General features: G+C 41.6%; 3 protein-coding genes and 2 long non-coding RNA genes across 8 annotated transcripts; 3 read left to right on the top strand and 2 right to left on the bottom strand.

Annotated features, from left to right (window-relative positions):
• Positions 1–2,252: 2,252 nt before the first annotated feature.
• CCDC57 (coiled-coil domain containing 57) lies at positions 2,253–29,479 on the bottom strand. Its single transcript, XM_066565887.1, has 11 exons — positions 29,474–29,479; positions 29,075–29,427; positions 21,900–22,062; positions 20,823–20,957; positions 18,621–18,807; positions 17,582–17,682; positions 14,050–14,278; positions 13,267–13,403; positions 9,459–9,581; positions 8,860–9,079; positions 2,253–3,037 (listed from the first exon to the last, which is right to left on the bottom strand). The coding sequence occupies exons 1-11, from the start codon at positions 29,477–29,479 to the stop codon at positions 2,814–2,816; spliced, it is 1,878 nt and encodes a 625-aa protein (XP_066421984.1). The 3' UTR covers positions 2,253–2,813.
• Positions 29,411–40,955, top strand: SLC16A3 (solute carrier family 16 member 3). Its single transcript, XM_066566050.1, has 5 exons — positions 29,411–29,509; positions 35,789–36,033; positions 36,542–36,685; positions 37,031–37,798; positions 39,073–40,955. The coding sequence occupies exons 2-5, from the start codon at positions 35,811–35,813 to the stop codon at positions 39,357–39,359; spliced, it is 1,422 nt and encodes a 473-aa protein (XP_066422147.1). The 5' UTR covers positions 29,411–29,509; positions 35,789–35,810; the 3' UTR covers positions 39,360–40,955.
• Positions 40,956–46,301: 5,346 nt separating this feature from the next.
• Positions 46,302–66,941, bottom strand: CSNK1D (casein kinase 1 delta). 3 transcript variants are annotated; one of them, XM_066566053.1, is made up of 10 exons: positions 66,643–66,941; positions 63,702–63,812; positions 61,906–62,054; positions 61,191–61,419; positions 60,628–60,798; positions 59,015–59,163; positions 58,270–58,441; positions 57,823–57,962; positions 51,589–51,655; positions 47,567–49,771 (listed from the first exon to the last, which is right to left on the bottom strand). In XM_066566053.1, exons 1-9 carry the CDS (start codon positions 66,716–66,718, stop codon positions 51,623–51,625), a joined length of 1,230 nt encoding a protein of 409 aa, XP_066422150.1. In that variant the 5' UTR covers positions 66,719–66,941; the 3' UTR covers positions 47,567–49,771; positions 51,589–51,622. The 3 variants fall into 3 exon arrangements, with proteins under 3 accessions (XP_066422149.1, XP_066422150.1, XP_066422148.1); XM_066566052.1 differs by lacking the exons at positions 47,567–49,771; positions 51,589–51,655 and adding an exon at positions 46,302–47,489; XM_066566051.1 differs by lacking the exon at positions 51,589–51,655.
• Positions 66,942–77,998: 11,057 nt separating this feature from the next.
• Positions 77,999–81,623, top strand: LOC136566771 (uncharacterized). Its single transcript, XR_010785071.1, has 4 exons — positions 77,999–78,035; positions 78,117–78,157; positions 79,489–79,582; positions 81,106–81,623. It is a non-coding gene; the product is annotated as an uncharacterized lncRNA (long non-coding RNA).
• A 1,821-nt stretch (positions 81,624–83,444) lies between these two features.
• Positions 83,445–88,911, top strand: LOC136566729 (uncharacterized). 2 transcript variants are annotated; one of them, XR_010785065.1, is made up of 3 exons: positions 83,445–83,746; positions 84,196–84,322; positions 86,210–88,911. It is a non-coding gene; the product is annotated as an uncharacterized lncRNA (long non-coding RNA). The 2 variants fall into 2 exon arrangements; XR_010785064.1 differs by lacking the exon at positions 83,445–83,746 and having other exon boundaries at positions 83,758–84,322.
• The last annotated feature ends 15,176 nt before the right edge of the window (positions 88,912–104,087 follow it).

Below are 104,087 nucleotides of genomic sequence, written 5' to 3'. Positions count from 1 at the left end.
TGCCTCTCCGAAACAAAAAAGCCTTTCGGTCGGCAAATGTGGGCTTGAACACGGGGATGCAGGAAAGTCTCCCCGCCTTGTCTCTCCCTCATGGCTTTGAACAGGCTCTGGGCAGAGGCCCCGCTCCCGGGTCGCGCTTGCACTGCCGCTTCGCAATACAGCTCCATTTAGACCTTCTCGGGCAGACTTTTTGCCTTTATCTATATATTCCTCAACATAACAGGTTTTTAACCCTTTGATAAGGACAGCAATAAATAATGTCCTCTTTTACCTTTTCAGTACTCCGTGATCTGCTTGAATTCTCTTCTTTGTAGGCATTCCTTTCTTTGTACAATTCAATAGTGTCCACAGTAGTACCTTGCTGCCACTCTTCTAATCTGCTTCTTAGAAATCAGTGCCCAGTTTCTTAAATATTATGGTCATAAGAGAAATATATGAGAATTTTCCTGCTGTATTTAGTACTCCCTTAGCACAACTGCCCCACACAGTATGTCCATATTATTTATTATTATGCATATTTTGTTAATTTTCATACTTACATGCTATGTTCTCAGATGTACTCTGTTCAATAACTCAACTACTTTTTTTTCTACCACAAGTAAAATAAAATGAAACAACCCAGCTATCATCTTTCCTTACCTACAGTTGACTTAAGGAAACCTGTTTCTCAGGGAAACTGAATAAATTAAAGCTGTGTTACTGGCAAGAGGTCTGCATGAACAGGCATGCCAGTTGACATGGGAGGGGGAGTAAGTGGGACACCACACCAAATAACCACAAATAAAAACCAAAAAACCCCCCAAAAACCCAAACCAAACAAAAAAACCCCATACCAACCCCCTCCCCAAAAACAACCCAACAGAAAACCCTCAAACAAGCAAACAAAAAAACCCCAAAAAACCACAGAAACCTGCATACAAACCTACACAACGGCATTTCTGAAGTCTGCAGCCCATCAGCTTACACCCACGGTGTAAGGAATAAAGAGAAATGTTTTCCAGGTTCAGATGTAGTATTACAAATATCACGGAACAAACTGCTTTTATGCTGCTTTTAACATATGCACAGAATCTCATACCACCGAACTACTGTGCATCTCTGTAGGTCAATATTACACATGTAAATAACAAAAAAATTTTCAGGATGATCTACAGCTATTATAAAATCTGGAATTTACACATTGAGTTCTAGAAATAACAAGTGAGTGCTTTAACTGGTGTGATCTGGGCCAAAATTCCTGTAGTTGTTAGAAACCACTATGCTTTGTGCTACAGAAAGAACTCATTCAGGGCCTGGTTCAAGGGAGTGCATCATGTTGTCCTGGCTTATGAACAATGTTGAATCGAATGACAGGATTTTCGAGTAATGAAAATGTTTAGAAAGAAGCTCACAAGGTCTCTCAGGCCTTATATTAACTTAGCAACATCTCACGAAATTTCTTGCAGATTTCTAGCATCTGATTATAATATAACTGCACCTTTGCACTAAAGCAAAATATTTTCAGCAGGTAGTACAAAATAATTATTCAAATTCTCAAATGCTCTTCAGCATATTATCAGGTGCTGAAGAGAACACCTCTTTGTAAAGTGTATCAGGCAAGCATTTCTATAAAAAAACACTCCACAAAAAAAAAAACCAACTCATGCATAAGTAGCTCTCTTCTTCATTTATCCTTTTTAGATTTTATATATTTAGCAGCAACTGATAAGTATTATTCACTTTGGTGATACCACTTGCAGAATCACAGAATCTCTTAGATTGGAAGGAGGTACCTCTTGACATCACTTAGTCCAAGCCCTCAACTCAAGGGTCACCTGGAACAGTCAGGCCAGGCCCATGTCCAGTTGAGTTTTGAGTATCTCCATAGACAGAGACTCCATAGCCCATCCGGGCAATCTGTTCCAGTGCTTGACCATCCCCACAATTAAAAGGTTTTTATTGAATTTTTCATGTGCATTTCCTTTACTTATAGGAAAGTTCATCTCTGTAATGTTCCAGGACAGCTCATCATTACTGGAAATGCTACAAAAATAAACTGATTACTTGTATTAGTGTCCTGGTATGATCATTACTACATAGCTATCCTTTCTTACATCACAACTCATTCAAGTTTTCTTCTAGTTTCATCTATTTTAAGACTTACTTCTTACAACATGTCTGTATTATTATGAATATATGATTCTAACATTGTAGCAGTGTTTCTCACTGCTTTGAAGTCCATACAATCTCTTGTCAAGGGAAAATACAATCACTGGTGTGACAATAGAAATTTAATTTTATATTCTTTCATGCTCTCTGAACAAGTGGAAAGAGCTACAGAAGATGAAAAATAATACAGACTCAGATGCAATCTTTTGAAACCCCTTTCTATCAAGTGGAAAGATAGCTGCACAGGATTAACGGTTGCATTGTTATTTAGAAGACAAGTAGGTTGAGGCATCCCACTTCTAAGCTTAAATCACATCTACGGTTTCTCAACAAAACATCTGCTGAAGTCCTGCAAGTCCTGCCTGAAGGCACAAGGCTTTACCTATGTGTTAACTGAGCATTTCTAAATCCATGATGCAAGAAAATCTTAACATATATAATTAAAGTAAATCAGTATCAACAATGAAGACTGTAACCTCATAATGCACACAGATTAACCCTTTATTTTAGGCTTCACTGTATGAAACAGGGTATTTATTCTCTCTTCTGGCTGCAAATATCTCAATCTGACATACAAAACCGAGGCTGATAATTAGACCTGATATAGAGATGTCAAAGTAAGTTCAAAGCAAGTGTGAACCTACAACATGCTGACAACATAGAAATCAGTCTTTAATATTGTAATTGCGGATTTTTGTCATGCTGGAAGAGATTTTTGGTTTTAATAGATGAGCACAAAACAAACTCCTGGATTTTAACTTCTGCTGAACTTCCAGCCTTGTTCCTCTGACTGTCAAATCTTCGGCTGATGTTTCAAGTTTATCCTTGGCTTTGACATTTTGCCAAAATTCTTCAGATTGCTTGATTGAATGTACAACTTCAAACTCCCCTGCTCAAAAAACAGACAGAAAAATACTTTGTAGTTATGTTTGTATTCAATTATGAGATTTAATAGTTGAAGAGAGCTGGTTTACTCTTTTCCTCTAAATATACTGCTGCCATAGTGTCACATTGTCAAAATCTTACATTACCAGGACCATTTCTGTAGGAGCCCAGAACAGTCCATTAAGGCTTGCCATACTGATGGTATAACACAGTATCTTCTGTTCAATCCCCCCTTCATCTGTACATGTTCATTCTCCATGAGCATCAGACTGCTTAAGAGAGGAAGACAGCTGGAAGGTCAGTGTAACAGCTCAAGTCAAGCAATACCTATCTGTTCAGCTGTTTTAAAACATCATATTTTACAAGTTTACCTTTCTCTCCATTTTGAGAAAATGTGTTTGGATATGCACAATATAAAAGACTCAGAGGTAACTCTGTTGGCTTGACAAAGCTACCATTATCTTTTGGGTCTTTTTTCAATCTTCTTTCATTTAGGAAAGCATTTAGTATGTAAATATTTGGTTTTGTTATCTAAAATATCTGTCTTTACAAAAAGGACTAACTCAAAAAGAAACATCTTTGTTTAGGAAGCAGTGGGACTGGTCCTAATACCAGTCAGAGCACATCTTGCAGTTCTCACATAATTCTCCAAAAATTATTATCTCCAACTAACTGAACTTCAGTCTTATCATGGGTTTCTTTAGGTAAGATAAGTGGAACTGTTCATTCGCATTATTCACTGTAAACTATAGGTAATATTTACAGGTGTTTGGCTCCAGGCACTTAACCCTTATTTTTCAAGGCATTGAGACTTTAACTTCAGATTTTCTATGGAGAGACAAAGCAGACAGCAGAAGTAGTCATAATAAACCTGTGATGACACACTCTAGAGTATTCTGTACTGGTTTAATTTTATAAGCATCAGTCTGCAGTCCCAGATACTACTCAATCACAGCAATAAAAGGTGCACAAATGCACAAAGATCAGTTACTAGTAGGAGAAAGTAAATTTTTAAAGTCCATTGAACATGGTAGGAAGTCTAAACAAAATTCTACATAAAAGGAAATACAACATGTTCCTGAATTACGGAATGGATTGATCGATTGAAGGTTTATAGCTCTGTGCCAAGCATGACACTGTGGCTAATGTCAAAACACGACACTTTTCAAACTAATTTTTATACACTGGCTTAGCTTGAACCAGCTGTTCACTCCTGTGTGTGATCTCTGCACTGAATCAGCTTGGTGACCAAAGCTCAGTGGACTCCTGAGCTGTGGATGTGACATCCTGTGGTTCAGCTTGCCACCTAGTGGTTTCCTACAGATGTAGAAGGTATGGAAGAGGATGCTTGAGCCCATGAAGATCGTTGGGTGTATTTTCCTGCATGGGAAATGGACTTTAATCATTAGAATACCTCTCCCACATCTGGCAGATAAGAAAGCAGAATTTCACAACATCAACCATTCTAAAAAGTGCAGGCAGCAGTGTCTGAAAGGTATTGCTTCGAACATTACTGTCTTGAACAGGAACAGCAGTAGAATAATACTACTTCTTGTGGGTGGTCTAAATAACAGGAATGAGCAGATCCAGTGCTCCATAGCACACAGTTAACACTGCTTACAGACAGTCTGTTTTTTAAAATACTCAGTTTTCAAGGGCCTTTTGTATTCACCCAAGGGGATGACTTTCATAAATTAATGTGGGAGGCCCTAATTGTGTAATTCTAAAGGCAAAGTAACCAAGCACCAATGCATGACATGCATCCCTTCCTGTGAAGACTTCTGTATGCTTGTCTCCTGTCATTAGTAGAGAAACTACAGTTGTAACTAGTAAAGGCTTCTTAGTTAGGTATTTGGAACAACAGCACAGAATACAAGCATTCTACATGGCTATTTTTAAGTTTTGGACTGTCAAAAATGTGTACTAACACAGAAATTTAAAATCAACCACCACAAACTTGTAAGGTTAGTTCCAAAAATTAGGAAAAGATAAAGAATCAGTACCCAGAATTAGAAATACTCTTTAAATGCTGTAGCTTGGTTTGCGCACCTATGAAAAAACACACCTAATTTACAAGCCTGCAATTTACTTCAGAAGTGACCGTGGTGACCAGAGCTAGCAAGATCATAGCTAAGCATCTAAACTGCTTTTGAAAATGGAACTGTTCAGTGTATTGAAATGCTTAACATATCTTCCATTTGATGTGTGCTAACTTCAGTCAGAAATGAACATTCATAGATTTTTTTTCCCTCAGGATAAAAGAGATATATGCAGGCATGTTGTATAGGCAAACTGAAATTTCGTCATATGGAAGTTTCATTTAAGAAATTTGTCACTAGATCTTTGCTTATGGCTAACAGTGCTTCTGAAGGAACACCAACTCAAACAAGTTCCTATTCAGGAGAAGAACATAGAAACGAAGAAAATGTAGCTAGGGCATTAGTTAATATTTGTGAAACACTTCAAAGATGAAGTTTCACGTAATGCAGAAAAGAGATCATGAGTTTTTCTCTGATTGGAGCTGGAATGAAGCCCGAGCCAGAGCACTGTTTCTGTTTGTTAATATTTTACCAGATTCATTCTCTGGCCAGCTTTTTACCCACATGGATTGCTCTTAGAACTGTCAGTGATGTCAAAGCTGTTGAAATTCTGTCTAGTGTGGAAACACTTAAGATAACTTTTGATCCATGAAGTGTGGAATTTCAGATGACAGAGCTCACAAGTTACAGTGAGAATTAAGTACAAGAAACTCCCCTATCTAAACTCAAGTAGTAAATAAAAAAAGTTACTTTACCTCAAAGCAGCTCGCTCCTGTTCTTTGTTAGGCTACAATGTAAACCCAAATTATTAAACTGAGGACAGGGTTCTGAATACTTGTGGTGGTGGGGTTTCTCAAAAATGTATTGTGGGATGTGAAAATACAAAGTTTCATCTATACTAAATATGTATAAGTCAAATGACTAGTGGGGACACAGCTTGCCTTAGACCCTTAATCCCCCTGCACTGACCCCAGCCTCTGCTAACCCAAGGGTAGCTGATTGGAGCTGATAAGGAGCATTTCACACAGTACCACACAGAACCCTTCACAGTACTGGCTTCATGCTAAATGCAGTATTACAGCTGAACTTCAATAGGTGATGTTTGCTTTTTTCCCCTCTGAAAAACTGGTCTCTTCAATAGCAAATAGAATAGTAAACTTATCAAGATAAATAGAAGAAAATGCATTTCCATTTTCTAAATATTTTACAAATCTTCCCCTCCTCCTGCCTAACATTTACTCTAAAATCAAAAAAGGCTCTACTTTCCTTTGAGGGTGGCTTGTTGTCAGCATTCAAGGTGCATATGATGTGGATCACCAATCAAAATCTCCACTTGCTCTCAAACTCTGGGATAGAGCATTTAAAAAGTAAAGAAATACAGAGGTGTATTTTTATTTGTACAGCCTATGCATCCTATGTAGCCTTTTAATATCATCATGGCTTGTATCTGTCTATCACTAGGAGGTTCTTTTTCTTTCAATAATACAGAACAATAAAAATACCTGAAGAAGGGACTTATGATCCTTCTAAACATCTTCCTTCTACTTATCTGCAGAATTAACATACAAGCTATGAAATCCATCTAATTTTTACAGTAAACTGAAAATTAGCAGGTAGAGTAAGGAGAGAGAAAATTAAAATATCTCATAGACTTTTGACTTGCTTGGAAGCTTACACAAGGTCTGAATTTGATGGTGAAATGAATAAAGTATATAACAGTCCACTTCAGTAATTCAGATGTAGTCATTAACTCTTCAAAACACATTTAGTCATTGCATTGTGTAATAGGTTGGAAATACAGCAAATTGCAGGGCTTACCTGACATGCCAACCATTTTGAGTGCCAGTAGGCTGTTTGGTACATGTAACATGAAAAAAATGAAACTGTTTAACAGGTTCAGAAAAATAATTTTCAAGCTACAATTCGTTTCACCAGAAATTCCCACAAAACACATCTACTGGTGTTACCAATTTGGACAGAGTTGAACTTGGGAAAAAAAAAAAGGTTTGAATAAGCAAACTAACTTGCATGCTTTGCTGCAAATCATTTTTTGCCACTGAGCTTCCAAGTGTCTGTATGCGTCACTAGTACCTGAAAGCCCAGTTCCAAGTCACTCCGTCTCAATGACAGTTCTATCCACTGTAACAATGTATTTAATGAATATATTAAATTCAAGTGAGTGGTTTTAAACAGGAAAGATCGAATTAATTTCCATAGCTCAGGCCTGAAAAATAATACAAGCCTCTGCTAAAAATCAGAAGCAGAAGCAGAATTTGAAAATTTTGTATATAATGCTTCTAAGATGATGTTGTTCCAAAAAAAGAGAAAGATTTTGCTTTCATAATTTTTTTTCTGAAATACAGAATTCAGTCCAGTGGAATTAAGGACACCTTTTCCTGGAGGAGAAAGCTAAGCAGCAAAATAGATTGTTTAAAAATCGTATTCTTGCAATGCAGTATTTCAGGGCCTGCATGTTGAGTAAGAAGTTCCACTGTGGTATGCCTCATATAAATCTGGATGCAGAGATCAAATTAAACTTGGTCTTAGGAAAATATTATCCCTTATTGATTCACATTTCACTTGTTCCACGTTGGCAGTATCCTCTGTCCCTTTTGCTATTTCTGGATCCCCGAAAATCTACATGAGGTTTTGCAACAGTGGCTGGAAATTTCTAGACATTAAGAAACTGATGTCCTTGTAAGGCTGCCAGAGCTGTTGCATCACACATCCAACAGCACGAAACTGCATGGCACTATCAGTAATGTTTCAAAGACATCCTATCCTTTTGCTTATCCTGTCAATATAGGCCTGGCCTGAAATGCTCTTCCTATTTCAGTCCTAGACTCACAAAAACAGCACGAGAATCATGAATGTCAGCACTATGTCCATTCCAGTCCTACAGGTCTGTCAATGCACATTACTTTGTCCCTGCAATGCACTGCTGTTGTGAATAAATACACTTATAATCCACTCTTCATTTTGAAAGCCCTTTTAAGTATTATTTTTTCTTGTGAGCTATTAAAGATGGTTCATTGCCTTCATACACTGGTTTAAAAATAGATGTAACATAGGCTGGATAGGACCTGTGGGTGAAATGTCACAGTGCTTATCACTCCCTGCTCAGAATGTATTTTGACACAGCTTGTGTCCATTTGCCACTTTTCACTGTGCATCTCTAGGAGTCTGGTTCTGTCTTCTCCAAAATCCCTCACCGGAGAGTCAAAAAGCACCAATCAGACCACTCACCTACTCTCCTCTACACTGAACAACCCAGTTCTCTAAACCTCTTCTCATGTAATGTGTTCCCATGCCCCAGCCATTCAGTGACTCTCCACTGGACTCCAGTTTGTCACACTTTTGTACAACAGGGTCCAAAGGTGGACACAGTGGCCTCACAAGTGTCAAATTTAGGGGAACAAATCACTTCCCTTAATCCAGTTCCTGCAGCCTGTATGTGATTAATCGCATATGAATATGAGTGTACAGTTCTCAAACAGACATATTTATATCTGCCCCAGCTAAGTTTTAGACTATGTCAAAACAAAATTTGCATTCTACAGGAGTACTTTAAAACAGTGAAGAAGTATTTGCAATGAAGGCATTTAAACCAGACAGCTATATAGACATTCCTCTTAATTCTTACTTCTGCTGGCAACCGTGAAATTCCCTTCAAGTAACTCATTCAGGAGCAGTATGTAAAAGAATTAGTGAACGACAACAGAATCCACCGTAATTCCACATTTCTAGAAGAAGCAAATATTGTGACTACTTTACAAAGCAGGCTTACCCCGGCCGGTGTTCTTTCGAGGACTGAGTAGAGAATGGCTTGATCCCGTATCTAAAATTTGACAGAAATTTTGCATTCTAGATGAAGAAAGCTGAACCTGTTGGACATGACTAGGACTCTGACTGAGCAGCTGAGTTTGAACAATCTCTGTGGTTGTATCTTCCTTTGTTGCTGAGAAGGTATCTGGCCCATGATTTTCAATAGAGAAATCTATCCAAACCTGTTCAAATTCAAACACAATCTTACAGACATACATACTTTTCACATCAAAGAGATCAGAAAATTGGTTACATTTCATAGTGGCATCTTGGACTTGGAAAGAAAGAGGGTTTCGGCAAGAGGCAAGACAAAAGAAAATTATTATTTTTAATTTTGAAAGGTTGTACAAGAAGATTAATTACAACATCATAGCAGTGATTGAGAAACCCTAGTTTATTTAGTGTTAACAAATACTATTTTGTACAGGAACAATGCATAAAAAAGACAATGCATTTAGAAAGACATAGGTTTTTAAGTCTTTGAGGAGATGACTGTTCAGCAATTCAAATTGAAAAAGCCAAATGAGGGTGAATTACATTGATCATAAAACTGCACTGTACCTCACTGGATGGTAATTCTGTTTCTTCTCCACAGCTGCTTGGAGCTTCTTCTTCCTTTAAGCTAGAGCAGGCAGTAAGAGAAGAGAACCTTGAAGGATGCTGTTGCCTTGTGCACTGCAGCTCCTAATGTGAAATATTACATTAACACAAGTAACTCATGCTCCCTAAAACTAACATCCTTATAGCTCAGTTTGCTGTTACACTGCTAGATTTAAAATAATCAGTTATAAATAATATTAAATGAAATTCTGTTCTCTTCAGATCAACAGGGTCAAACTATCTTTATAATAAACCTAGTATCAAATCTGTTCAATATCTACATTTCCTGGTGCTTTTACTATCACCTTGCTTGTTGCTCAAGCTTACATCATCAGGGTCCTTCTTCACTTTCATATTTTCCTGTGATTAAATTACAGAAGAAAAATTACAGAAGAAAAACTCCAAAACAATACCTAAAACCCCAACTGAAATAAAGCAGCTATGGAAAAGTAAATCGTCAGCAGCCAAAATGAACAAATTTGCCTTTCAAAGTTTCACCAACTTTCAAGTTGTAGCAACTAAAGTGAGATTTGATGAAAAGAAAACTGCTTCAGCCCTGTCAAAGGAGATGCAAATAAACACCGAAGTCTTCTGCTATGTAATTAAGACCAAAGAAACAAAACGTGAGCCCATCACATAAAGTAATTGACAGTAAAATTCCTGTAGCTTTGACAGTAATAAATTTTCTTGGTTTTTTATAAGGATAAAGATCTTGGAATGCAGGAGCAAATGTAGCCTGGCCAGTAAGAGGATCACCTAGAATCAAAACACCCAAACTAGAATAATAGTATTCTTTGGAAAGTCAACCTGGAGCTCAGCTTTTGTGTAGGAGCTGAAGCCTCAGCAGATATATTCTGAGTAAAGAGCAGCCTGGAATGAGAGTATGAGCTTGGATGTAAGAAGGGCTATCCTTTCTAGTATAGACAAATGATGAACTCAAAGGTTCCAGAGGTGGAAAGATCCTCAATGACAGCCATTTCAGCCATGACCTCCAAGCAACCCATCAGCTGAAGAGGTTGAACTACTACTCCCAGCGTTTAGCTCACCATCTGGCAACTCACAGTCAAATTCTACCTCTCCAAGTGCCATAGTCATACTGTATTTTAAAAATCTATTTATTCTTACAAAAGTAAGAATCATCTTTAATGATTTTTAACAGAACATGGGAGACACGATTTATGTAGAAAAATACAAACACAGTATCTTGCTCATTAAAAATAAGGCAAGAGAAGATTGGGATGGACGGATATGACTATTCATTGGTCTTAATTTGAGAGTCAGCAAAGTTCTAAGGCGAGCTATGAAAGAAAGAATAATTAAAGAGGTGGAAAAGGAAAAAAAAAGTGGTTTTGAATTTTGGTAATTTTGCCCAGATCTGGAAGTCACTTTTATGTATGTTTAGTATAACCATTTAGCCAATTTTTTTTTCAGACCTTAATCCCAGCAGTGCACAGATGAAACAAGCAGGTCACAAGAGGTCTCCTCAAGTGGTTTGCTGAACCTGAATTTCTTTGTAAAAATTATTTCCAGTGTTAGCATTTAATAAACAGGTCACTATTTCTGAAACAGAGAACTGAAAGTTCAAGTGAACAAAGGATGCCAAACTTGCGACTTTAGGTTTATGAGATGATCACAAGCATACAGAAAAAATTATAAATACACAAGCACGCTGAGGCATTCCACAAAATAGCAAACAGCCAAAAAGATGATCAGTGAATTGGAACATTGGATGTAGAAGAAGAGGTTGGGGCAGCTGGCCTTGCTGGTCTCCAGAAGAGACAGATTAATCTTTTCAACATGTATAAGCATCTGATGAGGATGTTATAAGGAGATAAAGATGACTGAGTTGGAGACATCTCAGTGGTATACGGTGGAAGACCAAGGAATAATGAGCAAAAAGGTAAGTACAGGACACCTTGCTTAAATATAAGGGGGAAGAAAACCCAAACCAAATGACAGCCTTCTTTATTGTGAGGGTGACCAAACCCTGGAACAACTTGCCCAGAGTGGTTCCCAGAGGAAGTGTTTCCCCAGCTAAACTTGGTTAATAATTCTGCTGGAGTTTTATACCTCAGAGCAACAACCTCACCCTTTCTAAAAGAACACTGTTTACTGCCTTCAAAACTACAACAACAATCAACTGCTCTGACTCAATTCTCACAGGAACAAATCTGCTGATCAATTAAGTCAAGTACAAGTGAAATCCTGACTATCGAAGTTACTGGGAGGTCTGCCACTAACTACTAGGGAGGCCAGGATTTCTTTCATTAGTCTCTCTGATAAAAGCTGCAATTTAACTATTAAAGGTTGCATTTTAATTACAAAATATATGAGACAGGTTAACTATATATCTTGCTTTTATAAATGGAAAAGGTGCTATTACAGTTATTTGGACATGGGTGCTTTAAAATCCCACCACTGTGAGTATTTGGAAATACCCTGACTGATTAATCATTTTAAAGTTTATGTTAGAACATAGTGCAAATCCTTCAAACAGCCTTTCCTGCTCAGTTAAAAGTAAAAAACCTTACGAAATTTGTAATTTAGGATTGCATTTACACTGCATAAATACATTTGTTTCTGAAATACCTTGGTTGAAGATCAGGTTTAAAAATATTACTTTTGAAGTCCCAAACCCTTTAAACTTATGGGGAACCATCTGGCTTGTGGCCAGTCACTAATGGTGTTTGCCAGGGCTCGATTTTAGGGTCAATTCTCTCCAGTCTTTGATCAATGACCTGGATGAATGAGTTGAGTGTGCACTAAGTTGGCTGATGATACTAAATGAGAAGGACTCATTGATTCCCTTCTGGGTAGAGAGACCTTACAAAGAGACCTCAATAGACTGTAATGCTTGGTAATCACCAACTGCATGAAATTTAATGAGAGCAAAAAAGCTGGATTCGGTACCTGGGACTACAGGCATGGACTGTATACATTTGAGGGACAAGAGGCTGAAGGGCAGCCCTGAAGAAAGGGATCTGGGGGTTTGATTGTTGGCAAGCTCAACATGAGCCAACAGTGCATCCTGGTGGCCAGGAGTGCCAGCTGTGTCTTCAGTGTGTTAAGCACAGCACAGCTAACTGGCCAAAAGAAGCTAATGTCCCACTATGCTCAGCATTGATATGGCTTTACCTCAAGTACTGTGTGCACTTTTGGGCTCCACAATATGAGAAGAATATAAAAATATTAGAAACAAAGTCCAAAGGAGGGCAACAAAGATGGTGAAAAGGTTAGATGGCTAGATTTATGAGGAGTGGCTGGGGATACTTGGCTTGTTCAGCTTAAAACAGAAGTGGCTGGCAGATGACCTCATTGCTCTCTATAACTTCCTTCCATGATGGGAGAGTAGGAAGTGCTGATTTTTTTGTGTCTGGTGATAGGATGTGGAGGAATGGCTTAAATCTGCATCAGGGAAAATTCAGACAATTCTTCCCTGAGAGGGTAGTCAAGCAGTGGAACAATCTCCCCAGGGGGTGGTCATGGCCCCAAGCCTTTCTGTGTTCAAAAAACAGTTGGGACAATGCCCCTAACTTAAATGGCTTAACTTCTAGGTTGTCCTGTGTGACATCAGGGTGCAAAGATCCTCATGGGTTCCCTCCAGCTCCAGATATGCAATGATTCTACAGAATCTTCCAAAGATAGATTTGAGCTAAACGCAGTCAGGGTAATTTGAATGCAGAATTTTAGGTTTAATGGTTTAATATTAATGGAATCAGAACTGGCTTAATGGCTTATTATCGCTAAATTTTAAACAGCATATAATTACCTGTGTTGTGAGTCTGTGCTGTAGATGCTTTAGAACTGATAGCTGACACTGTGTTCTTTTGACAAGTTCTCTTGGAAGAAGACTACCAGAGGCAACACAATCTGTGCAGTGTTTAGAGCTAACAGGATGCCAGACTCCTACAAAAAGAGAGAATATACTGAGGAAGGCATTCTTTGTTGATATTTTGTCAACCACATTGCATTTCCAGCAAGTGTTTACAGTAGATAATAAATGAACCACAGAACACAGGCCTTCTCATTGCAAATGCAGAAATGGGCCTCATGCTTTTTTCCCTTTATTTCATTGCCAGAAAAACTCTGCATGGAACTTAGATATCCACACTGAAATCTTTTTACATTATATATACTTTTAATTCAAGTTTACTTTACAGTAAACTTATTCTGCTTTCTCTTCCACTTTCCTAAAGCATTAGTTTTTATTCCAAGAGATGCAATACCTCTTTTCTGCTCATAAACAAAGTCTTAAAGTTCCAGTTCCCACACTGACATCGAGGCACCAGAGAGTTCTTCATCTAAGATGTTTATCAGCAAAAGTCACTACACAGACTTTTGTTCTATCTTAGCATCTCCTATCACAGGATAATCTTACTTGCAAGGATTAGTACCACAGTCTCACATGAGCTATGTAGATCAAGGATCAGTAAGGTCCAGCACCGTTTTTTCATAATGAAGCCTAGCTTTCTCCAGCTCAGAGGATGAACTGATTCTCTGTCCATTTTATTCTAAATATATAAGCTAGCACTTTTCTTTAGAATAAATTTACCTTCCTTTAACACCATTCCAAGTTCTGCCCTGAGTCTGTTTCCCATTTCAATCAGCTGCCGCTTTTCTTGGCTCAGAATTGAAATTTTTCTTGCTGCTTCCTTGAGTTTATTTTGCATTCCTTGTAGAGTGTGTTTGACACTATATTGACAACCATTACCAGTACCTACATCAGGTAGCTGTTGTCCAAAATTGACCATATTTTCTTCAAGAACTTTGGGTTCTGGACCCTAAATAAAACAGATAATGCTTATAATAAATATTTTGAAAATGCGGTCTGCAGGTTCAGAGATTTGTACAAATATGCCTGAGAGGTCAGCTGAAGAAAAAGTGTAAAATTGAAGGCTACAGTTCATTTTTTCGGGCCCATTTTCCAGATTTTTTAGCTGTATAGGGCAAATTAAACTGTGGAGCAAAACACTGTAACAGCCTGAGACATTCCCACAGATATTGTCAACTGTAAGCGTAAAATAATACACATAGGATAAACACTGTATAACTGTTAACTAAAAAGCACTTAATTTTAAGACAAAATGTGGAAAAAAGTTCTTCATACCAAATAGCAATCTGCTACAAATCCTTCTTTGTTTAATCATTGTGTACATTGTTTTATCATTTGTACATAAAAACAAAAGGGGGTAGATATAACTTAAAACATTTACTGAAAAGTAAAGATTCTACAGTGTTTTGTTTTTGTCAACCTGAGTCCACCTGCACATACACGTAGTGGTAAGGTATATACCCAAAAGATCGCATCCTTGTTTTTCAAGGTCTGTCTGTCTTCTTTCAGCCCCCTCAGAGAAGACTTCTTGATAGCCATTTAAATAGTCATCATTCACTGAACAGTCAACTCCCTATAATGATTTTATATTTCACACATTGCCATAAGTATCTAAATGTATCACATGCACTAAAATTGTTTTACAATTACTCATTGGAATGTTTACTCTTTTACATATAAACTAGCTAACTGTGCAATCCAAATCAGTTTTCAACTAAACCACCCTAAACACTATGATTCAAGAAGTACACATTGAAAGCTATTATCCATACTGAGAAAAAAACCAAACCATTGTTGCCTTATTGTGCCATGCAACTCCCATGCTCTTATTTCTTTGGATAGTTTTACCATTAAAAGGAAGGCTCTTGAGAACTTACTGAGAAAGCATGCAGGCCTACAAAGAGTATGGGGGAGAAAGGTAGAGAAATTAGTGCAGGACTAGAGTCTAAAAATTCTAAGACACCAAAGTGAAAGGAAAAATAAACTGCACTTTGACACATATCTAGCGGTTTGTATAAAAGCAAGTAACACAAGTAGCTGGGAGCATGTGTTGATCTGCTGGAAGGTAAGAGGGTTCTGCAAGAGACCTGGAATGATTGGAAGGATGAGCAGAATCCAATAAAGTCATGTTTAATAAATCCAAGCGCTGAGTCCTGCATTTGGCCACAATAACCCCCTGCAGCGTTCTAGGCTGGGGACAGTGTGGCTGGACAGTGCCCAGGCAGAAAGAGACCTGGGGGTGCTGCTGACAGCAAACTGAACATGAGCCAGCAGTGTGCCCTGGTGGCCAAGAAGGCCAATGGCATCCTGGCCTGCATCAGGAATGGCGTGGCCAGCAGGAGCAGGGAGGTCATCCTTCCCCTGTACTCAGCACTGGTGGGGCTTCACCTCGAGTGCTGTGTCCAGGTCTGGCCCCTCAGTTTGGGAAGGACATTGGGATGCTCGAGCACATCCAGAGGAGGCAATGAGGCTGGAGAGGAGCTGGGAGCACAAACCCTGCAGGAACCACTGAGGGAGCTGGGGGTGCTCAGCCTGGAGAAAAGGAGACTCAGAGGTGACCTTATCACTCTCTAGAGCTCCCTGAAAGGAGGTTGTAGTCAGGTGGGGTTGGTCTCTTTCACCAGGCAGCAACTGGCAGAGAGCACACAGCCTTAAGCTGCACCAAGGAAAATATAGGATAGATATTAGGAAAAAGTTCTTTACAGAAAGGGTGATAAAGTTCTGGAATGGCCTGGCTGGGGAGGTGGTAGAGTCACCATCCCTGGATGTGTTTAAAAAAAAGCCTGGATGTGGCACTGGGTGCCAGGGTTTAGTTGAGGTGTTGGGGCTCAGTTGGACTCGATGATCTTGAAGGGCTCTTCCAACCCAGTGATTCTGTGTGATTGTGTGTGTGTGAGTGTGAAATTATTACAGTCTACCTTCGTTGGTCAAATTGACATACTAAAGCTTAACATAAAGCAAGGTGAAGGCAATGACCAGTCATGGGACCACTGGCTGTCACACTGTGGATCACCTTCACCGGATCAAAAGACAAAAGCACATCACCTGGCTGGGGCAAGGCATGCCATTTGCTTTAACTTATTTTCCCTGAACTTTTCAGAAAAATATTCCACAGCATTGCACAGAACATTTTTTTTTTCAGACTGTAAGCTGTGGAATTAGGAGTGGAACTCAGAAATCTTTTAACCTTTAGGTCTATGTCCAGAGCAAAATTCTGCAGTACAAAACAGAAAACACTGAAAAGATGGATACTAAAGAAGAGTGGGAAGAAGAACTCTCCTCAGAGCTGATACAAAAGACAAATAGAAAAATATATGTACAAGCAAAAGTTTACATGCTATTTTTACCAGTTTCCACAATAAACTTTCCTCTTCTTCTTTAGCGCTGGAGCCTATAATTTCCAGATTATAATCACAGAAACTCTGTTATTTTAAATGGAAAAAAGAAAACTATCACTATATGGCTTGCTTACTGACTTCACCTGCACCCCTATGTTTAGTTACCATTATTGCTCAACAGATTCTGAGCTCCCTGAGGTAGAAATATTTTTGGCTGCAATTCTTCATGGCCCTAAGTACATCCTTAGTATGCAATTATTAAATAAATGTAAGAAGCACAGACAAAGAGTAGAAAAGTGCTAATGATAAGCACTTGTAAAATCCCATAAGAAAGTAAAATGAAGTATTGCCCATTGTTTTTAAGATATTTTCAGGACTGCTTTCAGCTCAGTCTATGTCTAAGAAGGCTTGCTATGTACTGAGAAACTAAAAATAAAGCAGACCAAAAAAATAGGCAAGAAACAATAGTCCAACTTCAGTGAAGACAGCATCAACTACAATTCCAGCATTTTATTCACTTGAAGTTTTGGCCTGCATATCCCCTATTTGCTACGCGTCTGTACATATAAAGCATAAGTAATTCAGCATTAAAATATGGATTTGCAATGGAAAACCTGAAGCAGTGACACACAGTAGTTTAAGCATTTGCAAGTAGGAAAAAAAACCCATCAAGACTAGCTTGCAAGATCAGAAGTGACTTGTGCCAAGGGTTGGCTAGTCACAATTTATTGACTAGAAAGAATAAGAGTAAGTTTGGCTAAAAAAATCTTTGCTGGCTCTCATCTGACCAATCACATAAGCACTTATTACTTCCATTTATAATACGTACTCAAACAATAATAATACACTAGGTATTTAATTACACACACACACATACATACAGATATTTTTAGGTAGTTTAAACCTCAACATACCTCTTCTGTGTCTGGGTTTACTAAACAATCCAACTTAGTTGAACTGACTTTGATGTTGCTCAGTGTGGTTCCAGCTGAAATTTTGTTTGTGTTTAATGAACCTAAAAGAGGAGTATAATAGGAATGCATATGTATTTATAGAGAGTTTAGGCTTTCATAGCAAGAGCTGCTTCAGAACACTGTCTTATGCATATAAATGTCTAGTTTGTCTAGTTACAGAATCATAAAACCATAGATTTAGGTCGGAAAAGACCTTTAAAATCATCAAGTGAAACCAGTGACCTAACACTGCCAAGTCCTCCACTAAACCACGTCTTCAAATGTCCACACACACATACATGCCTTTTAAACACCTCCAGGGATGGCAACTCAACCATTTCCCTGGGCAGGTTGTGCTAATGTTTGAATAAGCCTTTTCAAAAAGAAAATTTTAATACTTAAGTATTTAATATTTAATAATTATTAATATTTAATTAAAAATATCCAATCTAAATTTCCTCTGGCATAACTTGAGGTTATTTCTGTTGTCCTATTGCTTATTACTAGGAAACAGAGACTGATCCCCACCTCACAACAACTCCCTTTCAGGTAGTTGTAGATAGTATTAAGTTCCCCCTGAACCTCCTTTTGTACACCACTTCAGTAGATATACTGTAAATGGACTGTAAACCACCATGGCAAGGGGGTTTGGACTAGGAGATCTTAAAAGATCCCTTCCAATCCAAGCCATTCTGTCATTCTACCTACTGGCTTCGCTATCAGGAATTCTGTAATATACATATAAATGCTTTACTCTTGCAAAATACAGACATGATTGCTTTTCTAGTGGTAATTTTGTAGTGACTTATAGTGTGTGTGTGTGTGTTTCTTTTCACTAATAATTGTTTTGTAAACAGAATCTCAGACCACTGTGTTCTTGTGTATGGTGCAATCAAATAACAATTTTTACACACTCATGGATTGGGGAGCCTTCATAGATTATGACTGTGACTCCTAAACTTCCTTAACTGAATTTAAAGTTCTTTGTCAAGAGTTTCACCTTGCTCTGCAAGCTGTCCGCCTTCTGTTTGAGGAAGAGAAGACAACATCTGCTCATCAAGACTCTCCATTTCTTTCCTCATTTGTGCAATAGCAGCCCGAAGGCTGGCATTCTGTTCCTGCAGCTTTTTTATTTCCAAAGCAGGGATATATTTATACAGAGAACTTTCATCATCATACTGAAATATCTGGAAAATAAAAGTACAAGACAAAAAGAACTCTTCATTAATAAGTGACACATATTCTCTCCACACCAGCACCACACACACAGATCCTAATACTTTCAACCCATGAACATATGTGGGAGACAAGTACCATAGAAGGAGAATAAATGTGGTTTTTTATTGAGGATTTGCCTGGGAAAGAAGTGCTGTACTGAGAACATCATAGGAGGAGGTACACATGGAGAGGACCATGGCACCAGAGCTCTGTGTTATAACTGTTGTTCTGCAGGTGTGGTTTATCTCTCTTCCATGTGCAGGTAAACCTTCCCCTTAAGGAACTTATGGGCTCAACAGTAGTCCCCTTTCTGACTTGCCAAATTCTTGAAAGTGTAATTGGAGATAATCTGTTGACAATAACATTGTTCTGGTTTAAAAGACAGATATTTCCCAAGGAAGAGGGGAATGTCCCTGGAACGGAAAGATCACCTCCTCCCACCGAATTATTATGAATTCGAAATTACGGGGCTTCCAGGCAAAGATATAGAAAAAAGAATAACAGTTCTTTACTAGGCTATATATATATAAAACAACACAAAACGAACAACAGGAGCAAGGACAAGAAAATCCACTAACAGCCTTTTCCCGCCCATCAAGCATTTCCCCATTGGTGTAGTTACGGCGACAACCGACAAGGGGCGCTGTAGGCTGCGGTGACTCTGCCGCAGAGCTCGGGACCTCCCCGCTGGTGATGGCAGGCTCGGGTGAGAGCGAGGGAAGAAGGAGTGACTCCCCCAGGCACCCACGCCAGCAGCGATCGGTCTTCGGCATCGCTAACGGCAGCCGGTACACGCTGGGAAGGCTGGGCCTTATGATGTCCCGCTACGGAACAGAGAAGAGGTCCGGCGGACGTGCTGCTCCAGCTTCAGGGGCCCTCCAAGCGGCGGTTCCAGGAGGAGGGCGGAGGGAATGGCTTCCCCAGGCAGGCAGGCACCCGTGGGGACTGTGCTGGTCTCTGTCGTCGCTGGCAGCCCGCGAAGTCTCAGTCAATGAAGCGGCCCTTTCTCTCTCGCAAGCAACAGACTCAGAAGCCGGCGGCAGGCGGAGCTCCACGGCAGCGTTGAAAAACCGCTGCGCAGGAGAGGTCCCAGACGAAGAAAAACCACACGACCGTCTCTGCTCCCAACAGGGCAAGGACTACCCACCCCCAGCTAAGAGACTGACAGAATATGTCTGTACCCTCCCACCGCTTCTCCCACTCCCCCAGAACCATTACAATGGTATGCCAAGGCCACGTGTTTTGTCTCTGGATCGCTGTCCATTCACCATCTCCCTGACAACAAATGGGAAGAAAATTCCCGGGGAAAAAACAAAAACCAACCACCCAACCAACCAAAACCAAAACTGCTTTTTCTTAGCAAGCTCTGGTAACATGTTCTGAACTGGTCACTGTTGAGCACCTGTAGACCCAGTAGAGTGCACTGCAGCATACACTTTGCTTTCGCTCTTTTACCAAAGGCAGTTTTCTACTCTTAATGCATTATCCTTCAGCATGACAACTTTGAATGGCTTTTTAAGGTATAAGCAATTTAAGAGGTAGCAATGAAAGGACAACTAGCTAGTGATACTCAAATACAAGACATAAAAATATTTTAAACGGCCGGCATATTAGTATTTTGAAACATTGCCTTAAAATTTTAACTTTTCAACTTTAAAATCTACCCTGAACTGCACAGAACCCCAGGAATGAGGTTCCAGAAATTCATTTTTCCCATTTGACTGCCACGGTCGTACAGTATGTTGTCACATTTTGGAGCAACTGTCTATATTCAGCTTGCTCCTTTCGCTAGTGAGTAATGAATGAGAGCCATAATTAGGCCCATGGCACCTAATCTATGTGTATTCCAGGACAGATATGCCTATATTTTGAATGAAGCATATGAAACAGATGAACTGCCTACAGTAAGTTCAGTGGAAACAAGGCCCATAATATTGTTATCTTAGAATGAATTCATCCATGTCTACATTAAGTGTTGTCTAACCTGTTTCTCCCCTTCAGGTGAAATACTGTGATTAAACGATGCTTGTATTGTCTGCTCTCTCTCAACAGTAAAAGCAGAAAGAACACTCTTCACTTCATGCAACCTGTAGTCTGTTTTCTGTAGATCAGCTTGAACCTGGGACGGAAGGAATGGAGGGGAGGCAGAGGATGTCAGTAGCTCAAGGACAAAGGGATAAAAGAAAAGGAAAGGTAAGGAATGGAAAAGGAAAGGGAAAGAAAAAAGGAAGTTAAAAGAAAAAGAAGGAAATCAAGGATACTTTAAAACACAGCACAGGGACTTAAGCACATTCCTTTTGTCTCTGTTAAAAACTGCCCTAACAGACAAATAATTTAGCATAATTGTCCTATCTTCTTCCTGTAAACTGGAAAATGATGATTTATCTCTCTCATGTGTTCACTTGTTACAGCTATTGATGCCTATGAATAATTCTGGAAAGACAATAATAAAATAAAACACTAGAGTAAATGCCAGCATTCTGAACTTCAGAAACAAGTGTTTCCTCTGTACCTGTGAGTTCAGCGCAACTGGGCATTGAGAATTGTTAGACCATTGTCTAATAGTCTCTAAACAATAAACATGTATTTAATTTTTCAGAAGCTGAAGTTTTTAGACTGCACAAAATAGGTGTTTTTTTCCACACAAAAATACCCAAGAGCTTTTCAGGACTAATATTGATCCCTTGATAGAATTCAAGCGGTACTGTGATCTGAAATTCTTTCTGCCCTTGGGCTGCTCTAAGAGACATCTTTCTTCTTTTGCTACAATGGCAAAGGAAAAACATCTCTCAAGCCAACTTGCTTACATGGAAAGGGAGAAAAGGCCACTATTAGAGATTGTTCATGAAAATTAATCTGATTTCTGTTCATGAAAATTAATCTGATTTCTGATACATTTGATGAATTGCTGTACACAATACAGAAATACTGTATTGTAAATTTTACAGGTTTTTTGAAAGAAAGGTAAACTCATATTTCCCTGAGAAACACCATGGTGACAAACTCCATAGCTCTCTATGCAAAAGATGATTCTTAAACAGTGTTAATTTGAAATTCTCACCTCCTCTCTTGATGAAGATAGGCTGTGTGTTGGATCCTCTGATTTCTGATACCAATTACATTCAGCATTCTCACAGAGCTGCTGCCAGTTAAGTTCTGCTTGCATTTTACTCTGTTTCAGAATCCATTCTCGCTCAGCTGCCAGAGGCAGTTGTTGTTTAGACCTATGATACACAGAGCAAAGCTGTTGATTTCAGCAGAGTAAATACAAAGGGTGTTTTGTGGATATTTTTTGTTTGTTTGTCATTCTTGGCGGGGAATCACCTGTTGTTAGAAGACTTTACATTTCAAACTCAAGTACAGTACTACAGAATGTGCATTTACTGTGAAATTCTCCCGAAATAACACTGCAAGTTACTCCAAAACATGAAAATTAAAGACAACAGTAAAGATACCACAGTAAAGATATGAACAAATGTGAAATTCTTGCCTCAAAACACCTGTTTTATAAGTGTATGAAAAACTGTTCATAAAGAAGCCATGGATTTTCCAGAAAACTAAATGGTTGCAGTGAGCTGCTATCCAGTGGCTAAACTGATAAAGTCTTTTAAAAAGTGTTTGAGAGAAACTACTTAGATGAATTAAATTGATAAAATACAACTGAAAACAAGAGAATGAGATAACAAGGGATTTGGGCAGCGAGACTTGGATTGGCAGGTGTTGGGTGGAAGACACAATTGCTTAACAAAACCACTTCCATTTATATTATATATTGGTTTGGTTGACAGGACAAAAATTAAGTGTTCTAGTTCTAATGACTAAACACATTCATATGTAAATTAGTAAAAGGAATTCCAATATCAAATACATTTTTATACAAAGACAAAGAAGGAAAGTTTTGTTTTTCTTTAAAGTTTGCTATATAGAAAGAGATGGTATAATGCCTCCCTAGGGTATCACAGTTGAAGATAAAATTTCACCGTTAGTAAGATGATCCTTTTGCGGGGAAATATAGGAATATAAGAAGGAAAAGCGAGGGGGAAGCACCTTGTAATTAGGAGTATGATAAACAGTGTACATTTATTCATCTTGCCTAAGACTACCTCTGCTTTCTAGATGCTGACCTTTCCTGTAGTTTCAAGGTTAACGAATTTAGCAGTGTGCTTACTACATAAAATAATCTTACGCACTCTCACATTACTAAACATATTCTAAGCAATTCCTTACAAGGGGTAGCTGTCAAACAAGCAAAGCAACAGCTACTACACAAGCAAGACATAATTTTCTAAACTGTAATTACAAGTGTAATCAATTTTTAGAGAGATAAAACAATAGACCAAAAAAAAAAAAGCTTATACAACTATAGCAATGTTAAACCAGAACATGCTAATAATAAAAAAAAAAACCTGAAAAAATTATTTCTAGATGGCACTGCAGCAACTCAAAATTGCTTTTCCAACATTCTTACACCAATTTCTGTCATCAGTGTCTTCCAGTTCTTGAATCTTTTGCTTCATGTGAAGTTTCAGGTTCACATAATCCTCATGCAGATGACCTATATGACTATTCTTAGAGCTAACAAAAATAAATTTACATTAAAAAGCATGAGGGATCCACATATAAAAATTTTTTGAACAATAACATGTAACTAGTAATAGAGGATGCTGTAATTTCCTAAAGAAACAGGCATCATAACATCTTTCCCCATGAGTTAGTGGAAACCAATTATAACGGTATATGTTATTTCCCAAAACAATCCTTCCAAAGGTTAGTTGCATACAGAATATAGAGGATCTGCTGAAAAGTAGTGCAAGATCTCCAGTTAAGTGTAACTGAGTTCCTCCTCCACTCAAAATTTTCTGTTACATAAGAAAAAATTTGCAGAACAAGGGCTGACCAGCAGAAATCTGATCTTTTAGATACATTTGAAAATAGAAGCAGCTCTGTATCTTTTCCCCTCCTCTCCCAATATTTTTAATTGCTATCAACAAAAAAGTTTCTCTGCGATTCAGTGGAAGAATACCAGTAACGTCAGGATCAAATCTGAGGAGCTGATACTGCTATCAAGACCAGTAAGTTCTCTAATGATACACTGAACCTTTAAAGCTCTGCATTAATCCCTTAAAGACTTAACAGGTTTGCTGCAGCCTGTCACACCGCCAAACAAACCTATATTACTATCGTGCTGTTCTGCAAACTTCTATTTACTTTCAACTCTGTTACAGGGTTTTTGTGTAGCTGAATGACCGTTGCAATTGATTAGATAAGACTGATCATATAATACCTACAGAGTCAAAACTCTGAACTAAAACTGGAGAGTAACAAACAGCTAAATGCATATTCACTTTCACATTCTGCTAGATTTTGCTAAATTAAATTTACACTTCACCTGAAGTACTCTGAATCCCATAGCCAGCACTCATGCATACAAACCAAGTCTATCAGAAGTGCTGTCTCAGTGTAGTCTAGACATACATTTTTGCACCTCCCTTGTTCATCCCCAAACCCTTAAGGGCAAGGCAGATCAGAAGAATGACTGCTGTACTGTGATCAGTATCCAGCTCAGCCTGGCAAAGAGGCTGGATTTAAGAGACTCAAATTCTTCCTTCCAATCCCAAAAGGATATGCTCCATGTAAAACTCCTAAACTGGCTTTAAATTAATTTGCATATGCACCACATTAACATCAATCATTTAGTAATCTTTGATGAATTCCAGAGTCTTGACCAGATCACCCACAGTAACTAAAAAAAATTATTTAAAACTTAGCCAGCCATCTCTACATTATAAATGTAGTTGGATCCAGCACAGTTTACAGCATTTTATAACAATTACCATTTTAAGCAGAGAATAACCCCAAAGAGACTGTTATTTCTGAAGACAGTAATTACATTAAACAAGAATTACGTGCAGACAGAACAGAAATAAGTGTTTATTCCCTTCACCCTGCAAGCTGCACACATATTTGCCTTTTCTTTGAGATATGTATGATGAATCAAGGAACAGTTCAGCCTTCTCTTTTATTAACAATATTAGCTGCTGTGTCCCATTTGTCTGCTTTTAGTTAAAAAGAAAATAACCAACAGAGAGAGCCTGTGCTTTTACATGCAAAACCCTTTACTTGCTTCACATCCACCTCTTCCTGTTGTTTATTCTCCATATTTGCCTCTTATCTGATTATAAATTCTGTAGATTAAAAAACCCATCATTTTTAAGCAGCATGGATGCTTAAAAAAATTAATTGTCTTTTCTGTTCAGCTCTCTCCAGAGATTTGGGAAAATATAGCTTCTCTCACTGTACAGTATTATTCTGTGTCACTGGTTGCAGATAATCCCTTCTGAATAAGCACAGGGATGCAGAAAACAAATCGGACAAGCATGCCTTTCAAATACTGTCTCTTTAATGTCTTTAAATGAGAGATTTTTCAGATCAGAAAATGCTATGCAATATCTCTATGCTAAAGGATGTCATAATTTAAATAACATTTTTCTTCACAAACAATCTAGACAACTCCAGTTCTCTAGGATTGAAAAGTGAATCACTGATCGTTGGATGTGAGAAGTATAAAAAAATTCGAGTTTGGTCTTCCCAGGTATACTGAGGAACAAACGGTGCTAAAGGACACAATGATCTGATGGTCTTTCAACTCTGCTGGCCAAGATTTCACATTTATCCCTAAGTTAATTAAAATAGTGTTTTCTGTTCATATTCTGATTCTTGTTGGCAATGTTCAAATCCCACAACCGTGCTAGTGTTAGTGTAAGTAACATCTTCTTCATTTGGGTAAGGAGAAGTAGATGACTTTTTAAAAAGTCACTATTATGGATATTCATGAACAGTACTGCCTCCTTGCCTATAACATGCAACACTGAAAGATCTGCTGTTTTAGTATCACATTTTCAGCTACAGTTGTTTCAAATGGATCAGGTAGCTACCACAGTTAAAAAGATTAACTAAATTTGAAGTGCGCAGAGGGAGGAAAAGACAATCGAGTGTGGGCAAAAGACAACACTGCCAAGGGAACTGGCTGGCAGGAAGCAGAGCCCACAAGGAAGGATTCCATGGAGGGCTCTGAGACAGAAGAGCAGATGGCAGGCAGACTGTCGAGGATAAACCCTTTAGATGTAGGCAGTAGAGAGGAGCTTTGGACTCAGGGACAGCACAAGAGAGGGCATTTAGTAGGAAGGGTACAGAAAAGAAAGAGGGTCCCCAGAGAGAGAAGAGGGCGCGAGATGCGCAGGCGACGCATCGGGAGCTCCGAAGGACAACCTGCGGCACAACGGGATGCCGTGCGACCGCACTGCCTTCCGGTGGCGACCGGCCCGGTGGCGACCGGCCTCCTGACGGCACGAACCTCCGCACGGCTCCGCTCCGGGCTGCAGGCCGCTCGGGCCGCGGCGGGCGGGGCCCTGCGGGGGCGGGCCCGTCGCCATGGCGCCGCCGCTGAGGGGCCGCTGCCGCCGCCGCTCCGGCCCTCGCTCACGGAGGCAGTGCCAGCCCCCGTCTGCCTCCCCTCCTGTTCCTCAGTTCCTCGCATTGCATTCACTTCCAGGAACCGGCAGCGTGTTCTCTCCTCCTCGCATTCTCCCCGTTCCGTCCTCACTACTCTCACATAGCAGCCTCTTCTCGGCTTCGTATGAACGCGGGCACGCTCCTTTGGAGCCCCCGTCTCGTTTAGTAAGACCCCCTTCTCCCAAAAGACAGCTAGTACTTGTGCCATACTCTCAGATCACACTCTCTCGTTCACTTGTCTTCCTATACATTTTGTTTATCCAACCGTTTATTATTAATCAATTTCTCCTTAGCGCAGATCAGGAAGGAGACTCTGTGCCCCTTTCGAGTACAGCCGTTAACAGATATGAGCAAACTTCCCATCCTTTCTGAACTCCTGCTGCATCATGTGAAAAACTTTAAAAAGCTTGGCACTTAATTATTAAAAACTGCATCCATCAACTAAACTGCTTTACACTGTCTAGGTGAGACAGAAGAAGATGTAACATGCAGCAGGCCTAAAGCATGATTTTCCCTTAGTCACACTAGATGACTTGCTTGTCTGGAAGTCATGAGGCAAACTTCCTGTAATGTTGTGTCAGCCTTCTGTTTTTCTAGATCATCTAAACTGCTTTTCCCTTCCAGAAACTCGAATGCTGCACCCAAATGATATCTGAAGTACACTAATTTAGAGAAGATAGAGCATTATAAGTAGTTCTTATATAATTTTCCTTATGTCATCAGAAGACAATTGTGTGTCCTTCCCCATGCCAGTTAAAGAAAGAAGGGGTTTATTTTCACCAGTAACTATTAATGAAAATTAGAATCAGAACTAACAATTTGACTTTTGAAATAAAGCAAGTTCCATTTAGCAAATTATAGTTACAGAATAGTGCAATTATTAAAGAAATTTAGTTCATTTACTTATATGAATCACCTCTGGTTTAAAATACAATGGTGAAATCTGGCTTAAAATTATTTTCTATATCTGAACGCAAAAATTATAGTGCAAGTCCCGGCATAATTTATGTTGTGCAGTGGGTCCCTCTGAGCCCTCATCAGAATCAGCACATAATAGGCAAATGTCTAAATCCGTACACCATTCTGACTGCTGGCATTCTTTACACCCTTATATTAGCCATTGCCTAACCTATCAACCGCATTATCTTTTCAACCCTTTCTCACCCCCGCTCCCCCTTTCAAATTAGCTGTCATCTTCTCCAATGTACCTTCAATCAGCCCCTAGTCACATAGTTAAATGCATATTAGTTCCCTAAATTAGTAATTGATAACTTACAGTGATTCAGTAGTGTCCCAACCAGACAAACTTTAATGGTGAGAAAAAAAGATTACAGTCTACACAATGTCATTTCGGGGATTGATGTTGAAATCTGAATACACCTAGTCTGCAAGTGAATGGCCTGAATTCAGATAACAGTGGACAGTCAAAAACTGGTTTTACTAGTCTTTAAGATTAGCAGTGTCAGTCTTATTGTCTGTATGTTATCTACTCAAAATAAACCACATGGCCTTGCTCATCTTCACACATTAATGCAATGAATCCTTAAGCATGTACAAATGGGTACTATACTTCAGCAAAATTGAACCAATAGCCAATGCAAACATAATGCGCAAGAAGAAAAAACTTCTAAGTCATTAAAAGAGCTTCAGTTCCTGCCTTGGTATTACATGATTTCAGCTAGTAGGTTTTACATAGGAAGCTACTAATCTGTGCAATATCATAGTTCTCAAAAGACAATATTGTATCCTACCTGTCCTCTTCTACTTAGAATCCTACCCCTGTGTAACTCCACACAGGTTATAGGAATCATAGAATCATTTAGAATTTTTTTTTTTTTTCCCAAGATCGTTGAGTTCAGCTGTTAACCTCCAGGGATGGTGACTCCATCACTTCCCTGGACATGCCATTCCAATGCTTGGCAGCCTGTTTGGAGAAGAGATTTTTTCCAATATCTAATCTAAAGCTCCCCTGGCACAACTTGAGGCCATTTCCTCTTGTTCTATCACTTGTTACCTGGGAGAAGAGACAGATGCCTACCTTGGTACAATCTCCTTTCAGGTAGCTGTAGAGAGTGATAAGGTCCCCTGAGCTTCCTTTTCTCCAGGCTGAGTCTCTCCAGCTCCCTCAGCTACTGTCCATGAGACTTGTGCTCTAGACCCTTCCCTAGCTCCGGTGCCCTTCTCTGGCCATGTTCCAGCTCCTCAATGTTTGTCTTGTTGTGAGAGAGCAAAAACCAAACACAGGATTTAAGGTGTGGCGTCACTCCCCTATATATTGGATTGTGTGCTAGAAGCACACAGAAGAATGCAGCCACCTACTCCTGAATTTCCTAAGCCCCAGGTAGCCATAGGAGTGCTGCTTTCGGTGCCTTTAAGAATCCCACCACAACTTTCATAGATCAGCACATCAGTTTTATAATCAAACGTTTGTAGGAATCCCAGTTGAGTCACAAGAGAATAATGCAGAAAGCTCATTCCATCCGGATGTAAAAGGAGGAGTATATTATGAAATCATATTTGCAGGGAGTAGAATAATATTTACTCCCTTGATAAAGGATGAGGAGGGAAGCCTAACGGTTGTCTACAGAATGCACACTATCACACTCAAATTTCTAAGAAAACAACTAAGCAAGGAATTACTCGTAAGAGTAATTCTCATGGGAGGAGACAATGAGGAAACTGTGATCGCTCCCGGGAAAACAGAAACGGCAGCACAGAACAAACCTCAACAGCAGAAATCCATTCATAAGTTGAAGTCCGTGGCTCAGGTCCTCTTCCTCCGGACAGCCAGTGCAGCATTCGTGCCGGCAGGGTCCAGCCCCGCGTTGCACTGTACGCAAGCAGCGCAAAGCTCGTGCGGATGCCTTGTGAGGCGCCGGGGCCCCGCTCGGAGCCGGCGCCGGTGGAGCCGCGCTGCACAGCCGGGGCCCGTGCGCCGAAGAACCTGTAGCGGAGGGGGGAGTCGCCGCGGCGGCGATAGGACCCAGGGCGCGCCCCGTGTGGAGGGCGGGGCGAGCAGCCCCAGAGCCGCCGCGCGGGAGCGCTCCCCAGCCCGGGAGCAGACGGGCCGTGCGGCTCTGCGTGGGCACACGGGCACAGCGGGCTGCGGTCCGGAGCCAGCACGGGCATCCCCGCGCCGAGACGCGGGACGTGACTCAGGTACTGAGGCGGAGCCGTCGTGCGTGATGCCGCGGAGTCCTTGCCTGGGGCACGCGGACGAACGCCGCGGGGAGCGCGGAGTGGGGGGTCCGGAGCCGGGTGAGCCGAACCCAGAGCGCCGACCTGACCGAGGGCGCTTCTCTGCGTGGGGGTCTCGGGCCGGCGGATGAGCCCGTGCGCCGCCCAAGCTTTGGGCAAAGCGCGGCGTAGGAGTAACGGGTTCATCCCTTGCCCAGAGGCTACGCTGGGCGCCGGTGGGGACGTGGGCACGACGCCGACTGTTCTCGCACCCCTTGGCACCACCCCACGAGGGTCGGCGCGGCGTCCTCCCCCTGGCTGTGTTTCTCCTCGCTCGTGGGGCCACGCGGGCTCAGCTCTTCGTCGGGAAACCCGCGCTGCCGTATTGGTCGCCCAACGTCCTCAGCGCCACCAGCCTGAAAGCGCTGTCCGGGCGCTGAGCGGTGCTGGCCACCGAGCACCACTCCGCCTGCTACGGGAGAGCGTGGCCCCCGGCTTCCCCTCTGGCAGCCGGGTCACGCCTAGGCGCGTAGTGCCGCCCGCCCGAGGGCACGTACAGTGCCACACTGGTGGCTCGTGGGACGCCCGCGAGCTCGGGCTTTGTTTCCGCCATTCGTAGCCTCACATCGTTACTGGGGGACGAGGGTCTCTCGCCTCCGCTGTCCCTTCGCTACTGCTCAGCTCCTGTTTCAGTGTAGAGCCCCCGGAGGTGAATTTCGGAATTTTTTGTCGTAGCGGTGACCGTTCAGGTCCGGCAGAGCGAGTGACGAGCAGTCTGAGGGACTGTTCCCTCATAAGGACATCGTCTCAGCCCCAGGCAGGAGCCCCGTTACTCGGTTCAGCGAGCACACTAAGAACGGTGGGGCACCCGGGCGCGGAATCGCGCGGCGTCTCCCCGGTCTGCGTGAGCATTGGCTGCGGCGGCGACCCAAGCGCTCCTCGGGAGCCGTCTCGGCTGAGGGCTGCGCGGGCTACGTGCTCGCCCCGGAGCGCCGCGCGAGCGGCCGTGGCCGAGGCGATGCCGCGACCGCCACCATTGTATTCCCAAGCCCTCTCCCCCCACGCCCCCTCCCTCGCGGCGGCCGCCGCAGCCCCTCTCCATCTCTTGGGAAAGAGCCTTGTTTTGATGCTGCTCGCAATCCACCTGGAGGGGTCTGCGGTTTGCCTTCTAAGCAATTCTGTGGAGAGAAGAAAAAGCACAAAAAGGTGGAGTTGAATTTCAGTAATTCAGCTTCCTCACAGGCTCAGACCGTTAGCACTAGTGGAAATGCACTCCTCTTAGGCAAACCGTTCAATTTAGGATGTCACAGAGTAAAGCCATGTATGGTTTTGCAGTGTTTATTTCAGAGGAAGCAGTGTGGCAGCCGTTTTAAAATGTAAATCAGAATCTATTAGTACAGTACACCTTCTGTGGTACAGTCAGAAGTATAACTCAAGGTATATTATAGAAATCAAAAGGTGGCATTTTAAATTGTGACTGAAGGTGGCAATTCACATATCTCAAGGTGTGACACCCTATTATGAAACTGCACTGTCCAAAGTGTAAAATTACCTCTGAGCCAGATTATCTTTTCTCACTGTATTCAACTACATGTGCTCACCTAGCTTGAGATACAGTGCATGTGCATGCGAGCACTTTATATATAAAGGTAGTTCCATTATATTCTGCAAAAATAAGCAGAGATGCCCAGCTGGTGACAGGACTTGACCCTTAATTAGTTTTTATCTATCTCTGTCACTTTTTGTATTTATACTAAACAATATAAGGACACTTCTTCACTATAAGCAATTGTCAAGCATCTATGTTTTTCTAAAGCTTCAATATTTTGCAAAGCCATCACAGCCGCAGGGCTGAAATTAATTTTCATGATGCATGAAAATTAATTGTAAGTTGTTCCTAAGTGAAGTTGGGATTCTGCAACTTTTCATGATATAAAATAGGACAAGCAAATAAATAGTCACAACTTTCCCCATAGAGCACTTTACCCAGGTAATAGAATTTAAACTGGTTATCATTATCTGCTACACATAAAATTGCAGTGTGAAGTTACTGTCAGTGAGGTCTGCTAATAACTTGTGATGAATGTTATTCACTGTGCAGCAGCGGTGAACAGCTGTGTTGAGGCTAAATGGGGGCTGGAGAATGATTAATAGTCTAGATCTGATATGGAACATCACTTGCAGCTACAGACAGCACAGAATTATCCTAGGAGTTCTAAGAGGGAGATGAGAGAATGGGGAAAACTGGCAAACCCTTAAGAAAGGCAGCAGATCTGGAAAAATTGTCTCATTTGAAATGGAGGAGGCCAAAATGGGACAGTGGCAGTCACTGTGGGGCCTTGAAGGGAGGACAGAAGGTCAGAATAAATATGGTTGATAAATATGGTAATGATTTTGTAGGGAACAGAAGTTAGCAGCAGCCTTTGGAATGAACATATAATTCTACTGGCTAATATTTAAGCAGGTAAGCCACAGGAAATGCACTAGTGGGTTATACCAGTGGCCCATCTAAATGGCTACTACGAGTTACTTGAGTTGTAATAAAATCTGATTTAAAGATTTATGCATTTGTACTTTGGAGAAGCAGGAAGGAGTTAATGTCATGCTGAATAGGCAGATGTCAGTGATGTCAATACAAAGGGTAGTTGTTCTATATGTAGAGGGCTATCATAAGGGTCTGGAGAATTTTAAATAAAAACATTTTTCAGGAATCATTTCCTGAAAAATTTAAGTAGAGTTGGTTAGTCTTAAGAATCCTCACTTAAAATCAAGAATAACATGCATATTTTGTTTAGTCTGCTTAGATTTTAATACCTTTGGGCAAATACAGGAGGTTCATAATTCCTATTAACACAACATTAAGCAGCCTATGCTTTTCAAGATATTCGTACCCCCAACACCCTATGAAGAGAGAAATTATTTTCTTTGTTCACAGATAAGAAAAACTGAAGGAGAATGTCTACATTACTCAGCTTATACCATCTTCCTTATTTTGTAGTTAAACAAATCTCACCTGGGTGTGGCTCCAGACTGAAGTCTAGGCTGAACTGGGTTCCCTACTTGGAAGCTTATGTTCTATTTTTGATAACCATCTCTTATTTGTATCATAGAAAGTCAAGGTTGTGTAGATTTCAGCTGTAGTTAGAATAAATTAATTATTCTTAAAATTCCTGAAATTAATTCTTCTTGAGAACATGAAGTTCTCAAGCTATATAAGTCAGTGTACATGCTCATAAATGTCCTTCCTACCCATACTGCTGACCATGAAGTACAGCTATGTTGCCAATAAGAGTAGTGGCTAAACACAAATAATAGATTCTTGCCTTTTCTAGCTGCTCCTTTTTATAATACATCATCCCAGAAACCAAACCGTCACACCACCCACAATGCTACCTAACATTTCCTCCTAACTGAGTCTATATTAGTTTCCATGACAACAAGAAGATAATATCAGGAAGATTAAACCCCAGATGCTACCTTTGTTTTGCACATTACCAAAGCAAGAATCCATTCATGATAGAAGGAATCTGGAATAAATACTGACAATACTGTTATGTCTGTTGTGGAGATATGAAACTGAGCTGCAGCCAGTTAAATGTAATCCTTTGCCTCTAAATAGGGCTGAGCTGGCAAAAGCAGAAAGCAAAACAAGCTGTTGCAATAGTTAGGCAGTAGCCTTCTATCTTAGCAGGCTTTGATGGCACACCAGCACTGTAGCGAAATCCTAAGTAAAAATTTTGCCAGTGCAGATCAACCACAAGCCTGCCTTTTCTAAAGGTGGCACCCCTCATTTATACATTTTGTAAAGGAACATCTACACTACTTCCTTATTATTTATTATTCACCTCTTAAGGAGGTGAATGCAGTCCCAGCCTAGTAAGGTACACCACAACAGGATCAAGTACATTCTTGCTGTGTTTAGAGGGTTCAGGGTTCATTTAGTTCTGGTTGATGGTCCTTTTATTTTGATGTGTTAGCATGAACAACCAATGGACAAAACCAGATGAATGACATTGATTTTAGAATCATAGAGTAGCTTGGGTTGGAAGAAACCTTAATCTCATTCCAACCCGCTGCTGTGGGCACAAACACCTTCCATCAGGCCACATTGCTCCAAACCCTGTCTAACCAGGCTTGGAACTCTTCCAGGGGTGAGACAGCCACAGCTTCTCTGGGCAACCAGGGCCCCATCATCCTCAGACTAAAGTATTTCTTCCTAACACCTAATCTAAACCTACTGTCAGTTTGAAACCATTCCCCCTTGTTCAATCACAGCATGACTTTGTAACAAGTCCCTCTCAGCCTTCTTGTAGCCACTTCAGTCCCTGGAAAGGTGCAATAAGGCTTACCCAGAGCATCCTCTTCTGCATTATGAACCATCCAAGTTTTCTCAGCCTTTCCCTTTAAGAGAGCTGTTTTTGAGGCATGCTTGTGCAAATGTGAACCACTCTTGAAAGGATGGTGCCTGAAGACCTGGTGTGCCGGCTTATGGTGATTTTTAGCCAAATGTGGTAGTAGACGTGATGTAAAGAGTAAATGGATATTACTGTGTGTTCTCCTGTAGACCTTTTTTATGAAATGCTGGAAAGTAGGCCAGGTTCCCTGACATCAGCAAGTCTACCTCTTTCATCACTTATGGCAAAGATGGTAAGCTCCGTGAGGCAGGTGCATCAGAATGTGTCTCTTACAGGCTGACTTGCTCTGCTGGGCATGGAAGAGCTCAAGAACGGCCAGGAAGGAGGATATTTCCCTCTCCTGTGGGAGCACCGGGCTCCGGCAACGGCGCTTGCGAGCGCTGGGCGGGGGTGCGGCCCCGGCTCCGCCCGGGCCGCGCGCGCAACTGGCGGGCAGCGCCCGCCCCCGGCCCGGGAGTCACGTCCCGCACGTCTCAGTGCGGCGGCCGCGCGCGCCCCGCTGGGGCATCACCGCGCGGGTCAGGCGGGGCCGCGGGCGGGGCGGCTCCGGCAGCCTCTGCCCGAGGGTCGGAGTGCGGCTGGGGGAGTCGGCTCTTCCTCCGAACCGCGGCCGCACCAGGCGCCCTGCGCGCGTGCCGAGCTGACTTCTCTCCCCGTGAAAATCTTGGACAGTTCTCTTCTGGAAGGAACAAGCGTGCTGCCAAATAGTTCTTAACGGTGTTTCTTCTCAAAGCCACTCGCCGCTTCATATGGCATGGGTGTAGTTTGCTATCGGGGTTCAGCCCTGTTAGGTCTGCAGAGGATGCCCTTATAACAACTTTGCTGTAGACGCAGTAAAGGAGACAGTCCCAGCCTGTGCACAGAGGCGAATGCTGTAAGGCACTGAATGTCTCCACCCAGCACTGTATAAGCAGTCTGGAGAGATTGCCAGCTGCTATTTTTCAACAAAGCATGCTCATGTATTATTACTAACTTTGTGTTGCTATTAGACGGGTAATGGACATGGAGGAAAACTGCCCAACCCTTCCCCCAATATTTTAAACCTTCACTTCAAATGAAATATTTGGACTACTTGGAAGTAGCGTGAGTGACAATACTCCCTGAAGTGCTTCAATTTTACATCTTATTCCTGTTCTTTATACATTTGAGCCGAGATTCATCAAATATTACTTTTTCTTACTGATCATGTAGTAACAACAATGGGAAATATTTGCTCCAGACAGGCAGTTGTAACTGAGCATTGCTTCAGTTACTAACTCCTAGCATCCACAAAAAAGGCTCTTGGGGATTTCATTGCAGTTTTGCATTTGAACTTGATGTGTGAAAAATGATAGCTCATCATCATCTCAAGGGGACCTTTCTATCTTTTCAAGATAGCAGTGTATCAGGGCTGTACAGCTGTCCTCAGTGGGGAATAAAAAATCTGGGTGATTAGTCCACCATTTCACAGAGCACTTGTGATGCAACAGGTCTCCTAAGTGAATAGTTCAGGAGCTTCACGTAAAAAGGTCTTATATAAAAAATCCTGCAGACTTTAATGCAGTAATTATTACATATTTGTGAAAGTCAGATACACCCCTGAAATGCTGTTATGGCTTCAGTTTTTTGATGAAGCAGTGCTTTGGATGAAATCCAGTTCCGACTTTGAGAGCTGTGCAGGGCCATTCATTTAAAACTCAGTTGTGTGCATCTCATTTTCATGTGCTTTTGCAAGCTTTGTAAAAACTTAAACAAGAAGTAGTTAAAATTGCACTGCATTTACAAGACTGTTTTTTAAAAGTAATTCCATGCCTTAGTTTAAATGGTAGTGCAGTTTTAGAGATACTAATTGCTTTTTGTTTCTTAGGGAACACACAAGCTTCTTCATCATGGGAGCTGTAGTAGCTGATGATGGTCCCTCAGGTGTTAAAGCCCCTGATGGAGGCTGGGGCTGGGCTGTCCTTTTTGGCTGTTTTATCATCACAGGATTCTCCTATGCCTTTCCTAAGGCAGTTAGTGTCTTCTTTAAAGAACTTATCCGGGAATTTGGCATTGGATATAGCGACACTGCATGGATTTCCTCTATTCTGTTGGCCATGCTTTATGGAACAGGTGAGTAGTTATCTGGTTTTGAAACAGTATTGTGTCATACAATTAAGTTTGTAAATCTTACAGCCATTTACAGTCTGTATCATGACTGCATATCATTACTTGCTTTCAAATAAGGCATTCCAAGGAAGAATTACTAATAATCACATAAATCAGAAGATTTTTTAAGCCCATCCAGTTTATTTAAAATTATGTCTTTGTAAGTCAGTAGTTGCTAAAGATGATGAAAAAGAAAGATCAAAAGGCACTATGAAGACAAAAAATATTGAAGTATTTGACTACAGAGGAAAGGACATTTTTCCTGATTGGCCTGACTTTATGGACAAAGTACAAAACAATCACTGAATTGGAAAGTGAATCACTGAAGTTGGAAAGACCTTAGACCTTTAAGATCATTGATTCCTACTATGAACGTTGCACTTTGAAGTCTACCAAAGAAATACAAGGTATCAGAAAATCAGTTGTAAAAGTTGGTTTATTGTAGCAACTGTAATTTGCTTTTCTTGCCTAGGTCCACTTTGTAGCGTATGTGTCAATCGCTTTGGTTGTCGCCCTGTCATGCTGGTGGGTGGCCTTTTTGCTTCAATGGGGATGGTGATAGCTTCCTTCTGCACAAGCATCGTTCAGATCTATCTAACTGCAGGTGTGATTACTGGTAAGTACCATGCTGAAAATGAGTTCACTTATGTCTTAGCTTTAGGCTGAAGTTTTGTTTAAGTGAAAAATACCCGAAGCATAAGGATCACCCAACTGGGCTTTTATAAAGATGGCAGATAAATGTGGAATTAAAAGGTTATTTATTTTTGTTATTAGCATAAAGTGTAATCATAAAGTATATTAATATTATGGGGGTAAAATACTTTGTGTTATCTTAGGATTCTTTTGTCCATTTGGAATAAAACTATTTTCTCTTAAGTCATGAGTCAGAAAAACTGTAATTAGAATATTTTAACAATGATATTGTAGGCCAGTATTAATTTTTATGTACCCTCTGCTACAGGTTTGGGTTTGGCACTAAACTTTCAGCCTTCACTCATCATGTTAAACCGTTACTTTGACAAACGCCGGCCCTTAGCCAATGGGCTGTCTGCTGCTGGGAGTCCAGTGTTTCTTTGTGCTCTCTCACCGTTGGGGCAGATATTACAGCATGAGTACGGTTGGAGAGGAGGATTCCTTATCCTGGGTGGGATGCTGCTCAACTGCTGTGTATGCGGAGCACTAATGAGACCTTTGGAGCCACCCAAAAAGGCTGAAGCTACCAAAGAGCCAGCTGAGAAGAAAGTGAAGAAAAAACTTCTGGATTTCAGTGTGTTTAAAGACAGTGGTTTTGTAATCTATACACTAGCAGCGTCTATCATGGTGCTTGGCCTCTTTGTTCCTCCAGTGTTTGTTGTGAGTTATGCCAAGGATTTAGGGTATCAAGACACCAAAGCAGCTTTTCTTCTGACTATTCTGGGATTCATTGATATCTTTGCTCGCCCAATCTGTGGAATGGTAGCTGGTCTTAAATGGGTTAGACCACGCTGTGTCTACCTCTTCAGTTTTGCTATGATTTTTAATGGTTTTACAGATCTCATGGGCTCTATGTCTGTTGATTATGGTGGACTGGTGGTCTTTTGCATTTTCTTTGGCATTTCTTATGGAATGGTAGGTGCTCTTCAGTTTGAAGTTCTCATGGCTATCGTTGGTACGCAGAAGTTTTCCAGTGCTATTGGCTTAGTGCTCCTGGCAGAAGCTATGGCTGTTCTGATTGGTCCACCATCAGCAGGCAAGTATGCTATTTAGCTCAGAATTTAAAATTGTGTGCATTGCATTCATTTACACAAAATATAAGGGAGCTGAGAAAAAGATGCGAGTCACTCGAGAAATGCAGATTTTGCTAGTGTTGCACATATTTCAAAGGCTTTCTGCAGTTACACTCTGAAATACTCCAAGAAGGGATGGAATAAACCATTTCCTTCTTGGGTCTATTTCAAGATTGGTTAAATTGCCATCTCGAGATGCTGCTATTTCTTTCTGAAACCCCGCACTGAACTTCTTATTGGTAGATAGCTGACTGGGATTCAGAATATGAAACCTGTCAATTTTCTTTGGGAAATATTAGGATACATTCTCTATATCCACGGTAGATTTGGAGGAGGAAAGAAAACATCTGAAGGAAGAAAAAAAAAATCTTACAAGGAGGCCTATAAAACTGGACTGATTTAAGGAAGGTGGAGTGCTTCTATTGCACGTCTTACAACCCAAGAATAAGGGGACGTGACAAAATAGTAAAATTCATTAATTTGAAGTCAAAACACAAATTAATTGCTAATCAAAGAACATACATTTTACAGACCCTGAACTGAAACACACTTTCCCTCCCAAAACCCACCAGGTCACTGCCATAGAATGTTTACTGTTTATACCAGACAAGTATTTTTATTTTAACAGAACCCCCTTCATGGGAAAACCAGTATTATGCACCACTTCCTCCGATCTTCAGGTTTCGAGAGGCACTTCCTTCATATCCTCCCACCTGTTCTTTCACATCCACTGAATCCTGTAAAAATTTACCTTTACCAGTGTGAGTCAGTTACTCCAGACTGACTATTGAATAACATTTTCATTTTAAGCAGGCAGTCCACTACCCATGTAGAAAGGTAAATGAAATTGGGAGCAAGAGGATAATGATGATCAGATCATGATACAGATGACACAGATACCATCCATGGATGCACACATTTTTATCTGAAATACAAAGCATGTGTTTGATCTTTCGCATCTGAAGGCGAGGCCGGTTTTATTTCAAGATGAACCGCATGCCTCTGTGTGCAGCAGACTATGTGTTTTGATATCTCATGTAGTGTCAGTGACTGTTAAACTGAACTGAAATAACTGAGAAATATTTTGTTACAAACTTGTTTTAATCCTATTTCAAAAAATTTGGTTAGGTAGTCATGGTGATTCTAGACCAGAGAGTCAGAGTGCTTTAAAAATCAGAAAAATATTCACTGCAAGATAATCACTTTTGTTAATTACCTGGAATGTTGCCTTTTTCAGGAAAACTCCTGGATGCAACGGGGAGGTACATGTTTGTTTTCATTATTGCTGGAATTGAAGTTACCACCTCAGCCCTTGTATTGGCCTTGGGAAATTTCTTCTGCATTAAGAAAAAATCAGAAGAACCACATACAAAAGAAGAAGCAGCAGAAAGAGAGGAATTAAACAAATGTGAAAACAAAACTCCTGAAGATGCCAAAGTGGACTCTATTGAAGTGGAGCAATTTCTGAAAGATGAGCCTGAAAAAAATGGCGAAGTTGTAACTAACCCAGAAACATGCGTATGAGCATAACAAGGAACTGAAAAGTATTTAGAAAAGAAAGATATTCAACGCTATTTATTTTAGAAACAGAAATAGTTTAGGGCTGGGCCATCTGCTTTAGTAACTTGGGGCTAGTCAGCTCATCAGGTCTCTTTGGAAGCTGATTAGCTAGACAACATCTTATCGGAAACATAGCTTTATTGGTAAAAGGTGGAACATTGTGGTTATATATTTTTATGTAAACTAAAAAAGCTTTTATGAACACAAGTAGGCTCTTGCTATGCATCACCAGAAACTGCTCACTTGGAAGATACGGGAAAAGCATACTTTCAGAAAAGTAGAATTATATGTATGTTTTCAGACAATATTGATGAAATTGCTGTGTTGTGTGGCTAAATATAATTTCCCTATGTTCTCTGTGAAGGGAAAAGAGTTTGAGATGGATAAAAATCTCAGGAACTTAAAGGTCTCCATTAGGTTTTAGAATTTCTTACCTTTTTAGATTTTTTTTTTTTAGATTAATTGGCTCAGCCCTAATTTAATTTTGATAATATCTGTAACTTTGATTTATGTAAATGCATTTCTGCCTAAACCTGTAACTTTTGCAATTATAATCTGGAAATCCTGTTTTTGGAAAGGCACATTACAGACTCAGCAGATCACACAAGTGGTATTCTGAGACAGTACTAAAAAACAAAAAAAAAGCATAATGGATCCTGACAGACCTTGAGGAAACAAAATCAGTCCACAATTCCATACACTGTTTTCAGTAAAATTTCCTTAGAGCACTGAAAAATATTACAGGTAACACGGACAAGATGATCAGTAGAATATTCTGAAAAAGTGTCCATTTTGCATACAAAAGAAATGATGGTGCAAGTTTCCAGATGACTTACAGAGTGGGTTAACTTAGGGAAGAGACTGAACTACTTTGAAACATGTTAGCCATCCATAAAATGCAACGTTAGCATCACGGGAAGGTTTTAACATGTTTAGTTTTGAGGGTTTTTTTCTACCCCATTTATCCCACTTCCCTACCCCCCAGCTTAATCTATGGAAGTTCAAAGTGCCATTCTTGCTGTTTGAGGAAACATGATAGAACCGTTCATCATTTTTATGATGGCATGGTACTGAATAGAAAAGGAAGGCAAAAGAAAGGCATTGTATTTTTTTTTTCCACCCAAAACCACTCAAGAAATGTAATTTTTTAAAATATAAAATCATGCTACTGCATCTCATCTCTCAAATCTGCTTATAAAAAACTGAATAGGCTTTGTAACTGCAGTAACAATCTTCAAAACAGACTAAATGTAACAGATTCAATTTTCTCAGTAGTAGCAAAGGAATATTGGCTTTCAGGTGCCAAAATTGTTCTGCTTAATAACTGAAAATTGAAAGACCCTAATCCCTTAAAACTCAGTATCCACTTAAAATTTTTACCGGAAACAAAGTGCCAAAACCATGAACCATTCTCTAATGAATGATACCAGCAGCTTCCATTGAAGTTTCTTCAAAATGGTTTTGCATTGTTAGGACAACCTTGCACAGAAATTGGAACGTTAGAAATATAACTTTTAAAAGAAATGGATGCTACATAGAATAAACTGGTTTTACATCTTATGTAGTGCATTATTTTAAAGTCTTATTAATTTAGTGGCAGCAATTGTAGTGAATGGTATTTCCCAGTTGTAACAGCTTACTTACTGAACTCAGCTCCAGTTTGCTAAAGACTAAATTGGTACTTGAAACACAACACTGATAGCTCCAGAAGGCAAGAGAAAAACAGAATCCACAGAGTAATTTATTATATCCTTGGAGGCTGCTTCAGATGATACATGAAAGCTTGATACAGCTTTCAGATTGGAGTTCCCTGTTGTTTCAAAAAGCAGAAACTAAAAACCTTTCCAAAGGTGAATTCAGATTCTCAGATAGTCATTTTTGTCTTACTGTGTGCTTTGATCACTGATTTCATTGCTAGATAATGCTATGCAGTTATCACAGAACGAAATGGTTATTCTGCAAATTGTCTAGACTGCTTTATATGCAACAGAATGTCATTTGTGCTTATCATACTGACTTTCCAGCCTATGTTCCATTTTCCATAAATAATACTTTTACAGTTAAGCTGGAAAAAGTTTTATGTTGTAATTTTATGTGATTTGAGACAGAAAAAGAAGTTAGGAAGACAAGGAGACACGGTTCAAAATAATCTTGTAAGTAAAACTGGTGTTCACAGAAAGGCCTCATTTGCCAATACAAGTTATTTTCTTCCACTCAAAGACCAATCACTCTGACTGGGACCGCCAATGCTCTTGTGCTGTTTTCAGCACAGGCCTACCAATGGCTTGCAGTATTTATGACAGCAGGAAATGCTTACTGAATGACAGTGGTCAAATCAAAGGACTCCTTTATTGACTGTGAGGAAAAAAAGGGTTAGAATTTAACTCACTAAGCAGTTTAAAAAAACATATTAGCAGTGTAAAATCTTTTATCATTTTAATTAATTGCAAGAAGCATCAATACAAAGGTGAGGAACTCCTAATGTAGCTCTCTTAGCAACATCCAAAGTGGCAGGCTTGAGAGTAGTTCAGAGTTCTAGAGCCAGTTAAGCTCCTTGCTCCCATTCTGTTCCACTCAAGGTAACACTGAAGCGTGTGCTAGCCCTCCAGTCCTCTTTCTGTTCAGCTGCCTTTATCTTCCTGGAAAGAGATTCGTTAAACTGATGGGAAGGAAACCTCCATGCCAGATCCCCAGGCTGAACACCTGCTGGCCACTATACCAGACTGTGCTGAAGCATGTACCCAACTGCTCCAATAACCCTTTGCGGCCCTGTCAATACATCTCCTGTTTTATAGATGGCTCTCCTTCCACCCCAGTATGTTAAAAAATCAAAACCAACGAAAACTAAACCCCACAAGCATCTAGTCCTTAGGTTCCCAGCACTGTCCAGCCAGGCTCCTTTTTAATTTAACTCTGCTTATTGTAAATATTTAAATAGATTGATAAATATTTTTTAAAAAGTATTTTGTATATTTAAAAGCAAGGAATTGATTTAAAATTCTTCCAGATACTTTGCTACTGTATTTCTTTAATCTCAATACCACCGAGATGCCCTTAAGAGCAGTCTGCGAGATGTGCTCATCCATGTATTTGAGGATGTATACATCGAAGCCATAAAGCATTGCTAAGGAGACATTGATTGCTCAGGGTCACAGGCAGAACAGTTCCATGCAACATCTACCCAGATGAACCTTTGTTCAACCTTCACCTGATTAAAATTTTGTGATTTGAAAAAAGGGAAAAGGAAAAGGAAGGGAATGTAGGTAATTAATTTGCTTTGCAACCAAATTGCAAAGCATCCGAAGATTATAGTTTACTCCTACATCATACACTATTGAAACATATATAATTTCTTTTGACACACAGATCATGAATATATCTAAGAAGTCTGGAAAGTAAACAATCAAAAAACCAAAACAGTTTTCCAAGATTCTTTCTCTGAAAGTAGTGAATAGTCTTTTACCCTGCAGGCTAGCAAAATTTTTAAAGCATTTTGGATCTTCACACATTCTATAAATTGTGTACAATAGGATTTATTGTTAAAGTATTGTATGATTGATTATGTAATGGGTCTTAGGAAAGTAAGGGCCTGATGCAAGGAGATGAAATGTGTAATGCCAGTAATACACAGACTATATAAAAAAGAATAGATGTGTTTGCACATACATATATACATATGTATGTATATATGTACATACATATATATATATGAATAAAACTATATATGTAAACATGCAAAATACCTGCAGGAGTGGATTACAGACAGTTTGCCCATTTATTAGACAATGAGCAGAGTTAAAATTATTTTCTTCCTCCTATTCAAAGATCAGTTTGCTTTTTTGAAAATTCTAAATTAAATATTTTGTACCCATTTGGAGCCTAGAAGACCTCAGCAGAACTAGAAGTCTTAAAGTGATGCAGCTATCTGTTTCAAGATAAGCCAGTTTGAGATGGATGGTATGAAGGTATGGTGTAAAGGACTGGAGAGATTTTGTGCTAATATTAAACTCCATCTACACAAACGGGTATTAGGCAATGTAGAATCATTCTTTAAAAATAAATTAGAACATTCCCCTAATCAAGCAACCAATCTTCAAAATGAAAAAGCAAAATTCATATATGCACCATTGGTACATCCCAAAGAAAATGTTTAGTTTGGCAGACAATTATAAAAGGAAGAATTTCAGAATGCAAACTCTTACATGTTACAGCATGTAAGTATTGACTTGTGTAGTGTGTCTGTGTCTCTTTGCCACAATCGTCTATGGGATTATGGGAATTAGGATTATGGGAAGCAATTAATTTTGTGCGAGATGACATTTTGTTTGTTGTTAATGCACTTTAATGTAATGTGTATATTTATACTTAGTAATTTTTTTTATGCTTTTCTAGTAAACTGTTGCAAACGTAGTGAATAAATAAATATCTGATTGTCAAAAACTGTGGGTTTGAGAAAATAAGCTCAGAAAAAATTAACAGCCCAATATGGACGTTGGGTTTCATTTGCACATGCCTATTAAACAGCTACACAGGGACAAGAGAGTTTATAGAGAAGAGCTGACACTTAGCTGACAGGCAGCCAGAATTTAATGTGGGCAAGGGGACTGCTTTTGCCATGACTCATAGTTTGGCCAATTCCAAAATGGGTATGTGCTTCTGCTGTAAATGATCCTGAAGACTATTTTAAAGCATTATCTAATTAAAAATAACAGCAATTAATTTTGTGCTGTGCTGTGTAAAAAATATGAATGTTCTCCTCTGAATAGTGCTCCAGGTTTTGTTTACAGGTAAAGTTTTATGAACTGTCATGACTTACAAAGCTCAAAATATTTTGAACACTGACATGTTGGCAAGCTGTCTGTACTGTCAAGTGATGCTCTTTAGAACTTGAAAGCTCCTAAGAAAACACAGTGCAGGCATACATTTATGTTGTGGGTTTTTGGCTCCTATGGTGCCTCAGCTAGGACTGGCTCCTCAGGGTATAATCTCAAGGCTACATCCAGGTGAGTCAAAATTACAAGGAGTGTAATTCAGTGTAGCAAGACCTATCTTTTGGGATCTGAAGATACATACTTGTGCTTAATTCTAAGTACGTCTGTCAAGAGATCTTTGAGAAAACTTTCAAAGCTCACTTTAAAAAGTTTCTCTGTATATTTACACTGAAAAGGTCACAGGTCTAGTTTACATAAACACATCCCCCCCTTAGTATTTGAATACATACATGATTACTTTTTTTATGCTACATTAATTAAATTGGCAAGACTTAAGGTGTAATCAAATGCTTTGCAACCCAAGCCATATACTGTATTACTCAGTGGACTAAAATGACAGAACTTACTAGCATGCAGTCAGCCCACTCTTGTGACAGAAAACCAGAATTTATCTTTGCCTCTGGCTCTCTTTGAGTCTGAAAGAAAGAAGTAGGGCCATTCACTGTAGGGGAAAATGGGCTTGATCTGATTTGCACAGCTGCTGTTCCCTGCTGCTGGACCTGTTGAAGAAAGTACTCGTCTACTTCTGGAAGAGTAAACAACCTTGACAACAGCAGAGGCACCGCGAATGAGAAGCAACAGCTTTGGAATGGATTGTTTTAGCAGCTTTCTCAATGCTTCTGAAATAGAGCTCATTTTTGTGCCAGTTAAAATGCTTATGCTCTTAAAAGCATTTTGCTAGTGACACAGTCAGTGAGATCAGCAGTCCTGTATTTGTCTGAGAATGTATGGCAAATTAAGATATCGAGTAAAAAGCTACTTACCTCTAGATATACACTGTTAGTTCCTTGACTGATCTCCGTATTTGCTTCATCATGTCAGCAATATTTCAGCTGGCAGCCTTCCTCACTACTCCCAGATGAATACTTCAGAGCATTAAGAAAGGATAGCTTTTGCTCTTCTGACTTTTCATTTACTACTCTTTCAACGGTTTAAAACCTTTCACAATAAAACTATGAACCCAATGAAAAAGTATATCCAGATTTTAGTATTTAAAACTCTTAAACAGCAAAGATCTTCTGAGTCTTGTTGAAAAACATGCCTTAAGATCCATTGATGACGTGTCAGACAAACAAAATACACTTTTTTTGGCCGTGAGAGCAGAGAAACATCTGCTGTTTGGGGTCATCTAAGAAAAAAGACCTGTGCATGACCTCAAATTGCCCTGGTTTATCCTTTCCTTAAGGATTAAGGGAAATACTAGAAGCTGTGTCCTGCCTTTGTGCCTGTAAGGCTTGCAGGTCCCAACCAAGCTGAGGACTGTAACTGAACAACTTTTTTTTTTTCTTGTAGGGCTCAAGACTAAGTATTTTCTTCTTAGTGTATAATGTACCAAATGAATTCTCGTTCCACATCCCACCCCAAACATCCTGGAATGGTCACGGTAAAGACACTGTAGACTAGGGCTTAATAATTTAAGATGATCTGCAACATTTTTCCCTTTTTCCACTTTTTCACATTCTTCTTTGTCCATCAGGCATACATATATATCTCAGACCTATGCCTTGAGTTTTTTGAATCAAGAATTGCCCAAAATGTGATTAACAAAAAACATTTTTAGGCATATTTTTGTAGATTCTGTATGTAGTTCTCTCATTTTCTACTATCCCTCTGCCTGCAGCATGTAATGGTTTTGACAGAAGAACCAAACCATACTAAGTCTTAATAATATTAAGCAAGGAAAAAACCCACCAACATCTAAGAAGTTGTAAAGTGCTAATACTGTGCAAATATCTGCTGAAAAAGTCGGTATGATTTGGCTGTGAAACACATTCTTACTGAAGACCAGGCCTCTGAGTACTCTTCTCGCACAAAAGTATTGAACAATACACATAGTCGATACCAATTCAGGTTCAGACAGTCACTTAAATCTATACATATGCATGTAAAAATCAATAACTGTCACTTGAATGAATCAGAGGGAAACTTACTGTTTTTAATAACAAAATACTGCATTCTTTCACAGTAAAACCTTTTTATTATTAACCTAACTCATCCAGTGAATTTTAGAAGCTGCTTAGGATTAAGTTCATGATGGATTACACTTGCTCACAATCTCAAAGCTTAAATTTTGATTTCTGATCAGATGGCCCAGCACTATTAAAAAAACAGTAGCATTGTTTGTTTTAATTTGGTATTTTGTACACAAAGTGCAGCTCTTGTAAAGCAAAAGTCAAAGAACAAAATAAACACCTTTTTATTTAATTATTTTAAAAGAGAAACTAAATATTCTTGAAATCAACATGTATGCTGCTCTAGCCAATGCTATACTCAAGGGTCTGGGACATGAGGAAACAAAGACAAGTAGTTATGCTTATGACATTGTTTCCTACTGGAAACGATGACTTGATCAACATGCCTTTCTCCAAGGAGTAGTTTGAATATTTTCATGAAGTTAACATGGAATATATGGACTCAAATGTTTTCTCTTAATATCTCTCTTAAAGCAGAGGCTTTATTTTTGCAGAGGATATTCTTTTTTTTTTCTTTAAGTACTTGTACCACAAAAAACTCAAGGACTCTGTAACCACTCAAGATTATGTAGAACAGCAGCACAGGTGGTATTTTCCATATAAGAGCATATACACAATTTTAAGCGAAAACCATGAGAAGAAATTGAAATATCCTTCCAACTTTTAAAGGTCTGATAATAAGAAAACATGGGGGGGTTCCTGAAGGTGCATCTACCCTCAGGTTATAATAGACTTTTGAGAATCACATAGCAAAATCTGGAATTTTAATATACAGGGCACCACTGTGAGTACAGCTCACTATTTTTCTTGCCTTTATCTTAGCTCCCATAACTGATCCAATCTCAATTCCCCTACTGTACTCTCTTATCAATACCCTGCATTACTTGATACGCAAAAGCATTTGTACAAAATTAAAAACTTCTGGAAAAAAAGAAGTATCCAAACAAAAACATTTACCTTTAAACTGGCAAAAAGGCATGCTTTCTGTGAGCAAAGTAATTAATGCTTTCTCTTTCTTCCTGTATACCCCAGGATCATAACTACCAAACTCTTTCACTGAACGTTTTGCTACCAAGACAGTATCTTCAAATGTTTGCAACTGACAATATTCTTTGTAGGTACAGAAATCCCTTGAAAAAAAGAAAAAAGAAGAGAGAAATGAGAAAAGAGAAGAAAAAAAAAAAAAAGAAGAGAAAAAAGAGTTGCATCAGGTAAATGGTAAGGATTCATTCATTCATTCAAGTCAGTAAGTTACACCAAGAAGAACAGAAGTTATTATGAATGTATTTACACAACTGTTAAAGTACACAAATACAGTGGTAGTACAAATGAAGTGCTTTGAGATACTGGTTTATACATAGGTTTATATTGACAGTGTAACTATTTTCTGCATGATGGAATTTAACTATTATGAGGACAAAAACTGCCCACAAGTGAGTACAATTCTAGAAATCTGCAGTCAACTTTTAAGTATAGTACAGCAATCTAATGGTCCAGATACATAGGATATAAAAAGGCTGCTTTTTTCAGTCCCTCAAACATTACACTATTAACCACAGATATTTACAAGGAAAGCACAGTGAAGTGTAAAACTGCTCAAATGGTAGTGCACATGCCTAAAATACCAAAGTTTATAGTAACTGAGGAAATAATTCTCTTATGCAAACTTACCAATCAATCAAATTCTTGACCTTTTCCACTATACTCTCCCCAAACACACATTTCCCCAGTGTGACCCAGAGTACACACAAGCAAATAGCTAATGTTATGAAAGCATCCAAAGAAGAATGATAATTCGTGGTACAGGGACTTTTGAGAGGGGCAAAAAAGAATTTGTAAACACCCAAAAAATAAAAACTACTCTTCATAAAAATCTGAAGACCAATATACCTTTAAAAATTGTCTCCACTTCTCAAAATACCTAACTGTTCGAACAAAATCTCTGTACATACCCTCCAGCACAGAACTTCCCCTAATTTCAGTCATAAAGCGTTCTGGTACTGTTCCAAGTACCATAAGGACAGAACACGTACTTTTACGAGACCATTTACAGTAACAGACAGTATGAAGAATTTCCCATATTTCATAACCAACAGGAGCCAACAATACCTGCAACAACCTGAGCACGTTGAGTCATTCATGCCTAGATAATTACTCTGGGCATTCTCAGGTTAAATATACTTAAGAATTAAATATGATATGCACCTGAATTGCAAAAATTATCAGGATTTTATGGCAAGAATAGGTTACTATGTTTGTGGGGGTGTTATTTAGGTTTTTTTTTTGGTATAAGAATGCCTTTTTTGAGTCTTGGCATGTAACAGAAGGCCTAAATCAATGTATTTATTTTTAAACATGTGGATACTGAATGAAACATGCAAATTCACTGAAGATTCAGCAGCAATGTCTATTTTGCACTTGTAATAGTCTCCAAGCTAACCAGCCTCAGTGAAGAGGAAACAAAATTTTCTGAGTAAAAACAATGTTTGAAAGTATCCATTCACCCAAACTAAGCAGAGATACAGAACAAGCTTTCTAATTCTAAATCCCTCAAATGTCAGTCTTTTACTTGTTCTTAACATTCTTTACAAAAAAAGAAATTCATCATTACAATCTCTACTATACTTAAGACTCTCCTGCAGGGTATTTAGTTATCCTCCTCTATGAAACACAATGAGTATTAAAAAATTCATTTGTGCTACACAGAAAGTTAAATGTCCAGTGTGAATGAAGACAGCAAACAGTAAAATAAACTTCTAACAGTTTTAAAAACTTCATGAAAAAACTGACTCAGAATGGGACAATACGTGAAAGTAAACAATTTAAATAACAGCAGATGGTTTTGATTCATTTACATGTTCCCTGGCAGACTAATCTTTTAAACAAGAAATTTCAAGTCATTATCTTTAGTTCAGGTTTGTTTATACTCTACATTTTTAAATCAGACAAAAGCAAGAGTTTTTTACAGAGAAGTAAGCCAATAATTTTAGCAAAATGATACAAAAAACTTTCTTAAACCAAGTAAAAGATTTATAGTTACAGTAGAATAATAAAAAGGGAGTAAAGTCTGCCGCCTGTGGAGGGAAAACTGAAATGGCCATCCAGTAACAGGCGGTGAACTCTGTAAACCATCTTTCTTTTCCAGCCCTGTTACCACAGGGGTCTCTTAAGGTCATTGGGTTTCTGGCAAAAGCGTCCTGTAATGGCAGCTGCTGGAGTCTCTGCATGTTCCTCCAAGAGCTTTTTAGGTCACATGGAGAACTCCAATTTCCGCTCTAGTTTAGGGTATATTTGCTAGTAAAGCCATTGGCAACATGGGAGATCAGCCATGCATTATCTGCCCTCCATGGCAAAATAATTTTCACCGGTGCACAGCAGACTGGAGAACACTGGTAGTAACCCGAGCAGGAATCTACCAAAGCCAAAAAACAAGACAACATCAGCACATATCCTTCCAGTTAACATACAAGTGTCTCGCAATGTACTTCTAAACTATCAATTGCCAAAATTTAAGTGTGTGAATTTAAAATTCAATGAGCAATATAATGTTTCACATCCACCTGTAGCTACACAAAGTTCCCTATAATTTTTCTCTTTTATTAGAAGTTAACATGGAAAAGTCACCTTTCCAGTCAGAGGGGATGTTTTGAAGAAAATTAGAGCATAAACATGTGCAGAAGAAAGAACCAACCAGATCAAAACACTATGAATGCACAGTAATAGACTCAATGGATAATTAATTAAAAAAATATTAAGAAGGTAAAAAAGAAATTCATTATTTTCAATAGCTTTTCTCTGTCCATGGGACACTGTGTTAAAAGATACTTCTTGTATTTCCATAGCTTGACCTACTGAAGTAAGTGTAGCATTATCTCTTACCACTTTCACCATGAAAGTGAAAAACAACCATACGTCTCCGCAATTTAAGAAGCGAGAAACATCTAAGTAGCTGGATCTGTATTCAGTATGTGTTTCAGTTGTGAACAACTACAAATACTAAGGCATAAAGTATAGGCCAATCAATGCAGCCACAAACCAGACCAGAATGTGCATGTTTCCTTCAAACAGGCTTTTCAATGCAAAGCTTTAGGTTTATTTTTTTGCATTTTTTGTAATATCTGTTTTTTTACTAAGATCTGATAACTGGTCTTTAAAGTGTTAAGCAGTTGGATCTTTTTAATGCTATACACTGTTCACGAAGCAGGTTGTGCAGAGTCAGCCAAGCACACAAAGCAGAAGGAGAAAACAGAAGAGAAATAGCAGGATTCTTCACCAACTAGAGATACAGGATTAATGCAAGCTTAGGCTTTATAGAGAAAGTGAGACAGCAGACAAGAGTTATACAACAATTTATTAAGGAACAGAAAAATCTCACAGCTTTTTTTTAATATGTAGCAAATCAAAGAAGCTCTTGAAATACTTAAGAAAAGTATCCCTCAACCACTAAGGTTCAGATTCCAACGGAAAGCTGTTATTTCTCATATGAAACCTGTTATTGCCAAAAGCAGAACAGACTAAAAAGCCAAAAGCTGCACACAGAAAGGCAGAGACTTCTACTGCACTGAACAGTGGAAAAGACTTTGTAATATCTAAATTCAAGTCTGCCTACCTCTGAGATGCTCATGGTCAACTACTCCTGTTAGTATGTGAATGTTTCTTTTAAATACAGATCCGAACAGATCTGAGTATTTTTAAAATGAGAGTTCATAAGGCATGGAGAAGAATATAAAACAGTGAAAAATGGACATGGCTGTAGTAGAACATTCCATTAATGAAAAGACAAGACAGAGCCTCATTTGAGCAATACTGTCAATTGAGTCTTCATACAGGTATTTTGCTTTTATGATTCTGAAGCAGATCTGGTTTTTAATGGATGACATACTGCTGCATCAATATCCTTGGAAAGACATGTAATTCTCATACAGCTAAAATTTTGACTTGGTTATTTTACTTTATTGTTGATACTTTGTTGAACAATTTTAGGGACCTTTAAAGTCACTATTATTGTCAACTCTGCTTAAGAGTCCAAGTAGAACAGCAGTAATAACTCAGCTTTTGGAAAGACGTTTGCTTTTAAGTTAGAGAAAAATCAGTGCTTCATCAAGCATCTGACCAGAAGGCACAGATACAATATGAGATCACATGAGTAGAAGAAGCAAAGTCCGATGTTTCCAAAGAGTTTTTTCCCCATCCCATACAAAGTTTTGGTGTCTAATGAGAAGCACTCACCCAGTGCTGCCTTCCAACGAAAGGAGACGAGCAGCTACTTGCCATGGTGTTCGAAAGGAATGCTATTCTGAGGTAGGGGAAAAGACAGCAATTTTTAACAGTTCCACTGCCCCAATATATAAAGATGTCTTAATAAAAATCCCAACCTGAACTTGCAGTAGCAACTCTATCTTTTGAGAAGCTCTGATTTCAGACTTCTGTAAGACATTTCCATCATATTAAGAGGCACGTAAAAGAAACAAATCATTAATCCTCAAAGGAAGCTGACAGGGTCAGAAGAACAACGCAGAATATGATGCCTATTAAGATGGATAGGTGGAGAAAGATTCGTGGATGCAGAAATGGAAAATGAAGAAGCACTGGAAGTATGGCACAACACTTAAGTTATTCAATGCCAGAGTTGGCTATAGTCTTCTAAAACCTTCTTCCATCAAAGAGAAATAATCAAATATTTCTTTGTGCAGCACTTCAATCTTTCCTTTCAGCTACAGAGAATATCTCTATTACCAATGGAATTTGCCACAGCTTTGACTGTTGGGTGCTGAACATGTTACATTCGAGAAAAAAATATTAAACAACTTACTGTGTAACCATGAGCAGTCAGACTGAACCTTTCGTTAAAGGAAATGAAGACTACTCACCCATAACTAGACTCTTGAGATGATCATGCTTTCAGGATGCAGTCTGTACATGTGGACCAGCAGAACTGATTCAAAGCAGTTTTTACTAGAATACTCATTACCTCATTTACTACCTCCTTTATTACACCTCTTCATGTTTAAAAACTTTGTGTAAAGGAGACTTAGGGAACAATTCACTCACAGAGTTCAGGAGCAGATGGATATTTTAACAGTTGGTATGATTTTCTGTCTAACACACTGCACACAGAGCTGTAATTTAGGTTTGCTTTAAACTTGAACACACCACTTAGAAATGAATCGAGTATCGATGCAAAGGCAGAGAGGAGAGATGATCTACTTATTTTAGAAGTTGTTTCAGTAGGTAACTACTTTCACTTAGACCTCTATTTTGCCTTTCTTGTGAGTGGTTTTAATTTTACGCAATAGGTTCTTCACATATTTTCTCCTTAAACATTAATTCCTGTTAAAATCATTTTGTCTCAAACACCACACCAACTCACCCAAGACATTTTCTTAGCTTTTAGTACAAACAAAGAAGTAGATTTGAAACTCTTACACTGTACAATCTGTTCTCCCAATCCATCTCACTAATGACACAAAATAACATCTCCACTTCCGTTCACTACCGTATCATACATAGGAGGAAATTGTGCCTTTTCATTACGGAAACCACGCTAACTTCTCCAACATTACATCTGCCTCCTCAGTCATTACTTACCACAGATATAGCTCCCCCATACAGGAAAACAGCCTCCACTTCTTCATCCTAACCAGAATTTGCAGTACTCCAGGAATACACGTTTGAATAGACTGCGCTCGACCGCTCAGCTCCCACTGATGTTTATCACTGTGAACTCACAACTTGCAGGTTTTTTGCTGTTGCATTCACTTCATATAATCCAGAAAAGTACTGAATAACATGTGCCATATAATTTACATAATTTCATTAGAAACACTTAAGTTTCATGAACCACTTTGTAAGACACAGCAGTTGTTACTCCAATAAATGCTTGTTACTTAGTATTAGAAACTGCATGTCTTTTTTAAGGAGAATGACTTAGGTGCTATGCAGACACTATCTCGGATGCCGGGAATGACATCTATTTTGCTATGCTTACCAATTACCATTTTTCCACGAGCATTAAATTTCTCTGAGAATGCCTAGTTTTCCTAAGAGAACTCCAGTTCCTATAATTTGCATTCACAGCCTTAGTTTTTCAGTTTCAGTCTGATTTGATCAGAATTCAGTTTGGAAAAAAGAAAGATAAACACGTGGAGTAGTCATCTTTAAGAACTCTACTTTGAGGCTAGTAGCTTTCCTTGTCTGAGTAACATCTGTACATTTCATTGTCCAGAATTTAACAAGCAGCAGCCTTTCCTTTAGATAAACAGAGGTGGAGATTACAGATGCGCTATTGCCTTACCAAACCAAGGCACAAAGTAAATGATGTCTCAAATACTTTAGGTTTTCCTAAGAACAAGGTATATAGATAATGGAAAACTCATGGCTATAACTGTTGACCTGGCTAACATCTAAGGATAAATTCTGATTACAGAAGAGCTACTATTATGAAAACTGTAAAGAGCATAAGCTATCAACACCTACAACTTGCACCATCCTGCCTGCAAGAGAGTGACAACTGGGAAAATGAAAAGCAAATTTTCTCTAGCAAGCTCAAGCAGTAGTGTTATAAGCTAAAGTCTAAGTAAAGTGTTTCAGCCACGCCACCCAAGTTGCAGAAGATGAAGGCAGGGATTGGGAAAATGAAAACCATGCACTGTGGAAGATGACTGCGTTTGGGACTGTTTAAAGAACCTGAAAGTGCACGAGTCTGTGGGACCTGATAACACACGTCCATCCATGGGTTCTGAAGGATCGGGCTGAGTAAATGGCTACACCACTATCCATCATATTTGAAATGTCATGGCAGTCCAGTGTAGTTCCCTCTGACTGGAAAGGGGAAATCATAACCCCCAGTTTTATAAAGGGAAATATGACACAGGGAACTACAGGCCAGTCTCACCTCAGTGCCTGGCAAAGTCACACAACAGATCTTCCTGGAAACTATGTTAAAGCACACTGGAGAGACGCAGATTTGACACACGGACCACTTGGTGGATAAGGAATTGGCTGGATGGTTGCACTCAAAGAATTGTGGTCAGTGAGTTCGATGTCCAAGTGGAAAACAGTGATGAGTGGCGTTTGTCCCTCAATATTGGGACCGGTGCTGTTCAAAATCTTTGTCAGCAACACGGACAGCGGAAACAAGTGTACCCCCAGCAAATCTGCTGACAACAACAAGCTGTGTGGTGCAGTCAACCTGCTGTACAGAAAAGGATGCCATCCAAAGAGACCTTAACAAGCTTGAGAAGTGGGTCTCTGGGAGCTGCGTGCAGTTCAACAAGGTCAACTGCAAGGTCCAGCATGTGGGTCAGGTCAGCCTCAAGCGTAAGTACAGGCTGGGTGAAGAATGGATGGATCGAAATTAGCTCTGGGGAGAAAGACTTGGGCGTCTTCATGGATTAGAAGCTCAACATGACTCAGCCATGTGCACCTGCAGCCCAGAAAGCCAACCGTGTCCTGGGCTGCATCAAAAGAAAAGTGACCAGCAACTTGAAAGAGGGGATTTTTGCCCTCTATTCTGCTCTTGTGAGACCCATGCGGAGTACTGTGTCCAGTTCTGGGGCTCCCAACACAAGAACAATGCTGACAATGTTAGAATGAGTCCAGAGGAGAGCCACTAAGTTGACGACAGTGCTGGAGCACCTCTCCTATGAAGACAGGCTGAGAGAGTTGGGGGCTGTTTAGTCTGGAGAAGAGAAGACTTTGGGGAGAACTGAGAGTAGCCTTGCAGTACCCAAAGGGGGCTTACAAGAAGGCTGAAGAAGGGCTACTCTCATGGCATGTAAAAGTGCACATAGTGACAGGACAAGGGTGAACGGCCTTAACCTGAAGGAGGGTAGATTTATTTATTAGGAAGAAATTCTTTACTGTAAGGGCAGTGAGGCATTAGACCAGGTTGCCTAGATAGCTTGTGGACTCCCCATCTCAGGAAATGTTCAAGGCCCGGCTGAATGGGATTCGGAGTAACCTGGCCTACTGGAAGGTTCTCTGCCCGTGGCAGGGGGATTGGAATGAGGTGATGTTTAAGGTCCCTTCTAATCCAACTCATTTCCCTTGCAAATCTCTTTCCCTCCAATTGCAACAGGCCCATGGGAATCTGTTCAAATTATACTACAGTTACACACTGTTATTTGGTCACCATGAGTAGATACCAGCACTGTCTTAAGAACTAAATTAATACAGCAGTCAATGAATTATTAGTTCTAACAAACTCAAGAGAAGATCCTGACTAGGCTGCTTTTGAGACTGTAAAGAAGTCAACCAAGCGGTCCTGTACTCGGAGCAGAGTGTTAAAAAGAGCATGTACGGAATGTGCCATTAAGCCAGACGGTACTATTGGCCCATATCACAAATTACACATCTGGATGTTTAAAGACAACTCAGAAAACTGCCCAAAGACCACTCAGAAAACTGCCCACTGCCCTCACAATGTTCACATTCTACAGGCCAGGCAGAACCAAAATGGATCTACAAGCCCAACTGTATTATTCGTATCTTGAAATGTTTACAATAGCGTCACCTGCACAATGAGCGACACGTCACAAACGTAGCAAAAACATTAAAGATGTAGTTGCACCTAAAACAATCAAGGGGCATTGCTGCATTTCCGTCTGTTACTGCTATAACTCATTTATCTGACTGTTAACAGAGACAAAGCATCTGAGATTTGCTCAGAATGCCAAAGACCTGGCATATACATTTTGCCACGAAACCATCTTTATATTAAAGTAAATGTTCAGGGAGAAGTCTGCATCACAGCCTCACATAATATCCAAGGTCAAAAAGGACCCCTGGAAATCACGTAGCCCAATCCCACTGCCCAGAGTACAGGCAACTAGAGCAAGCCACTCAGGACAATGTCCAGTTGGGCTCCAAGTAATTTGGAAAAGGGAGACTCCACCTCTTTGGGCAACCTGTTACATTCCTTGCCCACCTTCACAGTAAAAAAAGTTTCTCCGTATGTCTAAACAGAATTTCCTGTATTTCAATTTGTGCCCACTCTCCAGTGTCCATTCACTGGATATTGCTGCAAACAGTCTGGCTGCACCTTCTTTACATTCTTCTAACAGGTATTTATGAAATTTACAAGATCCATAACTATGCACAATTCTCCCCTTTGTTTTCAAACTACTTAAAAATACTTAAACATGAGAATTTCTGGTGGCAAGAATAGCAGTTCAGTGAACAGTATAAGATGGTGAAACTTGTACCAAAGCCAGTACAGAAAACCTCACCTACACCCTATTCTTGCCCAGTCATTTCTGTTCCTGTTCATCCCTTGTGCAAGCACAAGTATCTGTGCAGCTACATGGTGAAACAACTCATTCAGCTTAAACTCCCCGCCACCCCAAATGCCACTTTGCTTTTATCACAATGGAATTGTTTCTCCAACCCACTTCACTCTCAGTCTTCATTAGATTGGGATGTCCAGTCTGAATATCCATATCCACCTGGCCCCCATCTAAAAAACTCTTCTTTCAAGCAGTAAGATTTCATACGTAAGAACATGTACTATCCAAAAGTAATTAACTCTGCCAATTAAATGATGAAGCTAAAAGGAACCAAGTTAATTTTTTGTCAATGTGCTCTGTCAACAAGGAACAAGTCCCTGGCAAAAATTATCCACTTGGAGCTCCCTCACAGTAGTGAGGCATGATGGAAAAACCCCTAGGTCACTGCAATAGTCCCCCTAACATACTGCTTTCCCAGAAATGTTGCAGAATGTCTACAGATTGGCTGATCTCCATTTTATAACTAAGACTGAAAGTAAATTGTACAAAGCCAAGCCACACACTGTTTAGGACAAGACTGTCAATATGCTGAGGAAGGAATGTTTTAGCTACAGCACAGAGTTAGAAACACATTTCACACTGTTAGCCCTAAAAAGAAACAGAATTTCTTTGCTAAGTCACTGTGAGCAGCAAGGATGATTTCAGTGCTGACTATGAATCATTATTATTTATCCTCCTGCCATTCTCTTCAAATGAGCCTTCTGCAACATATCCAGCATCCATGTATGTGGCCTCTTATGGGCTCTGAATTAAGAGCACTGCACTACAACTTTCTTCACTACCGCACCTTCTATTCTTCACCAAATGCTTCTTGCCTTTTCTGCACCAATATTGTCTGCTCTGCTGATTTGGAAACAAGATTCACTACTGTCTCTTACTCCGCTTCTTCACTGATAACAGGTATAAGAAACTCAATGAGTCAAGAAGCTAAATCCCATAATAGTAGGTTAAAATGCTGCACCTCTAGAATTTTGCATCCTCTCATTGCTGTCAAGGTAAAAATAAAAATTTCTTTACACCCACATCATTCAGGCTAAATGTCAGGCATTTACATGAATGAACATCACCTGCAAAAACAGTATGAAATTACATAAATTACCTGGTAAGTTATTTTGGCAAATTAACTTTATCAAATCGCCCTCATTTTTTCCAATACACAGATTTATTTTTTTTTTACCTGCGAAGTTGACATGCGAGAGGTATCTTGTCGGCCTGTTAAATCAGATGAGGAGATATTGACTGGGGCACCACGATGCAATCTCATACTCACTTTCCTTTCTCGTTCCATACCGGATACTGGCCGAGGAGAGGTGTTGGCTGTGAGAAAAACAGTATTAGATTCTCATAATGAGAAATGCCATGTTAACACAGTCACTGGAAAAATTACACTCTTGCTGTTTGCACATAAAAATTCCACATAACCAAATGAGGAATCAAGGCTGTTGTTTGACATTTCATAGAAATACAAGTATCAATTGCCAGGCAATGAGCGTATGTAAATACTTCCAATCTACTAAAAATCAAGGGAGAAAAAACCAAACCAAAAGGCCTAACTCTGCCCAGACACAAACTGCCAATTAGAGTAGTCTACAAGAAGCACTTACCCAGCTACTTGCTGACTCACCAGCATGTGAAGTTGGGGTAAGGGGAGTAGGAGGAGCTACATCTTGCGTTCCTCTTATCCTGCCAGAAGCAGTGGAGGGTAATCCACGAACAGCTGGATTTCGTGTATGTCTTAATCTTTCCTCTCGTTCCCGCCTTTCACGTTCAGCATCTTCAGCTGCTCTGCTCGCACCCTACGGATCAAGAGTAGTGAACAACTTTGGGGATTGTTGAGCTTACAACTATTTGTTTATAAAAGTACTGAAAAAGAAGAACTGGACAATGTGTGAACCGAAGTTTGAGAAGGCACCAGCTGCTTTGGTAAAATTTCTTGAGAACTGCCGTAAGTTTTGTTCATACAGCTGCTCGGATAGTCTTCAAAATGTTAATGTACACATGTACTGTTATGGCAGCTGGACACCTCCTCAAATGTAGCAAATGACCTATGTTAAAGATCAAGGTGGGAGAAAGTAGTAATTCCACAACCTAGCCTGGTGAGTGCCCTAAAGGATCTAAGAAGCCTTCCACATTAAAAGCCTTGTAACTGTAATTTAGCTGTCATCCAAGCCTTATAGCATGGATCCCATATCTCCGGCCTTTCTCCTCATTTCCTGATCTTTCTGTCTATACAGTAGAGTTGCTAAGAGGAAATATGGAAGACAACCTTACAGTATCAGTTAAGGTACTCAAAACTAACAATGCAGTAACAGAACCCAACCAGAACAATTAAAAATTCAAAGTTTTAGAAAGCTATGTGAGCTACTCACAAATTTCAGCATGTTCCAGTCAAATACATAGTCATAGGAGAATCCTTGCCGATGAAAAAGGTTTCTGAATAATTGCCTTAAATAGGAATAGTCCGGCTTGTCATCAAAACGCAAAGAACGGCAGAAATTCAAGTATGTGGCAAATTCAGCTGTAATTAAAGGAAACCTGTTTTTTATCTACAGCTTCACATTGGCTTTTTGTAATTCTGAGTCAAAAATACCCAAACCACCCCAAACCTGAAAAGCAGGGAATCTTCTTAACATAAGAAAAAGAATAATGATCTAATACTAGAAATCCACTAAAGGAAACACTATCATGTCAATCCTGAAAAAGAAATTATTTTTCTATCACAGAGCAGGCAGAGATCTCATTTTTTCGACAGCACAGAGGACCCAATAACACAGTTCTTTAACCAACAGCTGGTGGGGGAGAAAAGGTTTAAAACTTTGCTTGGAACATACAGAACACAATTTATTGTGGGACATGGAACAGCATTTCTTTGTTAAGACACATAGAGATTAATGTCTGCTGTGTCACAAAACACACAAAAACTTTATCTCCCAGGTAAGTCACGCCACATTTTTAATTTACAATAGTCTGAACGCTTGTTTTTAAATGGCAAGCAAAATATTACAAAGGAAAAAAAAAAAGAATACTGTAGCGAATTCAGTGCACCAGAGAAAATCAGCAGTATCAAAATACTAGCTTTTGACTTTAGGTCTTCCCAAATGAAATAACAGAGTAATTTATATTAAGAAAGAAATTCTAACTAACGGCACAAGAGAATCTGATTAGCCTTCCCTGCCTGCAAACCCCAGAGAAAAACATGTAATTCATGAATGTAAAGGAACATGTATGAAGCAACATTTGAAACACATAAAAAATGATGCATTTTCACACAACCCAAACAAAAACTATAGTTCTTGTCACTGTAACAAGAAGGTGAAGAGACAGAACTCTTTGTGAAATGAAAATAGTCTCTGATCACAGCTAGTGTTACTACATTTGAAAACAAATTGAAGTATCATTTTACAATACTCAAAAATGGCTTATTATTGTTTAGGTGTAAATAACAAACTGAGAAACAGAACTGCTCTGAGGCATGATGCTAGGATACAGCAGTGATTCATACGCTTCTCACAAATTCTAATCCATCAGCAGGCAAAACCAGATGAACCTGGGACGATAATTCCCAAGCAAAACAACTGCAGTAGAGCGGAGATGCATCTGACTACACAATCCAAGAAACAGTACCCACACAGATAGAGAAAAAGGCAGTTTGTTAAAATGCTATTTGTCTGCTGCCAATTATCCAGCCAACAGGCGCACAAAAAATACAGCGCAAATTAGGGTACCATGCTACCCTTCCTCTTGAGGGCACTTGAACAGTTGAGACAAGGAACCCCTAGAAATGCTCTATGAACACAAAAGATCTGTCTTCAGCATAGTATTTTTACCACACACGTGGTAAAATCATGGGGAGATAAGGAAGGGGAAGAGGAGAAGGAGAGAAACAGATGGTGAAAAAGAGCAGTAGAATTTAACATAAGGAAAGGAGATGTACCACTAAAACACGAACACATAGTCCTAGTGTCACAGAAGAGTAACTTACAAGGATATCCTTTACACAAAACCTCAATGGGTGTAGACATTTTCTTTTCACTGATACGTTCATATTTCTGTCTCTTTGTTGCTGCTTTCAGTCCCTGCCAGGGGAGGGAGCCCAGGTTAAAATACATCAGTACATAGCCCAAGGACTCCAAGTCATCTCTGCGAGATTGCTCTACAACAGCATAAAAAAGTGAACTCATTAGGTTTCATTTTCTACTGGCAAAACAAAAGTCTGTGCAACAAGATTGTTATAGAAACCCTTACAAAAACAAGAGACAGCTGAGTGTTACTATGCCCATGACAAACTCATTCTGTAAAAGAAAAGCCTTTTATCCTTGCAGTTATTAAAAAAAGTGCTAATTCCCAAGCATTACAAACTCAGACCGAACAGACTAATATAGACTGAATCCCACTTAATAAAGATATACAAGGCCATGCGTGCTGTACTCTTAGTATCAAAAATAGGGACTGTCTCCTATGCCTCCACAAAGCAACATCCACTTGCACTAAAATTACATTCATCGACACTCTTGAAGTTTCTATTTATTGCTTTCCCCAGCTCACCAATTCCAAGATGAGTGTTGATGGATGCATAACGGGCAGTTCCCGTTAAGTTTTTATTTTCACGATATGGAATATGTTGATGAGTTCGAGCATCTCGATACTTCTTTGCTAGACCAAAGTCTATTATGTAGACAAGATTGCCTTTCTTCCCCAGGCCCATTAAGAAGTTATCAGGCTTCACATCTCGGTGGATGAAGTTCTTAGAGTGAATATATTCAATTCGACTAATCTAAATATAGAACCACAAAAAAAAAATCATTGTTGAGAGACTAAGCACACATCTTTTTCTGACAAAAACACTAGAAATGGCATCTCAATAATGAAAGAGGCAACTCCCCTTTCTATTGTAAAATATAAGGGAATTAAAGAGAACATAATCTAGAAGACAACAGACAAACCTTCTTTCCAGCTGTTTGCCTGTGTGTATTTTACAAAACCAGGACAATCTGCTTCCAAAAACTTTCTTGGGGAAATTTCTTAGTCTTTGAGCAGCGCAACACCCGGTTTCCAAACAGTGCAGTTCCAGTTTTTAAAGAAGAATTGGTAATCACTTTTCATGGGATAGTTTGGATTTACAAAAACAGAGCTACTTTTGATTTTTTTCTCTATTAATACAGCCAATTCCGCTCTAAATTTTAGAAATAAAATGTATATGATAAAAAAAATTCAATATCCCAACATATTTCACTATAAAGGTAACAAAGTCATTTCCTACCATTTGGTCAGCAAGTAATAGGACTGTCTTGAGACTAAATTTCCTTGAACAAAAATTGAAGAGATCTTCAAGACTCGGTCCCAACAACTCCATCACCATAACATTGTAGTCCCCTTCAGCTCCACACCACTTAATTGTGGGAATACCCACTAGGAAAAAATAAATCATTTATTCAGTATAACAATTTGATTTATATAATTCATGCACACAAATCTTCAAGGCTCTTAATATTAATTCTGAGTGTCATTACCATGAATGTTTCCATTTACAGCAAAGTTTAATATTTTATGTTCAGACATTCCAAATTAAATGTGGGACAACTTCCAGCATAATCAACACAAAATTATAGCAACAGAGGTCTAAAAATAGCCTTTTTTCTTTCCCCCAGAAACCTTCTAGTCTTCATACTTATCTTGTAACTTTAAAGTATTGAGCATCTTCGTTGGATTTGAACCCTAAGCATTTTACCAAGAGTAATAGTCATGTAGTCTCTAAGAGGCAATAAGGCAGAAATCAGGAGTCTGAAAATAAAACCCTGACAAACCACTAGATACTATAGTCTAGGAAAGCCTTAGAAATTAACTTAGTTTTAAAGCCTACAAAAGCACCATGAAATATCTGTCTCCTTCATCAAAATTTGCAATGAATTTCTGCCCTTCCTTCATATTCTCGTCTTTCCTTCAGTTTCATGGTATTTGCTGTTTGGTGAATCTCCACCAAAGTAGCATTGTTCATGAGATGCATTATTCATTCAGTTTTACAGCATGACAATTAGCCCAAATTTATGGAGGAAATCAGGAACCTTATTTCACAAAAAAAATGTAGAAATGCTCAAATATTTTGAAATAAACCTGCATGTAGGTAGTCTTATTCAGATTTTCAAATGCCTTACTCAGAGTTAAGTCTATGCATTTTGGTGTGAAATGCCGTAATTCGCTGAATTTACAGGAAGCATGATATTCTATGAAGGCTATTTCGGTTACACACAGGTGGCTACCGAATGAGGCGGGAATTAAAAAGTAACTAAATGCAAATACACATTATTATCAATTTCTAGAGGTCTTATTACCCTACTTGGCATGTACTTGAGATACAGCATGGAATGCACTCTTTATGCAAAGCACATCCTCATTTAGGAAGAATTCAAGAGACTGTGAAACAAACACAAAACTAAACTACACAGAGTTTATGTCCCAGAACTGCACAGGAATGTTTCCAGAATTCCAAAATATATGCGTAAGTTACTGTAGCAAAGCAACACACAGTAGCTATGAAGTTGCTGCACTCCAATTCTCCACTACTAGTGCCATTTTGTCTTTGAGCTCTCCCAGCAAGGAAATATTTTTAACACAGAAAAAATACTACTAACATGTACAATAAAAATTAACCTCATTTTTAAAAGTTTAGAATTGTGCTACAATAATAAGCAAGTCAGCTGAAATGGTCCAAAGTAGTGGTTACCATCTTTCACTGATCCATGACAATCAGAAATAAATCACTGTTCTGGGATGAAACTTTGTTTCACATTGCACAAGGTCCTCCCACTTTAATATTTTGGGAACCATGAGAAACTCTGGAGGATCTTACTGGTTATCATGCAGCGTGATAGCCATGGATTTAGAACTGCTCCTCTACAACCCTTGCAGAACTAAAATGCTGCTCTTTATCTACCCTGCTGCCTTTCCCACCTTCTCCTTATTTCTCAAAAGAGATCCGAAACATTAACTGTCAGGTGGCAGACAGATCAAAGGTGTAAAAGCAGTAAAATCTTTGAAGAAGGAAAATAGTTTGCTTGCCTCCACCCTGCATCATTTTGTAGATTTTACTCTCGATGTGGAGCTGAGGATGTTTGGTTTTCACACATTCCAACTTTATTGCAACCTCCTCTCCGGCAGCAATATCAGTTCCTAAAACCAGAAGAATTAAAACATTGGTGAAAATATTTTTAAGATGCATTTCCTTTGCCAAGACTGAAACAAAATGAGCATCAACAAACTACTCCTCAATGGTAAACATCCAAAGATGAAGATGAAGTACTTTCAGCCAAGATTACCTAAAAATTCTTCTTAAACTTTACAGACGCTCTCCAACAGACTAGGATTACAAGAGAAAACTATTGTATAATGAGAATCCAAAATTGCTGCTATCCCATTGGAAAAAAAAAAAAACAAACAAAAAAACACCCAAACAAAAAACCCCCAGAAAAAGAACAAAACTAAACCAGGTGCATCCTCTCAGGGATGTCTTTCCACTTCCAGTTTGTGGCAAAAATGGTCAGAATTAATCTTTATGAACGTGGCACATTGACCCACCAATGGAAGAAGTACTAAGAATTCAAATCACCTCCTCTTATGTCTTGGAAACAGAGGCTACAATTTCCTTAGATCTCAACTTAGTCCGGTTAAGTACCCTGACACCTCATTTTACTTGGCTGGAAGGCAGCTTATCTAGACTAAAGAATGTGCAGTCTGCAAAAGCTTTCTTTAAATCTCATTAAATTCTTGTTTTAAGAATCAAAAAAGGCTTACCTGTTCACTTTCAAAGTATGGAGGGAGAAACTGACATTCTTAAATAGAAACAGTCAAGAAAATACACACTCTCACAGCCAAGCAACTTACAAACTATAAGAAAAAAAGGAAAGAGCAAAAGGAAATGTGTGACACTTCACGGACATTATCTCCAAGTCTCTCTACTTTAGGAATTTGGCCCTTTTCTGCTTTACCTCATGGTTCAGGATTATGTGAAGTACATCACCTATAGTTCCATCTGATCCCCACTTTCAAAAGCCTAACTAGAGGTTCCCCTCTACTCTGACATGTCTTCAACACCCTCGTAGCTGCATTTAAGACAAAACCTGGGGACTGGAAACAGGCAAAAATAGTCAAATCTTAATCTTCAAAACATAAAATGGAGCTGGGAATGTACACTGAAATAATCTAAAAATTCACTGAGGCCTATCAGAAAGCATGTCTACTTAAAAATAAATCTTGACTTCTGAAATAACTTTAGAAATTATTTTAAGACACTTGTGTCTACTGTACAGTCTGAACAACAGAGCACTAAATGGATTTTTTAAAAAACTGACCACAAGGCTTCACTTCTTGAGAGACAGTAATTCTCCCTGGAAAAATAAATGCCACCAGGATCTTCCATTAAGGTACTTCCAGGCTAGTTCCATGCCTGAGCCATGCTTCATGTAAATGGCATGACATTTGCAGTAAGCCCTGAGACTAAATCCATAACAATTATTTAGGGAAAAAAAAAAAAAAAGTAAAACCCAGAGGATTTATTGCATAGAATTCAGTATGGCATTAATATATACACTAGCATACAGGGAACTATTACTTTCTGTGCAACTTCACTGGTGTAAGCTGCATCCATAGAGATAAAAGTCACACATAAACGTTTATTTCACTTGATATTAATACTGTAATACAATCTGATTTATCTGAGCAGTAGTCAAATTTAAATTTTTAAAATAATTTAAGACTTTTCAGATTTTAACTGCTGTCTTAATTGTCCCCCAAAATCCCAGTGGAAGCTAATAAGGATTTTTGCACTAGTTTTACCACAGTCTTCTATGGTCACATCTTCAATCTTCTATATATGCACTGCAGAGAGGAAGAATCACATTCTCTGACTCTAGACCATCACATGCCTTCAGTTAAAAATGCATATTTTTCATCAGGCATATGATCTGTCTTATGGATAACCAGTATTTCATTTGCTGTAAACAAGCAGCTTTAGGTAATGAATTATGTTGGAATACCAGCTGTGCACTGCAAGATGTACAGAAAAACAACCCCCACCTCTCATACTGCATGCACTGCAAGCGTACCACATAAGCTAGCAAGTGACATTATTTTTATCTTCCACAAATATGCAGTCAATGAAATTTAACCCTTGCAAGTTCCCCCTTCCCTGATTTGCTTTTCTAGGTTAACACAAATTTCAAAAGCAGAATACTTGTGTCTATCAGACAGGACATAATGCTCATATTTCTTTGGATTTAATCCACTTCATATGGCTTGAGAGTTTGCGGAATATGCAGAGTATTTCAAAAATACCTGCTTTCAAAATGTTTTGCACCCACTACCTGTGCTTGTCATAAACAGTAGCAGCAGGCTATGTTAGAGGGCTATAATAATGGACTGGCAAAGACAATTCCAGTCCTTTATATTTTACAATTGCACAGCGGTCACGATTAGTGATGGTCAGCAACAGATTAGCCAAACTACGAGGATTATCTGAAGGATTTAAAGTTTTTTTTTACTGCAACCTAATCACTTGTATGTGTGTAATTTTTTTAGGCCTCATAGGAGAAGGAAACATCTTTCTGACAACAATTTTTCCTAGTCCACTGCAGCGTTATTTAACCGCGGAATGTTTCCTTTCCAAAACGTTTTTCCGAATGCGATGGGTTGTGGGGTTTTTAGGGTTTATGTGATTTTGGTTTTTTTCTTCCTTGCTTTGAGATGAGGCGATTTTTACCCTTATGCCCATTTTACAGACTCGAACGGTGCCCAAGGTCACTAGACAACAACGAGAAGAGGCAGCCGAGTAAACCAGAATTCCCGATTTCCGCACTATCCAAATTAGGACATGATGTCAACGAAATATTAAATTACTGCTGCTGTGTCCCTAGCCCAAGTACTCGCCCGACCTGGCTAGGCCCTCGATGGTCTCCACACAGCCAGAAAACGGCCAGCGAAATCCCCAGCGAGCCATCCTCCTTACCCAGGTAGATATCCCCGAAGGAGCCACTCCCGATCTTCCGGCCCAGCCGGTACCGGTTCCCAACCCTCAGCTCCATGGCGGCAGCTCGGCTCGTCAGCGACCCGGTTCCGTTGCTCTGCCCGGCCGGCTGGCTCTCGTTCTGATGCCTCACAGTCCTACGGTTTCGGATGCCATCGCGGCTTTGGTCTCGCCGCTCGACACTAGCGAGACAGTCAAGCCCGTCGCCGCAGCTCCCGAGCAAGATGGACACGGATTCCCGACACGACCGGCGCCTCAGCCCCTCCGGCCCCCAGCCACCATACTGCGTGACCTCACTTCCCTAGCGACGGGGGCGGGGCGCGCTGCCGCAGCGACGGGCGCGCGGCGGGCGGGGCGCGCGCGGCGGGCGGGGCGCGGATGCCGTCCCAGCTCCCCCGCCCGCCGGTCTCTTGGTGATCGGCTCGGCAGGAGTGCCTGCCCCGTCTTATCACGCCGTCCCAGCCACGTGCCGGGCGGCAAACGAGGTCCGCAGTCTTCCCGGTGCGTGTGGCGTCGTCGTCCACGAGGCCGTCAGTCACCGCAGGGGAGATGAGCTCCGGCAGCACTGCGTTCCGAGGAGTGCCCGTTTGACCGGGAAGGCGGAAGGAGGTGGGGGGGTGGGTGCAGGGACAAAGTCTGAGAAGTGACAAATTTTAGGGGAAAACCATGTCATTCTTGCCGGGGAGGAGTGTTGGAATCTCCTCTCTCTCTCTCCGGGTGAGGAAGAATTTCTCTAAGCATAATCCTAAGCAGACCACCGCCAAGCACTGCAGGGCCTGTATGTGTAACCATGTAGTGTCTGCACATGTGAAGCTGTGTATTTGTGAAGCCTCATACTGTAAAAGTTGTAAGACGTTAATGTCTTAGGTGGCTGACAGCTGAGCCACTAGAAATACAGAGTAAGAGAGGGAGAGAGAGACAAAGACACATCTGAACTGTCAAATTCCCCCAGCAGCTGTTAGTGGGAGCTGCGATGAATCCTGGACCCATTAGTCCACGTAGCCCCTCTACATTGCGAAATATGCCTCCCAGACCCAAGCTGGTTCCGGTGCCAATTCGAGCTGCTTTGACAGTGCCAAGCACCTCCTAAAATCTGCCATCAGGAACCTAGCCTGCTGAGTTTTGCTTACCTGGAGAAAGAGCCGGCACTGGTGTTCAGGGGCCTGTGGCCCAGAGTGGCTTGCTGCACGCTGGAAATTCTGCATTGCGCAGGATGCCTCCCAGACCCAAGCTGCCACCACCACAACATTAGGATGCTTTGTAAGTCCCAAGCACATCCTGCAAACCCTCTCCAGCTGTCACTCCTTGTTAAGGGTTTGATTGGAGGAAAAATTTATCTTTTTTCATCACTGGAGTGATTTAAATTGAGGAGAACCCTTCTTTTCATAATACTTTTGGAGATTAAATTAAAGGGCAGAAGCAGTTAATTTGCCATTTTTTCAGTTTCAGTGGGGGTAATTGCCCTGTTTGCTCATTTTTAGTGCTTCACTTGAAGGAAGCTCTGTCTTTTTTAGCATTTTTAGGATTTAAATATTTATTTCTGGGCAATTCTTTCTGTGTCTTTGGACCAGATATCTCAGAGGAGAGTGAGGTTGGCATGTACTTAGCCATTACACTGCCCAGGTGATTTTTTTTTTCTTATTTTTGTTTATAATGTAGATAGCCCTAATTAGAGGTCCCGAGGAGACTTAGACTATTCGTATCATTAGTATTTTTCTCCACTCTACTTAGTCGCATGCAAAGTACTACATAGCAACCACCAAGGAAAAATTATGTAAGTTAACAGCAAATTACCCAATTTATCTAGCTATGCTACCTAGACTCAAAGTTTTATTTCTCACCTATTTTCTGTTCTTCTGCTCCAAGTAGTTGTAACAAAAAAGAAAGCGCTATTATTTTTCTGATAAGCTTTCTTCTATAACAAGCCCTTTCCCCCCCTTGAATTTGAGTCAGAGGAGCCAAACGGCTGCAGCTGCTCTGAGGGCTTTTATACCCGGTGGGATTAGCCCCCTCCCTTTTCCCGGGCGTCATGGGAACGAGAGGCGGGCACCATCAGGGTTATATTAACCCCAGCCTTTGTTAAGGGGCTTCACTTTCTCTCTGGGATGTGCTGGGGTAGAAGCTCTCCTCTTGTTTCAGTGAAGTGGCTCTTGTAACTTATCTCAGCTTGTTTTCAGCAGGTGCTTTTGGGCATCTAAGGTTTTAGAGGCTTTAAAGATACTGTGCTGAAAACACCATTAAATACAGGGTGTGTTTAAGTTCATGATTTTGGGTTTTGTGCTTAGGGGTGATAAAGCGCATTTGCAATTTCTGGTTTTGTTCTTGTTTAGTTTTTCGTTCCTTTTTAGGAGGAGTGCAGCTTCCAGAGATTCCAGGTCATGTTGAGTACAATGCTTTTTTCAGCAGATTCATCGTGTCACAAGAGGGATCTGCCTAGTGTCAAAGATGATGTTTGAGATTGGGGCTTCAGGTGAGTTGAGGATTGTAACTAGGAGAGGGAGGGTGAGCCGGTATCTGGTTAGGAGTTATTGTAGAGGGGGTTTATTTGAGGGCCCCCCAAGGCTTTTCACAAGTGTAGCAGAGGTATTCACAGGTCTTACACCGCACAAGCTCATCTGCTGCACTTACAGCAAGGCTATGTAACTTTGCCTTTCTCTAACCCAGGTGCCACTCATAATAACAGCCACAGCTTTGGACTCCAGATGAAGCTGGAGCCTCAAGGACCCAGGCACACTCAGGAGAGGGCAAGTAGCTGATAACACTAAACTCATACGTTGTTTTTGGTGTTCTTTATTGTAGCTGACCGAGAGGCTAACAGGCGATCACCGGGCCCTCTGAGGCAGGCTCATTTCAGGTGCAACGTGGACCCACATCACCGATCATCCAAAAGATAAGTCAGGGCCACGGCCTGGAGATGGGACAATGGGAGAGTAGCAGCTTGGGAGATCTCTGGACAGATTTAAAAAATAGCAGAGGGAAAAGCAATCTCCTCCAAGGGGCCTCTTAGGACAGCTGAAGGGAGAGGCTCTACTTTTGATGGCAGCTTTCAGGCGGGCAGCGCAGAACAGTTCCGGTCCACGTCGTGTTGTCCGGCGTACCGTGTTACCTAGTGAGTCTTTGGGGTCCCTTTTGCCTTTTCCCCTCGAGGCCCTCACCACAAGCCCAATGTGTCGTGTTTAACATCCCCCTGTTTGTCACGTTCCGTGTCACGGGTGTCCTCACATATTTGTGCCGGAGCTGCTCTGCCCTGCCCTGCCCTGCCGCATAGCCTGCTGCAAGAGGACAAGTCCCAGGGACTCGCAGTTTGTGGGGTGTTTGCAGAGTCTAGATGATATTCCTAGATAGACAGAAGATGTTTGGAGCTCTGAAGTTATCCTGCAGCCCTTTGACTTTTGTCCTCACTTTCTTTCAGACGCAGAAGGATAAAATCCAGGGCAAAATCCATCCACCCATCCCGGGTGAGGAGGTTCCCCTGAGCAGGTCAGTCACCGTTTGTCTCTGCAGGGAGAGTGTAAACTGTGACTCTGTTACAGCTCTGTTCTTTTTCTTTTTAGGAGGTAAAGCTGGACATCAGCAGTCAAGGTGAGGTGGCAAGGTGAGCATTGAGTAGCGTCCAGGAGCAGTTGTTATTGCTCCAGTCTCACTTTCTGGTGCAACTCTAAGCATCTGTTCCTGTTTCTGTGCTTTAGGCAATCCACTCGGAGTACACCGAGCCCCAGTCACCAACCGGCCGACGCGCCGGGTGTGCCGCTCTCCCGAGCCCTGCGGAAGAATCATGGGCCTCGGCGATGAAGCCTCTGCCTTTTCTGCTTAAAGGTGTCACCAGCCTTTGGTAACGGCTGAGGAGTTGCGGTGAGTCGGGGAAGTAGGGAGGAGGAGCAAGGGTCCGCTCAGGTTTCAGCAACACCACATCGCCTCCTCTCCTCCTACCCCAGGTGTACCCAGCGACAACGGCATCAGCCTCGGAGGGCGGCCGAAGGGTGCGGCCCCAGGAGCCGGGCATTCTTAGGAGAATGGTGAGTAGCAGACTTGTGGGATTCTGGCCAGTGTGCTGCAGAGATCATGCATTGATATTTGCATTTCTTTAATGTAGCTGACTAAGAAACAACAGGGAGCTGTTGAACAACAGTGCCAGCAGGAACTTCCCAGATGTTGAGGCGGCCTTCCTTCACACCTGACATGGACCTGCATCCCCAGATGTCCGAGAGATAAGTACAGGGCTACGACCCACAGAGGGGATGAAAGTGGGGTGCAGGGTAGGGACCCACCGGGAGGGGTTTTTGAGTCTCCTTTGGAGATGGGGGTGTCCATGAAGCGGCCCCTTAGGCCACATGAAAGGAAAGGGTCACTTTTGATGACAGAATTGAGGTGCGCAGGGCAGAGCAGTCCCGGTGTGTATCATGTCGTTTGTCTACCATACCTTCTGTGTGTTTGGATATGTCATGTCCTTTACCTTAGGCCTTTGAGGGGCCTATCAGAAACTGTGGCTTCATTGTTAGCATCTGTGATCTCTGCATTCCTTGGCCTGGCACCAATGCCATAGAACTTTTGACTCAGGAGCTCAGACAGTCTGAGATCAGACTCTCATCTCTCTTTAGAAGCATCTGGTCAGCTGTCTTTTCAGGTCTTGTTCTGAGCTGTGTGGACAGCCATGCCCCACAAGGATCCATTGTGGCAGATTAGGCCTTTTTAGAATATGAGGTTGGGTAGAGGCTTCTGACCGTAGGATTCTCAGGCATCTATCTTTGCAGTTCTTGGAATAAATCATTCAGTTAGCATCTTCCTCCACAGTTCTCTGAGCCTCATCAGCCCACCATCAGTTTCAACTCAGTTATCTCATTTTGCATTCTTTCAGTCCTTGCAGCCATTTTCCTTTCACAGAGATTTCTGTTCCTGTTGTGTTCCTGTTTGTCATGTCCTGTCCTGTGTCACGGGTGTTCACACACATTTGTGCTGGAGCTGATCTGCCCTGACGCATAGCCTGCAATGGGGGAAGTCCTGGGGACTTGAAGTTTGTAATGTGGGATGTAGGTTGGACTGTAGATGGGATTTGTTGATGGACACAAGATGTCTGGAGCACTTAAGTTATCCTGCAACAGTTTGACTCTTGTCCTAACTTTTTTTCAGATTCAGATGGATTAAATCTGTGCCAGAAGGCCCCGTCCTGGGTGAGGGAGTTCCCCTGAGCAGGTCAGTCACTATTTGTCTCTGCAGAGGAAGCATAAATGGGTGACTCTGTTACAGCACTGTTCTTTGTCTTTCTTTTTAGGAAGTCCAGGCAGAGAGCAGCAGTCTAGTCCAAGTGGGCAAGGTGAGCATTGAGTAGCATATAGAAGCAGTTGTTATTGCTGTGGTCTCAGTTTCTGGTGCAACTCTAAGCGTTCATTCTTGTTTGTGCACTTTAGGCAATCAACTCAGCATACGTCCAGCTCCCGTCACCAACCGGCCAATGCACTGGGCTTCCTGCAAATGTGAGCACTGTGGAAGTATTACAAGACTCCTTGATGATGAAGCCTTCAAATTTTCTATTTCACGGTCCCATCCTCGTAGCCCTCAGGAATGGCAGAGGAGTTGAGGTGAGTGGAGGAGGTAGGGAGGAGGGGCGAGACTCCGCTCAGGTCTCAGCAATGCCAAATCACCTCGTCTCCACTTAACCTCGGTGCACCCTGTGACAATGGCGTCGGCCTCCGAGCAAGCCCGAAGGGTGCGGCCTGAGGAGCCGGGCGTTCTTAGGAGAAGGGTGAGTAGCAAAATTGTCATGTTTTGGCTGCTGTGCTGCTACCATTGTGCCCTCGTGTTTGGTTTCCTTTCTCTTGGCAGACTAAAGAGACTATAGCCTGGTGTCAGCAGGGACTTCCCAGACGGCACGGCTGCATTCTTGCGCGCCTGACATGATCAGCCCGCCCACCTGTCTGAGAGATAAGTAGAGAGCTACAACCCACAGAGGGGATGAAAGCAGGTTCTGAGTCATGACTCACTGGCAGGGCTTTTTAATTCAGCTTCGGAGATGTGGACATCCAAAAGGCAGGCCCTTAGGGCCTGTAAAGGAAAAGTGTCACTTCTGATCAGTGCCAAGGTTTGCAGGGCAGAGCAGTTCTGGTTTGTATTGTGTCACTTGTCTATTGTGCATTATGTGTTGTTTGGGTATCTCATGTCTTTTACCTTAGGCCTTTGAGGGGCCTATCAGAAACCCTGGCATCATTGTTAGCATCTGTGATCTCTGCATTCCTTGGCCTGGCACCCAGGCCATAGAAGCGATTCTGATACCTGTCTGAGCTCCCCAGCCAAAAGTTCTCCCTTTGGAAGCATCCTGTCAGATGTCTTTTCAGGTCTTGTTCTGAGCTGTATGGACAGCTATGCCCCACCAGGGTCCATTATGGCAGATTAGGACTTGTAAGAATGCGAGGTTAGGTAGAGGATTCTGACCATAGGATTCCTGGGCATCCATCTTTGCAGTTCTTGGAATAAATCATTCCGTTAGCATCTTCTTCCTCCAGGGTTCTCTGAGCCTCATCAGCTCACCATCGGTCTCACCTAGGTCGTCTCCTTTTGCCTTCTCTCAGTCCTTGCAGCCATTTTCCTTGCCAGGAGCTTTCTGTCCGTGTTGTGTCCCCGTTGTCTGTCACGTCCTGTCTGTCCCATGTCACGGGTGTCTGCACACATTTGTGCTGGAGCTGCTCTGCCCTGCTACATAGCCTGGTGCAATAGGAGAAGTCCTGGTGAATTGAAGTTGGTAATGTGGGGTGTAGTTGGACTCTAGGTGGGATTTGTAGATGGATACAAGATATCTGGAGCTCCTAAATTATCCTGCAACAGTTTGACTCTTGTCCTAACTTTTTTTTCAGATTCAGATGGATTAAATGTGTGCCAGAGGGCCCCATCCCGGGTGAGGGGTTTCCCCCAAGCAGGTGAGGAACCATTTGTCTCTGCAGCAGAAGTGTATGTGGTGACTCTGTTACAGCTCTGTTCTTTGTCTTTCTTTTTAGGAAGTAAATCTTGATACCAGCAGTCAAGTTGAGCAGTGGAGAGAAATAGTTGTTATTGCTCAGCTCTCAATTTCTGGTGCTGCTCTAAGCTTCCATTCTCGTTTGTGCGCTTTAAGCAATCCACTCAGAGCCTGCCAAGCCCCTGTCACCAGCCGGCCGATGCACCGGGTTTCCTGAAAATGTGAGCCCTGTGGATGCATTACAGGACCTGGTGATGAAGCCCTGAACTTTTCCATTTAAAGGTGCCATCCAGGTGGCCTTCAGCAGCCACCAAGGAGTTGGGGTGAGTAGGGGAAGTAGAGAGGAGGAGTGAGGGACCACTCAGGTTTCAGCCATGCCAAATCACCTCATCTCCTCTGAACCCAGGCACCCCCCGGGACGACGGCCTCGGTCTCCGAGCGTGCCCGAAGCGTGCGGCCCCAGGAGCCGGGCATTCTTAGGAGAAGAACAAGACAGAACAAGAGGACATAGTCTCAAGCTGCGCCAAGGGAGATGCAAGCTAGAAATAAGGAGGAAGTATTTTACAGAAAGAGTAGTCAAATACTGGAATCATCTACCCAGGGAGGTCGTGGAGTCACCATCCCTCGAAGAGTTTAAAAAAAGACTGGATGTGGCACTTGGTGCCATGATCTAGTTGAGGTATTAGAACATGGGTTGGACTCGATGATCTTAAAGGTCTCTTCCAACCTAGAATTTCTGTGTGTGATTCTGTGTGTGAAGGGTGAGTAGCAGACTTGTGGGGTTTTGGCCAATAGGCTGCCAAGATCAGGCACTGATGTTTGGTTTTCTTTAATATAGCTGTCTAAGAGACAGCAGCCCGGTGCCAGTAGGGTTCCCAGCTAACGAGGTGGCCCTTTTTTGCACCTGAGACCAGCATCCCCAGATGTCCAAGAGGTAAGTAGATGGCTATGACCGACAGAGGGGATGAAAGCAGAGTGCTGGTTGGGAGTTACTGGGAGGAGTTTTTGAGTCCCCTTTGGAGGTGGGGAGTGTTCATGAAGTGGCCCCTTAGGCCCCATAAAAGCAAAGTCTCACGTTGGATCACAGTACTGAGGTGTGCAGGGCAGAGCAGTCCTGGTGTGTATCATGTCACTTGTCTATTATGCATTATGTGTTGTTTGGGTGTCTCATGTCTTTTACCTTAGCCCTTTGAGGAGCCTGTCAGAAACCCTGGTGTTGTTCTTATCATCTGTGATCTCTGCATTCCTTGGCCTGGCACCCAGGCCATAGAACTTGTGACTTGGGAGCTCAGGCAGGTATCAGAATCTCATCTCTCTTTGGAAGCATCCAGTCAGATGTCTTTTCAGGTCTTGTTCTGAGCTGTATGGACAGCTATGCCCAGCCAGGATCCATTATAGCAGACTAGGACCTGAAAGGATGTGAGGACAGGTAGAGGATTCTGACTGTAGGGCTCCTGTGCATTCATCTTTGTAGTTCTTGGACCAAATCATTCAGTTAGGATCTTCTTCCTTCAGTGTTTTCTGAGCCTCATCAGCTCACCACTAGTTTCACCTCGGTCATCTCATTTGCCATCTTCTCGGTCCTCGCATACATCCTTCTTACCAAGAGATTTCTGTCGGTGTTGCGTGCCCATTGTTTATGTCCTGTCTGTCTGGTGTCACGGGTGTCTGCACATATTTGTGCCGGAGTTGCTCTGCCCTGCCACATAGCCTGGTGCAATAGGACAAGCCCTGGGGAGTTGAAATTTGTAATGTGGGTTGTACTTGGGCTCTAGATGCTGTTCCTAGATTGACATAAGGTGTTTGCAGCTTTTGAGTCATCCTGCCGGTGTTTGATGTATGTTCTAACTTTCTTTCAGGTGCAGATGCATTGCATCCGTGGCAGAGCACCCCATCCTGCGTGAGGGGGTTCCCCTGAGCAGGTCAGTCACCATTTATCTGTGCAGGGGGTGCGTCAAGTGTGACCCTGTTACAGCACTATTCTTTCTTTATTTTTAGGAAGTATAGCTGGAGCTCAGCAGTCAAGTTCAAGAGGGTAAGGGGAGGAGTGAGCAGTAGCCTTTCTTGTTGCTGAAGTCTCCATTCTTGTTTTTGTGCCTTAGGCTATCCACTTGGAGCATGCCAAGCTCCCATCCCCAACTGGCTGATGGAGCAAGTTTGCCGCTCTTGTGAGCCCTGTCTTCCAGGTAGCTGTCAGGAACCGACGAGGAGTTGCGGTGAGTCAGGGAAGTAGGGAGGAGTGAAGGTCCACTTGGTTTCCAGCAATGCCACATCACCTCCTGTCCTCTTAACCCAGGCGTACCCCGTGACGATGGTGTCAGCCTCTGAGCGCAGCTGAAAAGTGCGACCTGAAGAGCCAGGCCTTCTTAGGAGAAGGGTGAGTAGCAGACTTGTGGGGTTTTGGCCGATGGGGTGCCAAGGTCAGGCGTTGATGTTTGGTTTTCTTTAATATAGCTGTCTAAGAGACACCCACCCGGTGACAGCAGGAACTTCCCAGCCGAGGAGGCGGCCTTCCTTTGCACCTGACACGGACCGGCATCCCCAGATGTCTGAGAGATAAGTCCAGGGATATGACCCACAGAGGGGATGAAAGCAGGGTGCTGGGTCAGGACTCCCTGGGGCGAGGTGGGGGGGGGGGGAGGGGGGGAGGGGGTGTTGAGCTGGCTCTGGAGATGACGGTAGCCATCATGTGGCCCCTTAGGCCCCATAAAAGGAAAGTCTCACATTTGATCCCAGTGCTGAGGTGTGCAGGGCAGAGCAGTCCTGGTGTGTATCATGTCACTCGTCTATTGTACATTATGTGTTGTTTGGGTATGTCATGTCTTTTACCTTAGCCCTTTGAGGGGCCTGTCAGAAACCTTGGCACCATTTTTAGTATCTGTGATCTCAGTGTTCCTTGTCCTGGCACCCATGCCATAGAACTTTAGACTTGGGAGCTCAGGCAGGTATCAGAATCTCATCTCTCTTTGGAAGCATCCAGTCAGATGTCTTTTCAGGTCTTGTTCTGAGCTGTATGGACAGCTATGCCCAGCCAGGATCCATTATAGCAGACTAGGACCTGAAAGGATGTGAGGACAGGTAGAGGATTCTGACTGTAGGGCTCCTGTGCATTCATCTTTGTAGTTCTTGGACCAAATCATTCAGTTAGGATCTTCTTCCTTCAGTGTTTTCTGAGCCTCATCAGCTCACCACTAGTTTCACCTCGGTCATCTCATTTGCCATCTTCTCGGTCCTCGCATACATCCTTCTTACCAAGAGATTTCTGTCGGTGTTGCGTGCCCATTGTTTATGTCCTGTCTGTCTGGTGTCACGGGTGTCTGCACATATTTGTGCCGGAGTTGCTCTGCCCTGCCACATAGCCTGGCGTAATTGGACAAGCCCCGGGCAGTTGAAATTTGTAATGTGGGTTGTACTTGGGCTCTAGATGCTGTTCCTAGATTGACATAAGGTGTTTGCAGCTTTTGAGTTATCCTGCCGGTGTTTGATGTATGTTCTAACTTTCTTTCAGGTGCAGATGCATTACATCTGTGGTAGAGAGTTAGGGTTAGGAGGTGCTGGGCCTTCTTAGGAGAAGGGTGAGTAGCAGACTTGTGGGGTTTTGGCCGATGTGGTGCCAAGGTCAGGCGTTGATGTTTGGTTTTCTTTAATATAGCTGTCTGAGAGACACCAGCCCGGTGCCAGTAGGGTTCCCAGCCGGCAAGGTGACCTTCCTTCACACCTGACATGGACCAGCACCCCCAGATGTCTGAGAGATAAGTAGAGGGCTAAGACCCACAAAGGGGATGAAAGCAGGGTGCTGGGTCGGGACTCCATGGCGGGGGGGGGGGGGGTGCGGATTGAGCTGGCGTGTGCAGGGCAGAGCAGTCCCGGTGTGTATTGTGTCACTTGTCTATTGTACATTATGTGTTGTTTGGGTATGTCATGTCTCTTACCTTAGCCCTTTGAGGGGCCTGTCAGAAACCTTGGCACCATTTTTAGTATCTGTGATCTCAGTGTTCCTTGCCCTGGCACCCATGTCATAGAACTTTAGACTTGGGAGCTCAGGCAGGTATCAGAATCTCATCTCTCTTTGGAAGCATCCAGTCAATGTCTTTTCAGGTCTTGTTCTAAGCTGTACAGAGAGCCGTGCCCCACAAGGATCATTGTGAGCATTGAGTAGTGTACAGAAGCAGTTGTTATTGCTGAGGTCTCAGTTTCTGGTGCAGCTCCAAGCATGTACTCTTGTTCTTTTTATTTTAGGTGGTCCACTTGCAATCTATCTTAGCTGAGCATGACCATGGCAAGTTGGTGCAACCTTAAGGTATTGGTGTGGCATACTTGTCAGGTTAGGGAGGTTGTGTTTTCACAGTGTCTCAGCATGCTTTTTTGCTTTGTTTCTTTGCAGGTGCTGTCGCTGCTCTAGGCATGCCCAGGAACAGAGGGAGGGCAGGTGAGTAGTTGTTTAGGCAGGCTGACCCATAGGTGAGCGTTACACAGCAGCATGCTAAGCGTGTACCTTTTCTTTTTGCAGGTATCTCCTGGGCACTCTCTGGAGTCAAATTGAGATTTGAGGTGAGCCGGGGCAGTGGTGCAGAGGAGTCCCGGGGATTACTGTTGTTGAGGGCAATAGTCAGGTTTTCTGTTTTGTCTTAAGTACCCTGAGGAAGCTCTTAGCCAAAGCTTGGAAATGACAGCACCGAAGCACACGTGGAGAACATCCCAATGTCCAAGCGACAGTGTGGGGGCCACTGGTTGGGAGAAGGGGAAAAACCTTTACTCTCACAGGAGGCAATTTGATGTCAGCTTAGTGGAGAGGTCTGTAGCGGGACAGGCTCTCTGGAAGTAAAGGGAGAGGGTTTCTCCTCAGCCTGACCGGAGCCTTTGCCGGGCAGGGCAGTTCTGACCCATCTCAGGATTCTCGTGAACTTTGCGTCATCAGCCTTCCTCGACTCAACATCGTCACGGATCTTTCCCCCGAGGAGCTCGCCTTCACGTCCGGAGCTATAGCCACGGTCACCTGGCAGTCTGCTTCTTTCTCTAGGTTTACTCAGCCTCTTGAGCATTCTCTTAACTGCTTTGCTACTAACCTCTTTTAGTGAGTTACATTTCATCATCATGTGCTATCATCATAGGGCTTTCTTTCCTTTTACATCATCGGCCTCTGGCTCATCTTGCAGTAGGAATCTTGGGTCCATAAGGTGAAAGTGCTGGGCAGTTTCCAATTGTATCTGTTATGTCATCTGTGTCTGTTATGTTGTCTGTGGTATGTAGTCTGTGTCCATTGTCTTCCGTGTAGTAGGCTTTTGTTACGTCTTGATGCTTTATCAGCAGTATTCTGTGCCATATAGGCTGTATTTTACTTACATTCCTTCCCAGATATTGCTTATTCTGGCATCTTTACATTTTTACTCTTTGAGACAGGAAGGATTACACAAGGTGTTCTCATCCATCTTTCTTCTCACCACCTGCTTTGTTAGTGTCTTTTTTCCATGCCATTCTCTTGGACTTCTAGAGGGAGTGTCTTACTCCCTCCTCAGGTGACTGCAGTAGTTCTGTAGGTTCCATCTTCTCAAAGGGTATACAGCTCAAGAGTTAATCTTCCAGAGAGTTATCTCAAGTCCTGGCTTATACTGTCTGTACCTATGTTGGCTCACATTGTGTGTACTTACACTATACATACACTTGCACTGTATGCGTTGGCTTATATTGGATGTACTTATGTTGTATCACTTAGGACTGGAGCTGCTCTGCCCTGGCATGTAATCACAGTTAGGTAGAACAGTTATATAGATTTTACTGTTCATCTGTCTTCTATGGGATTTTGGGTAGAAAATTTATTGGTCTAGAGGGGGGACAAGTCCTAGCTGTCAGCCACTCGTTGACCACTTTCTGTCATCTCACAGGTCCCCAAGGCTACCGATTTCCCCAGAATCTACCATTTGACGTCGAGGAGCGGCAGCCAGAAGATTTGTTGAAGCGCGTTCTTCAGCGTCTCAAGTAAGGGCTGCAGTGAGTGTGTAAGTTGGAAGAATGTGTGAGTGTATGTGACAGCATGTGACTGTGTCTGTCTGTGTCCGATTGTCTCTGCACATCTGAGTGCATTCTGACTGGATTTAAGCTTGTGTGTGTGACTTTTACCTTTCAGGTTTTTCAACTCATTTTTAAATTTAGAATAAAAAACCCTCAGCTGCGGTTCCCCCCCGCCGCTGGGTATTTTTTTCCTCAGTCCCGGTCGGTCTGTGAGGCAACGTTCATCGCCAAAGTTTGGGCGCGCACCGTCCAGGGACCGGGGTTTTCGTCAGGCAGGAGGATTTTTTGGAGGTTCTCGGGAACCACGTTCCCGAGGACCAATGATTGCTGGGGTGTAATTTAGCAGTTGTGATGAGAGTGATGGTGAGTTCATGTGTAATCTGAAGGGGGTGTTAATGGTAGATGAGTGTTGTTCTCTGTGTGCTTTTGTTGTTTTGGGTTTCCTGTAACAATAAATCAACATGTAATGAAAATAGAAAAAGGTTATCATCTTGTGTTTAGCTCTGCATTGCTCTGCATTTGCATTAGTCGCTGCATTTCCCTGTATTGCTCTGTATGTAAATTAGACTTTTACCGTTTAGGGATTGTATCTGCACTTGCATTTGTATACACTGTTTCCATGTATTTTGCTGAAGTGTAAACAAAAACATTCATTTAATAAAGTTGAATCACCCCTAATAAAGATATCCCCTGCCCTTCCCTACCCCCACCCTGGCTCCTGTCTTTTTTTTGGTGTGGTTTTGTCAGTTCTTTCCACTGTCTTTCTTCCTTTTGCTCCTCACTTTATTTTTCTATTTCTAACTTAATTTCCATCTGTCTCTAACCCTTTGTTTCTGTTTTTCACTCTTTCTGACACTGTGTCTCTGCTTCTGTACCTCTGTTTCCATCTGCTTCCTTTTTTCTGTTTGTCCATTTCATTATTTGTCTGACTCTGTATTTATTTTTCTCTTTTGTCTATACTTTGCACCTTATTTCTTTTTCTTTATAACTTCCACCCTCACTCTTCTTGCTTCTTTTTCTCCCTGTGTTCTCCTTTTCCTTGGTTTGTCTTTTTGCTCTTAGTCTTTTCCTTTTTCACTCTACCCCTAAGTTTTCACTTTAACTCTAATCCTAACCACTTTCTTTTCCCTCTAACTCCTGTCTTTCTTCAGTTTTCCCACCCTCCTTTTCTCTCTGTCTGTCTCAGTCTTCTTTTCTCTGTTGCAACCTTGTACCTGAAAACAGCGTTGATGGTAGAATATTGCCTGGGCCTGTGATGGCACCTGTTGCAGGAGCTGAAATCACTGTGGGGCTGGTAAGTGGGTGGTGGGGCTGGGACTTTGAATGAAAATGGAAAAGGTACTAGATCTGAGCAACCTGTCATTTCTATATTTGTTCCTTGGTAAATGTTACAAACATCTTTGTTGGCTGCCTTCCTTAGGAGCTAAAATGTGTCTTAAGGTTTAAGTGCCTGGTGAAACATGTGCTGACATTTCTGATGTTGCTTACAGGACTCAGGGGCACTGTGCATGTGGCCAGCTATGCAGAATATTCCACCAGCATGTCTTGAGGAGACAGCCTATGAGCCTGCATTTCTTGTACCATGGGCTCTTTTGCAGCATATTCTACTGCGGCCTTTCACAGGTCTTGGCTGTAGTGTGCAAAATACGATTTTCTTCCACTCCTTGTTTCCCCAGCTGTCACTTGCATTTGAATCAGTGTGCAAGATGAGTGCGTCTGTGGACTGAGGTGAGCTCAGTTCTGCCAGCAGGAGTTTGACAAGACTGTCTGATGCAGGGCATCAGTTCACTCAGCATTACCTGCATGGTTGCATCCTTGTCTAATTTTTTTGATTACAGAAACTCATCATGTGTATATATATAAAATAGATATTTTATAGCAGTTGCAGGTAAACTGTCAGGGTTGGTTTTTGAAATATTTTTTTAACTAAAATATTGTATAATTATGCATGTGATTTTTAACATTTAATACACAAGAATAAATCTCTTGCTGGTTTTAGAGTCTTGCATTGATAGTCTGTGTGGTTTCTCTTTACCTGTTCCAGGAGAATTCTTAGGAAATCTCTGTACCATTGAGGCAGTTTTTCTGTCTGTTCTCAATTGTCTTCTGAAAATCAGACCATTCATCGTGCTGTGCAAAACATGTCTTAGCCTCTCATCACATTAATTCTGAGCACACTGTGTGTCTGGCGCTCTGCCTTTTCCTCTGTCCTTCTCTATGGCCCACTCCTGTTCCTCTTTTATTCTGTGTGGTGATTTCCATGCCGTTCTTTCTCACTGGATGCTTGTGACCCATTCCCTGTCCCTGTTCTTTTTTAATCCCTCTCTGTAATGCTGCCCATCCCAGTCTGGTTTTCTTTGGTTGGTTGTGTTTTGTTTTGTTTTGTTTTTTTTGTTTATGCCTTCCTTGTATTCCTTTTATGTTCTTGGTGGCTCTCTAGTGCTCCCGTGTGCCATTGTTTCTCCACTGGATCCTTGTGTGCCATTCCCTGTCCCCGTTCTTTTTTAATCCCTCTCTGTTATGCTGCCCATCCCAGGTTTTGTTGTTGGTTTTGGTTGTTTTTTCAACTTCATTCTGCACCCCGTTCTTACTTTTCTTTCTGTGTCCTTTCTGCTGCCCCTCCCTCTTTCTGCCTCTTTCTGCCTCTCTCCTGTGACTGCAGGGCTGGGGAGGAACTTCTGGGGGCTGCCCCCCATTCTTGTTGCAGCAGAGTCCCTTTTGGGGGCGATGTACTCGTGGAAAGGGCTTGAATAAAGCACCACTCTGCTGTCCAGGGCAGTTTGATTCCTTCTGTGCCTTCTTTGGGGGTCAGGAAGTAAGGCTGAGGGAGAGGGGCTGGAGACTTGGGGGCTCTTATGTCATTTGGGGCACCGCAATGTCCCTAGGAGGCAGAGCCAGGCTGTAGCCGTGATATTTTCTGAGAAATCCTTTCCTTAGCATTTTTTCTCCTGAGAGGCTGAAAGGCCTCAGGAACAAAATGTAAACAATGATTATCTGCTGCTGTGGAATGCAACAGGTGGAGCTGTGATTGGTCTCATGTGGTTGTTTCTAATTCATGGCCAATCACATCCAGCTGGCTAGGACTCTGTCCCAGACACAAGCCTTTGTTATCATTCTTTCTTTTTCTGTTCTTAGCTAGCCTTCTGATGAAATCCTTTCTTCTATTCTTTTAGTATAGTTTTAATAATATATATATCATAAAATAATAAATCAAGCCTTCTGAAACATGGAGTCAAATCCTCGTCTCTTCCCTCATCCTGACTCCTGTGAACACCGTCACACCAGGCTATGATGGAGGAGCAGGTGAGTGGGGAATGAGGGGGGGTCATGCTGGGTAACCCTCTCCCAGAGGGACCAAAAGCTGCCAGAAAATTCACACGGAGGGGTGGGTGTAGAACACCAAAACCTGTCAAGTTTTTCGTTTTTATAGGTATTGGCAAAGAATTGGAATTTATCTCTAAAACATTTGGAAAGAATCTATCCATTCTATTGTATACAGGAATGTAGGAAACTCTGACTAGAGATGCGTAGTCGTTTTGAAACCAATGTTCTAACGTTTTTACCTAGGAATGAACCAATCAAGTGCCCTTAAACCGTAGGAACAGCTGCTGGGGCTGAAGGGAATAAATACAAAAGGCTCTCCGGCAGCTCCGGCCTCCGTTCCCTGCCTGCCCCCAAGCGCGTCTGGCCCGGCCCGGGCAGGGGGGCGGTGCTGCCACCTTGTGGGCACAGAGCGGTACTGTGCACAGAGAGGAGCGGTGAAGCACAGTTAGGAGTGCAAAGGGGCGTGACCGGGCTTGAGCGGCCGCCGTGCGGGGCCGTGGCTGGGAAGAACGACAGCGGCGGGGCCGGTTTCGGCGGGCGGCGGAGGCGCGGAGGGGACAGAGCTGCCATTTCAAGACGGCGAAGCGCCCGCGTACCAGGACCCTGCATGAGCCGGGTCGGGCTCCAGCCGCACTCGAGATGGCGGCCGCGGCAGGACTCCGGCAGAGGCGTCGCCGCCGCTCCCTGCCGCGGTTCGCGGGGCTCCGATGCCGCTAACCCCGCCAACCGTTTTCTCCCGCCGGGAAAAGCAGCAGAAAATGGCGCTGAGAGCGCGGGATCGGCGTCGGGACCGGGTTGAGGCAGCCGGTAAGAGAAACTCCTGTGTGAGGAGCGGGGGATGCTTAAGGGTACCACAACAAAGATGGCGGCTCGGCCGGGAGTGGCTTCTGCCAGTACCAAAGATTGCGGAGAGGAAATCCAGGAGAAATGGCTGCTGGCATCTTGGGCTTGCCAGGCAGGTTTTGTACTTGATCGCAAGGCAGTTTTCCTGCCTGTGCAGGGGGTGAAAACTGGAAAGGAGAGACAAAAAAAGGTCACTTTTACGCCACATCCAAGATGGCGGCTCAGGACGGCACTCACTTGCCCTTCCAATGATGGCGGCAGTGTGCTCATGCGCCTTGGGTAGGGAGAAGAGAGGGCGGTACGGGAAATACCCCGCTCCGTCTGATCGGAAAAGTGCTTTCTCCTGGGTCTGGGCGGCATTGAGGTCACAACGAGTTCCAAATTATCCTTGTGCCTCTCCTGTTGTGACTAAGTCGGTGTTCCCTGAGTGGCTGCAGCTCCCTGCGTGTGGAGGGAAGAACCCTGTGCTGGAGAATGGGAGGAAGATCCCTGCTGGTTGCCTTGTCCTCGGTGGGCACAGAACTCTGGCCAGGTGGCTTGGTGAGTATTGAAAATGTGAAAAATCCGTATTTTGTGAGTGGCTTTTCGCAAATATTAAAATGAATATTATATATGTTGTGTTAGAAAGTAATGCTGTATTAATTCTCTTAAGTAGTGTGTTAAATATAGTTTTAGGTTATAACAAAATGTTAAAATAGAAATGATGCTATGTAGGAGACTTTTTTTAAAGAAAGGACTCGCAGTGAGATAGCAGCCACAGGACACCTAAATCTTTCAGAGAAAAAGAATTTATTGCTCTCTTATTAGAAACGAACTTCTTCCTGCCTCGAAGGCGCTGTTAGGATTCAGAGGAAGAAGTTGATGATGACCAGACAGAATCCTGTATTTGAATGGAATTTATGCATCATGTATGAGATGTATGAATATGCAACAGGCTGTTATTTTTAAGGGTTAATCCTTTGTTAACAGGGGTCCTTTTTCGGGCTTATGCTGCCCAGAAAAAGGTACCCAGACATCTGTAACTCTTTGTCTCTATTGTCTCATATTGTCCTAATATAATTTGTCCAAATTATTATTACTCTAATTGTATTACTATTTTTATAACCATTTAATTACTGTTAAACTTTTAAATTTTAAAAACAAGCGATTGGCGTTTTTCACAGGATCAATCTTTCTTCCTTTTCACTGAATTGTTGTAATGAGTCATCAGTATTTAGCCAGCCTCAGTTCAGTTTCTTTTTCACGAATTTTTTTGGTTGTTTTGATCCTGAACTTGCCAAACCCTTAAGTTTGCTAAATTAACTCTGAGAAGGTTCTACAAGCCAATGCTGAGGGGATTGGGGATTGGAGATTGGATAGTTAGGATCTTATGGCCCTTCAAGGGTTGGGTTCACCCCCTGATTTTGGTGCCAAGGGAAACTCCAAGTTAACACGGATCAAAATAGGAAACAGTTCCCTCATCAAAGTCAGCTTTCCAAACCTCTCTTCAGGATCCAAAAGAAATGGGAATGCCCTTGGCAAAAAAGGTGCTTTTGAGACAAAGCAAGCTTAAAATGCCTGTAAGCGGGAAATCCAGGAGAAATGGCTGCTGGCAGACATCCTGGGCTTGCCAGGCAGGTTTTGTACTTGATTGCAAGGCAGTTTTCCTGCCTCTGCATGGGGTGGCACCTGCATCCCACTGGAAAGGGGAGGGAAACAATTCCCCTCCTTCCCTGGCCCAGCCCTGGAGTGAGAGCAGCTTGCCCTTATCCTGGAGTTCTCCTGCTCCTGCCCAGCATCCCTCTGGTACCCTCTGTGCTTCCCAAGCTCCCAGCACTGATGGATCTAAACAAGGAGAACAGTCCCTGTTCCTTCTCTTCTCCATCCTTGATGTTCCTGGGCCCTGCATCTCCCTGGCTATTCCCTGTCTGACTCCTCATCTCCAGCCCACCTTCTCCTGGTCACATCTGAGCCTGAGATGTGTGTAGCAGCAAATCCATTTCTTTAAAGGAAGCCCAGTGCAAAGAGCATCCAGCTGCAGGTATAAGTCTTCCTGCATTTCATTTTTCTCTGTCTGCAGGCTCTGTCTTCCTGCATTTCATTTTTTTCTGTCCAGTTTTGGAGGGTTTCTCTCCGTGCTTTCCTGTGACCCAGATGTGTCCCTTCCTTTGTCCAGATCCAGTGCCAAAGGATTGAACAACTGATGAGTGGGGTCTGGGATGAAAATGGTTCTGCTAAAATTAGGGAAAGAATGCTAGAAGAAAAACGAGCTTCCTTTGAATGTCTGGAATAAAAACACTGGGAAAGGGCAGTTTTTAATTCAATTTGGTGCCACCCCCCCCTTTTTTATGGCTAAAACTCCATGGTCAGCAATCCAAGCCAAAAGATGAAATGCAGGACTCTTTGGTTCTGCAGTGAGCTTAACTTCCCTTTTCTCCTCTCTTTCAGGACAGGGAGATCCACTGAACTTGTCCTGGCCTTGCCAAGGTGTTTGAGCTGCCAAACCCAAACTGGTCCTGATGATGGAGGACTTCAGAAATTACTCAATCCAACTAAATGCTTGAAAAAGGGAGATGGTTTGGTTATAAAAATATTTCTGCCTGAGACTGGGAAGAGATTGGGAAGAGTTAAACCCCCCAATTCTGCATAACAACACAAGGATTTTTTAATTCTTTGCCTTTTTTTTCCCTTCCTTTGAATGGGTTTGTTTGTTTCCCCTTGGAGTCTGCACACACAATAGGCAGATTTTTCAATTAAGCCATTTTTTCCCACTTTTAGTCTTCAATGGAGCCCAGGTGCCAATTGTTTGCTGCTTGGTTTCTGCCTTCCCTTTCCTGCCTACAGCTTAACCCCTTTCTCTCCTTCCTGCGTTTTGGCTATGACTGGTCATGCAGGTAATGCTGATGCAGATGGCTGATAAATAATTATCAAACAGCTTGGGAATGGTCTGTGTCAGGTATCAGTAACATTAAAAAATGCAGTATATGGACCATCAACCAATGAATTTAGCAACAGTTGGATAGTAACCTATCATCTTTCCTTTGAAGCCCTCTTCATAGCATATTTACTTGTAAAGGGAAAGCATTTGGTTTTTATTTTAAAAAATACTACAAATCACCAACAGCCAGCTTAAGTGAGCATGGAAGACTGACAAAGACATTGTAATGTTTTTTCTTTTAAATCCCTCACAACCCCATCACGTATTGGGGAGGTAGCTCAGCAAGTTTCAGCCCACAGCTGCCATCCTGTGCTCATGGAGAGCAACCTCTCCAGCTGTCCCAGCCTCAGGAAAGCACAGAAGAGGGCTTTACACAGATCAGGGATCAAGCTAGGCCCAGGTTGGGCTCAGCTCAGTCTGCATGGCACTATTAGAAGCCTTAAACCCTTTTCCTATCAGATTGATTGTGGTTGCAGTACAGCCACTGTGTTGCTGTCAATGTGCTCCCCTGCAGCCTAGCCTGACATGGTGAGCAGGGGCTTGGGGTTCTTCTGCCTCATGTGTTAAACATCAAACCAGAAGATAAAACAACAGATAAAACCCCTGCCCTGCCATGTGCCTCACTCTGCACCACTGCTATGAGAGGAGGGTGAGAGACCCAGTCAGTTTTAGCTCTGTAAAGAAGCTGCAAAGCAGTGATGAGTGCCTGAATCACATCCCCTGCAGCCATCAGGGGAGTGAGGGCAGGGAAAAGGGCAGAGAAAGGGAAATAAAAAAACAACAGAGCCACCAAAACTGGAGGATGTGAGGATGAATCCAAAACTATGCTCTCCAAGAACTGAAAGAACACATTTCTTAAAACAAGACATCCAAACTGGAATGAGGGACTTGCACTCTTTCCAGATCTTCCCAGCACCATAACCCATTAAAAAAAAAAAAAAAAAAGCCATCTGGTGAAATGGGATACTCCTTTAAGCCTTGCAGAGACTTTCTCCAGCACCACAAACCACCCTTCCTGTTGCTCTTCCTTCACCACTCAGGGCTGAGTGGTAAAGGAAGAGCACCAAAAGAGCCATGGAGACCTTCTTCTTTAGTGTGTGTGTGTATATTTCAGGGTTTTTTTTAAACCAAGAGAAAAATCAATATCATATTTTAAAAAGAACCCCCAGAGCTTTGGGGAAAGTGGGCATAAATGTCAAACAAAACACAAAGAAAGACTGAGCTACTAAGGGATCTTAGAGCAGCAGTGGTGGGGTGGGAGGGAAGAAATATAGCAGACAAATTTAACACCACTTAGGAGGGTTTATACACAATATTTTCATTGCAAGCAGCATTTAGAAGTGACAATTTAGTGATTTATCATATCCCAGCACACTCCTTCCCTGTCAAAGTGATAGGCAGAAACAGCAGAGCAGCTCTGAACACACTGTTCACTACAAGGCACCACCAACAAATCCAGAACAGCTCCACCCTTGGCCAACCCTGTCCCCTTGGGCCTTCTGAGAAGCTGGGATTTAGGAGAAGGCCTTGCAGGGGAATAGTGTTTCAAATGTCAAAGGATTTAAAAATATAAAAGGCTATGAAAGCTGATGGGACCTGAAAGAATTGAAGGAGAAGGTGTCTTAGCAGAGCATCTTTGGTCAGTGCAGCCAGATAACCTTCAGATATCATTACTGGACCAAAAACTCCGTGCAGAGCAGACAGGATCTGACCACGACACCTGCCTTGGGCCAAACCTGCTCTTCATTTTTCACGAGCCACGCAGTAACGTGGTGTATTTATGATCACTTCTCTCACCAGACGTGGTCGCAATCAGCACTGGATCCCAAAACTGAAGGAGAAGCCTTGCGTAGACAATACCTCCTTCAAGGCTCAGCTCTAGTACCAGGCTTAAGACCTGGCATGCGCATGCATTTGGCAGGGAGTAGCAAATCAAGTGAAAGAACATTTCAGGGTTTTTTTCAGCTGATTGTTTAGGAATTTACTTGGAATAAGCTTCCTCTCCAAGAGGGATTTCAATTCTACACATGCACAAAGAGGAGAAAACATTAATGCAGCATTGAGACAGCTTGTGTGCTGTGAGCAGTGGTTTTAAGGTTAAGGCCCTTGTATATCTGGGAGGGTGAAATCTCTGTGTTCAACCCTCTGGGATCATCACTTGGGCTTCCTGTGCTTCTCAAGCTCTCAAAGTAAAATTGACCCACGAAACTCATCTTTGTCTCAATCCTAATCCCTGCATCATCCTTCAGGGGTATTTCCTCACAATGAAATTGGAGTAGGAAATGCTTTGCAGCCCCTTCTTCCCCAAAGGCCCAATCTGCTTTAATTAGGAATGCTCTTCAAGCACAAGGTTTGGATGCAGCCAGTGAGACTCACATTTCAGAAGGACCATCAATGGTCTAATAAAGACACAGCACTTTGAAGCAGGCTGCTGGGACTGAGGAGGATATTTGAAAGCTGTTGAAATGCAGTTCTAGCAGAAGTGCAAAATGAAATGTAGTGTAGTAGAACTGGAAAATGAAATGCTGTAAGACAAGGCTGCTCCCCAAATTTGCTCTGCCTGGATCCACGTGCCCTGCAGCACAGCCTTCTCCCTTTCTCCTCACTGCCCTCTGCTCAGCACCAACCCAAACCTGGGCTATTTCAATTCCTGTCAGACACAGAGCAGCTGATGGGCAGCAAATGCGGCCTTCCCAAAGTGGCTGCCCATGACCCGGCCTGCAGGGCAGAGCTCAGGGAGGAGGTGGCAGCTTCCTCAGTGGCTTTTCATGTCCTCTCTCTGCCATGCAGATACTGGCATGCATGGCACGGCTCTGTTTTGGCAGCTGGTCCTTTGGTAGGGCTGTGTGAGCACAGGATGAATTGTCTCCTTGCTGTGACACCTGGTCTGGCAGGGCTGACACAGTGACCTTGGCCAGCCGATGCTGCCTGTGCCATCACCTGGCACTGACGTGTTTGATGAAAATCCTTTCGCTGGGATTTTTCTCCTGAGAAGCCTCAGAACAGAAATGGAACCAATAACAATCTGCTGGCTGTGGAGTGTGGGCTGGAGATGGTTTAGCAACAGGGTCATCTTGGGTTGGTCTCCTGTGCATTGTTTCTACTTGATGACCAATCATGGTCCAGCGGTGTCGGGGCTGTGATCAGTCCCAGGTTTTTATTATTCATTCCTTTCCAGCTTTCTGATGTCTCCTTGCTCTTTTAGTGTAGTTCTAATATCTCATTTTCTTTTAATATAACAGAGATCATAAAATAATATTTCAGCCTTCTGAAAGGGGGAGTCAAGATTCTCATCTCCTCCCTTGTCCTGGAGGACCCTCAAACACCACCACAATCAGCGGCCGAGCGGGTTTGTGCGAGCCCCTCAGGAACCCTCGGCCGGTCCTGAGTCGGCAGCCCCGGCACGGCCGAGAGCGGGGAGACACTCTCTGTGCCCCGAGGGTACTGAGGGCACCTGGGCTGGGGGGAGACACTCTCTGTGTGTGCCCCGAGGGTGCTGAGGGCACCTGGGCTGGTCGCCTTTGCAGCACAAGAGACACCAGAGACAGCGGTAGATGATAAAGGGCCGACTCTTAGCAGGGGTTAATGCAAGGTTTTATTAGGAGTCCCATAGGAGCTCCTGCACCTCAGGGGGCCTCCTGCCGAGAGCCCCGGGAGATGTGCCAAGGTTACATTTGAAGGGAGGTGGAAACCGACAGTAGGTAACATCCTACCAACCATTAAGTGACCCTAAGGGATGGATGCTGGGGGATAGACATATAGGACAGCGTATGGAGCAAGGCTTGGGGGGCTGACCCCTAGCCTCTGGCTAATCACTCGAGGACTTGGACCGAAACTTCTGGATGGAGGGAATGGGAGGCTGAGTGATTGACAGAGAGCCAGGGTGGGGGTTTGGGGATGATCTCATCCCGGGAGAGGGATAACACAGGTAAAGGGAGGGGGGTACAGTTTGGGATAAACCATTTGGGAAAAATATGAGGATACAAAACAAAATTACTTCAAAGTATTACAAAATGCACTACAGCAGGTTTGGGCAGCACCAAATAAAATGTAATAAAATGCTTTAAAAATAGAAAAATTAAAAATAAAAATAAATAAAATAACAAAATTAATTAAAAATAAATAATAAAAAACCAAACTGTAAAGTGCTGTAAAGTGCCATACAAGTTCCATAAAATGTAGTGCCGTAATGCAAGACCCTCAAACACCACCACAATCACCAGCTTAAATTGGTCTGGGCAGCACCAAATAAAATAAAATAAAAAGCTTTAAAAACAGAAAAATTAAAAATAAAAATTAACTTAAAAACAAAATTAAAAAAATAAATGCTTTAAAAATAGAAAAATTAGAAATAAAAAATAAAAATAAAATTAAAAAATAAAATGCTTTGAAAAGAGAAAAATTAAAAATAAAAATTAAATAAAAATAAAATTTAAAAAATGCTTTAAAAATAGAAAAATTAAAAATAACGATTAAATAAAAAATAAAATTAAATAAATAAATGCTTTAAAAATATAAAAATTAAAAATAAAAATTTAATACAAACAAAATTAAAAAAATATAATAAATGCTTTAAAAATAGAAAAATTAAAAATAAAAATTAAATTAAAAATTAATAAAATTAAAGGGTTTAAAAATAGAAAAATTAAAAATAGAAAAAAAAATTAAAAAATAAAAAAAAGGTTTCAAAATATAAAATTAAAAATAAAAAATAAATTAAAAATAAAATTTAACAATAAAGAAGCTTTGAAAATAGAAAAATTAAAAATAAAAATTAAATAAAAAATAAAATTAAAAAAATAAACGCTTTAAAAATAAAAAAATTAAGAATAAAAATAAATAAAAAATAAAATTTAAAAAATCAAAACCTTTGAAAATAGAAAATTTTAAAAATAAAAATTAAATAAAAAACGAAATTAAAAAATAAATGCTTTAAAAATAGAAAAAATAAATATAAAAATTAAAAAACCCCCAAAATTAAAAAATAAATGCTTTAAAAATACAAAAATTAAAAATAGAAAAATAAATAAAAAACGAAATTAAAAAAATAAATGCTTTAAAAATAGAAAACTTAAAAAAATTAAAAATAAAATTAAAAAAATTAAAAGCTTTAAAAATAGAAAAATTAAAAATAAAAACAAATTTAAAAAATTTAAAAAAGGTTAAAAAATAGAAAAATTAAAAATTAAATAAAAAAAATTTTAAAATCAAATAAATGCTTTTAAAATAGAAAAATTAAAAATAAACATTCAATAAAAAACAAAATTAAAAAATATAATAAATGTTTTAAAAAGAAAAGAATTAAATATAAAAATTAAATAAAAAATTAATAAAATAAAGTGCTTTTAAAATAGAAAAATTAAAAATAAAAACAAATTTAAAAAATTTTAAAAAGGCTTTAAAAATAGAAAAATTAAAACTTAAATAAAAAAAAATTAAAAATCAAATAAATGCTTTAAAAATAGAAAAATAAACATTCAATAAAAAACAAAATTAAAAAATATAATAAATCCTTTAAAATAAAAAAATGAATTATAAAAATTAAATAAAAATTAACAAAATAAAAATCTTTAAAAATAGAAAAATGAAAAATAAAAATAAAAAAAAAATTAAAACAATAGTTTAAAATGAGAAAAATTAAAAAAAATTAAAAATAAAATAAAAAAAACCCCTTTAATAGTAGAAAAATTAAAAATTAAATATAAATATTTAAAAAAAAAATAAATGTTTTAAAAATAAAAAAAATTAAATAAAAAAATTTAAAAAATAAAAAGGTTTAAAAATAAAAATAAATAAAAAATAAAAAAATACAAAGGCTTAAAAATAGAAAAATAAAAATTAAATAAAAAACAAAATTAAAAAAATAAATGCTTTAAAAAAAGAAAAATTAAATTTAAAAATTATATTTTAAAAAATTTTAAAAATAAAATAAAAAGCTTTAAAAATAGGAAAATAAAAAAAACAAAAAAAAAAATTAAAAAAACAAAATAAAAAGCTTTAAAAATAGAAAAATTTAAAAAACCCCAAAATTAATAAAATAAAATTAATTAAAAATACATGAAAAACAAAATAAAAACTCTAAAGTGCTGTAAAGTGCCGTAAAATTTCCATAAAACGTCGTAAAACTGCCGTAAAGCGCGACTGTCGTAAAGCGCGACTGTCGTAAAAGGTGCCGTAAAGCGCGACTGTCGTAAAACTGCCGTAAAGCGCGACTGTCGTAAATGGTGCCGTAAAGCGCGACTGTCGTAAAAGGTGCCGTAAAGCGCGACTGTCGTAAAAGGTGTCGTAAAGCGCGACTGTCGCAAAACTGCCGTAAAGCGCGACTGTCGTAAAAGGTGCCGTAAAGCGCGACTGTCGCAAAAGGTGTCGTAAAGCGCGACTGTCGCAAAAGGTGCCGTAAAGCGCGACTGTCGTAAAAGGTGTCGTAAAGCGCGACTGCCGTAAAAGTGTCGTAAAAGGTGTCGTAAAGCGCGACTGTCGTAAAAGGTGTCGTAAAGCGCGACTGTCGCAAAAGGTGCCGTAAAGCGCGACTGTCGTAAAACTGCCGTAAAGCGCGACTGTCGTAAAAGGTGCCGTAAAGCGCGACTGTCGTAAAACTGCCGTAACGCGCGACTGTCGTAAAAGGTGCCGTAAAGCGCGACTGTCGTAAAAGTGTCGTAAAGGTGCCGTAAAGCGCGACTGTCGTAAAACTGCCGCAAAGCGCGACTGTCGTAAAAGGTGCGTTTTTTCGACAGTCGCGCTTTACGACACTACCTTTTATGGAACTTTTACGGTACTTTACAGTACTTTACGGATTTTATTTTGTTTTTAAATTATTTTTACTTAATTTTTTTTTAAATTTAAGTTTTATTTAATTTTTTAAAATTTTCCTATTTTTAAAACTTTTTTTAATCTTCTTTTTAGTTTTAATTTTTCTATTTTAAAGCATTTATTTTCTTTTTTAATTTTCCTTTTTATTTAATTTTTAGTTTAAATTTTTATATTTTTAAAGCATTTAAAAAATTTTTCTATTTTTATTTTTTCTTAATTTTTAGTTTTGAGGTTTTTTTTAAAGCTTTTTTTCTTATTATTTTTGATTTAAGTTTTATTTTTGATTTATCTATTTTTAAAGCTTTTTATTTTATTTTTAAATTTTTTTATTTTAATTTTTGTTTTATTTTTTTAAAGCATTTATTTTTTTAATTTTATTTTTTAGTTTTTAGTTTTCAGTTTTTATTCATAAACTATTTATTTTATTTTTTAATTTTATTTTTTATTTCATATTTATTTTTGCTTTATCTATTTTTAAAGCATTTATTTTATTTTTGTAGTTATTATTTATTTTTAGATTTGATTTTTTTATTTTTAAAGCATTTCTTTTATTTTTTATTTTATATTTAATTTTTCTTTTTGATTTTTCTATTTTTAAAGCTTTTTATTTTATCTTTTAATTTTATTTTTTATTTCATTTTTTGTTTTAATTTTTTTATTTTTAAATCATTTATTTTTTTAATTTTATTTTTTATTTCATTTTTATTTTTTGCTTTTTTCTATTTTTAAAGCTTTTTTAAAAAAATTTATTATTTATTTAATTTTTAGTTTTGATTTTTTTATTTTTAAAGCTTTTTAAAATTTTTAGTTAATTTTAATTTTTGATCTTTCTATTTTTAAAGCTTTTTAAAATTTTTTTATTTAATTTTTTATTTCATTTTTAGTTTTAATTTTTTATTTTTAAACTCTTTATTTTATTTTTTTAATTTTATATTTTCTTTCATTTTTATGTTTTGCTTTTTCTATTTTTAAAGCATTTATTTTATTTCTTTAATTTTCTTTTTTATTTAATTTTTAGTTTTGATTTTTTACTTTTAAAGCATTTTTTTTTAAATTTAATTTTTATTTTTGATCTTTCTATTTTTAAAGCTTTTTAAACTTTTTTTTAATTTTTAGTTTTAATTTTTTTATTTTTAAACATTTGTTTTATTTTTTAATTTTATTTTTATTTCATTTTTATTTTTTGCTTTTTCTATTTTTAAAGCTTTTATTTTATTTTTTTAATTTTCCTTTTTATTTAATTTTTAGTCTTGATTTTTTAATTTTTAAACATTTTTTTATTTTTTATTTTTTATTTAATTTTTATTTTTGATCTTTCTATTTTTAAAGCTCTTTTTATTTTTTATTTAATTTTTAGTTTTAATTTTTTTATTTTTAAACATTTATTTTATTTTTTAATTTTATTTTTTATTTATTTTTAGTTTTGATTCTTCTATTTTTAAAGCATTTCTTTTATTTTTTTAATTTCTTTTTTATTTCATTTTTAGTTTTAATTTTTCTATTTTTAAAGCATTTCTTTTATTTTTTAAAATTTTTTTTTAATTTTTAGTTTTAATTTTTCTGTTTTTAAAGCTTTTTATTTTTTAAATTTTCTATTTTTTTTATTTTCCCAGTTTTAAAGCATTTATTTTATTTTTTTATTTTATTTTTTATTTAATTTTTATTTGTAATTTTTCTATTTTTAAAGCTTTTTTTTTATTTTATTTGGTGCTGCCCAGACCAACTCAAGCTGGTGATTGTGGTGGTGTTTGAGGGTCTTGCAGTTACCCCGATTAATAGGTAGAGATGATGTTTGGAGGCCACAGTGTTACAGGTAGGGGTTAAACTGTTTTTTAGGGTCTTTCAGGTGATTTTTCAGGGATTTTTAGGGATATTTTAGGGTTTTTTTTTCAGGAGTTTTTTAGGAATTCTCTGGAAATGTTTAGGATACCTTTAGGGCTTTTTCAATAATTTTTAGGGTGTTTTAATGACTGTTTTACCCGGGCGCCCCAGCCACCCAAGGCACCCCATGCCAGCGCCGCGGCACTCCAGCCCAGGCTCCCGTCAGCGCCGCCCGTGGTCGCTTCCCCTCTCCTGCCGCCCCCGCTGCATGGCGGGCCGAGCCGTGCCTTCCCCACCGCACCCTCCCGCTTCAGAGCTGCTGGATGGCGTGGCTCCGCCGCCTCCTGCAACCACGGGCGTCCCGGCGTTCCCTTCCACGGCCGCAGCCGCGGCCCCGTTCCCGTAGCTCCGCCGCCTCCCGCACGCCCCGTCCTGCCCGCCTCCATGATGACTGCCCGCACTGCGGTAGTGACAGAACCCACGCATGCGCAGTTGCTACAACCCCAGCACCAGTGATATCACTCCGCGCCGACTCATGGAACCACAGCGCTGCTTCCGGGATCAGCCGCACGCATGCGCAGTTCTATCTCCACGGCCCCGCCGCCACCCCCCACTGCGTTCACCACAGCTTTGGTACAGCCCGGTCCCGGTTCCGAGCCGCTGCGTGCCGCTGTCCGGCCACAGCCGGCATCCCTGTGCCCTTTCACGCCACTTCTGCCACCACTGTGTTTATACACGGCACCACAGCAGGCAAAAACTGCAGCGCCTTGCATGTATCCCTCCGCGCCTCACAGAAAGGTGGTTCACATGTCCTTTAATATCATATGTGCAAATATTTCCAGTCTGCATTCTGCCTTATCAGAAGGCTAATTAATTGCTTTATTATACTATATTACATTACATCTAAACCCAATCTGCCAAGTACTCAACCCCGCGCACAACTCATGACTGTCACCCAACAGTCCCGACACACGCACACACACTTGGCCCTGACAGGCCAAGGAAACAAAACACCATCACTTTGGGTAAACAACCTCCACGCTGCATTCTACTTCGGCACAAACACAGGCACAGTAAATGAGATAAGAATTGTTTTTCCTTCCTCTGAGGTTCAGAGAATGTGAATCCCAGAAATATTCTTGGGAAGACTTGTGCCTTGCTTTTCTCTGTGAAGAGAAATGCGGTGACAGGTGCACCCTTGCCTCCAGGGCAAAGAATCACGGAATGGTTTGGGTGGGAAGGGACCTTGAGGTTTATCTTTGATTTATCCAACACTTCAACAGGCAAGAGGGGGCTCATCTGCTTCAGAGCTGCTTGCTTTTCTCACACCTTTCACAAGCAAAGCCTGAAGCAAACCCTCCCAAGTTGCCCTATCGACCAGGGGACCCCTCAGCACTCGGCGACGCTGCCGGCAAAACCTCAAACTTTTACTCACACAGGGACGAGGCCGTGCACTCGGTTGTACTTTGAAGAATTGTTTTGGGGGGGGGGGTTGGGTGTTTTTGGGGGTTTTTTAGGACTATTGAGGGTATGAGAAGGACTTTTTAGGGCTAGGGTATTCTTAGGGTTTTTCAGGGAATTTTTAGGTTTTTTTAGGGTCTTTTCATGGCACAACACATGGAGGCTGAGGGGCAGCTTGAGGGGCACTGTGGGGGCTTGAGGGTGACAGAGGCTGGGGGCTGAGGGAGGAAGAGGGAGAGGGGACAGCGGGTGACACACAGAGATGCTGAGGGTGGCAGGGGCAGCTGTAGGGTGACACAGAGAAGCTGGGGGCTGAGGGGCAAAGGAGAGGGGTCAAGGGTGACGCACAGGAGCTGAGGGCTGGGGGGCAGAGGGACCGGTTGAGGGGTAAAGGGAGAGGGCTTGAGGGCTGGACAGTCCAGTGGAGATCAGGGGTACAGGGTACAGCTGTACCACCCCTCACCCCAGCCCTAACCTCAGCCTAAGCAGCCCCCCTAAAAACAGCCTTTTCCCCCAACAGCAGCACAACACAGCAACCCTAACAGCGGGACCAGACAGCAACCCTCACACAGCAGCACAATGACAGAACCCTCAGAGGACAACGGACCCACTGCAAAAAGGTAGGAACGACATCTGTGGGCTAGACAGCAAGAGGTAGAGCTCGGAGACTGAGCATGTTTTTTTGAGTTTTTTTTCCAGGACTTTTACAGGTATTTAGGGGATTTTGGAAGGGACTTTTCTGGGACTACTTAGGGTATTGTTGGGGCTTTTTCAAAGCCATTTTATGAGTCTTTAGCATATTTGGAAGATTACGGTCAGGGTCAGAGGAAACACCCTCTGAAAAGGCAGAGTTTTAGGACTGCAGGGGAATGCTTGAGCAAGGGGCCAGCGGCGGCACAGCGGGTCGGGTCCCACGCTGCCAGTCCGAAGGTTGTAAGCTTTAGACCCAGCTAAGTTGTTGCGGTTAGGGTTAGATGCTCTCAGCTTTGGTCTGGGAGAACTTCCGCACAGAAAAACTCACCCCCCGCGTCTCCCGACGCCAGTTCGCAGGAGGTGCTCGGCACTGCCAGGGCAGCCCGAGTTCTCGGCGGGGGCAGCTTTGCTCCCGGAGAAATCCTGCGCCGGCCCTCTTCCCCGTAAAGCCAAACTCACCCCCGCTGCGCGTCGACGTCCGTTCGCAGGAGGCACGTGGCACTCCAAGGGTGGCAAGAGTTCTCGGCGTCGGCAGCCGCGGTCCGTGAGAAATCATTCTCTGGGGTTTTGGAGGCCAAATCGCAGTTTCGGCCACGGGCACACAGAGAGGAAAGACCGTTAATTTCCTTAGAAAGGAAAGTCTGGCAGTCCATGGTTTAAGGGGCAGACGAAGGGCTGTGTAGGGGAAGGAACTCCTCACAGGACCTTTCTTCACCTCAAGCCCACTCCAAGGTCTAGCAGCCCCCCGTGTGCCCAGCTGCTTTCAGAGGGTTACCCAGGCACACCCGCACAGGGAGCTGCTAGTCCAGAGGGGCTAACAGGGGCATCTCAAGCGTCCCTCCAGGAACTACGGTCGGAGCATCCAGCACGGACTAGGGAGCAGCCGGATCCACCCGGGCACGGAGCAACACTTTGAGAAAATGCCAAGGGAAGAGCCCTTTTGCCAAGGGGCAGCATCTGAGCAGGCCAGGCAGCATGTGGGGTTCCAGGAGAGGGCTTTCAACGTTCCCCTTTTACTGTGCCAGTCCCTCCCAGAGCCCCCAGGCCCTCCACAGCGCTCCCAGAAAGGAGAGGGGTTATTAGGAGAAAAAGGGTTTAGAAAAAAGGGAAAAAGCTTCCTTTTCCTTTATTTTTTGTGTTCAAACTGGGAGGGACTCTGCTTCCCCTGCAATTTTAGTGGTCTCAGTTGAAAGAATCCCTGCCTTTTCTGTGCTGTTCGGGGTATTAATTGACAGGGAGTCCTCATTTTTGATTATTTTCCTGTTTAAGTAGAAGGGGAAAACCTTGACAATGTTTCTTATGGGTTTGAATTAAGGGTAGCCAGCCCCTTTTTGTTGTCCTGAGGCCTAAATTGAGGGAGAAGCCCAGCTATACCCTCCATCTTAAGAGTTTGAACTGAGGGAAAAATCCCTCTTTTTTCATCACTGGAGAGATTTAAAGAGAGAGAAAAACCTCTGGATTCCACTGGAGAGGAAAACCCCTCTTTTCCCAGTACTTAAGGAGAATAAATTAAAGGGCAGAAGCTATTTATTTGCCATTGTATTAGTTTCAGTAGAGGTAGCTGCCCCATTTCCTCTGTTTAAGGAAGCTCTGCTTTTTTCAGCATTTTAAGGGTTTAAAACTACATTTCAGGGCTCTTCTTTCTGTGCCATAGGACCAAGTATCTCAGAGCAGGGTAAGCCGGGCACGCACTTAACCCTTACACTGCCTGGGAAGCTTTTATTTTTCTTATTTTTACTTATAAAGTAGTTAGGCCTAATTAGAGGTCCCAAGGAGACTTAGACAATTTTCTCCACCCAGCTTAGTCACACGTGAAATACTACTTAGTAGCCACTAAGGAATGATTAGGAAAGTTAACAGCAAATCACCCAATTTATCTAGTTATGCTGTCTAAACAGAAACTTTTATTTCTTACCAGTTTTGTACCCTTTTGCTCCAAATAGATGTTGCAAAAAAAAAAGCACTGATATTTTTCTGGAGAGTTTTCTTCTATAACAAGCCCTCTACTCCCCTTGAAATCAAATTAGAAACGCCAAACACCTGCAGTCGCTCTGAGGGTTGTTATACCCCGTGGGATTCGCCCCCTCCCTTTTCCTGGGTGCCATGGGAACGAGAGGCGGGCACCATCAGGGGTATATTAACCCCAGCCTTTGCCCAGGGCCTTCATTCCCCCTCTGGGAGGTGCTGGGATAAGAGCTCTCCTCTCATTTCAGGTAAGAGGCTCTTTCAGCTTACCTCAGCTTGTTTTCAGCAGGTGTTTCTGGGCATCTAAAGCAACAGAGGCTTTGAAGATACTGTGAAGAAAACAGCCTGGAATACAGCGAGTATTTAAGTTCACAATTTTGGGTTTTGTGTTTAGGGGTGGTAAAGTGCATTTGTAATTTCTGATTTTGTTCTGTTTTTTTTTTTTTTTTAGGAGGAGTGCAGCTTCCAGAGGCTCCAGGTTGTGTCAGCTACAACACTTTTTTCAGCAGATTCATCGTGTCCCAAGAGGCATCTGCCCAGTGTCCAAGATGATGTTTGAGATTGAGGCTTCAGGTGAGTTGAGGATTGTGACTAGGAGAGGGAGGCTGAGCAGGTATCCGGTTAGGAGTTATTGTTGGGGGCATGGGTTTGAAGGCAGCAGGGTGAGAAAGGGTGTTTATTTGAGCCCCCCACCCCAGGTCTTTTAGAAGCCGAGCAGAGGCATTCACACGTCTTACAGCACACAAGGTCACCCACTGCACTCACAGGAATGCCATTTCACTTTGCCTTTCTCTAACCCAGGTGCCACTCATTATAATGGCCACAGCCTTGGAATCAGGATGAAGGTGGAGCCTGAAGGAGCCAGGCACACTCAGGAGAGGGCAAGTAGCTGACTCGCTGGGATTTGGCCCACATAACTCTGTACTCATACATTGGTTTTGGTTTTCTTTATTGTAGCTGACCGAGAGGCTAACAGGCGATCACAGGGCCCTCTGAGGCAGGCTCATTTCAGGTGCAACGTGGATCCTCATCACCGATCATCCAAAAGATAAGTCGGGGCCACGGCCTGGAGATGGGACAATGGGAGAGTAGCGGGTTGGGAGTTCCTGGGACAGATTTAAAAAATAGCAGAGGGAAAAGCAATCTCCTCCAAGGGGCCTCTTAGGACAGCTGAAGGGAGAGGCTCTGATTTTGATGGCAGCTTTCAGGCGGGCAGCGCAGAACAGTTCCGGTCCACGTCGTGTTGTCCGGCGTACCGTGTTACCTAGTGAGTCTTTGGGGTCCCTTTTGCCTTTTCCCCTCGAGGCCCTCACCACAAGCCCGATGTGTCGTGTTTAACGTCCCCCTGTTTGTCACGTTCTGTGTCACGGGTATCCGCACGTATTTGTGCCGGAGCTGCTCTGCCCTGCCGCATAGCCTGCTGCAAGAGGACAAGTCCCGGGGACTCGCGGTTTGTGGGGCGTTGCCAGACTCTAGATGATATTCCTAGATAGACAGAAGATGTTTGGAGCTGTGAAGTTATCCTGCAGCCCTTTGACTTTTGTCCTCACTTTCTTTCAGATGCAGAAGGATAAAATCCAGGGCAAAATCCATCCACCCATCCCGGGTGAGGAGGTTCCCCTGAGCAGGTCAGTCACCGTTTGTCTCTGCAGGGAGAGTGTAAACTGTGACTTTGTTACAGCTCTGTTCTTTTTCTTTTTAGGAGGTAAAGCTGGATATCAGCAGTCAAGGTGAGGTGGGCAAGGTGAGCATTGAGTAGCGTCCAGGAGCAGTTGTTATTGCTCCAGTCTCACTTTCCGGTGCAACTCTAAGCATCCGTTCCTGTGTTTTCATCAGCCTCGGAGCGCGGCCGAAGGGTGCGGCCCCAGGAGCCGGGCATTCTTAGGAGAACGGTGAGTGGCAGAATTGTTGGGTTTTGGCCAGTGTGCTGCAGAGATCATGCATTGATATTTGCATTTCTTTCATGTAGCTGACTAAGAAACAACAGGGAGTTGTTGAACAACAGTGTCAGCAGGAACTTCCCAGATGTTGAGGCTGCCTTCTTTTGCACCTGACACGGACCTGCATCCCCAGATGTCTGAGAGATAAGTAGAGGCGTACAACCCACAGAGGGGATGAAAGCGGGGCGCAGGGTAGGGACCCACTGGGAGGGATTTTTGAGTCACCTTTGGAGATGGGGGTGTCCCTGAAGCGGCCCCTTAGGAAAAGGAAAGCCTGACTTTGGATCACAGTGCTGAGGTGCGCAGGGCAGAGCAGTCCCGGTGTGTATCGTGTCACTTGTCTTTTGTGTATTATGTGTTGTTTGGGTATGTCATGTCCTTTACCTTAGGCCTTGGAGGGGCCTGTCAGGAGCCCTGGCATCATTGTTAGTATCTGTGATCTCTGCATTCCTAGAGAATGGCACCAATGCCATAGAGCTTTGGACTCAGGAGCTCAGACAGGCATCAGACTCTCTTGTCTCTTTAGAAGCATCCGGTCAGCTGTCTTTTCAGGTCTTGTTCTGAGCTGTGTGGACAGCTCTGCCCCGCCAGGATCCATTATGGCGGACTAGGACTCGAAAGAACGTGAGGGCAGGTAGAGGCTTCTGGCCGTAGGATTCTCGGGCATCCATCTTTGCAGTTCTTGGAATAAATAATTCGGTTAGCATCTTCTTCCTCCAGGTTTCTCTGAGCCTCATCAGCTCACCATCGGTCTCCCCTCGGTCATCTCCTGTTGCATTCTCTCAGTCCTCGCAGCCATTTTCCTTGCCAGGAGATTTCTGTCCGTGTCGTGTCCCCGTTGTCTGTCACGTCTTGTCTGTCCCGTGTCACGGGTGTGTGCACACATTTGTGCCGGAGCTGCTCTGCCCTGCCGCATAGCCCGGTGCAATAGGAGAAGTCCCGGGGACTTGAAGTTTGTAATGTGGGGTGTACTTGGAATCTAGATGCCATTGCTAGATTGACCTAAGGTGTTTGCAGCTTTTGAGTTATCCTGCAGGTGTTTGACATATGTTCTGACTTTCTTTCAGGTGCAGATGCATTGCACCCATGGCAGAGCCCCCATCCTGGGTGAGTGGGTTCCCACAAGCAGGTCAGTCGCCATTTGTCTCTGCAGGGGAAGTGTTGAGGGTGACTCTGTTACAGCTCTGTTCTTTTTCTTTATTTTTAGGAAGTAAAGCTGGATCTCAGCAGTCAAGTTCAGGAGAGCAAGGTGATCAGGAGCATTTCTTGTTGCTGAGGTCTCAATTCCTGGGGCAAGTCTAAGTCTCCATTCTCTTTTGTGTGGTTTAGGCAATCCACTCGGAGCCTGCCAAGCCCCTGTCACCAGCCGGCCGACGCACCGGGTTCCCTGCACGTGTGAGCCCTGTGGATGCGTTACAGGATCTGGTGATGAAACCCTGAACTCTTCCATTTAAAGGTGCCATCCAGGTGGCCTTGGGCACCTGCCAAGGAGTTGGGGTGAGTCGGGAAAGTAGGGAGGAGGAGCGAGGGTCCCCTCAGGTTTCAGCCATGCCAAATCACCTCATCTCCTCTTAACCCAGGCACCCCCCGGGACGATGGCCTCAGTCTCCGAGCGTGCCCGAAGCGTGCGGCCCAAGCAGCTGAGCGTTCTTAGGAGAAGGGTGAGTAGCAGACTTGTGGGGTTTTGGCCGATGGGCTGCCGAGATCGGGCACTGATGTTTGGTTTTCTTTAATACAGCTGTCTAAGAGACACCAGCCTGGTGTCAGCAGGAGCTTCCTGGCTGACGAGGTGGCCTTTCTTCGCACCTGAGACCGGCATCCCCAGATGTGCGAGAGATAAGTAGAGGGCCACGACCCACAGAGGGGATGAAAGCGGGGTGCTGGTTTGGGAATTACTGGGAGGGGTTTTTGTTTCCCCTTCGGAGGTGGCGGTGTCCCTGAAGCGGCCCCTTAGGCCCCATAAAAGCAAAGCCTGACTTTGGATCACAGTGCTGAGGTGCGCAGGGCAGAGCAGTCCCGGTGTGTATTGTGTCACTTGTCTTTTGTGTTTTATGTGTTGTTTGCATATGTCATGTCTTTTACCTGAGCCCTTTGAGGGGCCTGTCAGAAACCCTGGCATCATTGTTAGCATCTGTGCTCTCTGCATTCCTCGGCCTGGCAGCCAGGCCATAGAACTTTTGACTCGGGATCTCAGACAGGCATCAGACTCTCTTGTCTCTTTAGAAGCATCTGGTCGGATGTCTTTTCAGGTCTTGTTCTGAGCTGTATGGACAGCTATGTCCCGCCAGGATCCGTTATGGCGGACTTGGACTTGAAAGAACGTGAGGGCAGGTAGAGGCTTCTGGCCGTAGGATTCTCGGGCATCCATCTTTGCAGTTCTTGGAATAAATCATTCGGTTAGCATCTTCTTCCTCCAGGTTTCTCTGAGCCTCATCAGCTCACCCTCGGTCTCTCCTCGGTCATCTCCTTTTGCATTCTCTCAGTCCTCGCAGCCATTTTCCTTGCCAGGAGATTTCTGTCCGTGTTGTGTCCCCGTTGTCTGTCACGTCCTGTTCTGTGTCACGGGTGTGCGCACACACATTTGTGCCGGAGCTGCTCTGCCCTGCCGCATAGCCCGGTGCAATAGGAGAAGTCCCGGGGCCTTGAAGTTTGTAATGTGGGGTGTAGTTGGACTCTAGGTGGGATTTGGAGATGGACA

This window comes from Molothrus aeneus, chromosome 26 (assembly GCF_037042795.1).
Source record: "Molothrus aeneus isolate 106 chromosome 26, BPBGC_Maene_1.0, whole genome shotgun sequence".
NCBI classification, from domain to species: domain Eukaryota; kingdom Metazoa; phylum Chordata; class Aves; order Passeriformes; family Icteridae; genus Molothrus; species Molothrus aeneus.
The sequence above is the reverse complement of the archived record's forward strand: the minus strand, read 5'-3'. Positions and strand labels throughout refer to the sequence as shown.

Excerpts from the sequence above, each read along its gene's own strand:
- CSNK1D (XM_066566051.1), bottom strand. The coding sequence starts at position 66,718 with ATGGAGCTGAGGGTTGGGAACCGGTACCGGCTGGGCCGGAAGATCGGG. Across the intron at positions 57,963-58,269 it reads TACCCCAACTTCACATGCTG|CCAACACCTCTCCTCGGCCA; the intron begins GTGAGTCAGCAA and ends TTTTTCTCACAG. Across the intron at positions 49,772-57,822 it reads CTCGCATGTCAACTTCGCAG|ATTCCTGCTCGGGTTACTAC; the intron begins GTAAAAAAAAAA and ends TGGCTTTGGTAG.
- SLC16A3 (XM_066566050.1), top strand. The coding sequence starts at position 35,811 with ATGGGAGCTGTAGTAGCTGATGATGGTCCCTCAGGTGTTAAAGCCCCT. Across the intron at positions 36,034-36,541 it reads GGCCATGCTTTATGGAACAG|GTCCACTTTGTAGCGTATGT; the intron begins GTGAGTAGTTAT and ends TTTCTTGCCTAG. Across the intron at positions 37,799-39,072 it reads GATTGGTCCACCATCAGCAG|GAAAACTCCTGGATGCAACG; the intron begins GCAAGTATGCTA and ends TGCCTTTTTCAG.
- CCDC57 (XM_066565887.1), bottom strand. Across the intron at positions 9,080-9,458 it reads CAGAATTACCATCCAGTGAG|GTTTGGATAGATTTCTCTAT; the intron begins GTACAGTGCAGT and ends GAATTTGAACAG. Across the intron at positions 3,038-8,859 it reads TCGAAAGAACACCGGCCGGG|GGGAGTTTGAAGTTGTACAT; the intron begins GTAAGCCTGCTT and ends TTTTTTGAGCAG.